The 133,718-nt window shown below is 53.9% G+C and overlaps 10 protein-coding genes across 14 annotated transcripts in view; 5 read left to right on the top strand and 5 right to left on the bottom strand.

Annotated features, from left to right (window-relative positions):
- The first annotated feature begins 23,112 nt into the window (after positions 1-23,112).
- Positions 23,113-35,143, top strand: MEIOB (meiosis specific with OB-fold). Its single transcript, XM_054390888.1, has 13 exons — positions 23,113-23,181; positions 25,092-25,149; positions 26,334-26,465; positions 27,331-27,403; positions 28,134-28,329; positions 29,027-29,127; positions 30,798-30,850; positions 30,937-31,032; positions 31,887-31,988; positions 32,479-32,632; positions 33,307-33,490; positions 34,156-34,242; positions 35,015-35,143. The coding sequence occupies exons 1-13, from the start codon at positions 23,113-23,115 to the stop codon at positions 35,141-35,143; spliced, it is 1,434 nt and encodes a 477-aa protein (XP_054246863.1).
- Positions 35,144-37,693: 2,550 nt separating this feature from the next.
- FAHD1 (fumarylacetoacetate hydrolase domain containing 1) lies at positions 37,694-38,814 on the bottom strand. The gene has a single exon (XM_054391185.1). The coding sequence runs from the start codon at positions 38,779-38,781 to the stop codon at positions 38,110-38,112; it is 672 nt and encodes a 223-aa protein (XP_054247160.1). The 5' UTR covers positions 38,782-38,814; the 3' UTR covers positions 37,694-38,109.
- A 219-nt stretch (positions 38,815-39,033) lies between these two features.
- Positions 39,034-50,383, top strand: LOC128974668 (hydroxyacylglutathione hydrolase, mitochondrial). Of its 2 annotated transcripts, none has more exons than XM_054391344.1 (9): positions 39,034-39,056; positions 42,820-43,001; positions 43,405-43,469; positions 44,373-44,490; positions 45,529-45,637; positions 45,948-46,051; positions 46,477-46,578; positions 47,305-47,384; positions 47,792-50,383. In XM_054391344.1, the coding sequence occupies exons 2-9, from the start codon at positions 42,897-42,899 to the stop codon at positions 47,889-47,891; spliced, it is 783 nt and encodes a 260-aa protein (XP_054247319.1). In that variant the 5' UTR covers positions 39,034-39,056; positions 42,820-42,896; the 3' UTR covers positions 47,892-50,383. The 2 variants fall into 2 exon arrangements, with proteins under 2 accessions (XP_054247319.1, XP_054247320.1); XM_054391345.1 differs by lacking the exon at positions 39,034-39,056 and adding an exon at positions 39,124-39,168.
- A 401-nt stretch (positions 50,384-50,784) lies between these two features.
- Positions 50,785-58,375, top strand: LOC128974338 (hydroxyacylglutathione hydrolase-like protein). 3 transcript variants are annotated; one of them, XM_054390910.1, is made up of 8 exons: positions 50,785-51,049; positions 52,275-52,339; positions 52,427-52,544; positions 53,045-53,153; positions 53,285-53,388; positions 53,530-53,628; positions 53,715-53,794; positions 54,416-58,375. In XM_054390910.1, exons 1-8 carry the CDS (start codon positions 50,945-50,947, stop codon positions 54,579-54,581), a joined length of 846 nt encoding a protein of 281 aa, XP_054246885.1. In that variant the 5' UTR covers positions 50,785-50,944; the 3' UTR covers positions 54,582-58,375. The 3 variants fall into 3 exon arrangements, with proteins under 3 accessions (XP_054246885.1, XP_054246884.1, XP_054246882.1); XM_054390909.1 differs by having other exon boundaries at positions 53,527-53,628; positions 53,718-53,794; XM_054390907.1 differs by having other exon boundaries at positions 53,527-53,628.
- Positions 58,376-58,596: 221 nt separating this feature from the next.
- CIAO3 (cytosolic iron-sulfur assembly component 3) lies at positions 58,597-73,391 on the bottom strand. Of its 2 annotated transcripts, XM_054390813.1 has the most exons (11): positions 73,311-73,391; positions 71,265-71,360; positions 70,285-70,428; positions 69,817-69,949; positions 68,697-68,831; positions 68,279-68,397; positions 66,656-66,785; positions 66,357-66,429; positions 61,964-62,101; positions 60,461-60,618; positions 58,597-59,484 (listed from the first exon to the last, which is right to left on the bottom strand). In XM_054390813.1, the coding sequence occupies exons 1-11, from the start codon at positions 73,374-73,376 to the stop codon at positions 59,246-59,248; spliced, it is 1,431 nt and encodes a 476-aa protein (XP_054246788.1). In that variant the 5' UTR covers positions 73,377-73,391; the 3' UTR covers positions 58,597-59,245. The 2 variants fall into 2 exon arrangements, with proteins under 2 accessions (XP_054246788.1, XP_054246789.1); XM_054390814.1 differs by lacking the exon at positions 61,964-62,101.
- LOC128974317 (mesothelin-like) lies at positions 73,375-100,094 on the top strand. The gene is made up of 22 exons (XM_054390887.1): positions 73,375-73,499; positions 84,980-85,071; positions 85,718-85,848; positions 86,469-86,524; positions 87,397-87,568; positions 88,344-88,559; positions 88,664-88,834; positions 89,801-89,947; positions 90,222-90,271; positions 91,099-91,219; positions 91,554-91,639; positions 92,496-92,625; positions 92,880-93,070; positions 93,761-93,851; positions 94,974-95,085; positions 95,327-95,514; positions 96,604-96,750; positions 96,968-97,101; positions 97,562-97,686; positions 98,504-98,598; positions 99,223-99,412; positions 100,000-100,094. The coding sequence occupies exons 1-22, from the start codon at positions 73,375-73,377 to the stop codon at positions 100,092-100,094; spliced, it is 2,865 nt and encodes a 954-aa protein (XP_054246862.1).
- Positions 100,095-102,188: 2,094 nt separating this feature from the next.
- On the bottom strand, positions 102,189-108,265 carry LOC128974316 (mesothelin-like protein). The gene is made up of 12 exons (XM_054390885.1): positions 108,198-108,265; positions 107,438-107,564; positions 107,163-107,353; positions 106,496-106,586; positions 106,266-106,410; positions 105,576-105,760; positions 105,250-105,405; positions 104,944-105,077; positions 104,556-104,689; positions 104,282-104,382; positions 103,100-104,105; positions 102,189-102,271 (listed from the first exon to the last, which is right to left on the bottom strand). Exons 1-12 carry the CDS (start codon positions 108,263-108,265, stop codon positions 102,189-102,191), a joined length of 2,421 nt encoding a protein of 806 aa, XP_054246860.1.
- A 7,788-nt stretch (positions 108,266-116,053) lies between these two features.
- RPUSD1 (RNA pseudouridine synthase domain containing 1) lies at positions 116,054-119,062 on the bottom strand. Its single transcript, XM_054391203.1, has 5 exons — positions 118,878-119,062; positions 118,548-118,671; positions 117,556-117,658; positions 117,377-117,478; positions 116,054-116,451 (listed from the first exon to the last, which is right to left on the bottom strand). The coding sequence occupies exons 1-5, from the start codon at positions 119,057-119,059 to the stop codon at positions 116,054-116,056; spliced, it is 909 nt and encodes a 302-aa protein (XP_054247178.1). The 5' UTR covers positions 119,060-119,062.
- A 763-nt stretch (positions 119,063-119,825) lies between these two features.
- Positions 119,826-132,889, top strand: CHTF18 (chromosome transmission fidelity factor 18). Its single transcript, XM_054390884.1, has 22 exons — positions 119,826-120,192; positions 120,352-120,531; positions 120,641-120,767; positions 120,923-121,091; positions 121,209-121,298; positions 121,438-121,490; positions 121,684-121,822; positions 122,717-122,920; positions 123,181-123,278; positions 123,440-123,563; positions 123,693-123,826; positions 124,587-124,680; positions 124,756-124,854; positions 125,675-125,805; positions 126,110-126,272; positions 126,400-126,624; positions 126,708-126,857; positions 127,807-127,937; positions 130,536-130,680; positions 131,598-131,714; positions 132,113-132,167; positions 132,753-132,889. The coding sequence occupies exons 1-22, from the start codon at positions 119,826-119,828 to the stop codon at positions 132,887-132,889; spliced, it is 3,132 nt and encodes a 1,043-aa protein (XP_054246859.1).
- A 625-nt stretch (positions 132,890-133,514) lies between these two features.
- Positions 133,515-133,718, bottom strand: part of GNG13 (G protein subunit gamma 13) — a 1,097-nt gene continuing 893 nt past the window's right edge. The window contains exon 2 of the mRNA XM_054391332.1: positions 133,515-133,620. Within this exon, the coding sequence (XP_054247307.1) occupies positions 133,515-133,620 (106 nt within the window). The remainder of the gene's footprint in view (positions 133,621-133,718) is intronic.

Below are 133,718 nucleotides of genomic sequence, written 5' to 3'. Positions count from 1 at the left end.
AAGTGGGGGGGAAAAACCTGAAACAAAATGAAGAGAGGAATTTGAGCCTGAAACATGACAAGATTGGGAAAACCTCCTTGAAAACTGAAAAGAAGAGATGAAAATGAGAGTGGTCTGCTGGTGGCTGAACTCCCAGACCACTCTCAGCAAAGTGGCCATTGCCAGGTGGGACTCAGCACCCTGTGCCCATTGTCCTGCTGGGGGCTGGATGCTGGAGCTGCTGGGGGATGGATGTGGGAGCTGCAGGGGGCTGGATACTGGAGCTGCTGGGGGCTGGATGTTGGAGCTGCTGGGGGCTGGATGTGGGAGCTGCTGGGGGCTGGATGTTGGAGCTGCTGGGGGCTGGATACTGGAGCTGCTGGGGGGCTGGATGTGGGAGCTGCTGGGGGCTGGATGTTGGAGCTGCTGGGGGCTGGATACTGGAGCTGCTGGGGGCTGGATGTTGGAGCTGCTGGGGGCTGGATGCTGGAGCTGCTGGGGGCTGGATGTGGGAGCTGCTGGGGGCTGGATGCTGGAGCTGCTGGGGACTGGATGTTGGAGCTGCTGGGGACTGGATGCTGGAGCTGCTGGGGGCTGGATGCTGGAGCTGCTGGGGGCTGGATGTGGGAGCTGCTGGGGGCTGGATACTGAAGCTGCTGAGGGCTGGATGTTGGAGCTGCTGGGGGCTGGATACTGGAGCTGCTGGGGGCTGGATGCTGGAGCTGCTGGGGGCTGGATACTGGAGCTGCTGGGGGCTGGATGCTGGAGCTGCTGGGGGCTGTTGTCAGCCTCACTGGCAGCTCAGCATGATGGACTGCGCTCTTCTTGTTGAGTTTTTGTTTCCAGCCATGACATTCGACCAAATTATTCTCCAGCAAAGGCTTTAAAGTTTCCCAAGTGCCTGTGAAAGCCTGGAAACGCTGATAGTGATCTTATTTCCCAGCTGAGTGACCTCATTCAGCCCCAGCCACATTGATATGCAAAACGCTGAGGGTCCTCAGCTCTAAAGATGGTTTCTGTCTGCCCGCTGAAAGGCACCACACTTTTTTAAAGGCCCAGGCTTTCTAAAGCCCCACAATGCCATATAGACTGTGCCATTTAGAGCATCTGAAGCGACCCAAAATGCATTGAAAGCTTTGCTTTGCAGACTCATTAAGACTACTCAATGGGTTCTGGCAAATGCCGTGCCAGGGTTGACCGCCCGGATTAAGACTTTTTGAAGTGTTACACAAACCCCTTGCTTAAACTAATTGCTGCCCCCTCAGTTCAGGAGGTCAAGTATTTGTATTCATTGCCTTCAAGAGGAGCCACTTATGGCTCTGTCCAGGTGAAGGCTGCACTTCATTAGATCAAGACAATCAAAGCAGCTTTGGGTTGGCAAGGGGAAGGTGCCCAGGGGGAAGTCTCTGGCTGGTGTCCTCCGGGGCAGCGGTTTGGGTCAGTTCTGTTTGGGTCATTTGTGTTTGGGTCAGTTGTGTTTGGGTCAGTTCTGTTTGGGTCAGTTCTGTTTGGGTCAGTTCTGTTTGAGTCATTTCTGTCTAGGTCAGTTCTGTCTGGGTCAGTTCTGTCTGGGTCAGTTCTGTTTGGGTCATTTTTGAGACACACAGCAAGAGGACAGGGGGCAGTGGTTTGAAACTGCAGGAAGGCAGATTTAGAATGGACTCCTAGAAGTGTTTCAGATGGAAAAGACCTCTAAGACCATGGAGTCCAACCATCAGCCTGACAGCACCATGGCCACCAAACCATGGCCCAGGGTGCCATGGCCATACCAGGAAGAAGCTCTTTGCTGTGAGGTTGGTGGAACACTGCAACAGGTTGCCCAAGAGGGTGGTGAAGACCCCATCCCTGAAACCAGTCCAGGTGAAGGTTGATGGGGCCCAGAGCAAGCTGTTCCAGTTGGGGATGTCCCTGTTGGATGCAGGGGGTTGGGCTTTAAAGGTCCCTTCCCACCCAATGCATTTGACAGTTCCGTGATGTGCCTCCAGCTGAAGCTGCTTGGCGGCTCTGTCAGGTTCACAGACTGGTAGGGACTGACCTGGATGATCTCCAGATGTCCCTTCTGCCCCCTGCCATTCTGTGATTGTAAGATGCTGTGACAAGGTCCCCCCCCCACACACTGTCAGAGCTGCAGAATTGCCCCCAGGGCACCAAGTTAAACAGGGGAGGTGCCAGAGCAAGAGGCTGGTGGAACTGCAGCTTGGCTGCCAAGTGGGAAATGGAAGTTTTCATCCCCATCTCAGCTAACCAAAGTTTCCATTTCTAACCCCAATTTTGTTTTGAAACCCCATCTAGCCAAAGGGTTGTGGTTCCAGTGCCCTGGGCCTCTTGCTTCATCCCAGCTACTCCATAAGCCAGGGAGAGCAGCACTGCAAGAGCTTTCCAACATTTTTATTTACTCATTTTTCATTCATACCAAATTTAGGAGGACAGAAGGGAAAGCACAAAAATAGGAAAAGGGAAAAAAAACCAAAAACCTTCCAAAAGGAAGAAATTAAAGAGGCCTTTGTGTAGCTCAGGAGATGGAGGAGAGCAGCAGGGCTGGTTTGCAGTCCCATATTTCATCTTGACATGCTCTGGGAATGTTTTAGAAACTGGAACAGGGCAAATCCAGGCTGTTCCCTGAAAATGCCCCAACTCTCCCCACTCCCTGCCTGCTCCCTGTGGTCATACCTGCCCCACACCTTGGCCCTCAGGTGGGGCTTGTGCTGCTGGGTGCATGGGGCACCTGCGGGCTATAAACGTGGGGATGAGGAGGGGCTGGGTTCTCTCTGGAGAAGCTGCCCCGGTTGAGGAGGGTGCAGGGGGTTGTCCCAGACCAAGGAGCAGCAACTGGCTGGTAAGTGGAGCCTGCTGCTGGGGAGATTGGGTGTTGTTTGTGCTGCATGGGGGCCTCATGGAAGGGTTTCAAAGCCCTGGAGATGTGGTGCTGAGGGCTATGGTTTGGTGGTGCCCTGGCAGTTCAGGGTCAAGGGTTGCACTTGATCTGAAGGGTCTCTTCCAACCAAAATAATTCTGTGATAGCTTGGTGCTGGAGCAGCATGGCCAGGGGCAGCGGTGCTCAGCAAGTGGCTGAGGGTGCCGCTGCCTCGCAAGGTTTCTGCTATTTGTGTTTGAGGCCTCCAAGAGGAACTTTTTTTTGTCTCATGGGGCAGTCCCACTTCTCCCCAGGGCCACTGGTGCTTCTTTGGTGGCTGTGTGGAGCAGTGCTGAGCTATCCCTACCGGCCAAGCTTGTGCTTCCCAGTGACCACCTGCAAGCCTCTGCTTGTCCCATGCTAGAGGATGTTCAGAGCACACTGTGGTGGCCTCCCCTCCTGGCCAGCACAGAGGAGGGCTCCTGGGAGGAACATGTGTCCTGCCTTCCCACAAAGCTCCCTGACACCACAGACAGCCCTTGAGGAGCACCTGGAACTGCCACCCCTGCTTGGCATCTGCTCTGGTTTTGATCTTGATGTGGCCTCAAGACATGGAATGAACTCCTGCCATGTTCCCAGCAGATAAAAAATGCCCCCACTGAGGGAGAGACCACTGTAATTGCAACCAGGAGCTTGGTGGTGGCTTCCAAGTCATGCAGAGCGTGGGCTGGGTCCCAGATGTGGGCACAGATCACCACCATCAGGTGCAGGCAGCTCCAGAGGGTGGGGCATAAGGAAGAAAACGCAGAACGTGGTCCTTGTGCTCCATGCAGGAGTGGTGCCCCTGTGGCATGGGGCTGGGGGCTGGCTTGTGGTGGGCACCAAGAGGTGTTGCAGCTGAGTGTGTGAGGGTCAGTGTCAGAGCTGAGCAGTGGTGCTGGATGGTCTGATTCAGGCCCATGTAAGGAAGACATTTTCAACACGGAGGGTGGTGAGACCCTGGTCCAGGCTGCCCAGAGAGGAGGTTTATGTCCCATACCTGGGTGAGCTCCCATTCCAGGTGAGCTTGTTTGGGGTTCTGAGCAACCTGCCCTGGTTGGGGATGTCCCTGCTGGCTGCAGGGGTTTGGAGTAGATGAGCTTGAGAGGTCCCTACCCACCCAAACCAGTCTGCTTCATAGCTGGTGAGGAGAGGTGCAGAGCACAGCCAGATGATGAAGCTGATACCCCCAGCACCTTGGCAGGAGCAGGTTGGCATGGCTGTGCCAGCTTTGCCCCAGCACCAACATCCACACTGGCAGCTGCTGCCTCCAGCCATGCCTGAAAGTCAACAGGGGGAGGATTTTTCACTTCTCTCTTCTTTTTTTTCCTCTCTTTGCTGTGAGTACAAATTTCCCTCTGACAGCAGGGGCTGGCTGCTGGAGAGACATCCTACAGCAGCCCCAGCATGCTGCTGGCAGATGCCAGCAGGCAAAGAAAGTGTGAGGGATGGAGGGCAGCAGGGGGAGAGGCCAGGAACTGGGAAAGGAAGCTTCTGGTGGGGGTGGGAAAGGGGCCTGTGCAACAACCAGCCTTTAATTAAGGGTCTTGAAAGCGTTTCCCCAGCTGGTTAGCATTGCCTGGCCATATTGGAGTGGTTTAGAAGCAATTCTCTTTGGGAATGGTTCCCTTCCTGCCAGCCCTGTGTGAGGGTGAGGGGTCCCCACCCCACTGCTCCCAGCTTGCTGGCAACTGGGGCCATGCCCAGGTGGAGAGGGTGGGCAGCTCTCTGCACCCACAAGGGAGAAACTTCATCTTTCTGACCTGCTGGCAGCATCAAAGTATCTTTAATGCAGCTTCTGCAGCACCCAGAGTGGCTGGTGTGGGAAGGGTGCTGGTGGCATCACTGGGTGCTGGGAGGGGACAGTTGTAGTGTAGTTGTGACACAAATGCTGGATTGGGGGTGCCAGGAGGCCAGCCCTGGGGCTGTGGCTGGGGAGGTCTGGGGACAGATGCAGGAGGTCAAAGCTACACCTGAAGTGTCCAGCAAAGTGGGCACAGCAGAGGGAGGAGATTGTCTCAGCTGCCCCCTGCTGCACCTGAGCCTTCACTGATGCTGCTTTGGTAGTGCCTCTACAAAAAAATATCAAACCCTCCTCCCCTCCCCAAAATCCCAACACAAAACCATCTGGAGCAAGCTCCCTGTGCGTGCAGCTGAGCTGCTGTGGAGCTGCTTCACACCCAGCTGAGGCTGGGCCCATCCTCCAGAGATGTTTGCTCCTCCTTGGGTTCTGTTTTGTGTGCCTGGCTCTTTTGGTTTGATGCTGTGGAGCTGAGATTGCCATGGGACACATCTGCTCTCTCTGCTCATGGTGCTGAGCTTGGCTTTGTATGTCTCTGCCCCTCACATCTTGGTGCTGGGTGGATCTGCAGTGATCCTACCCAAAGTTGAAGTCCACCCTGAAAGGTCTCTGCTGTGATCTTGCTTGAGTTGCCCTGAGAAGGTATGATGGGCACAGACCCTGCTTTGCCTGTAGGCCTGGTGGAGTCCTTATTCCTGGGGGTGTTCAAGAAACATGTGGCCATGGCCCTTTGGGACAGGGTTTAGTGGCCATGGTTGGACTCAATGATCTCAGAGGTCTTCTCCCACACAACCCTATGACAAGGTTTGAGGGTTTGGTAGCAGGGGGTGGGGGTTGCTGGGGAATTTTGGGGCATGGGTACTGTGGTGTCCTTCCTCACCAGGGGCAGATGATGATGCATTTGTAGATGGAGGCTATTCCCTCCACCCCTCCTGGGCTGGGCTTTCCCAGCGCTTCCAGGCTCAGTGGAAATCTGTGGGTGCCAAACCTGCTGTGGAGCATGCTGTGTGCAAAGCTGTGTGTGTTTCAAAGCCAGTTCTGTGTTTCCCCAACCCTAACCCTCTCTGGAAATGAGTCTAAGCTGATAGTTGTCCCCTGTCTGGCTTTTTTTCTCTCCTGCTGCTGAGGCTCCAGCCAGAAGCTGCGTTTGCAGAGGAGGAGGTGACGCCAAACCAGTTGTGAGAGGGCTGGGGGGGTTGTGCTCAGAGGGAAAAATCCTTCCTTTTCCAGCAAAACATCCCTGCAGCCTGCTCTCCTGGTCCCTCCATCAAAGCTGGGGCTGAGTGCTGGGACAGCTGAGCACCATCCTCCTCCTCTTCTTCCTCTGCATTCCAGCCTCACTGCAGTGCTCCCATCTTGAGCCTCCCCACACTGTCAGCTCCCATGGCACGGTTGGTGCTGGGGGCCCTCTGCCTCTACAGCACTTTTTTCTTTGGAGAAAAATAACAATAAAAGGCAAAAGGTAACACTAACAGAGTCATTTTAGAAACAGCTGGGGGAGAAGTGCAGGAAGAGCAAGGTTCCTGTGTGGGGTTTTCATCCCTGTCTCAGTTAACCAAGAGCAAGGCTCCTGCCTGGGGCTGGGACAAAGGCACGGACCTGTGGCTGCCACACACAACTGGTGGAAAAAAGCCACCAAACCCAAGGTTTTCTGGGCTTGGCTGATCATAGTCATAGAATAGTTGCAGTTGGAAGAGACTTTATTGATCTTTGGGTCCAACCTTCACAACTAGCCCTGCCATGGCCCTAAGTGCCATGGCCACAGGTTTCCTGCTGCATGTGGCTGTGGTGTGCTCAGGCAGGAGAGCCAAGGCTCACCAAGGCTGGCAGAGCAGAGGCTTCTGCTGCCTTTAGGTCAAGTTTGGGGTTAATTGTGTGAGCTAAAGGCCAACCAAGTACCCAGGAGGTAGCTGAGATAGCCTTGGAGCTATTCAAGGTGAGGATGGACAGGGCTCTGAGCAACCTGATGTGGGGAAGGATGTCCCTGCTGCCTGCAGGGGCTTGGACTGGATGAGCTTTGGAGGTCCCTTCCAACCCAGACCATTCTGTGCAACTGCCTTGGTCCTGGTGCAGACTGGTGCCTGCTGGGCAGCAGGGTGGTGCACAAGCAGGCAGCTAAATGCAGGCAGAGGCTGAAGTGCTGCCCAGAAACCAGCAGAAAAGGCTCCAAGTCCAGAGAGGCTTTGCAATAATTTCCATATTCTGTAATTTTTCTCAAGAGGGGAAGAGAGGCAAGCCTGAAATAATTACCCACACAGGCAGTCATGGAAATGTTCTTTGCTGAGAGCACTGATCACTTACTGTATTTAACAAGACAGCTTTGGCTCTCAGCACAGAAGAGCCAGCAATGATTAAAGCTCTTGCTTGCAGGATCCATGAGCCAAAGCACAAAAGTCTGCTGCTAGATCCAAGCCTGAATTTGGCAGCCAGCTCTGACCTGGGGAGTGGGCCAAGGTGAAGTGATTCCACTCCAGATCTGTGAGGCTTGGGGCACTGGGGAGTGCAGTGAGTGCTGGTTCCCCCACCCTGTTGATGCTGGGTGAATTGGGGGTGTCTCTAGCAGCATGAACTTGTGCCTTGGGCCCTGGAAGTGAGCTGGGGGATTCTGCAGGAGATGGGAGATGTTGCAGCTCCTCAAAGCTGTGAAAGGTTCCTTGGTGGTGGAAAGGTCCTGAGCTTAAGGGCAGCTTGGGGAAAAGCAACCTGGTCTAGAGGGAGGTGACCCTGCTTGAGGCAGGAGGGTTGGAACTAGATGGTCTTCAAGATCCCTTCCCACCCAAACCATTCTCTGAGCCTAGGAATTGGGCCAGCAGGTGTCTGCTGCTGTCTCCTTCTGTGCCTGGGGAGCAAGAGTTGGTGTGGGGGAGACTGGGAAGGCAAAAGGCAGTGGTGCAAAGCAGGGGGCAGGCTGGAGGCAGACTGAGCTGCTGGTTCATGCTGCCTGGGCAGCCCACGTTGCTCTTTGAGGTGTCTCAGACTATGCTCATCCTCTCTGGGGCTGCAGCCAGCTAGTTTGGAAGCTGTTCTTTGGTGAGAGGCCATCAGGGCACTGTGCTCACCCCAGGGTGGAAGTCAGAGCTGATGAGAGCAGCCCTTTGTGCTGTGCTGGGGAACACTGCCTGCTGGGGAACTGGGCCAGAGCTCACTCTGGCACTGCAGATGCTGCTGTGACAGCCCTGCTGCTGCTGGCACCTGTCAGATGTTGCAAGGCCCTGGTGTCAGCAGGGGGTGTGGGGGTGCTGCAGCTGCTGTGCCCATGCCACCCCGGCAGGCAGCACAAGACCTGAACACAAAATCCACTTCTGATCTGCAGCTTTGCACAACTGCACTGCTCCCCTCTAAGCTGCTGCAGTGCCTGCTCAGGGACCTTCTCCAAGCCTGGCTTCATGGCTGAGCCATGAGCTTGGTGCAAGTTTAGCTTCCCTGCAAAGTGATTTTTGGGTTTTGGTTTTTTATTTTATTTTCTTTCAGCAAAGCCAAAAGGAATTGCCTGAGAGTGCCTGGTGGGACAGTCCCACATGATGTGGTGCTGAGGGTCTCTCAAACCCAGGCTGTTCCAGGTGCATGGTGTCCTGTGGTGGTGGTGGGCAGCCATGTGAAACCCAGAGCAGTGTCTGCTGCAGCACATCCCCTTCCCAGGGTCATTATTTTACCCTGAGACTCTTAAGGCTGCCCACAGGACAGGACGCTGCTGTCAGTGGTTCAGTGGCTTGGTGTGAGTGTCCTGTGCTGTCAGTGTGGGTCACATCATGGCTCTGCACTGGAGAGCATGAATGGGATGAGCTCTGCTCAGCATGGACAGACAGCTCCAGCAGTGCTGGAGGTAGTAGGAGCTGGGCATGAATTTGAGCCTAAGACTAGCTTCTTACTGCCATAAATCAACCTGCTCTGGTTCAGCTGCATGGCTGAGACTGGGTCAAGATCTGGTTCAGCTCTGCCTGCTTTGCTTGTTAAGCTCCTGTCCTCCAGGATGCTGTTGGGTCACCTTTGAGCTAAGATAAATGAGTCCCAGTGTAGCTACACTAAATCTATCCAGACTTGTGCTTGGCTTCCCCAAGTCTCTCCTCTTGCTGCAGGTCAGGGAAGGCTGCCAGGGAAATCCCTGGGACAGCTGAGAGGCACAGCTCTGCATGGCCAGTGTGAGGCAGAGTCCCCTGCTGCCTTTCCCTGAAAGAGTGCACAATGACCCTTTCAGTGAAGAAATTTTTTTTCTGCTATCTGAACTAAACCTCCCCTGGTGTAGCTTGAGGCTGTTACATATGCAGTCAAGCAGCTGCTTTTTGTCACTGCCCTTCTGGTGTTCACTGGGAGCATGCCCTGGTGAGCACAGGGCTGCATTCCTTGTCTTCAGGGGTGTCCCCATGGCAGTGGCCATCCTGGCTGGGAGCCTTGTGCCAGCCCAGGGCACAGCTGCTACTGGGACCCACCTGGGAGCCAACCTCTCTCTCTTGGGTTTGTTTTAGATGAGGAAGAGCTGCTCCTGAAATGCTCTGTCAGCCCTGGAAGGGATGTGTGCTAGGCACTGGCAGGTGGGCAGCCTTTGGCTGTATCCTCTGCTTGCTGGGATGAGTTCTGCTTGCTGGAGTTATTTATTGCCCTGATCAATAAATACTATAGGCAGCAGGCTGCATTTCATGAGCACAAGGCTCCCCACGTGCCTACTGCCATATTTCAAGAGCATAAATAACACTGGGGCACCAGCAGAAATTAAAACCAAACACAGATAACTTGGAATGATTTATACCCAGAGGGGTTTTCAGCACTGTGGGAAGGGAAGGAACAAAACAGCCTCAGATAATGCTTCTGGGCTGTGCCTGTAACCTAACTGAGCCTTTCCCAGGGTGCTGGACTGGTTACTCATGGTTCTGGCCTTGCTCCTGCCACCAGCTGAGATGATCTGGAGTCACAGAATAGAATCACAGAGTTATTTCCCTTGGAAAAGACCTCTAAGGTCACCCCGTTCAACCCTTAGCCCAACCCCACCGTGGCCACAGGTTTCTGGAACACCTCCAGGGATGGGGACTCCACCACCTCCCTGGGGAGCCTCTGCCAGTCCCTGACCACTCTTGTAGCAAAGAAATTGTTCCTAATCTCCAACCTAACCCTCCCTGGCACAATTTCAGGCCATTTCTTCTCATTCCATCACCTGATACTAGGGAGAAGAGATCAAGCCCCACCTGGCTCCAGACTCCTCTCAGGAAGCTGTAGAGGGCAATGAAGTCTCTCCTCAGCCTCCTCTTCTCTAGGCTGAACACCCCCAGCTCCCTCAGCTGCTCCTCCCCAGCCCTGTTCTCCAGACCCTGCTGATGGCTTTCCCACCAGCATGGGCAAGCCACCTGCTTTCCCCATGTCCCCTGGCATGCAGGGGACACAGTCCCAGGCCAGCTCTGCCATGCACAATTCAGGAGTCACCTTTGTGGCACCCCCTACCTGCCATCAGTCTGGCACACTGCTATTTACCTGCTAGTGAGCACAGAACCCAGCAGCCTGCACTGCAGCCGCTGACTTGTTTGGGTTTCCCTTCCAAATGCAAGCTGCAGCTGATGAGAGGAGAGCAAAGCAATAAGCAGAGGTTACTCAGGGCAGCCCCTGAGTGCCTGACTCTGCTGGGAGCATTGGAGCCTCTCTGCAGGCTCTGCTTGTAACTCAGCAGAGGTAGAGCACATTTGCTGCCTCCCCTTTGAAGAGGCATCAGATCTCCCAACTGAGGCTTCTTGCTGGGTGATCCTCCAGGGCTGGTTCTCATTTCCTTGCAGGAGGTGGGTCTGGAGCCCATTCTGTGCATTTTTAGGGGGGAGGGAAGCAGATGACTTTGCTTTGTTGACCCAAAAAAAAAATGAAAGCAGCCTTGATACCAGCAGCACTGAGCACCATTGGTGTCCCCCTGACACCAGCACTTCCCAGCATGATGTAACCACACACAGCAGGGCTGAGGCTGTGGGGGTGCTGAAAGCCCCCAGGCACGGAGCCTGGGCTCAGGCTTAGCCTTGGGTCTGATCCTGCCCATGTGCTTGGCAGGCATGACCCTGGCTGGGTCAAGCCCTCATTACTTTAGGTGCTGCTGTGGCTTTTGCCCTTTGGTGTCCCCCCTGGCTTTGCCATCTGCCCAGGTCCTGTGGTGAGGGTGACGGCACTGAGGGCTGTGCTGGTGAGGGATGTGAGGTGGCCACACTCCCATCAGCTGCTGCCAGTCCTTGCTGGCAGCTTTGTCTTCTGAGCACTCTGCTCAGCCTTCAAAGACCCTTGCAAGCCATCAGCCCTTCTTGTGGATCTTTGCCAGTTACATGTGTGGCCCCTTGGAAGAGGGGATGGTGAAGGATGGAGACAGCACAGGATGCTTGTGGGGCCCTGGCTGGGCAGCTGCTGCTCTCTGCTGTGGAGTCCATGTGGTGCTTGGGGGCTTGGGCAGGGTCCCCACAGTGCCTGGGGGGTTCTTGTGGCTGGTGCAGCTGGCAGTGGGGTTATGCCTCTGCTGTGGGGAGGGGCTTCTCACTCTGGTCACTGCTGCCAGCTCTCAGGAAGATCCTTTGGCTGCATCCAGCCTTTGGCTGCAGTAATGCCCAGGTGGATGGGGATGAATGGTGGCACTGGGAAGCACAGCACCTGTGGCTGATGGGGATTGCATCTTCCTTTGTGCATTTGAATGGAAGGGAACACATTAAATAGCAAAAAAAAAAAAAACAACCTACCAAGGTGAGGGATTGGGACCCTAAGCCTGCTTGTGGGGTATATCCCATGGGAGGTCACTCAAGAGGGAGGTTTCCTGCTCAGCTCTGCCCAGTTCTGAGTGTCTTGGAGCAAGGGTGGTGATGCACAGCTTGCATGGTGGCAGAAGGCATTCATCCCTGTACCCCACCACTACTGCACCCCTCCTAAATCTTCTCTGCATCTGCACTCCCCAGGAAGGGCTCTCAGAGGGGTCCCTGCACAAGCTTAAACTTCACCTTGCAGCCACATCTTCTGAAGAGGAGCCTTACAGAAGAGGCTTTCCCAGCCTGCTCGTCACCTCTGTGGCAGGGGCAGCATGCACTGGTTTTTTCAGGAGCTAGGCAATAAAAATGGGCAACCCTTGGATGTGCTCTGGGAGACACCAGCACCTGGGAAGCCTTTGGATGCTGCCCCAGGAGAGCATTGCTGGCTGTCCCCTTTTATCCCCAGTGAGGAGAAGGTGGGGAGCTGCCTCTGCTGGGTTACAACCTCTGTGCAGCCTGCAGGGGCTTTTGGTGCCTGTGCTGCTCCTTCTGGGAATGGGGAGTTGGACTCTTTACAAGCATGGAGTGACAGGACAAGGGCAATGGCTTCAAGCTGGAAGAGGCTGGATTTAGACTGGACATTAGGATGAATTTCTTCCCCACGAGGGTGGTGAGGCACTAGAACAGGCTGCCCAGAGAAGCTGTGCAGCTCTGAAGGTATTACAAGCCAGGCTGGATGGAGCCTTGAGCAGCCTGCTCTAGCAGGAGGTGTCCCTGCCCATGGCAGGGGAGTTGAAACTCTGTGGTCTTTCAGGTCCCTTCCAACCCAACCCATTCTACGTGATTTGATCTACAGGCAGGACCGCCACAACCATACAGGCAACCACTGCAGAAAGAAATCCCCTGGCAGAATTTTAAGGAATTTCTCTGGCAGTTTTTTTTTTTTTAGAGGTAATTGTAACAGGAAGGTTGGGCTGGAACATTTCTGCCTTGCTAGGCCATTTGCAGTGAGGAGCTGGCAGCAGGCGAGCTGCTGAGTGAGGAGTCGGCAGTGCCATATGGAGCTCTGCTCTGGCTGATGGCTAAAGGGAGAAAAACAACCTCCAGGGCCAGGACTTGGCAGCCCTGCTCTGCAGAGACCACTTGTGTGAACAAATGTGACTCCTTGGTGTTACTCAGTGCTGCAGGATCTGGCCCACATTCAAAAGAAGTGCATTTTGGCCTGGGTTCAGCAAAGCTCTCACAGATGTGCTCGGTGCGAGGCACACCGTTGGTCCCAGCGACTCCCTGTGAGAGGTTTTGTGCTTGAAGTCTCTGCTGGATCTGCACTGTTATCTGACTTGACTGCCTGGAGCTCCTTTGGCTTTCCTGGTGGAGGCAGCCTCCGTATTGGTGAAGCTTGAGATCCCTCCATGCCTCCTTTGAGGCTGGCTGAGATAGGAGCCCATGAAAGGGCTTTTTTGGTACGGGGGGTGGTGCAGAAGGCTGCAGTGGGGAGGCTGGAGCAGGCTGGCAGGGCTAGATCTTATTTCTAGGAAGAGCTGGGAAGAAAGAGAAAGAAATTCACTGAAATTAGAGGGCTGAGCAGAAAGATAGGGGTTGGAAGTGACCTCTGGAGATCATCTAGCCCAACCCTGCCTCCAGAGCAGATTCACCTGGAGCAGGATGCACAGCACAGCCTCACCACCATGGCCACCAAACCCTGTCCCCAGGTGCCATGGCCACAGGTTTCTGGAACACCTCCAGGGGTGGGGACTCCACCACCTCCCTGGGCAGCCTGTGCCAGTCCCTGACCACTCTTGCAGCAAAGAAATTGTTCCTAATCTCCAACCTAACCCTCCCCTGGCACAGTTTCAGGTCATTTCCTCTCCTATCACCTGAGACTAGGGAGCAGAGACCAACCCCTACCTGGCTGCAGCCTCCTCTCAGGGAGCTGCAGAGAGCAATGAGGTCTCCCCTCAGCCTCCTCTTCTCCAGGCTGAACACCCCCAGGTCCTTCAGCTGCTGTTCCCCAGCCCTGTTCTCCAGACCCTTCTCCAGCTTCATTGTCCTTCTCTGGCCCTGCTCCAACCCCTCAATGCCCTTCTTGGTGTTAGGGGCCAAAACTGAAGCCAATATCTGAGGAGCAGCCTCAGCAGTGCTGAGCACAGGGGACAATCCCTTTCCCTGCAGTGATGAGATGAAGAAATTGTGCAGTGCAGGTAACAAAGTCATCACTGCTCTTATTAGCTGGGAAACGCTTGGGAAGGGAATGAGGCTTGAAGGCAAACCCCATGGCTCACATCCCAGCTCAGTGCTCCACAGGCTGCCTGCTGCCTCCTTGAAGCCCTGAGACACCAAGTCCTGCCTGGGCTTTCAGCTGTGGCTGCTCCCCAGGGCTGCTCCACTCAGCTGTAACCCAATGCAAGTGGGCTGCAGTGGAACTGGGCCAGGGAGAGGTTTGGTTTACATCCAGCATTTACAGCCAGGAGTGCCAGTTTCCCTGCTGGGCTCACAAATGAGTGGGTAAGCACCTGAGGGAGCCATGTGAGTCAGGACAGCCACCAGGCAGCCAGCTCCAGGGGAGGAATTGCTGATGTACAGCAAGGCAAGGAGGGCTGCAAGGGAGCAGAAGGAACTCTTGCCAGATCCAAAGCACCTTGCCCAGCCAGTGAGTCTGGATGGAGTTAGAGAGGTGCTGAGCACACAGAAGGCGGCTGCGATGGTTTATTCCAGGCAGGGACAAGCTGTTAGGTGGACCTCTAGTGTTCATTTTTCTGAGGGAAAGCCTCTTGATAAAGTCCTGTTTATTGAGAACCAAAGGATCAGTCTGGTTGGGATGAAAGGATCTTTAAAGGTCAACTGCCCCAGGCCCTCTGCAGTCAGCAGGGACATCTCCAACCAGAGCAGGTTGCACAGAGCTGCAAACAACCTGACCTGGGATGGTTTCAGAGAGGGGGCTTCTACCACCTCTCTGGGCAACCAGGGTCTCATCACCCTCATCATAAAATATTCCTTCCCTGTCTCTAGTCTAAATCTCCCTCTTTTAGTTCAAGCCATCGCCCTTTGTCCTGTCTCAGCAGACCTGCTCCAAAGTCTGTCTTCAGCTTCTCAGCCCCTTGAAGTCCTGAAAGGCTACTAGAAGGTCTCCCTGGAGCCATCTCTTCTCCAGGCTGCACAAGCTCAGCTCTCTCAGCCTGGGCTCCCAGCAGAGGACTTCTCCAGGAGCAGTGAGTGCTGTTCACTCAGATTTTGATGGGCCCTGGTCCCTTTGCACCCTGAACAGGCTTCGGGAGGAGCTTTTGTTTTTCCAAAGGATCAAACCTGAGAACGTCAGTGTTGGTCTGCAGGAATTTCCTAAGGAGCTGGCTGCCAGGCAGCTGCCTCTACCATGGAAACCTTGACACAATTGCCTAGGATGGGGCTGGATGTGGTCCTGGCTCTTGGAGGCAATGGGAGGTTTGCCACCGCCGTGCCAGGGCCAAGCGCTCGGCCAGGACATCAAAGGTATATTTTTGTTGGAGAGTTTAGCTTGGACCAGTCACTTGGATTGCACTGGGGCTCTGTTCACTGAACTCTGTGGTGGGGCAAAAAATGTTATTTACTCTAAGAGCCCAGTTTTCTGTTACAGCCATCCCCATATGTCTCTGGGAATTACATCCCAAGTTGTCGTCCTCAGACAAGCTGCTCACGCAGGGACTGAATTTTAGCTGGAGGTTGGAAGAGCTTGCCCCAGTTTTGCTGCTGGAGAATGCTCATCCCATGTGTCCTGATTGGTGGTGTTCTCTATCATCTGCCTCAAACTGAAACCCAGATAGAAGTTATTTGGGTTGGGTTTCATTGACTTGAATAGCTGAAAATATTTGGCAGCCAAGTGATGCTAAATAGCTTCCTTTTTAATTTCCAAAGCATTCTTCTTCAGTGTCAGGGAGCTGTCACTAAAACTATTTTTAATTCTTGCATATTTTTTTTCTCTTTAAATTCATGATGTTTTGTTGGAAAATATTCATCACTTGTTTGCTCAGGGAGGGAGGAGGCAATTCTGGTCTTGGGGAAAGTGATGAAAATCCAAGTGATTGCACCGGCCTCAGTTCATTTCTTTTGGAACCACAGGCAGGAGAAGTTATTCTCTACAACCTGAATGCTCTCACGTCTCTTGGAGGCTCTATAAAGAAGCACTTTGGATGTCCAGCGGAGCCAGGGAAGTTCTCCTCTCCCTCTACTCTGCCCTGGTGAGACCACACCTGGAATACTGTGTCCAGTTTTGGGCTCCCCAATTGAAGGGAGGCAGGGATCTACTGGAGGGAGTCCAAGGGAGGATGAGGATGTCTGAGGGACTTGAACATCCCTGCTGTGAAGAGAGGCTGAGAGCCCTGGGGCTGTTTAGTCTGGAGAGGAGAAGGCTGAGAGGGATCTGATCAATGTCTACCAATAGCTGGGGCATGGGGGTCAGGATGAAGGTGCCTAGCTCTTTGCAGTGGTGCCCAGTGACAGGACAAGGAGCAGCAGGTACAAGCTGGAACCCAGGAGGCTCCACCTCATCACAAGGAGACACTGCGTGTGGTGAGGGTGACAGAGCCCTGGAGCAGGCTGCACGGAGAGGTTGTGGAGTCTCCTCCTTTGGAGACTTTCCAGACCCACCTGGGTGTGTTCCTGTGTGACCTGCCCTTGGTGCCCCTGCTCTGGCAGGGGGGTTGGACTGGGTGATCTCTGGAGGTCCCTTCCAACCCCTCCCATTCTGTGATTCTGTGGTTTCAGGCAAGTGGAACAGCAGGCTTGGGGCTGTACAATGTTGGGTGACCAAACCTGATCTTCAAGAGAGCAATGCAGAGTGTCAGTGTTCAGACAAACTTGAATCAGAAAGACCTGGGGCAGTGTTTCCAAGCTGTGAATTCCTACATGGACATCTCATTCTGAAATTTTGCTGGGAAAGACAGAGCAGGATTAATTGTGGGATGTGTTTATTTGCAGACTTTGCTGGAGACATGCCAGCTGTTCAGTGAGCATCCAGAAGGTCTGAGATTTCAGTTTGGTTCTTAGTTTTTGCCAAAATTCTGTGATGGTCACCTGATGAGAGCTGACTGCAGCCCATGGGCTTCTGCCACTCTCTTGCTTTCCTCTCAGGGTTGTGCTTCTTGCTTGCCTGCCTTCCTGCTGTGACATTGCTGCTCCACCCCTGGCTGAATGGGATTAATTAGTGCTGAAATAGTTAAGAACTGAGCCTGCTGATGAAGGGGAGTTCAAGCCTGGCCTTGGGCAGTGAGGACACTGCCCTGCCCCAGCAGGGGTTGCTGCAGAAGCCCTGTGCTTGCTGCGTGTGGACCCTGCAGATGCCTCCCTGCCCCTGGGGGAGACTGGCTCTGCTTTGAAGCATTTCCTGTGAGTTCATCAGAGAGAACAGGGAGACTTTGTCCTGAGAGCAGCTCTTGTCTCCAAACACAGTCCTTCCTGGGCAGCTGGGAGGAGCAGCACTTGCACGTCCCACAAAGCTTTAGACAGGGTAGAAAACACTTTTTCCTTCCTTGCCAGCAACAGGACTTTCCTCATGGGGAAGAGCTGCTGATGTCCCCACCCAAGCTCCTAGCCCATGGTCCTGTCTGGTGTCTGAGCTGCCAGGCAGACACTGCTCATTGCTGCTGCACCATGGAAGCCAGAATCTGCACAGCTTAGGTGGGACCCAGCCATGGTTCATGTTCATTTTCACACAATCCCAGCATGGTGGGGTTGGAAGGGACCCCTGGGGACCAGTCCAACTCCTCTGCTCAAGCAGGACACCCACAGCCCACAGGATCACAATGGCCAGGGAGGGTTGGAAGCTCTCCAGAGGAGACTCCACAACCTCTCTGGGCAGCCTGCTCCAGGCCTCCAGCACCCTCACAACAAAGAAGTTTCTCCTCTTGTTCAGGTAGAACCTCCTGGGTTCCAGTTTGTGCCCCTTGCCCCTTGTCCTGTCCCTGGGCACCACTGAGCAGAGTCTGGCTCCAGCCTCTTGCCCCCAGCCTTTATCTCTTGCTGAGCACTGCTCAGCTCCCCTCTGGGGCTGCTCTTCTGCAGGCTCTCAATCCCAGAACTCTCTCTCAGCCTTTGCTCCTCACAGAGCTGCTCCAGGCCCCTCAGCAGCTTTATAACCTCCACTGGACTCTCTCCAGTAGTTCTTTGTCCCTCTTGAACTGCGGAGCCTGCTTTTCTTTTATTTGGGCTGCTGTGTTTTCCTGTGTTGCAGGAGCTTGTGGTGCTGCTCAGAAGAGAGGAAATCCTGGTGAAATAGAACCAGGGTGACTCCAGTGCTGGGGACCAGGATGGGGGAGACAGTGTGAAGGAAGATGAACTTGCTGCAGTACTGAGAAGAAATTGAGATGAAATCTCCCTGAACACACTGAGCACCTGTTGGCTGCATCAGCACCTGCATTGCTTCTGCTGGAGATGTCCAGCATTACTCCATCAGCACCTGGGATTCGTGGCCAGTTCAGGTATCAGCCAAAGCTGCTGAGCAGTGAATACTTTCCATAATCTGCTGCTTCTAATGCATTCAGTCAGGCCAATTACATACAATTACAGGTCTGCCCTTTTCATTTTACAGCTTTTTCTTGTCCTGAACATGTATAAATATTCAATGAGCCCCCCTCAGCAAAGGCTGTGGGCAGAGGAAAATCTGGAGAGCAAATATTTTGGTACTCATTTCGCTTTGAAGAGCTTTTTCAAGATGGTTTTTAGAATGTCCCTGCAGAGTGTTGGGTGAGGACTTGCTTCCCCTGCATGCAAACTGTGCTGAACAGATTGCTAAATGCATTACCCAATGCCACTTGCACTCTTTGGCCATGCCAGTGGATGCCATTAAAATAAATCCACTCATGAAGGCTTAATTAGCAGGGACTGTGCAATTTGCAGCCCTGTAGGGCCAGTCCCTGCTAATCAGATCGGATCTGGCAGAGTGCTAGGTGCTGGAGAGGTAAAATCACTCAGGCCTTGCAGGGATCAAGCTGGAGATCAGAAAAACTCTGAATTAATATTGTTGTCCTCCCACAGGGGCTGGTGTTGGGGCTGGGGAGGGGAGCAGGTCCTGGTGGGCATCAGGGAACTGCTTCTGGGTTTTTTCCTTGCCTTTTTTTTTTCCAGCTGTCAAAAGAAAATAATTATGCAAAAGCAGATAATGGTGTAAATTATCAGAGAGCTGGAACACCTCTGCTATGAGGCTGAGGGAGCTGGGGAAGAGAAGGCTCCAGGGAGACCTCAGAGCAGCCTGCCAGGACCTGAAGGGGCTACAGGAAGGCTGCAGAGGGACTGTTCCCAAAGGTCTGCAGAGACAGCACCAGGGGCAATGGTTTGAAATGAGAGCAGAGCAGATTGAGATTGGATGTGAGGAACAAGTTCTGCAGCAGGAGGCTGCTGGAACACTGCAACAGGTTGCCCAGGGAGGTGGTTCAGGCCACTCAACTTGAAACTTGAGTAAAGCTGTGTACACACTGAGTAACTTCTGGTTTTTGCAGGCTCTCTTTGGTGTTTGTGTTAAAAATCCCTAACCTGGGGATCAGCTGATGTCATAAATCCATGGGAGACACTCAGGTCAGACAGTTGTTAATCATAAAAACCAACAAAGATGTCCTTTGCTTACAGTAACCGCCAGGATTCCAAATCACTGCCTGTCCCCAGTCGTGCCATGTGCAGTACAAGTGACAGAAGCCACAGCATCACTCTGAGACAGGTAGGGCAATCAAATTAATTCTGTTTCACTATCTGCATGGCAGAAATCCAGCTTCTGACCACATCCTCAAGGGCAATAACTCTACTCTCAGGTCTGCCTCCTTTCTGCCTCTGGCCAGATCATCTCTGCACCCCTTCGTGCTGGCCCTGATAACATCTTCCTAGCAGGAGCTGCCATGGGAAAGTAAAAAGCAGCTTCTTTTTCCAAATGTAAGCAGATTGGAAATGGGAGTGGAAACAAACCACAAAGCAAGCCCATCTGATCATCAGATGTCTACCAAAGCTTTGGGGACACACAACAGGATCCTTGTTCTGGTGGCTTTGAAACCAAACAAAGCCTGCAGCCCTGGGCTGGGGGACACTGGCAGTGTTGGGTTTCACCTCTCCTTTGTGCCTGGAAAGGGAGATGAAGGGAAAGGGAGGAAAACAGCTCAGCCTGGACACAACCTACTGGAAGTGATGACCGTGCTGGGCAGATCTCTGCTCAGTTCAGCAAAGCTCCATTTCAGTGCAGGTGCTTATGTTGCACCAAAACCTTGCAGAGATACCAGACAAGCTCAACACCTGCAGCCCATGGGCTGCGACCCAGCTCTTACCACACTCTGCAGTGCTGGAGACCTTGCAGATCTCCTTTCAGGTTTTGTTTTGTTTTTTACCCTGATAGATATCTTGCAGTCATGATAAGAATGAGAGCTGTACCATTTCCAGCCAGTGTAGTACAAGTTCTCCTTCCCATTTGCTTAGGATCCCATCACCATGTCCATTATCTTCTGCTCGCTTAAAGCAGCAGAGCTAACAAAAAACCTCTTTACTGGAGACTCCAAACTCATAGAACAAAGTTAGATCCTACTGTATGAAAGGGTCACCTCAAAAAGCCAACCCAGCCAGGCTGTTAGTTCTCTGGCATGCTGTTTGTCATCAGCAGAGTGCAATTATCATGGACTTTAGTGGGACAATAAACAGGAGAGCACAGGTGGTGTCCATTTTCAGCTGTTTAATTGAAGGAACGAAAGATCTTGTAACAGAGTCAACACAGAATTTGTCAGGCTGCACTAAAATCTCCAACAGGCATGACCTTGAGGTCATAAAATCAGCCTCCAGGAGTAAAATCAGTACCAATTTTAGTAAGAAAATGAGTTTGTGTGCCACACGAATGGGCAGAATGGCTTAGTCCAGTCTCCTACAGAGCTGGGAACCCAGGAGTGCTGTGCTGAAATCAGTGCAAAGAATATCTTCAGCCATAAATTGCAGTTCATGAAATACAGGCTGCAGAGGCTTCTCCTTAGAAATAGAGAGGAAAAGAATAATAATAGAACTATGGAAGGGTTCCTCCAAAGCTTTCTGAAGCTTGCCTTGTCTCACTGGTGTGCTGTTCGTTTATAACTGGAGCAGGCTAAGCCTGGCTCTAGATTCCTGGGCTGGCAGCCTTAAGTTCAGGGACCTGAGACTTATTAATGATCCTTCTGAATGCATTTGGTCAAGAAAAAAAAAATCCTCTACAGCTTGCTGTTGAGTAGCACTGCAAGAAAATACAGAGGTTTTGCTAACAAAAGTGCAGCTGGAGGGTTCAGGGGGCGCTGGCCTGGGAAGCTGTGCGTGTGTGCCCCAGAGGCAGTCATGGTGGCAGCTTGGCTGAAACCCCCGTGGGCAGAGTGCTTGCAAAATAAACCTAAGCTGAAGCTCCGGACCCTCGACTCTGGACCTGACACAGAGCTCCCTGGGTGAAGCTGACGGTGCTGTGCTCTGGGTGGTCCCTTTGGGCTCCCGGCTCCCTGGAAGGAGGCTGGAACCATTTGAGGGTTGGTCTCTTCCCCCAGGGAACAAGCGATGGGAGCCTCAGGGTGCACCAGGAGAGGGTTAGGTCAGACATGAGGAGCAATTCAATCCCCAAAGGGTTTGCCAAGCACTGGAACAGGCTGCCCAGGGAGGTGGTGGAGTCCCCATCCGCGGAGGGATTAAGAACCACGTGTGGCCATGGCACTCTGGGACATGGCTTACTGGGCATGGGGGTGTTGGGTTGATGGTTGGCCTGGATGACCTTGGAGGTCTTCTCCAGCCTTAGTGACTCCATGACTCCATGTGAAACCCTCAGGGCTGAACCTGGAATTTCTGTTGGGTTGTGTTTTGGCACCCCAGGGCTGTGGCTGGAGCCGTGGCTGCCCTCACACCGCAGTGCTGGCCCTCGAAGGGAGGTCGCCCACAGCGAGGTGGTGCAAAGCCCTTTTCCCGCCCCCGGCGCTTGACACCATCTTGTCACGCTGCCCTTGGCACTTGGTGCCTCCCTTCTCATCCCTGCTGCTCTTTCGCCCCTGGAACTCCTTCATGGGGCTGTGGTAAGGGCTCCTGCCTGTCTCCGCGGCATGGCCACCACATGCTGCTAGGACAGGCAGTGAGGATGACACAGGAAAAGTCTTTGTGGTGTAGGGCAGGGAGGGAGACAAGATGGTGGCAAGTGCTGTGGGCGGGAAAAGGGCTTTGCACCTGCTTGTCCTCTGTGCGCTTCCTTCAAGGATGAGCATGGGGGGGAGCGTGGCCATGGCCCTGAGGCTCAGAGCATGGCTGACAAGCAGAATTCCAGCATCAGGCATTGGGATTTCTGGTGCTGGTCTGGTGCCAGGCACCACTTTGGGATGGGGTGGTGGTGCCAAGGGCTTCATGCTGCTTTTTATTGCAATTTCCTTGTCGTCCTTTCTCTCAGGTCTGATCCTGGGTGGTGGTGAGAGAATTCCATCCTTGGGAGCCTGGTCCCTGCCTCTGAGGGGTATGTGAGGGGAGCCATTGCCTGCTGCAGCCTCCACTGCCAGGCTCTGTGGCATGTTAAATCCCAAATGATTTCTCTGTTCCCAGTGCTGCTTCCCTTAACCTGCTCCAGCTGCGGTGTGAGGTACCTCAGTGAACAATATTTAACCTTCTTTGAGGTGAGAATGTTAACCTGCCTTGGAGGGGTAGCTGAGGTGACTTTCCTACGTCAGTGAACATGAATTCTCCCACACCAGGGGATGGGAACAGGCTTGAGGGGCTCATTATCCAGTGACTTTTGTAAGGTAAATTTGGGATACTTTTCCGTGAGCTTTGTTTGAAATGCCCTTTTAGAGAAGTCACTTTGCTCTCAGGTAGCTGCTTGGGTTTGTTTTTTTGGTGTTTAAAAAAGTATATATTGTCCATTTCTTTTCTAGTGTGCTCAGCAGATCATTACACTAATGCCCAACGAAATGGTTTGACAATTCCCACATGAGGTGCCAGGTATAAGGACTGCAAAAAAAGCCATTCAGGACTTCTGTTATAAAGTCTGAACAGGCATCCTCTGAAAAATGTCAGCAGTTTTCTCATATTAAAGGTTATCAAGATTTGGACAACTTGATGGTTCCTTTTACAAATAAAACAATAATAAATGGAATCCGACAATTATTTGCTAAATATCAATAATGTCTCTAAGGATAGCCATGAAATAATAAGAGGCATTCAGCTGGGCTACAAAACATCTATGGCCTGATTTTAGCATCAATGGAGAGGACTTGAGTGCTCAGTAGCTCATGGGAATGGGAAGCTGGCAGCCTGAAAATAACTAATTTGAGAAATAATTTAATAACTCAAAAAATGTCTCCATTGAGGAAGGAATGAGCTGACATTTTAAGGTAGTTTAATATTAAGTCCAAAACCTCAATTAAGGTGGTTTGCAACCCAACACTTTTCTTTCCTCTCATGTTAAATAACCTTTTATACATGAACTGCCTCATTAAATTCAGTTGGACTTCCTCGACAGGAGAAGGAGGGTAAATATTTTCCTGAGGTTTGTGCTGAACAAATAAATAAATAAAATGTACAGACCTCAGTTTGAGAAGCATAGGTAGGGCAGTTCTAGAATCTGTAACTTACATGGCCAAACACAAACAATAAAGAATTGTCTGCTTCAGATGGCTCGAGATGCTTTTCATTGGAAACAGATGCTACTTAGGGCAAAACTTGGTGTTAAAAAATAACTTGCTATTCTCACTGTGAATAGCTTGAAATGATTTGTTTAGATTAAAAAAAAATCTAAACTAGTTCTCTCAAGTTGCAGATAAAGAATGGCTTATTCTAGCTCAGCCTGGGACTTTGTTGCACTTTCAGATCTGCATCCAAACCTTGCTCGTCCTGTAAGTCTCATAGACATAGTTACTTTTGTTCTCAGATGAAATTGTATATGGCTGGATTATATGACTGCAAAATTATGTAATTGATGTGTATTTAGGTACTAACAGCATTAGTGTAATTGTTAGATAGAAAGCACCTTTCCTTCTTTGTGCATAAAACAGCAAAAGGAAAATTGATGCTGCTGTTGTGGCTTCCCCATGCTATGGACAACTATAGATATTGACTTGGACAATTCAGTACCTGAGAGTATCAGAGGCTTCTTTGTGGTGTTTAAAATGGATACTGAATTAGTAAAGGCCTCTACAGAATCAGCATTATGTAGTCACAATACATCTGGAACCCACAATGGTCTTTCACTACAAGCCATGGAGCTGTAAGGCCCAATCCTGCAGGCTTTAGTGGTGTGCTCAGTCCCTCTGGGCTGCATAATGTAGTCCTGAATCATTCAAACAAAACTTCTGTGTTTTAACTGGATAAAAATCTCACAACTGCATCTCAGATAAGATCATTTCTACTTATTTAGAGCAAAAAGTGGGTTTGGTGGTCATTGGGTTATGAGGAGCTAATAATTTTTCTTGTGGGGAAGACAGGATAGTAGGACAAACCAAAAACTAAACCTAAATCAGCAAAGCTTTGTTGTTGGTAGATTCATACAGCTGTTTGAGTATGAATCTGTTGTTGTTGTCTTGAGTGAGGACCATCATCACTGGAGTAAGAGCTGAACAGGGGGAGTGTGTTGCAAAACTCAGCATTTATCTCTTGGGATTTTAGAGAGTTGAATAAAATCAGCAGGTTTAGGAAGCAAGTTTCATTCCCTGCTCTCCAGGGAAGAACAGAGAGTCAAGAGTCACCCTAAATATCAGTCTTTATGTGGTGAGATGCAGGGTGTGTTGCACTCTGACTTAATTGTGGTCTTTTAAGAAACAAACTCCAAAACAGAAATTAAAACAAAAAAATCTAAATCACTGCATGTTGTGGGACAGCTGGCAGCTAGAAAATACTCTGTCAGATTGGAAAAGCTGGGATCTGACACTTGTCCACGGCTGTCCTCCTGAAGAGTTCGTTTCCATCGGTGGGGTAAGGCAGCTACCTTGCTCCATCTAGTGATTCAAAGGACACCGGGACCGTCAGACCCAGCTTTTGAGCACATGCAGATAGCTCACAGTTACCCTGAGGTCAGGCAGGCTGCACTGCCATGTGCAGAGGTGCAGAATTCAGCCTGTGTGGATTATTAACTTGTCACATTGTCCCTTGCTAGCTGGGGCTAGCTTGTCAGCTGGGGTTCCTGTGCTGGAACAAGAAGTGTGGTGGTTCTGGAAGTCAGGGCATGTGTGGAGTGGAGTAAAAGGATGTGGCGCACTTTGTCCTAGAGGACAAAGCTCATTGTCTAAGCTCCCTTTGTGGCTGGCAGAGGAGAGGCACCCATCCAGGGTTGTGTTGTGGGATGAGGACAGGATCAGTGTCCCTCTCTGTACAGGTGTGTGTCTGTGCTGACAGCAAGACAAAGCTGTAAACTAAATTCTGCCCAGCCTTTTCCCGGTGCATGTCAGGGGACCTGAGACCTGTGCAGGGAGTGTGAAACAACACTACTGCTGCCCACCTGAGGAGAGATGGCTGCAGAACAGCCAGCACTGGGCATGCTTTGGGTGAACTTTTGTCCTCCCCTTGTCTTTCCAAACAGAACCAGATGGATTCCTTTGAATATTTTTATTAGTCACTCTTTTTCTTACAGGAAAATGGGATGTTTATGTTCTAGTCCTTAGTTCATATGGTGTTGTGTGATCAGTAGATTAAACTGATTTCCAGTCAGAAATATGTTTATTATCATCAGTAGAGTGCAAGCCCATGAAATCTAATTCATGCTACACATCTGTGTTTAATGCTTGTTTTCTATAATCTCTTTATTTTCCAGAATGTAATCGGTGTGGTTATTGGGAAAACAGATGTCAGAGGCTTTCCAGACAGAAGAAGTACAGTCTCTTTTAACTCTTTTTGCCTCTTTTTTTCTCATATGGGGGAATTTGGTGTCTAGGGCTGAAATAAATAGGTAAATGATAAGCAGGCTTCTTGGTGTAAAACAGAATAAAAACAAGCAAAATAAAAATAGTTGTGTGTTGGGGAAGGAAGATGAAAGAGCAGTATAAGTTTGGTTATACCTTAGTGATCAGAATTTGTTTGGGAAAACTGTCACGGAATTAAGGGTCTGAAGATGGTGGTGATACAACCTCACTACTACATAGAACCATAGAATAGTTTTGGTTGGAAATCACCTCCAAGATCACTGAGTCCAACCAACAACCTACGACCGCCCTGGCCACTGAACTATGTCCCAAAGGGCCATGGCTACACATTTTTGAACGCCTCCAGGGACTGTGCAATTGGTTCAGCCTCCTCATGTTCATTCTCTCTTAAGACAGAAATGTCAAATAGATATCTTAAGGAGGGAAACAAGTAATTTCTGGTCTGAGTAGCACCAGCCTCATTTTGTCATAGAATTACTTTGGTTGGAAAAGATCTGTGATCCTTTTATTTAGAATAAAATGCTTTAGGTTGGAAGGGACCTTTAAAGCTCATCCAGTCCAAGCCCCTGCACCCAGCAGGGACATCTGCAACTGCAGCAGGCTGCCCAGAGCCCTAAACAGGAGCATCTCCCACCTCTCTGGGCAACACGGGCTAGGGTCTCGCCATCCTCATCATAAATTTTGTTCTTCCTTCTCTCCAGTCTGAATCTTCCTCTTTTAGTTCAAATCATCACCCCTTGGCCCAGCACCCAACAGGTCCTGCTCAAAAGTTTGTCCCCAGCTTTCTGAAAGGCTTTCTAGTACAGAAAGGCTGCAGTAAGGTCTTCCTGCAGCCTATTCCTCTTGTCTGAGATCTGTAAGTTCATGAGGCGTCCCCTAAAGTTAAGAGAGATTTATGAATGCACGGCTGGGATGGTGCAGGTCCAGCTAGGCATGGGTGGGAGCCGGCCCGACTCGGAACACCAGCGGCTTTGCTACAAGGTCTGCTGCCCTCTAGCGGCACTCCCCGCAACGCCGACAGGGAACGGAGGGCGAAGCCCAGGGAAGCCTCCAAATCGGAGGTTTGATAGATAAATTCTAGACTGCAATCAAGCTGTGGCGATGGATTGTGACAGTGATGTTTGGGTTTGCAGACATTGGGTCTGAGAGATACACCTTCAGCTTTACCATTCGCGACTCACCTGCTTACTTCATTAACGTCAGTGCCTGGGGCAAGGAAGAGTATGTCAGATCACTTTCAGAAAGCTTCAGAGTTGGTGACTGTGGTGAGTTGGAGTTTCTTCTCAGCATGTTTCTGTTTGAATCTGGGGTGTGGGTTTTTTTTTTCCTAGTAAATCAGCGTTATGTACTTGTGGTTTTGCTCTATTTTTCTCTGAGGACTCAGAAAACATTCTAATTGGAAACAAACTGTTCAGTTATGTCGAGTATAAAAAGGAAAGGGAATAAGACCTCGAGGATTTAAATTCAAAACCAGTAAATATGTCAACAAAAGGACCTGATACAACCCACTGAATGCAGCCACAAAGAACTTACCTATAGTCAATCAATCTAAATTCTTACATTATGTTCAGTCCTTACAAATGATGAAAAAGAAGCTTTGAGAGGGACTTTGGTGTTTGTCTTTATTTAGTCATAGATATGACTATAATTGCTCAAAAAAATCCCCAACAAACCTCTTTATTTACAGTCTGTGCTTTTCTCTTGTTAATATCAAGATTTTGCTGCCTTGGCTGCTAGATCAGAGTGGATAAAACTTCTGACCATAGAGAGCTGCTCAAGAGCTCTGTGTTCTTTTGTTTCCACTGAGTATCTTGAGGACTGTCCTTAAAATCCTGATGATCTTGCCCAGGGAGGTGTTCAAGAAAGGTGTGGATGTGGCACTTTGGGACATGGTTTAATGACCATGGTGGGGTTAGGTTGATGGTTGGAGATGATGACCTTAGAGGCCTTTTTGAACTGAAATAATTCTATGACTCTCTGAGCTGTCTGGAGAGTGTGAAAATATTTGTCAGTAGCTACTGCATACTTCTGCTTTACTTAATCTTGAAAATAACCACTTCTAAGAGCTATCTCTCTATATATATGTCTATATTCAGTTTTCTAACTTTATTTCTCCATGTTTTGTTTTAGTCACAATTGAAAATCCCTTAGTTCAGTCCAAGGAAACGGAGAGGGAAGAAAAATTCAACCCTGTGACTCCTAGGTAAATGTAAAGCACAGACTTGTGGTTCTTTCCAGAAGATCAAAATTAGTGCTTGCATTAGTTGGCAGCAGGCAGCTGGTGCAAGAGTTTGGAACTGGTCACCTTGTAGAGTTTTACCTTCTTCCTGTGCTCATTCAGGTGTGGGTGAGAAATCTCAAAAGAGAAAATATTTGTCAGTACATGGCCATAAAGTAATCATATAACAAATAATGCTCTTTGTAACTAACCAGAGTAAATCTTGTTGAGTTTGGTCAGCTAAAATGATTTGAAATAGAGTTGATTTCACCCAAGTGTTTTGTCAGACATAGCCACTTGAAACTAACACTGCAGATCTTAACTTAGATATGTTTTAACTTGCCTGAGGTACCTAAGATGCAGATATTAGGCCAAGGTAGACTCATACACCTCTTCTTTAATTAGTTTCTTTCCTAATAGAAGGGTTTGGGTTGGAAGGGACCTCCAAAGGTCATCTAGTTCAATCCCCCTGCAGTCAGCAGGGACATCCTCCACTAGATCATGCATAAGTATAAAGTACCCAATAAGTCTTCAGTAACACAAAAGTATATAACTCTTACAAACTAATTTTAGAGCAAAATAATTCCAACTTTTCCATATCTTTAGGGCAAGCAATAAAGGCATAAACCAGCAGTTATTTTCTCCTGTGAATTGAATCCAGATTGTACAGCGTGAAATGCTGATCGATGTGTTGTGTTTTGTGCACACCCTTTAGTGGCTACAAATTGCTGCTGAGTGAAAACCACTCCGTGGTCAAAACATCCTCCTGTTATGAAATGGACACGAGGCTGCTTTCTCTGCTGCACCTACCCATCAAGGACCCCCAGGATTATTATTCACTGGGTGATATCGTCGCAAATGGACAAAGCCTCGATGGAAGAGTCCTCAATGTGCTTGCAGCTGTGATGTCAGTAAGTTGAGGAGCTGCAGCAGGCTGTGCTTCTGCTGTACCAGGGCTCACTTCATTCATGTAGGTGTGGCTGTGCATGCTGGCTCTCGGAGTGGACAGCAATTGCTGGGTTGGTTTGTTTAAGCTGGCAGCCACTTCAGCAGAGTTACCACAGCCACCACATGAGCTATCTGAGCTTTTTATCAGCAACACGAGGGGGGAACTTACGGGCATAGAAATCATAGAATAGAATAATTTTGGTTGGAATAAATCTTTAAGATCATCCAGTCCAACTGTTCTCTAACTCTGCCAAATCCCTCAGCATCACATCTCTGCAGCTTTGAAACACCTCCAGGGTGTTGACCACATCCCTGGGTAGCCTGCTGCTGTGTTTCAATGTCCCATGTCAGTTTTCTCTTAGGAATCACACATGTGAAAGGAGTAGAGAACCTGCAGATATGTAAACCATGAACTCTTATAAACTAAACATGATATTATTATAGAAGAATTTAACACAAATTATAAACTATTTTAAAATGTGACTCCTTATCCTGAAGTAAAATTGCTGTGTCAAACTTTTAGTGGTGTACAGGTGGGTTTTTATTTAATGCTGTTTATGTTTTTTTCCCCTCTTTAACTCTTTGTTTCCTGGCTAATCACTTCTATCCTCCTAAAACACTTAGCAGAGGAAAAGTGACTGCTTCTTTTTCTTCTTAAAGGTTGGGGAGCCAAAGTATTTTATGACTTCAGACAAGAGAAAAGGTCAGAGGTGTGAAGTAAAGCTGTATGATGAAACTGAGATGTCTTTTCCAATAATATGGTAAAATATTTTGGTTTGGGTTGGGTTTTTTATTCACTAAAACACACAAATCAGTGCAAAAGTAGGTAAAGACACTAACTCTGATACTGATAAAACACTGCCTTTTAATTTAGATGGATTGATATTTGTGTGCAACCAGCAACACATACTAAACAGAGGCTAAAAAAAGGAAATTCATTAAAGTGACCTCATTTGTATTGTCTAGTTTATGACTTTGCTGACAGACTATGAGCTCATGAATGGCAAAATGAAGCTCAGTGCCAAACAGTTACATTTTTTTTTTTAATGTGGAAATTTGAGCTAATTCAGGAAATGGCAATTGCAAAGGCAGTACATTTCTTCCACAAACTAGGCTGAGAGTAAAAGAGGAGCAGGCTTTGTTTGTTAAAGCCAAGCAGAATGCACAAGCGGAATTGAAATAGGTTGGGAATGTTTGGTTTTTTAATGTGTTGCTAGTACTTGGCCATATTTTCAACCTGTATCCCGTTTGCTGACTACACCCACCCCATTCATGGATGTAAACAGTGACTTATTCACACAGGGACTTTTGCATTCTGCCCACAGTTTGTTCAGTTAACTCATGGCTTATCTATGTGCAAGGTCTGTGGGTATCCATTTACCTGGGGTTTACTGTCCCTTGGTCAAAATGCCCTTTGCTCCCTAGCTAGATGTAGCAAGCCAGCATTGCACTCTCAGTTAGAAACTGCAGTATCCCTTCCTGTAACGTTTACCACAGTTAATGGACAAACACAAACACTACCAGGCATCAACAGTGTGAGGTTGTCCAGCCCTTGAGCTGCCCCCAATGTCAATTACAGAAGCACCTTCACTGGGAGTCTTACTCCAGAGCTGGCAAGTAGCAATCCAGAACTGTATCCGTCAGGGGCTCCTCAGAAGCAGAGGTGAGGTGGTGTTACTGTGCACACTCCAAACTCTGCTTTTTGTGCTTTCATGGAGCTAGAGGCAAAGATTCAGGAAATCCTTGAGCAACAGGACTGTAGTGAAGATACTTCTGAGGCCATCAGTGAAGAGGTGGCTGAGCAATGCCAGATGGAAAAGAAATGCCTTAAATCTTTTTTTCCAAGGATTAAGGGAGAAAACCACCAGGCAAAACTGTGCTTTGGCAGGGTTCTTGCCAACCAAACTTAGGAGGAGCTGAAAGAGATTTTATCAAGGGACCAGACCATCACATTATCATTTCTGAGGGATGCCACTGACCTCACTCCAGTCTCACCATCCACAGTCACAAGGGTTCCAGTGTTGGAAAGCTGGCTGAACATCTGGCCAGTGATGTGAACCATCAAGTGGTTCCCTCAGCCAAGGCCCAGCTGATAAGCAGTTCTTTTAGCTGTGCTCTGCTTCAGTTAGAAATTCCTTTTGCCAGAGCCCTGAAATATGGACAGTATTTGGCCCATTATATTCTGCATTGAATCATTTTGACCAATCTAATAGCTCTTTATTTTATCCTGTTTGGCATGGGATAAAAGAGGCCATGCATAAAGCATCCTGGCTGGCTGCAAAGTAGATCCCTGTGAATGCAGACAGCGTTTCATTTGCACGTGCAAATGACAAAGGAGTTGTCCCCTCTGACCACTTTAACTACATCGTTTAGTAGTTGTGTAATAAACACTTTGAGTGGTGTTTTGATCCATTATCTCTCTTTCATTTAGCTGGGATAATGAATCCATCCAGCTTGCACAGAGTTGGATCCCACGAGAAACAGGTATCACAGTCCGGGGTCTATGGTTTTATGTAGCTCTTACTGTGAGGTTCTGCAGTAACAGGGTTGCTTTTCTTGTATGTGTGCAGTCATTTTTGCATCAGATGTGAGAATAAATTTTGACAAATATAGGAACTGCATGACTGCAACTGTGATACCAAAAACCATCATCACAACTAATCCAGGTAAGAGCTGTTGAAATATTATTCCAGGATTAACAACTATTATGGGCTAGAATGTAGGAATGGCTCTATTGGAGGTCTGGGACTTTTGCCTGCTTGCTTCAGGAAGCTCCCTGTTTCCTCTCTGTTACCAGTGACTTTTGGCTTCCACCTTTTCCATTTTTCATTTATTTTATTCTTATTTTATCGAAGCAGCCTTCCCATACCCCATGTAGGACTAGCAGTTAAAGTAAAAAAGCCAAAAGCACCTGTTGGCTAATTCCAAGAGACAATGTGCTGGTGCTAACAGAATAAGGCCACACCTCAAATGGAGTGAGGGGCCCAACACTGCACTCTAAGAAGGACATTGAGGTGCTGGAGCAAGTTCAGAGAAGGAGAACGAAGTCGGTTCAGGGTCTAGAGAATAGGTCTGGTGAGGAGCAGCTGAGGGACCTCGGGTTGTTTAGTCTGGAGAAAAGGAGGCTGAGGGGAGACCCCCTGAGAGGATGTTGGAGTGAAACCAGCGTTCACCTCTTCTCCCAAGTAGCTAATGACAGGACAAGAGGAAATGTCCTCAAGCTGCACCAGAGGAGGATTAGGCTGGAAATTAAGAAAAATTTCTTTGCTGCAAGCATGGTCAAGGACTAGAACAGGCTGCTGAGGGAAGTGGTGGAGTCACCATTTCTGGAGCTGTTCAAGAAAGCTGTGTCCATGGCACTTGGGGACATGGTTTGATGGCCATGGTGGTGTTGGGTTGACAGTTGGACTTGATGATCTTGGAGGACTTTTCTAACCCAAACAATTCCATGATTCTATATAATGCTGCTGTTGATTAACATGCTACATGCAGTTATGACTTTTAAACATACACTCTTCAGAAACAGCAGAAGCAAATGTTCTCTGCAGCTTCATAAAAGACAGCGCATACTCAGGAGCTCTGCATGACAAAATGGATGAGCAGGCAAAAGATTCCATCAACTGTAAGCATGGATCCAAACCCCTTGACTTTATTTAGAGTGTCCTTTCACAGTGCAGCTGAAACATCAAGTTCTTGCTCTGTACATTCACAAATCCAAAACTCAAGTCTTGCCTGGCTGAATGTTTGGACTGCTGTTACTGGGACCATCCCTTATCATTTATTTCTCTTCAAGGCAGGTGACTCTGCCAACTGCAGCCTGTCTGGCACATTTTTTTTTTCTGTCTTGAAGTACTAAAAATGGAGAAAGTTTTGCCCAATACTTTTTGGGGGGCATACAAAGATTAAATATTAGATATTTTCCTCCCTTGACTCCCCTTTTGTTTTATTTCTTACCCCTAAATGATAAACCTGTTTCAAAAGGAAAGTGCTGGGGGGGGCTTTTCTGGTTGTTTTAGAGATCCTGTCCTGTTGATTCCCTTAATATCCCTTTTTGTTGTTGCTCTTCTGCATTGCTTCTCAGACACATTTAACATGTCCTTTAAACTTTTCAGTGGAGACTATAGTTGATGTTTACACTGTGGAACAGCTGAAGGAGAAAGCTTTACAGAGAGATGGGAAACTGGAACCAGTCTATGGCATTATTTATGGCTACATTTCCACCCTGGACATTGATGATAACACACCTAGAGTTATTCGGAACAGATGGTAAGCGACTGCCTGCTGCACATTTGTATCATGCAGTGCTTGTCCCTCTTCTCCTGGCCCAAATTAGATAGGACAATATTTTACTCCAGTTCCAGACAAGGAATAAAACTCCACTGGAGAATGCCATGTGGTTTCCTGTTGTGTAGACTTACAATCATAGAATGGTTTGGGTTATCAGAGAACCACAGTATGTCAGGTTGGAATGGACCTCAAGGGTCATCTGGTCCAACCTCACAGGGTGATAGCATAGTTGAAATTATCTGGCCCAGCACTCTGAGTCTTAAAACTGTCCAGTGTAGGGGAATCCAGTGCTTCTCTTAGGAGATTGTGGGTTGTAAGGGACCTTAAAGATCATCTAGCCTGAAGGCCTTGCCATAGGCAGGGACACCTCCTACTGGCCCAGGTTGCTCAAGGCCACATCCATCCCAGCTTTGAATGCTTGCAGGGTTGAACACTTGGATTCCAGAAGCTGCCAGGAAAGGAGTTTGCTTTATGAAGGCCTTGCTCTTTCTGATTCCAGAGGAGAGCAGAAGAAAGAAGTCATTTAATCTCAGACACACTTGAGAATTTAGAAGATGCAAAGGCAAAAAGCCTCTTGGGAAACCTCAGCCTAGCAAAGAGTTTCCAAGCAGGAGGAATTGCAGAGCAGCACTAATTCTCTTCTGATGTTTCAGCTCGATTTGCCGCTTCCTAGTGAGCGAAGTGTCCAACACCTGCACTTTCTGCAGCGAGGTCTCTTCAGATTCCAAATCAACCTTTGCAAGCTTTGACATCCTGGTGGATGTGACAGATCACACAGGCACTCTTCCCTCCTGTTACCTGTCTGACTGCGTCGCTGAGGAAACATTAGGCTGCACAGTAAGTAGAAATGACCTGAGCTGTGAAGCCTGAGGAAGGGGAGCAGTATATGTAAATACAGATATGTGTATGGGGAGACACTGGAACAGGTTGCTCAGAGAGGTTGGGAATGTCCACTCCCTGGAGGTGCTGAAGGCCAGGCTGGATGGGCCCTTGAGCAACCTGGGCTAGTGGGAGTAGTCCCTGCCTGTGGCAGGGGGGGTTGGAACTGGATGATCTTTAAGATCCCTTCCTACCCAAACCATTTTAGGAGTGAATGTATGGAATATCTTTTGTGTGTGTACACTGGTTTAAAAAAGTATGTGTACCAATGGTTACACAGAGAGCTTTTTTACCAGTCAAAAGTTAGAAAACAGTAGCTGCTAATAGGAAGAATCTTGTTGAATGCAAAAGTAAAATCCCTATTCAGACCACCACTTTATTTTAATTAATTCCCACCTCTGAGAACACATTTGGAATTCCTTGTCTTTGATTTTCGAACAGTCTGTAATTTATTCTGATAATCTGACTTGCCCAGTACACAGATCACACCAAACACTACCTTAAAGCAGAAAAATGCAGCTTTGAAACGTCTCAAAATATGTAAGATGCTCTTTTCATCACCATTTTGTTGTGGAGGTGATCTAACTACAGGCTGAAGGACTGCTCTGTGATGTTATTAACAGGTCCATGAATTCCTGGCTCTGGCAGAAGACAAGAAGACTGCACTGAAATGGCAGCTGCTTCTGGAGCGCAGCAAGGTCTATTTTAAGGTTAGTATCTGATGTTCATTAAACCCATGGATGTTTCCCATTCAGTAGAGTGTTTAGTACTGACAAGTTCCTTGTTGATGCTGCTGAATAAAATAAGGATTAAAAATAAGGATTAGTTTTTGTACCTATTCTGATTCACAGAATTGTTCTGGGGGGAAAAGACACTGAGTCCAACCATTACACCAATGCTACTAAATCTACTGCTAAACCATGGCCCTCAGCACCACATCTCCATGGCTTTGAAGCCCCTCTGCTGTGAGGCCAGGCTGAGAGAGTTGGGGTCATTCAGCCTGGAGAAGAGAAGGCTCTGGGAAGGCCTTCTGGTGGCCTTTCAGGACTTCAAGGGGGCCAAGAAGAAAGCTGGGAACAGACTTCTGAGCAAGGCCTGTTGTGACAGGACAAAGGATGATTGTTTAGCTATAAGATAGAGATTAGAGTACAGAGAAAGATGAGATTTTTGACCCTGAAGGTGGTGAGACATTGTTCTAGGTTGCCCAGAGAGGTGGCAGATGCCCCTTTCCTAGAACTGTTGAGGGTAAGGTTGTTTGATGCTCTGAGCAACCTGCTCTGGTTGGGGATGTCCCTGCTGACTGGAGGGGGTTGGAATAGATGGGCCTGAAGGCTCCCTTCCCATCCAAACCAGTCTGGGATTCTATAAAATAAAATTTGTGTAACCAAAGCTTCCAGTGACACACTGTGTGAGATTTGAAGAGAATACGTTTCCAAGTGCTATGCAGCAGTAAACACCAAAACCTCTCCACTATTTTTACAGGTTACTTTGGCACCCAGATGGAGAACTGGGCTGAAAGTGAACCTTCTTTCATGCAAACTGGCAGACCCTAGAGAGGCAAGTCAGAGCTTGCTGGGAAAAGAGACTGGAAATAAGAGATTGCTCCATTAACAGCAGCTAAGGGAGAACTTTCCTCACTGCATTCCCAGAGGTGGAATGCTGCTGCTGGTCTGTTTCGCTAAGTAAGGAAAGGATGTGCTTTACTGATCCCCATGAGGGACCTTCATCTTTCAAGTGATTGGGCTTTAAAAAGTGTTCTGGTGCCGCAGCTTCAGAAAAATTCAACTGAATCCAGCCCTTTACAAGGGAGGTAGAAGCTTTCTTCACTCAGTTTTAAATGTATTTGAAACAATCAGAAATAACAAACAGTACCAGACCTGTTGAGTTGCTGTAGCTTTAGTCACTTTTGTTCCTACTTTTGTGTTAATTAAAAGAAATAATTAAAATAAAGACCCACTTTGAAACGCTGCCTGAGTTTGTGGTGCATGTTGTGAGCCCAAACGTGGAACCTGTGGCAGCTGCAGAGGTTTGGAAATGGCTGTGATGTTTGCAGAGCTGCTTTTCTTTAGGGCAGAGTGAGTCTGATTAGAGCAGAGCAATTAGTTACTAGGGATCTCTGACATCCAATCACACTAAGACTACAGAAGGCAGAGAAGAAAGGACTCTTCCTCACCCAAGACAGCTGTTCTCAGCTGGACATAAAGAACTCAGGTATGCATATTTTGCCTTTCTCCATGTATTTTTCCTGGTTTAAAATCTATGTATGTCCTTTTATTTTTTCTGTATTTTTCCTGGATTTTAATCTATTTGGTGTCCTTTCTGTTCTCCTGCAGCTGATTGTCCTGGTCTGTTTTCATATTCTTCCCATCCCAGGAGTCTCTCTCCCCTGTTCCCTTTCTCTTCCCTTGGAGAAGGCAGAGAGGTTCATAGAGAGCTTGTGTCATTCTGTGAATGTCCCCTCCCTGGAGGTGTTCAAAGCCAGGCTGGATGAGGCCTGCTCTAGGGGGAGGTGACCCTGCCCATAGCACAGGGGTTGGAATTGGATGATCTTCAAGCTCCCTTCTAGCCCATCCCATTTTAGGATTCTGTGTTCACTTTCATTTTTACTGTGGGATTCACAGTGCCCTGCACAATGCCGCTTTTTCACAGAGCAGTTTCTCTGGGCTCCAGCAACTTTAGAGTCATAGAACTCAACCCCAAACTGTTCCTGGTGGCTATGAAGAGCTGCCTCCAAGAAATGGAAACGTTTAACTTTGGTGCTCGCACGTACATAGAGAAACAGAATCCATCTGGTTTGGTTAGAATTAGTCAGCTCTGTGCAACCTTTGAGAAGGGGAAGTTCTGATGTTGGCTTTCAATGGTTTAAATTATATTTTACAACTTGCTCTGTCACTCCTTCAAATTGAAAGAGAACTTGCTGTCGTGCAAAGTGGCAGAGAGGGTTTGATCAGCTGGAGTCTGGTAAGGGGCAGAGTTGCACAGCATGGCCCTGAGCAGCTGGGAACGGTTAAAAACTCCAACTGCTGCCCTGCATATTGCTGCAGCCAGATTTCTATTAAGTATAGATTTAAATCAGTGAAAGCAAAGACAAGCTTACTGGTGATCTTTATCAATGAGCTTCTTTTCTCTTCATCTTTTGTATTATTTTACTTTTAGAAGAATATCTAAAGTTCAGATGAGGAAAAAACCCAAATGAATACCTGCCAGCATCCAGCATATTTCCTGCTGTGCTGCATCCCCCACAGTGGGACAGGAAGGGACAAGCAATTCTCAGATTTGTACATCTGAAAAGTGCCATAGAGGAATCATGAAATTGGTCTGAAAAGCAATCTTAGGAAATCATAGAATTGTCTGGGTGGGAAGAGACCTCTAAGATCGAGTTCAACCCTCAACTCAATACCTCCATGGCCACTAAACCATGGTCCCAGGTTTCTTCAACACCTCCAGGGATGGGGACTCCACAACCTCCCTGGGCAACCCGTGCCAATCCCTAACTGCAGCAAAGAAATTGTTCCTCATGTTCAACCTAAACCTCCCCTGGTACAATTCCAGGCCATTTCCTCTCATTCCATTGCCTGATAGTAGGGAGAAGAGACCAACCCCCATCTGGCTCTAACCTCCTTTCAGGGACTTGTAGAAAGCAATGAGGTCTCCCTTCAGTCTCCTTCAGACTAAACACCCTCAGGTCCCTCAGCTGCTCCTCCCCAGCCCTGTTCTCCAGACCCTTCCCCAGCTTTGTTGCCCTTCTCTGGACCTGTTCCAGACCCTCAATGTCCTTCTGGGCATGAGGGGCCCAAAACTGAAGCCAGGACTCAAGGTGTGGCCTCACCAGTGCCCAGATCCAGACCAGGATGCTGTTGGCCTTCTCGGCAACATGAGCACACTGCTGCCTCATCTCCAGCTGCTGTCAACTAACATCCCCAGGTCCCTTTCTGATGGGCAGTTTCCAGCCACTCTGCCCCAGGCCTGGAGTGCTCATGGAGTTGCTGTGATCCAAGTGCAGCACTCAGCACTCGGCCTTGTTCAACCTCATACAATTGACCTTGGCACATTGATCCAGCCTGGCCAGATCTCTAACCTTTTTTACTTTGGGGTATTCCAAAGCGAGGCAGTCTTTCTGAAGGTGCAGTTCTTGATTTACTGTTACAGAGACACCTTGGATTTTTTTGTTTACAGCAGGGATGAGCTTCAGCTCTTACAGCACCATTTTAATTAGTTAAATTTATACTTTTTATTACAAGGCAATACACTGGCAAAGCTCTGAGCAGCAGAAGAGTGCCCACGGTGACAGCCAGCCCATGTCCCTCCCCAGCTGTCCAGGATACTGTTCTCATCAACAGCCCGAAGGTATGCTTTGGCTATTAACCACCTGCCCCACGCTGGGCTGGACTCCAAGTTCACAAAACAGGAGGAGGATGAAGCCTCCATGAAGATGGAGCTGTCTGGATTACATGGATTGTGCATCTTTGATGAATGACAACCCTTGGGGCACACAAGTGTTCCATGTACAGGACAAGCCTGTGTCGTCTTGTTCACCAGATGCTTCCAGGAGAGCCTCCTCCCATGCAGAGTCCTGGTTAGGATCCACGCATCTGCTGAGCCACCTTGAACTGCATGGAGAGGACATTGCTGATCCCAGCCTCTATCTCATCATTGGCCTCCACAGGCCCAACCCCTTTGGGAGACCCTGTCAGAATCAAGTCCCCTTCTTCCAGGGTGACTATTTCACTGATGTAGCTGATCAGATAAGGGATGGAGAAGATCATGGAGGAGGTCTCTCCTTCCTGCCTCAGCTTCCCATTCACCTTGAGCCAGATCTTCAGCTTGTGAGGGTCTGGGATCTTCTCCTTGGGCACGAAGTCGCTGACTGGGCACGACGAACTGAACCCTTTGGCCAAGGTCCAGGGCAGCCCCTTCTTCTTACACTCCTCCTGGGTGTCCCTGGCCGTCATGTCCAAGCAGAGGGCATAGCCTGCCACATGCTCCATGGCAGCCTCCTGGGACACAGCCTGGGCCTTCTTACCGATCACCACTCCCAGCTCCACTTCGTGATGCAGGTTGGAGCTGTAGTAGGGCCGGAGGATGGGCGACCCTTCCCTCACGTAGGCCGAGGAAGGCTTGAGGAAGAAGAGGGGCTCCCGGGGAAGCGCGCTCCCCATCTCCTTGGCGTGCTCCGCGTAGTTGCGCCCTACGCAGACGATGTTCTTGCCCCACTCCCAGAAGCGGGACAGCGGTTTGGAGGACGCCATAGCTGCGGCCTGGCTCCTGCACCCCCGGGGAAGGACGGCGGCCGCCCTTGGGCCGTCCTTGCCGTGCCCGGCGCCGCGCTACCGCCGCCTCTCCTCCTCCTCACCCGCGACAGCAAATCGCTCGGCCCTGGCGCGCCGGCAGCCAGAGGGCGGGAGGGAGGGAAGGAAGGAAGGAAGGAAGGAGGGGGCCGGGCGGGCTCAGCACCGCCCCTGCCGCACGCCGGGCCACGGCCCGGCCGGGGCCGCTGCCCGCCTCCCCGGGGCAGGGAGCAAAGGTAATCGGGCCGGGCCTTGGGCTCCGGGCGGGGTGCACCATGCTCGGCGGGGGCTGGCGGGGCCTCGGCACCGCCCTGGTGGCTCTGGGAGCTGGGGCCTTGCTCCGAGCCGGTACGTGGGCAGTCGGGAGGCGCCGGGGATATGCCCCGGGTAGGGCCCTCTGGGCCGGGCAGCGCTCTCTCCGCGGCCGGACTGGGGCGCGGGCTGCGGGGGGATGTCCCGGAGCAGCGGGGCTGGGGTCTGTGTAGTGACCTCCCGGCAGCCAGCACCGGGCGGAGGGGGTTTGCAGTGCCCTGCTGTGCAGCTGGGACCGGCTGCCGGGTACGCTGTGCCCTCTGTGCGCCGGGGACTGGACGTGCAATGCGTTGTGCAGCTGGCACCGGGGCCCGGGACTGCTGTGCCCCTTGCCCCTACGACTGGGCCCCGCGGGGGGCTGGGGCTTGCAGGCCCCTGGCCCTGGGGCTGGCAGCTCACAAATTTGACGCTGGATTTTTCTTCTCTTCTGGTTTCCCAGCCCAGGGGTGTGCCCAGGTTTTAAGCTGACTCACAGCCCCAAGTAGGTCAGTTTCTGCTCAGCTGCAGCCTGTCTCTCTGTCTCGGTGGTGTCTTGCATCTCTAACCCATCTGAGAGGCTCTCGTGGAGCTGGTACAGTGCTGGTTATTGCTTTGGAATGAGGGCTTGGGGGGCCAGAGGCTGGCATTCAAACTGGCCTTGCTGGCTGTTAGGCTGAATTGGCAATGTAAGCAAAAAACAAGGCCAGAGCTGTCCAAGCTCTGCACTTACGTTCAGGGCCTAAATTTTGAAAGCATCCTGAACTGGAGGTTGGGCTTTAGCTTCACAGCATCTCAGGGAAGCTTTGCTAGAGGCCTTTTGCATCACTCCAATTGTAAGACTTGGCTGTGAAGGGTGAGAAGCCTTTGGAGTTAGCTGCCAGACCTGACAACCCTACCCTGATGCTGTCTGGGGAGCACATCAGACTGAGCAGGTAGCAGCTCCTGAGATCCCTGGAGACATTCAAGGTCAGACTTGATGTGGGCAGTCTGATTTAGTTGGAGGTGTCCCTGCTGACTGCAGGATGTTGGACAAGATGATCTTTGAGGGTCCCTTCCAACCTGATGCAATCTGTGACCTAATCCCCAGGTTGCAGGGTGGGTGCATGCCCTGCCCACACTGGCTGTAGCTTCTGGCAGTCTCTGTAGCCAGGCTGTAGCCTCTGGCAGTCTCAGTAGGCAGGCTGGCAACTTGACTCTTAGGATTATTTCAGTTGGGAAAGACCTCTAAGATCGAGTTCAACCATGTCATTAAGTGGGACTTGCTCTAGCTTGGGGCACCAACACCCTTGGTGGTGTGTGAATCCATAGACTTGCTGGGTCTCCAAAAAATCTCTGCATGTGTTGTGTTTCTGCTCCCAAGGCAGTGCAGGGATGTTCTGGCTGTTGCTTTTGAGTGACAGCCACATCTGAAAGGGGAATTTTCCACCCCTTTATGTACTAGAGCAAACCAGAACACTGTGGGGAGCATGTCTAAAGAGCTCTTTGCTGAAGGAACCTGCTTTTGAACACTGCTGCTGCCTAGGGTCACACAGGATCCTGCTCTCCTCCCCATCTCCCCACAGCTGATGTGATGACACCAACCCTTCCCTCTTGGCAGCTCCTCCTGCACCAACCACCCGTTCCAGAGAGCTGAGGCGTGTGGTGTGCTGCTCTCCCCAGTCCTTCCTGCTCCAGGAGGGATTCATTACACAACTGAGTGGTGATGAAGTCACTGAGCATGAATCCTGGAGCAGAGCTCTGTGTGTTAGAGCAGTCCTGAAAGGCTCTGTTGGTGGTGGGCCAGGGGCAGAGGTTACCTATGGCTTGGGGAGCTTCCTGCAGCAGAAGTGGGATTGAGAACATCCTTCTCATTGGAGCACGTCTGGCTTGCTGGCTGAGCAGGCAGCTGGAATGATGTAGGAGTTCAGGAGGAGCTTCTTAGTCCTGGATGTTTTCTTGTTGCTTTCTTGAAGCCACACTTTGGAAAACATTCCCCTGTGTGGCAGAGCTTGTTTGTTTGTTTTGCAAGAGTTGTGAATTAAACATGCAAAGAGATGCTGGGATCCTGGCCAGGGTTAGAAGTGCTTCCTAAGAAGAAAGCATTTGAAGCATGTCAATAATTCCTTTGCCTTCAAGTTAAGGTTGTGTTTTATTTTATTTGTGGGCTTGGTTTCCGCCCCCCCCCCCCAGTTAACATCCAGCATGCAAACACACACAGAGTACATAGAGCTCTGGTGTCTGATAGCACCCAGAAGTGCTTTATGTTAAGGAACAGTTAAAAAGCACTTGATATTATATTTTTCCCTTATCAAGCAGTAGTAAGGGGATTTTTTTTTTCTTTATTCTATTGCTGAAAGGCCTCTTCTGCTCCAGAGGAATCCACCCAGGTGTGGATGCTTTCCTCAATGCTGTGTGCCATCATCAAATACCCAGTGCATGCCTAGCCTGTTGTGCCTTGAGGGTTTCCTTGCAGCGCAGTGCTCCATTTTGCTGCCATCTTCCTTTCTCAGCTCTTTCATAAGCAAGTGAGATGCTGGAGATAGAAGGGGAAGAAGTTCTGGATGGGGCAGTTGTACTAAAAAGGGACTTTACAGCTCCATGCCCCAGCCCTAGCTGGGATCTGGGTTTGGCAGCCCTGGGTTTGGCACTGCCTGTTGATGTGTGAAGCCGCAGGGAGGTTGTCGGTGTTGGCTGCAGTCGAGCTGTGGGGCCTCTGTTCTAGAGCAGGCTCTTATCAGGGCCAGGCAAATGTTTTGGGAGGTTGGGGCAGGCTGATTAGGAGTGTGGTGACCTCTCCCTTTGGCACTGGTGGAGGTGACTAAGCACCAAAGGTTGGAGCTTTAGGGACAGAGTCAGTGGTGCAAAATGAGAGCAGCTGAGCTGGCACAGCCTAGAGCAAGGCAGTCACCATCAGTGGTGTGCCATGGCCTTGGCAGCTGATTTCTGAGCCGCAGAGGTGAGGCTCCAGGCCTGTGCCGCAGGGCCCTGGCAATGGCACACCTTGTCTTCTCTCTTTGGGGCTTGATTGTTTCTTGACAGCCTGCGTGTCTGGGCTGAACACTGGAGCCCACCTTATTTACAGCTGGAATTAGATTTGCTTCTTGGATCTGATTAAACATTGAACCCAAAGCAAACAGGGAGGCACTGCTGTTGCACCAAGGTGGCCTCTGAGCAAGAAACCTGCTGCCTGTGTGTGCCTGGCCAGGTGGGGAGCTGAGCCTGTCTTCTGCCCAGGCAGGATGTGGTGTCCCCAGGTCACCAACCAGATAGCTGTGTTGTAGCAGTGGTGTATTGCTGTAGTTCTCTTTTTTGTTGTTGTTGTTGTTTTATTTTTTATCTCCTCTTTTTTTTTATCCCAGTGCTGTGAAGTGGCTTTTGGTGCTTGTTTTTGCAAAGTCACTGTCCCAGGCTGACCTTTGTCCAGCTGTTTCCTCTCTGTTCTGCTTTCCTGCCCTTGAAATCCTCTCTCCAGACAAGGTAGAGTGCTTCCCCTGCAGGAGCACACCTCTGTGAGCAGTGTCCTGACACCAGGAGCCCCCCACCCCATGGGGCAGGTGCCACAGCTGCTGAGGCCCCCACAGGCACTAAGGCTTTGTCCTGGCGTGGCCTCTCCCATCTTCCTCTGAAGGAAGCAGTCTGGGCTGTCCATAACCTCCCTTCTCTGGGGCTGTGGGCTGAGAGACCTGCTGTGCTGTGTCCCACTTGTTCCCCTCCTTGGGCTAACCCCAGGTCCTGGACAGCTCCGAGCTTTCTCCCTGCACACGGAGCACGAGCAGAGGAGGTCGCACACGGTGCTGCAAGCCAACATGAAGGTGGAGCTGCTGCCAGCCCTCACAGACAACTACATGTACCTGCTGATCGATGAGGAGACCAGGGAGGCTGCCGTCGTTGACCCTGTGCAGCCCCAGAAGGTAATGCTGGCTGCTGGGGCCTGCGCAGCTCGTCCACAGGAGAGTTAGCCACAGGCTGGCTCGGGTGTGGGGGAGCCAGGACACGCTGGCCATGTACAGGTGGGGCCAGGCCTTCCCAGGCAGTCTGCTGCTGGGCTCAGGTGGCTTCTCCCTGCCTTTAATGCTTTGGGGCTGTGCCCTTAGTTTGTAGTGCAGAAAAGGAAATGGGGCTGAGGGCTTAGTCCTCAAGAGACCTCACAGCCTGCTCTGTCACTGCAGCTCACAGGGGGCTGAGCTGTCTGTAGAGTTGCTGGAGTGGCTTTCAAACCCCAGAGCAGTTGTGTCCAGGTTTCACCAGGCACTAGATGCTCTCTGAGGTAATTCATGTGAGTTGTGATGCTTTTGCTGTGCCCTGTGCCTGCAGGTTCTGGATGCAGTCAAAAAGCATGGTGTGAAGCTGACCACTGTCCTGACTACTCATCATCACTGGTAACTGTCTGCTGTAGTGGGACCCTCTGCACAGACCCCAGCAGGGAGAAGTGTTGCTTTTCTGGAGCTTAAGTGTCAGGGGAAGGGTCAGAGTTCAGGAAGCTCTTATCAAGCAAGCCCTTGGATACTACCAGATGGGGTGTTTAGGCTACCAGCTCTGTGTGTCAGCACCTGTGAAACTCTGACATCTTCAAGGGGAGCAGTGAAACAGATGTGTGAGAAGGTAGCTGTGAAGCATGGGAGGGAGCAGCCTCACTCTGAGGTGTCAGGGTACACCTATGAGGTGTGCTACTCATGAGGATTTTACCTCTGTGTCAGATCAACTCTGCCAGGGGTGTGAAGCTGAATGTTTTGCTGAACCTGAGTAACCTCAGGTCAGAGTGGAACCACCTCAGGTTGGAGTGGAGCCACCTCCATGGCTGCAGAGCCAGCTGTGAGCTGGCAGGGCCAGCACCATGAGTGGATGCTGAGCTGTTTGGACATGTGTGCCTGCTCCGTGCTGAATTCTGTCTCTCCCAGTTACCCGCTCTCTTCCTGCCCTAGTTACTGGAAAGGTAACGGGGAGCCCCAGAGGCTGGTGTTTCCCAGCTAGGTAAGAACTTCTTTGGAGGTTGTTCTCCCCCCTCACTGCCCTGGAGAAGTGAGAATCATGGAATTATTTCAGTTATTGGCAAGTTCAACCATTATCTAACTGGTGCTAAACCAGGTCCCTCAGCACCACAGCTCTGCATCTTCTAAACACCTCCAGGCATGGGGATTCAGACACTTCCCTTCAGTATGAGGACAGTGTTGGCACTGGCAGAACAGCTGACCAGAACTGATCGCCTGGAGGTTACCATTGCAGAATGAATGATGATAAATTTGTCTTCATCCCTGCCCAAACTCATTTTTGTGACCTTCCAGGGACCATGCTGGAGGGAACGAGAAGCTTGTGAAGCTGGAGGCAGGGCTGCGAGTGTATGGAGGGGACAGCAGAGTTGGGGCTCTGACACAGAAAGTGTCCCACCTCACCTCACTCAAGGTAAAGGCACTGAGCTGCAGGATTGGCCTCACTGGTGGCACAGCTTCAGAGCTGGGCTGAGCTAACTCTGTGGTCACAGCTCTCTGGGATGTTGTTGGTAGTTGAAGTAGAGCTTTCTCCATTTCCCAGTCCTGTGGCCCATAGGCCTCTGCTTGTCTTGGCTGGTGGTGCTTTGCTGGTGAGAACACTGGCATGGCTGAGGTGTGGGGTGTGCTGGGTGTCCTTGTGCTCTCTGACAGCTGGTGTAACGGGTGGTCAGCACCCATGTGTGACAGCACAGGGCCTGTGTTCTGCTTGGAGCTTGGCTAGCACTGGACAGCTGCAAGTGGTCCTCTGAGCCAAGGCTGGGTGCAGGGTGAGGAGAACGTGGGCCAGCCCTAGCTGCCTGTGGTGCTTTCCCAGAGCTCTAGCAGCAAGCCTTGCTGGATCCCAGCTGTTTGTGTACAGATGAGCTGGCAGGTGCCCTAAACTGCTGTGATATGAGCAGCCTGGCTTGGAAGTCACTTGCTGGGCTGGCAGTGCACCTTTGGTGGGACTGCTGTGGGGGCAGCAGCACAGAAACACAGGGGAAGGTGTGCAAGTTAGGCCTGGGTGGCAAAACAGCCCCTTGGCCTCCTGAACGTGTTTAATTCTCCCCAAAAGGTGAGCCTCATCCCCTGCTTCCTTTCAGCTTCATTTGGTTGTTGTTGTTTGGAGCTTTTCCCACTTGATTAACTTTGTTTGGGGTTTCTGTGTTGCTCTGGATCTGTTTGCTCTCTGCTGCCAGCCAGGCACTGAGTCATTGCTGGTGTAAACAAAAGACTCTGGCAGTTCTCTTTGTCTCAACACCTGCTAGGAGAAAACAGCTCCCTTCCAAGTCCCTGCCATAAAAACCTCTCTTGCTGGAGTCTCTCAGGAGCAGAGCTGATGTTTCCTGGCCAGCTGTGTGAGAATTTGCCTGTAGGACCTGTAGGCTGTTGTAAGAGTGGTGATTCTTTTCTAACCATAGCAATGCAAGCAAACAGCAACTTAAGCTCCAGTCTTCTGCCTTCTTCCCAGGTGGGATCTCTTAATGTGAAATGCCTCAGCACACCATGTCACACATCTGGACACATCTGTTACTATGTGACTAAGCCAAACAGCTCTGAGCCACCTGCAGTCTTCACAGGTGAGGAGTTGGGAGGTTGCACTGCCAGCAGTCTGCATTGCGAAGAGCTGAGCTCCCCCTTGGCCTCTGTGCTCCTGACTCTGGAGGTGCATAGAACATGCAGAGAGTTGTGGCAGCTGGAAAAGGCCTCTGAGGTCATCCAGTCCAGCATCAACCCATCACAGCAAAGAGAACAACAGCTCCTTGACCACTCTAGAAAGGACAAGAGGGGACAACAATGGCGGGACTGAGGCCTCAGGGTCCCTGTGCTCATGCTGTGGTGTGAGGACCCTTGTCTGGTCCTGACACTGTGACCCTGTCTCCCTTGCAGGTGACACCCTGTTTGTGGCTGGCTGTGGGAAGTTCTTCGAGGGCACCCCAGAGGAGATGTACAGAGCACTGATTGAGATCCTGGGCAGCTTGGACCCCCAGACGGTGTGGACCTGTCCTTTGTGTGGGGGGCAGGCAGGAGCTCCTGCAGGCAGCAGAGGGACTGCCCTGCTGAAAGCAGTGCTCCTCTAAGGGGCTCTCTTCTAAGGAGTTCTCTTTCTGACTAGCTGGGGTCTTCTGGGGAGGACATCCCCCAGAATGTTGGTGCTTAGTGGGGAGGCAGCCAGCTAGTGAAACAGCAGCTGGTGAGGGGGTGCCTGAGCTCTTCCACAGGCTTGCCACTCAGTTGGAAGCTGGCACTGGCTGGTAGCTCCTGGCACCGCTCCTGGGCCTGTCTCCAGTGGAGGCTGTTGTGTGTTCTGGAGGGTTGGCTCTGCTGTGCCGCTCTACCATAAAACTGCTGGGTGGTACCTTGCTCTCCACCTCTCTCCCACCAGTTACCTGGTGTCAATCCTCCTCTCTCTTCCCAGAGGGTTTACTGTGGCCATGAGTACACCATCAACAACCTCAAGTTTGCTCGGCACGTGGAACCCAAGAATGCTGCTGTTCAGGAGAAGCTTGCTTGGGCCAAGGTAAGCTGGGTCCTCCCTCCCCAGACTGCTGCTTTCATGCAGGCACAGCCCCTCTCAAGAGATAGAGGAGAGAAGGCAATGCTGGGGAGACAGACAGGCTGAGGAAAGGGAGTTGAGAGTCCCTTATCTAAGTTGGGCTTCCAGAGGAGCATTGTGTTGGGGAGCAGTTTGCATGAGGCCCAGGGAAGATGCTTTGCTGTCTGGTGGAGGTGCAGCCCTCCTTCAGAACTTCCTGGTGTACTAACAGGCTGATGTCCAAGTCTATCAGGGAGGGTCAGCTTCATCCCAAGTGTCTCTGTATGTTCCTCAGTGCTTGTCTGTCCAGCTCTGTGTGGCCCTGGCCTGAGGAGCAGCAGGGCCTGTTGTGACAGGACAAGAGGTGATGATGGTTTGAACTAAAAGAGGGAGACTCAAAGTAGAGAGAAGGAAGAAACATTTTACACTGAGGGTGGTGAGACACTGACCCAGGTTGCTCAGAGATGTCTGATCCCAGGTCAGGTTGCCTGGGGCTGTGAGCACCCTGATCTAGTGGAGGATATCCCTGCTGACTGCCAGGGGTTGGACTGGAGGAGCTTGAAAGGTCCCTTCCCACCCAGCCCAGTCTGGGATTCTGTGATTCTCAGGCAGTTAGATGCAGCAGTAACCAGCCCTGCATGGTTAATGTCTAGGACATTCTGTGTTCACCAGAAGATCCCTCACTGAGCAGAGACCTCTCCTTTGTCACAGGCCAAGTATGACAGTGGGGAGCCAACCATTCCCTCCACCATTGCAGAAGAGTTTACCTACAACCCCTTCATGCGAGTGAGGTATGGGCAGGCATGGCTGTGGGAGTGCTCCTTGTGCTTGGAGGGGGAGGGATGTGGAAGATCTCCAAAGACCCTCCTGCCTTGCACAGTCCTGGTTTGATGCTCTCAATAGCCTCCTTCAAACACCCATCCTGGCAGGAGCTTGCTGCAGTGAGGGGTGAGTCCCTGGCTCAGGAGACAGGAGAAGCTTTGCTGTGGTATTTAAGTTACTTCACCAAGCAGGATGTGGCAGATGGGCTCAGCAGAAGGTGCTGTGCAAGAAACATTCCAGCCAAGGCTGCTGATAAGGCAGTGCCAAGGTCTTTGATCTTCAAGGGCCACATTTCCCCTTGATGTAGGCAAAAGGTGATGGTGGCAGCATCATCTCTGAGCTTTGGTCTTGCAGCCCTGGTGTTCCCTTCTGGCAGGGAGAAGACAGTTCAGGAGCACGCAGGGGAGACCGACCCCATCTGGACCATGGGGGCCATCCGCAGGGAGAAGGACAACTTCCGAGTGCCCAAGGACTGAGCACTCTGCCTGGGTCACTCTCCTGTTCCTGACTGATTCTATGATTCTGTGATTCAGCTCTCCCTTAGACTCTTCAGATGTCTTAGCAGTCGAACCTTCTGTCGTGGTTGAGACAGTTCAGTCCTCTTTAGGTTTTGATTTTAATGCAGGATGAAACCCAAAGCACTTTGCCCTTGTTGAACTCTCACCCAGCATATTTGTGTTCTGATGAAGAGTATTTGTCCTCCTGCTGCTGGCTCCGCAGCTGTCACATGCAGCTTCTCTCACAGGTGTTGGGACATGGCTCAGGGTCTGGGGTGGGGAAGGGTCTAGGGAAGAGCTCCTCCTGTTTTAGTGGGAGCCAGATGTGAAAGCAGGTGGTGGGGCTGGGCCTGATGTGTTCCTGTTAAACAGAGACCAAACTCAGCAACTGCATCTCCAGCTGAAGCTTTCACTGCTCCATGCTGCTGCCTGAGTCTGTCCCACTCACAGCAGTTCTCAGTGACAGAGCCACGCTGCCACCACCAGCTCAGGGCTGGCTTTGTGCAATATGCAGAGTGGTCTGGCTCTGGGAACAGCACGAGAGCTGCTCAGCTTTTCTCTTCTCTCCAGCTTGTGGGCTGCAGTGACTCCTCCAGGCAGCACTGCTGGCTTGGAGACCACACTGCTGCTTACCCCTCCTGCTCTTCACTGCCTTCACTGCAGCCTGCCTGCTTGGACCTGCTCCTTGCTCCTCAGGGTCACCTCTGTGTTACCGGGATCAGTGTTGCCCAAATGGAGAAGACCTTTCTCTGCTGCTTCAGAACCCCAAGAAGAGCTTCCCTTCTGCCTCACTGCATGAGATCCCCTAGCAGATGCCTCACTGCCCATGGCCAGAGCAGCTGCTTTGTACCTGTTGTAATGTGGCAAAGGAGCATTTCTTAGCTGCCCTGGTGAGCACTGGCAGGAGCTGTGCTGGGTCTGGGAGCCTCACCTCATGGGCCTAAACTACAGCAGACACTGGGGTTCATCACCCACCCTGCAGCCTGCTCCAGGGAAGGCACAGAGGTGACATTACCTATAGCACAGAGTACCTAAGGTTGGACTTGATCTTAAAGGTCTCTTTGAACCAAGCTGATTGTATGGTGAGGGTGCTCACATACTAACAGGCAGAGCAGGGCTCAGGTTATTGCATTGGAGAGTAGGAACAATTTATTTGCTGCAGGAGTGGTCAAGCACTGGAACAGGCTGCCCAGGGCGGTGGTAGAGTCCCTGGAGGTGTTGAAATGTGTGCACATGGCACTTTGGGCCATGGCTTGATGCCATGGGGTTGATGCTTGGACTCAGTGATCTTGGAGGTCTTTTCCAAGTGAAACAGTTTCTGGTTCTCTCTTGGTAAGTAGCACCACGACGGAGCCTGTCTGCACCCGAGTGCCGCTGCTGTGGCTTTGTTCTGCTGTTCCAACCCCTGTGCTGCATGGCAGTGTGGTGAGCAGGGCTTGGGTTGGCACCAGGCCTTAATTTGCTTGAAAAAAGTAAACTTCATGTAGCTTGGGAAGGAAAGTGGTACCTGAAACCTTCCTGCCTCCTCTGCTTCAGTGCTGTGCTGCTTCAAGGGCGCTTGGCTCTCTGACAAGGGAGCAAAGAAGTGACACCTGCAGAGCCAGTGGGGGATGGGGGGAAGAGCAGGGGGCTTTGTCTTACAAGATTCTTTCTCTCCTTAAAGATGTCTTTATCTCCTCAGTTGCTTTGTGTGTTTATTTATTACTAGTGATTGAAGGCAACCAAGTGGAAGAGGCTGCCTGATCCTGGGAAGGAGTGGGTGACATTTGGGGTTCCTCTGGGGCTTTGTTCAAGTTCTCTTTTCTTTTTGAAGAGGAGCAGTGACTGTCCAGTGCTTGTCTCCTCCTTGCAAGTGCTGTTTGGCCTTCACAAGTGGTGTTTAGGGGACCATGGGCAACCCTGAAATGAAGCTGGGAAGGGAGCTGTGGCATGGCCCTGCTCATGCCCTGTACCTTTGGTGCTCTTAGGGCTTGCATGGTTTGGGAGCTGTCCCTGGGAGCTGTTCCCTCCCTCCCAGCATCTCCCTTCTATGTCCAGGACTTGTCTGTGCCATCTTGTGTCACCAAACTGAGTGTCACTTCAGGAGTGAGACCCCCCTGCAGTGCTGAAGCAGTTCTGGAATCCTTAGCTCAGACAGGGACCTGTTTGAAGCAGGGCCAGAGGAGGCTACAGCAATGGTGGTGGGCTGGAAGCCCTCTGCTGTGAGCCCAGGTTGAGAGAGTTGGGGTTGTGCAGCCTGGAGAAAAGGCCCCAGGGAGACCTTCTGATGGCCTTTCAGTGCTTAAGGGACCAAGAAGAAAGCTGGGGACAGGCTTTTGAGCAGCGCCTGTGGTGACAGGACAAGGGGGAATGGTTTAAAGTAAAAGGGAGATTCAGACTGGAGAGAAGGAAGAGATGTTTGATACTGAAAGGTGGTGAGAGTCTGTCCCGGATTGCCCGGGGAAGTGGGAGCTGCCCCATCCCTGGAACCATCCCAGGTCAGGTTGTTTGGGACTCTGAGCAGCCTGCTCTGGTTGGGGATGTCCCTGCTGGCTGCAGGGGATTGGACTAGATGGGCTTTAGGATCCCTTCCCACCCAAACCAGCCTGGATTCCATGAAGCTCTCAGCGCTGGGAGCTGTCCCCTGCTTCCAGGCCCTGCAGTGCCGCAGCCGCTGCTCCCTCTGCCTGCAGCCGCGGGGCCGGGCGGCAGCGGTGAGTGGGGTACGCCCCGAGCCCCCGTGCCCGCCGCGGGGCCCTGCGGGCTCTCTGCCCGCCCCACGCAGCGTGACCCGCCCGCACTGCACCGACGGGGGCGGGACGCGACCGCCCGCTGCGGGGAGGGGCCGCGCCGGGGCCGCCCGCAGGTAGCGAGCACCGCGTCACGCGTGGGCTCCGCCGAGGGACTCGCTGCCGGGGGGGGGACACGCAGGGGGACACCGAACACCTCCTTGTGTCCTGCCTGCCCCCCCCTCACGGGGTTTTGCTGACGTGGGGCTGCACCTCCCCACCCCCACCCCCACTCGTGTTCGTGTGTGGCGCTGGTGAAGGACCATGAAGGTGAAGGTGATTTCTGTCCTGGAGGACAACTACATGTACCTGGTCATCGAGGAGAGCACTCGGGATGCCATCGCGGTGGACGCTGCTGTCCCCAAAAGGGTGAGAGATCTTCTGTCCCTTCCCCCAGTGGTCACAGCCCCATCACGTCCCCCGTGGGCTGCAGGCGCCCACTCAGGGAGGTGCCCATGGTGGTGGCCCCACGCTGGGCTAGCCTGTGGGGGCTTGGCATGCACGGGGTGCATCCGTGTGGGTGTAGAGCACCCCACCGGGGCTGAACCCTGCTCAGCCCCCATGGAGTGGGTATGGGTGCAAGACCCCCACTCTTACCCACCCCTGGATCGTGCGGGGGTTTCTTTGTCACCTCCCAGGCCTCCCTGTGCCGCAGCAGGGAGCTGTGCAGACCCCAAAGCAAGGAGAATCGCCCAACCCAGGGCTCTGGTGTGTGCCCCATGTCTGGGAACCGGCCTACGGCTGTGCCACTGGAGACAGCCGCTGGGGTCAGCCATCACCACCCTGACTCCTGCGGTCCCCTCTGCCTGGCGACCCTCTGGTGCCACCCTCGCGGGTTGGTTTTTCCCTGGCTGGAACGGCTCCTGGGGAGCGCCGCCGGTAGTTGTCGGTGCAGCATTAAAAGCCTCCCCGCAGCTGAGCCGTGGGGTTGGCATCCCCACAGGGGCCCTGGCTGTAGCCAGGATGAGTGGCACAGCCAGTGTCCCCCTGCTGTGGCGGTGCCCCCGTGCCCAGCCTTTGCACTGTCCCTGTGCTAAAGCCATGGCCGTAATGCCACCATCCCTGGGCACAGGCAGCCAAGCCTTCATCCCACCCTCATCCTCCCATCTCTCAGAGGGCTGGGGAGGGACTGTTCAGAAGGGGCTGTGGGGACAGGATGAGGGGCAGTGGTTTGGAACTGGAGAAGGGCAGGCTGAGGTGGGATGTGAGGAGGAAGTAGTGTACTGGGAGGGTGGTGAGACCCTGGCACAGGCTGCCCAGGGATGTGGTTGAGGCTCAATGCCTGGAACCGCTCCAGGTCAGCCTTGCTGTGTCCCTGGGTAGCCTGCTCTGGTTGGAGATGTTCCCTGCTGCCCACGGGGAGTTGGACAAGATGACCCTGGAGGGTCGCTTCCCACCCGATGCCATCTATGACTCTGTGCTTTTGTTCTGCTGGGGCCCTGCCTGCAGAGCGCTGCCCACAGGGCACATTCTGCCCTGGGAGGGGCACAGTGAGCACCGGCTGCTGCCAGCTGTGCTGTGCGGCTGTGGTGGCCGTGGCGTGTGTGCCACCTCCCCTCTCTGCTCACTTCCTTCTGCTCTGGGTTCTCTCCAGCTGCTGGAAATCATCAGGAAGGAGGACGTGGTGCTCAGAGCCATCCTCACCACCCACCACCACTGGTAAGGGCCAGCAGGGTCAGCTGGGCGCTGAGGGTGGCCATGCCCAGTGTGCAGCTGCGGCATCCATTGCCTCCTCTGCCGGTGCAGGGACCACGCGAGGGGCAACGAGGAGCTGGTGAGGTTCTGCCCCGGGCTGCAGGTGTACGGCGCCGACGAGCGGATCGGGGCCCTCACGCACAGGGTGACACACGGCCAGGAGCTGACGGTGCGTGGCTGGAGGGCCAGGGCAGTGCCAGGGCAGCACGCAGGGACTCGGCCCCGCACGGGGCAGCTGTGGCCGGCAGGGCGCTGGGCTGGTGCGGAGCAGAGCTGGTGGATGGAGCAGAGGCAGTGGGGTGGGTGCCTGGCTGGGGCTGTGCTTGGGCACCCTGAGGCGTGGGGTGGTTGCCCATGGGGCTCTGGTTGCAGCTGTCCCTGCTGACTGCAGCAGGGGGGCCAGAAGGGCTTTACGGTCCCCCCGCAGCCGGTGTGTTGTGTGAGTGTGGCACTGCAGAGGCAGGGCTGGGATGGGATGGGGCACTGCGGTGGAGCAGAATCCTCATTCCGTTCCCAGCCAGGTCGGGATTGTGCTGGGGACCCAACCCTCTCCTGGGGCCCTGCTGCTGAGCACTGCTGGAGCAGAGACTTGCAGGCTGGGACTCATCCAAAGCACCACCCCTGGCATGTCTGTGACCCCAGTAAGGGCCTGATCCTCTCTGCCCACAGTTTGGGGCCATCCGGGTGCGGTGCCTCTTCACCCCCTGCCACACCTCAGGCCACATGTGCTACTTCATGTGGGAGGAAGGCTCCCCAGACGCCCCAGCTCTCTTCTCAGGTACCCACCCTGCCAGCGGGCACCCCGCTGGCACCAGGAACCTGCTGCCTGTCCCTGCCACGCAAATCTGGCTCCTGGGGCCTCCTGCCCCTTAGAGGGGGCCTAGGGGTGCCCAATCCCTTTCCCCACAGGTGACACCTTGTTCGTGGGAGGCTGTGGGAAGTTCTTTGAGGGGACAGCTGAGCAGATGTACACCAACCTCACCCAAACCCTGGGCACTCTGCCAAAGGAGACGGTGAGTCGCCTGCACCTCAGGGAAGGGACCCCAAAACCAGCAGAGGTCCCCAGGCTGGCACCATTCGAGGGGGACACAGCACCTGCTCTGGACAGGTGAGGCCCAGTGGTGCTGAGTCCCTTCGTGGTGCTGCTGCAGAAGGTGTTTTGTGGCCACGAATGCACCGTCCGGAACCTCAAGTTTGCCTTGAAAGTGGAACCTGAGAACGAAATGGTGAAGAAGAAGCTGGCCTGGGCCAAAGTAGGTGGCTGTGGCCCTGCTGGGGTGGGGGCAGAGGGGGCTGCTGGGTGCCAGCAGGGGTTTGGATGGTTCTGGTTCCTTGGCAGCAGCGGGATGACGAGGACCTGCCCACGGTGCCCTCCACGCTGCAGGAGGAGTTCCTCTACAACCCCTTCCTGCGTGTCACGTAAGCTCCTCTCTTCCCCCTGCACCTCCTCCTCTCTTCCCCCAGCACCTCCTCCTCTCTTCCCCCCGCACCTCCTCCTCTCTTCCCCCAGCACCTCCTCCTCTCTTCCCCCCGCACCTCCTCCTCTCTTCCCCCCGCACCTCCTCCTCTCTTCCCCCCGCACCTCCTCCTCTCTTCCCCCAGCACCTCCTCCTCTCTTCCCCCCGCACCTCCTCCTCTCTTCCCCCCGCACCTCCTCCTCTCTTCCCCCAGCACCTCCTCCTCTCTTCCCCCAGCACCTCCTCCTCTCTTCCCCCAGCATCCCTCCTTTCCCCCCCAGTATCTCCCTTCTTCCCCCCACTATTTCTCCTCTTCCCCCAGCATCTCCCGTTTCCCCTCCAGCACCTCCCCCTGCTCCCTTGGCTTCCCTTGGCAGTGGAAAATCTAGGGCTGGGACTCCTGACCATGGTGTCCTGCCCTGCCCAACCTGGGGGACCTCCAGCTCAGCCCCATGCCCCCCACACCCACCCAGCACGAGCTGTGGCTCCCTGATTGTCCACCCCAGCATGTGCTGTGGTCCCAGCGGGGAAGGGGGTCCCCATCCCGTCCCCTCTGGTGGCAGCAGAGCTGATCTCCTGGCAGGGAGGAGGCCTTGCAGAAGTTCACAGGCAAGACAGACCCAGTGGAGGTGCTGAGGAGCCTCCGCACCGAGAAGGACAACTTCAAGAAGCCCAAGGAGCAGCCCAACCCCCAGGCCATGCTCGCCTTCGACTGGGGACTTTTCAGCCCCTTCCTGGAGAAGAAGTGAGCTCACTCCTGGAGCAGGGGCTCCCAGTGCCCACCATGGTGGTGGGGGCTTCCTCCTGGCCGTGTCCACCCAGCTCTGACTGCCCTCCTGGAAGGTGGTTTCTGTCTCTAACCTGCTCCTTCTGAGGCTGCTCTGCTTGGCTTCCCCCAGCACCCTGCTGGCTCCCCTGGGCCACAGGAGCTGTGCTGAGTGCCCAGTCCCTGGGGAGTGGAGCTTGTGAGTGCTGCCAGCCAGCAGTGAGGGCCCCCCTGGGTTGCTGTTGGTCTGCAGGTGGCTGTGGAGAGAGGACCACTCATGCTCGTGATGCTCAGGCTGGTGGTGCAGCAGCTGCTGCCCATCCTTTGGCCTCTGGGGGCCAGGGGATGATATGGAACAGGAAGGGACACTTGGTGACCATGGTGCTGTACCCCTTAGCCCAACCAGCACCCACTGGGCTGTACTGGGAGATCCTCCTGGTCCTGCCTGCACTTCTCCAGCTGTCCCTGAACCCTTTGCAGGCCCAGGGTGGGCAGGGAGCTGCCCAGCTCCACGGGCAGGGACTTGAGTGCCAAGGGGAAGCAGGGATGGCACAGGTGCTCAGCAGCACCTACCTGACTCCTGGCCTGCCCTAACAGCACCCCCACTGCTGTGGGGGCTGGGTGGCTTTTCCCACCCCCAGTGTCCCCAGCTGTGGCTCACAGGAGTCATCCAAACCACCCAGACCGTGCCAGGCACACCCCGGTGGAGTGGAGGCTGGAGCAAGCTGTGTCCAAGCCAGCAGCTTCATGAAGCACTCCTGCAGGCTGCTGCTGCATTGCTTTTGGCTGCTTGGCTGGTTTGGTTTTGCTTTTTTCCTTCAAGGTAAGAAATTGGATGAAACTTCTGTGCTTTTGCCTTGTCTTTAGAACAGGAGCCAGGGAGCAGCTGAGCCCCTCCAGCTTTTCAGCCTTCCCTTTGTGCACTGTCAGGGCTGAGTTTTGGGTTGGTTTATTGAAGGCTTGAGGAATGTACAAAGCTTTTCTTTGCAGGGGGTGTGGAGCTAGCAAAATAGCTGCTTTGAGGGTGGAGGATAAAAAAGTGAGGGCTTGGTGGTAGCTGTGCCACCCCCTCTGAGGAGCAGGGCTTGGGCAGCGTGTGAGGCAGTGACACAGCCCTGGGCTCCTCTTCCCCTCCATGTGCAGTGGGAGTGCCTCAGTGCTGCTGTTTGAAGACAGAGATGGTGAAAATGCAGAGCTGGTCCCAGCCTCTCCCTTGTGGAGTTGAAGTGTTGAGTAGATGCTAAAGTTCCTAACCCTGGGCTAGAGTTGTCTTGAGGGCCTTTCATGTGTGCACTGAGCTGCATCTGTTACTTCTGAGGTCTGGTTTGTTCTCTCCCTTGCTAGAGACCCAACCAAGGCTTTCTTTTTACCTTTTGTTAAGTTCTGCTCCCCCTCCCAGGGAGGGGCAAGAGCTAACCCTGCTGCAGAAGTTGCCTTTGCCTCAAGGTGACTCAGTGTAAGTGTCAGGGGGCACTCTGGGGATGTTCCCCTGGAGCTCTGCAGTACAGGTGGCCCTGCCTCTGTCTGGGGAGGGCTCCTGAGCCAGCACCCTGCCTGCCCAAAGGCTGGGGGGAATTCCAGCTGCTCTTGGTACCACAGCAAGAGCAGACCCCCAGGGCTGTCTGAGGAGCTCAGGTCTTGGTGTGCTCTGGGTGGAAAGTCCTTTGGTGGTGTGCTGGGGACCTGGGAACCTGGGGCAATGCTTAAAACTGGAGCAGGAGAGATTTAGGTTGGACATTAGGAGGAAGTTCTGCACTATGAGAGGTAAGATACTGGAGCAGGGTGAGGCCCTGTCTGTGCAGACATCCAAGGTCAGGCCCTGGGCAGCCTGCTCTAGTTGGAGGAGTCCCTGCTGACTGCAGGGGGGTTGGACAAGATGCCCTTGGAGGGTCCCTTCCAACCTGGTGCAATCTGTGACTCTGTTGTGGATGTCCCCTCCCTGGAAGTGTCTTAAGGCCAGGCTGGATGAGGCCCTGAGCAGCCTGGGCTGGTGGGAAGTGTCCCTGCAGGGGGCACAGGCAGGGGCTGGAACTGGATGACCTTTAAGGTCCCTCCCAACCCAAACAAGAGACAAAAGGTAGAGCCCCAGCTGTTGATCTGCAGCTGGTGTAGCTTGAGGGCTCTGTGCATCCTGGCTTTCTCTACATGCTCTCAGCAGAACCTCTGGGTTTCTTTTGCACTGATGTAGTTATGGCCTCAGCACTGGGCTGGCTCTCTTTGGCACTGGGCTGGCTCTCTTTGGCACAGGGCTGGCTCTCTTTGGCACTGGGCTGGCTCTCCCTGGCACTGGGCTGGCTCTCTTTGGCACTGGGCTGGCTCTCCTTGGTCTCCTGCTGTAGATTCAAGTTTCATGCTGGAGCAGAACACTCTGTTGTAAGAGCTATGCATGCAACCAGGGGGCCACCTGGCTCCTCAAAGGAAGGAGAGGCAGGGGCAGAGTCTTGCCTTCTCAACACTGTGAATTCAACATTTCATCAAGAGCCTGGAAAATGTAAAGCTTTTAATTAAAACCATCCAAAAAATGCCTTGAACACTGCTGGCTTTCTGTAAGGAAGGAGTGGAGGTGGATTTGAGAAGGACACAGGCAAGGTCTGCCAGAAGAGCTGGTACAAGGGGCAGGTCAAGGTCTGGAGGTCATCTAGTCCAGCCCCTGCTCCAGCAGGGCACCCACAGCAGCTTGCCCAGGGGCACAATGTCCATCTGGAACCCTTCCTTGCCCATTGTCCCTTGTCCTGTCCCTGGGCACCACTGAGCAGAGTCTGGCTCCAGCCTCTTCCCCCAGCCTTTACCTCTTGCTGAGCATTGCTCAGCTCCCCTCTGGGGATGCTCCTCTGCAGGCTCTCAGCCTTTCCTCACAGCAGAGATGTTCAAGTCCCTTCATCATCCTCATGGCCTCTGTGGGACTCTCTCCAGCAGGTCCTTGTCTCTCTTGAATTGGGAAGCCCCAACCTGGGTACAGCATTGCAGCTGTGGTCTCACCAGGGCAGAGCAGAGCTGGGGGGCAAGAACCTCCCTGGACCTGCTGGCCACACTTTCCTTGCTGCACCCCAGGACCCCCTTGGCTCTCTTGGCCACCAGGGCACTTTGCTGTCCCATGCAGAACTTGCTGCCCACCAGCACTCCAAGGTCTTTCTCCATGGAACTGCCCTGCAGCAGCACACCCCTGGTCTGTGCTGCTGCCCAGTGCTGATCCTCCCCAGATGCAGGACTCTGCCCTTGTCCTCATTGAACTTCACTGCAGCCCCAGCCTGTTCCTCATCCCTGGCTCCTGGCAGGGCTTCCTGGCATGCAGCATTAAACCAGATGTGATTTTACTGCCCTCTGGGAACTGCTCCTTGTAATGATTGCATCTTACAGCCTCCTTCCATTCCCTGTGTGAAGTTAACACCTTCCAGAGGCACCACAGGCTTTGTCCTTCACTGGGAAGAAAGCTGGCAAGGAATTCTTCCTTAGAACACCTCTGAATTTGGTGTGATCCACCAGGACCTGGCTGGGCTGGCTGTGACAGCTCTGTCACTCTCTCTACCATTTATTTAGGGAGAGAAAAGCTTTGCCCACAGTTGGAGACAAATGCTGTGACTGAAGGGTTTGTCTTCTTCAGTACTCATCCACATCCCATCTCAGCAGAGCAGCCCCAGAGATGATGCTTCTCAGGTGATCCCTGCTGATCCCACAGACCCTGCAGAGAAGTGGAAAACCAGACCCCAAGGTCCAGGTTAAACCCTGAAAGGAGGATGTCCTGAGAGGCAGCCAGAAAGCAGTGGCTGCAGCTGTGCCACTGCAGCCAGGCCTGGCCAGGTGGTGCTGTCACACAGCACAAAGCTCCTCTTGGTGGGGCCACAGTCTGCTGAAAGCCAAATCCTTCAGCAGCTTCAATTCATCAGTTCTGGGAGGGGCAGGGTGGTAAAGGGAGAGCAAATTTCATGGAATCCCAGACTGGTTTGGGTGGGAAAGGACCGGGAAAGCTCATCCAGTCCAATCCCCTGCAGCCAGCAGGGACATCCCCAACCACAGCAGGTTGCTCAGAGCCCAAACCAACCTGGGCAGGGATGGTTCCAGCCATGGGGCAGCTCTCACTTCCCTGGGCAACCTGGGCCAGGCTCTCACCACCCTTCAGTGTCAAACATCTCTTCCTTCTCTCCAGTATGAATCTCCCTTTCCCTCTAAGCCATCCCCCCCTTGTCCTGTCCCAACAGGCCCTGCTCAAAAGTCTGTCCCCAGCTTTCTTTATGTATTGAAAGGCTCCAAACCTTCTCTTCTCCAGGCTGCACAACTCCAACTCTCTCAGCCTGGGCTCACAGCAGAGCCCTTCCAGCCCTCCCAGCACTGCTGTGGCTTCCTCTGGCCCCACTCCAGCAGTCTCTGTCTGCTGTGCTGGGGACTCCAGACCTGCCCCAGAACTCCAGCTTTAGCCCTCAAAGCCAGCTTGATGCATTATTGCTGCCTGGGACATGTTTTAAGTCAGTGCTGGGCTTTATTTACATCACCTCCAAAATCCTAAAGCTGTAGGTATGAATACTGCCTGCATCCCACAAAGAGTCAGACATGGCAAGCTCCCAGTGACAGGATGGAAGTGGAGCTGTGTTTTGAGAGTATTTCAATAGAGTTACAAAGGCACTGAGTGTCTGAGCTTCACAGTGTGAGTCTTCACCACCTGATGTTCAGTCCAGTGCTGGCTTTCTCCACAGCATGGTACTGGGTGTGCAGAGCCTGCAGAGCCTTTTCTGACTCCACACCACCCAGCCACTGCTCATACAATTCACTCACAGCCTGGTTCTGCTCTGGGACTGCAGCCTGAAGAGACTCATACAACCTCTCCACCTGCTGAAGCTGGTCCTTGCTGGATTCCCCAGCTGCTTTGATCTGGCCACCTCCATTTAAACAGCCTGCAAGCAGCAAAGGGAGGAAATGTCACTGAGTTTAGGAACCACCTCAGCTTTAGCAGGGGGGAAAACCCCACCCCAGCTGCAGTTAATTTACTCTGCACCTGCAAGCAGTTACAGCAATGGAAACACCACTGCCATAGGGGTTTACTCCCCACTTGGTTAACAGCATCAGGGGGGCTTCAGTTCTGGAGAGGAGCTCTCTGGTGTGGTGTGCCCCAGGGCTCACAGCCTGCAGGCAGCTGCCAAGGCAGGCTGGGAGTGCCAGGAAGGCCTTGGGGAGCAGCAGCAGCAGCAGCAGCAGCAGCAGCAGCAGGGAGCTCTGGCTCTTATCTCCTGCCTCCAGAAGACAATCAGGGTGAGTACAGCCTTGGAGTCTCAACTGAAGAGAAGACAAATGTGCCTGGGCCGTGTCTGGGTTTGCTGGGGGGGAGGTGCACAGCGTGTGGTGGCCCCAAGAGGTGTCAGTGTTGAGCAGCCTCCGGGACTGGGACTTGTGTTCTTCAGAGGGCCCAGGGTGGCAGCTCAGTGTCACTTCAGGCTGGGTTCAAGCTGCCCCAACTCTCAGGTAGCAGATTCAGAGAGAAGCAGGAAGGAGGGAAAGAAGTGAAATAGGCAAAAAGAGATTTTCTTCACCAGCAGCCTCTAAGAGTGCAATTCTGTGCCCTTTTAGAGGAAGCAGCTTCTTGTACAGAAAAAGAGCTCAGGAAAGCAGGAGGCCCTGCTTAACAGCACCAATTACGGACACTTTGGGATTTAACTGCAGTTCCTGAAAGCCTGGAGAATTAGCAGCTCCTAGGTAGGAAAACACAGCCACAAACAGCTCTGAGCTGGTGCTGCTGTGACTGCCACACCTCAAGAGCCTGAAGGCTCTGCCACAACGTCCAGGATGTCAGAAGCTGCCTGGGGTTCTCCCTTCCATTTCAGCACATTGTAGGTGCAGTTTCCTCTGGCTCCTCCCAGCTGTGGGTGTCCTTACCTGCAGGGCAGGCCATGACCTCCACATATTGGTAGGGAGACTTCCCTCGTTTCAGCTTCTGCACCAGGTTCTGGATGTTTCGAAAGCCATAAGCCAAAGCAAAGTGGAGCAGGACTGCTCCATCCTTCTCCAGTGTCACCTCCTGGAAGTCCTTGTTCCTGAGGAAGCAGAGCAGAGAAAATGGCTCAGCCAAACTGACTTCTGTTTTCAGCTTCCAAGCTGAGCCCTGTGCTCAAATGAAGCTGTGAGTCAGAGCTTGGTGGAGGAAGCTGTCCCTGCCAGCCAGCCCAAAGAGAGGGGAGAAGCCCTGCAGAGGAGCTTCCAGCCTCTGTGAGGATGTGCTGAGGGACACCTGCACTGAACAAATCCTTAAAAGCCAAGCCAAGGGAGCTGAGCTCAACACAGGTTTCATTGTGACAGGCCTGCTGAGTTGGCTTCAGCCAACCTCCCCTTTATTGAGGCCACTGAGGAGTGAAACCAAGGAGCAAACCATGACTGAAGGCTTGCAGGCTCCTAAGGGCCAGGCTCCAAGTGGGAAATACCTGATCCTGAGAAAGGAGTTCAGTCATTTGATTTGTAACCAGTATTTCATGTGGAGACTCTGGGAGGGACCTGTCCCTTCTGCTTTTACACCAGAGAATCCTGACCACTAACAGAGGGACACACCTGCACAGCTTGGATGGGGCCTTGAGCCATCTGCTTGTAGTGGAGATGTCCCTGCCCATGGCAGGGGGCTGGAACTTGGTGATCTGTAAGGTCCCCCCAAACCCATTCTAGGATTCTATATCCATGTGACCTTCAGCTTCTTTAGGGGTCTGGAGCAGCTCTGATATGGGACAGGCTGAGGGAGCTGGGGGTGTGCAGCCTGGAGGAGAGAAGGCTCCAGGAGACCTCAGAGCAGCCTGCCAGGACCTGAAGGGGCTACAGGAAGGCTGCAGAGGGACTGTTCCCAAAGGCCTGCAGGGACAGCACCAGGGGCAATGGTTTGAAATGAGAGCAGAGCAGATTGAGATTGGATGTGAGGAACAAGTTCTGCAGCAGGAGGCTGCTGGAACACTGCAACAGGTTGCCCAGGGAGGGAGCTGAGGCCCCATGCCTGGAGCTCTTCAAGGTGAGGCTGGAGAAGGCTCTGAGCAACCTGCTCTAGTGGAGGATGTCCCTGCTGCCTGCAGGGCTTGGACTGGATGAGCTCTGGAGCTCCCTTCCAACCCAAACCATTCCATGATTCTAAACTACTCTAAAAATTGTTTGCAACTTGATACTGGGAAAAATTCCTCAGGCCAGAACAAAGTGTGTGGGTGGTGGAGGGGTCAGAAGTCTCCCAGGGAAAGGCTGTGGAGCATGGGCTGATTATCCCTGGGCAGCTGTGGGAGTCAGGAGCCAGTTCCCAGGCCTTGAAGAAAAATGTTTACCACTGCAAGGCAAGTTTGAGCCCCTCAACAAGATTACAGCATGAGAGAACTGCTGAAACCCAGGGACCCTGCAGGGCTTTCCCCTCCTTACTTTAAAGGTTTGTACTGAATTGTGTCCACTTGGATCCCAAAGAGCTCCTTGGCTGCATGCTTGTAGATGTGCTCCAAGTAGCCACCAGAGCCCCCTCCTGAGTGGCTTGTGAGCTCCTCTTCTGCAGCACCACTGAACCTGGAGACAGGGAGAGAGGGGTAGATGGGTGTGGGGCATCTCTGGTGGAACAGAACAGCCAGCATGACCACCAGCATGACTACCAAGGGCTGGGGCACTCAGAGCAACACAGCAGGCCCCACACCAGCTCCCTTGCAGCTTCTGGCTTTTCCCTTTCTCCTGGGAACCAATTATTTATAGCTCCAGAGCCCAGCATGGTTAACCCAGTGCTGCCCAGCATCCTTTAGGTCAAGCTCAGTGCAAATACTGTCCCTTGTCACCCCAAGGCCTGGCCCAGGCACTGCCAACCTAATCCTCATGTGTCAAACATGCACTTGGGGATGTTAGGAGTTGCAAGGTGATTGCCTGGCCTGTGTTTTGCTGGCTTCTGCTCCACACCTCTACAAAGACCATGGGTTGCACTTAGAATGGGAGAAGGGAGATAATCCCAGAACCCCAGCATGGAGGGGTTGGAAGGGACCTCTGGGGGTCACCCAGTCCAACCCCTGCTCCAGCAGGGCACCCACTGCAGCTTGCCCAGGGGCACAATGGCCAGGGGGGTTGGAAGCTCTCCAGACCAGGAGACTCCACAACCTCTCTGGGCAGCCTGCTCCAGGCCTCCAGCACCCTCACACCAAAGAAGTTTCTCCTCCTGTTCACATGGAACCTCCTGGGTTCCAGTTTGTGCCCCTTGCCCCTTGTCCTATCCCTGGGCACCACCGAGCAGAGTCTGGCCCCAGCCTCTTGCTGAGCATTGCTCAGCTCCCCTCTGGGGCTGCTATTCTCCAGGCTCAACAGCCTCAGACTGAGGAAGCTACAACATTTCTGTAAGACAGCTACTTTAGATGTGGTTGCTGGGACATGAGAGAAGAGGTTTGAGAGGCAGCAGTGCTGTGGCCACAGGCAGAGGGAGGTGAGAGCTGTGTTTGTGTGCTTGAGGTTTAGTGGTGGACAAAGCTACTGGTGGCAGGACACTGACTCCAGCCAGGGCTGTCCTCAGTGGGATCCTGGGTCTGGTGTTGAACACCAAAGGCTAACACAAGGTCTGCACTTCCAGCTCCTCACAAGTCATTGCAGCTCAGGCACATGCCAAACTCTTCAGAGGTCAGGCCAATGTTTCTGGAGAACAGCTCTCCAGCTGGGAGCCACAACAATGGCTTTTGTTAGAACATAACAAGAGGAGGGAGCTGCTTACAAGCACTCCTCAGGCAGTCACACTCCTGTGCTCCTCCTAACAGCTGCAGAGGGGACAACACTTGAGCTCAGGCCAAGCAAATGGAAGATGTTGCAGATAAAAATCTCAGCCCTGGAAGAACTGCAGAAGGCAACACTTCAGCTTGCAATCACCCCTCCAAAGCTATTTTTAATTTGCTCTTGTTTACAGGAACTGAGCTTCATTAACTAAATGTTTCAGTGTGTCTGGCCTCACGTACTGCTCCCATCTCAAAGCATGGCTGCCAGGAAGGCCTGCAGCAAGCATTAGAGCAGCAAGAGGCTGGAGATTCCTGGCACTTGAGCTCCTTCTTGCTGCCAAATGCAATAACCTCTTAATGGGCTTCTCCACGTGCTGGAGGCTGAGGCACAACAAGAGCCTTGGGTCTGCTGGGAGCGCTCCCAGTGCTGAGGGGTCTGAGCTGTGTGCAGGCAGCCCTTGGACTGACTGTGCTCAGGTTCACTGAGTTTAGAGGCTCTTGAGCACCACAAGCATGAGGCTTGGTGCTCAGAATGTCCTCCTCCCAAGCTGGCCAGAGATTTTTATCAGTTAGTTAGGCATTGAGCTCTATCTTATAACTGACACTTCCATAAAGTAATTTCCTGAGGGAACCAAATGCTTCAGAATTTGGTTTTTGGGTTTTTTTCCTTTGCCTTCCTGATCTTCTGTCAGTGGTGTAACAATAAAGCATGTAGAGGAGAACTTGTATAGAGAATCATAGAATGGGTTGGGTTGGAAAGGACCTCAAAGCTCATCCAGTTCCAACCCCCTGCCATGGGCAGGGACACCTCCCACCAGCCCAGGCTGCTCAAGGCCTCATCCAGCCTGGCCTTGAACACCTCCAGGGAGGAGGCAGCCACAGCCTCCCTGGGCAACCTGTGCCAGAGTCTCCCCATCCTCCCCACCCTCACTTCTTCCTCATCTCCAGTCTCAATCTGCCTTCTTCCAGCTGAAAGCCATTGCCTCTTTTCCTGTCACTTCCAGTCCTTGTCAAAAGTCCCTCCCCAGCTGCTCTTTTGGGACCCAACCTTGCAGACATTTCTTCCATCTGGGAATACTTCTCTTCTGAGCAATCTGAGCATGAGCCATGGAAAAAACAAAACCACCAAACCAAACTCTTAGTCCTGGAAAAGTGGCCCTAAATAGACCCATAGTAGCAAATGTTTTGTGTGAAACCTACCCCTCCTGCTCTGCTGCTCAGGACACAGTTTAATGGCCAGGGTGGTGTTAGGTTGATGCTTGGATTCAATGAGCTTGGAGGTTTTTTTCCAGCTGAAACAATTCTATGATTCCCTTCTGTGAAGGTGCTGAGCAAGTCCAGAGAAGGGCAATGAAGCTGGGGAAGGGTCTGGAGAACAGGGCTGGGGAGGGGCAGCTGAGGGAGCTGGGAGTGTTCAGCCTGGAGAAAAGGAGGCTGAGGGGAGACCACCTGGCTGCAAGGGGTACAGCTGAAAACAGACTTGTGGCACCTTCCCTCCATGTCCTAGATGTTGCACATTGGGTTATCAAAAACCTCTCCTACAAGCTTAAGGAGCCTGAGCAGTGCATGTTTGCATCCTGCACTTCATCAGCTGTGCTGACACTTCAGGGTTGCTGCCTTTCTGTCTACTGCTGTGCAAAGTGCTACAAAGCCATTTCTGAGCTGCAGAGGGGAGTGCTCTGCTTTAGCTTTCATTGTGGAACCACCACTGCACAGCAGTTTAGATGAGGAAAATATGATTTTAATGTTTCTTGCAGCCACTCAGATCCGTGTGCAGTTGTCACTTAACCAGATGTTCTTTTTCACTTGAAGCAACTCAATGCCCATCTGGACTGCACATGTTTGAGATCTCATTTCTTCTGCCACTAAAGACTCCTACTGATGAGCTGAGTGACCTAAATATTTCTAATATATGCTTGAATTCTGGAATCTTTACAGTAGCTCTGATCACTGGGAGCAGAGACAGGCAGCTGAGCACAGTGCAGTAGCAGGCTGTGCTTAGCAAACTCTTTAGCACTGATCCAGACTCTTACAGTTTCCAAAGTCTGCAGGTAAATTTTTTTGAGGGATTCCACCAGCTACAGGGTGAGTAGCAGAAGTGAAATTATTGCAATTTATACATCTCTGCACAATTATTCTGCCCTGAAATGATTCTAGCAACTTCAGTGACTTACAGAGAGAGCTGCTAAGCCTTGGCCTGCTAAAATCAGGGACAAAGAGTTACAGCTTCTCCAAAAGTGGAAATCCATCATGTGCTGGGAATTCAGGATTTGAAAGCACAATTGCACTGATCCAGGTGATGCAAGAAAACAAATGAAATGCAGACATTGTGTGGTGGAAGAGCAAACTGTGGTCAAGAATTCTGTAACTACTGGGTGAGAAAGAACCTGAGTGAAGGACCTGGGGGTGCTGGTGGGAAGGGAGCTGGATATGAGCCAGGTGTGCTCTTGCAGCTCAGAAGGCCAATGGCAGCCTGGGCTGCATCCAAAGCAGCGTGGCCAGAGATGGAGAGAGGGGATCCTGCCCCTCTGCTCTGATCAGAACTCCCCTGCAGTGCTGTGTCCAGCTCTGGAGCTCTCAGCACAGGAAGGACATGGACCTGATGGAGCAGGTCTAGAGAAGGCCATGAAAATGCTCAGGGGGCTGGAGCAGCTCTGCTACAAGGACAGGCTGAGGGAGCTGGGGGTGTGCAGCCTGGAGAAGAGAAGGCTCCAGGTACACCTCAGAGCAGCCTGCCAGGACCTGAAGGGGCTACAGGAAGGCTGCAGAGGGACTGTTCCCAAAGGCCTGCAGGGACAGGATGAGAGGCAATGGTTTGAAATGAGAGCAGAGCAGATTGAGATTGGATGTGAGGAACAAGTTCTGCAGCAGGAGGCTGCTAGAACACTGCAACAGGTTGCCCAGGGAGGGAGCTGAGGCCCCATGCCTGGAGCTCTTCAAGGTGAGGCTGGAGAAGGCTCTGAGCAACCTGCTCTAGTGGAGGATGTCCCTGCTGCCTGCAGGGGTAGGACTGGATGAGCTCTGGAGCTCCCTTCCAACCCAAACCATTCTATGATTCTATGTAAATGAGATGTTGTTCTTACATGGTATCCAGTGGGGCAGGATCTACATCTGATAGAGATACTCCTTCCTGTTCCAACAACTTGAGCACTTCTCCTAAGACACACACAAACCAAAAACCATTATTTTGGGGATGAAGGAAAGCAAGCCCCTCAAATCAAGGTATCAGCTGCACCTGCAGTCTTTACCAGGCCATGATGAGCATCATTAAAATGCAGGTAGGCAGTCACAGCCTCCATCAGAGACAAGGGGTTGTTAAAGCTGGCAAACACCCTGCCTTGAGGCTTCCAGAACTCAGCTGGGCTGCACTGGCTCCACTAACCTGTGGTGATCACACAGTCCACATCACGAGTTTGGTGCTCTTGGCTGAAGAAGTCTGGCCTGGAAGCCTCCAGCTTCTTGTCATAACAGGGCATCACTGTCACATGGTAGGTCTGGTTGGGTTGGAAGTGCTGGAAGAAAGGCAAAGCTCTGGAGCTGGACTGGCGAATACTGAACCCATCTTGAGGGAGAAGTTTTCCAGGTACAATGGAGAATCCCAGAATCCCAACTGGGTGGGGATAGGATGGGACCCCTGGGGATCACCCAGTCCAACCCCCTGCCAAGCAGGGCACCCACAGCAGCTTGCCCAGGGGCACAGTGGCCGGGGGGGGTTGGAAGCTCTCTTTAGGAGACTCTACAACCTCTCTGGGCAGCCTGCTCCAGGCCTCCAGCACCCTCACACCAAAGAAGTTTCTCCTCCTGTTCAGATGGAACCTCCTGGGTTCCAGTTTGTGCCCCTTGCCCCTAGTCCTGTCCCTGGGCACCACTGAGCAAAGTCTGGCCCCAGCCTCTTGTCCCCTACCCTTTACCTCTTGCTGAGCATTGACAAGTTTCCCTCTGGGGCTGCTCTTATCCATGCTAAACACCCAGAGCAGGGGTCTCCCCAGGCTCCCAAATGATGCCACTAATGCCACTCTGCCCCTGGCAATATTCCCCAGGATCACTGAACTTTATTCTTCTGTGCATACAGAGTGAGGTTCGGTTTTAAGAGAGGCATCCTTTAATTTGTAGCAAGTGTCAGCAGTGTGTCTTTTACAGCTTCCTACCCCCCACCTCTTTTTGCTTGCTCAGATGATCCAAACAAAATCAGTGAAGTGAATCTCTAATTCTGCAGTCAGAGAAGAAGCTTCCTCTGTGCTGCTAAACCCCAGCCCCTGCTCCAGCAATCAAGACAAGATCTGGAGTCAGATAAAAAAACCCAACAACCCAAACCTCATGACCATCCAAGAAATAAGCTCAGGCTGAGGAAACAAATCATTGACTCAAGGCCATTGTTTCAGTTGTCTTGTGCCAAAGATTCTGAGCAGCTGCCAAGGTTTGTTACAAGGATGCAGATGTCAGCTCTTACTTAATGCAAGTGTTAAACCACTGCTCATTAACAGACAATAAATCAGACCAAAACCAGTGGTGCTCAAGTTTCTTGCTAGGCTTTTAGCAGACCTCCACTCTTTAGGTATCAAATTTACGTTTGGCAAGAGTCCAAAGGTTAAAAGACTGAGAACAGAGCTGAGCCAAAGTGAACCACAACATGAAGCTGGGAAGGAGCAAGTCATTTGGAGAGGAGACACGACCTGCACGTAAGCACTGACTGCAGCTCCACCTTAGGATGCTTTCAATTATTCACCCACTTGAAAGAACATGAAAATCCCCCACACAGACAAGATGGGAGCACAAACACTCCACAAGGAAATGTCTCTTCCCATAGATCAAGAGGTTTCAAGCAGTGCATGCAGCCTGTGCTGAGTCTTGCTGCCCTAGTTGCTGACTTCTCACTAGGTACAATAGACGTGAGGAAGGTGCTGGCTTCTGCAGGGTAAGATTTACCTTTGGCCTCTACTGCAGCACAATTAAAAATACCAGCTTCAAGTGTTCCATTTGAGCACTGTATAGTTCAGACCCTCACCTGCTGTGCTGCAAAGTGGCCCTTGACCAAGGAGCCCATGACCTGCTGTGGGGACTTGGTGGTACTGATGTAAGGGATGATGAAGCTGCCGTGGGTTTTCTCTGCATAGCAGATCCAACCTGAGAAGAGTGGAATTAGCGAATTAAGTGAAAAAACTAACAAGCAGCCCTTGACTTGCCCCACTCTGTCCCCCACCCCAGGCCCAGAGCCCCTTCATGACCATGTTCAGCCCCACTGCAGCACACAGAGCAAAGGAAGCTTCACTTCAGAGCTCCCCAGGTGACTGTGGTGATCACTGCCACGGCTAACACCAAGATCTCTTGGGACTGTGGAGAGATAAATCCTCTAGCAGGGTTTTTGTGGATTTGTTTTTCTAGTGTCCTGTTCCTATGGCATTTGATTCAGTTTGATGTCCTACCTGGGCAGGCAGAAGCAAGCATTGGCAAAGCCTTTTTGTCCTCAGCTTGCCTTCGGAAGCGCCTCACAAACTCTCTCTGGCTCTCCAACAGGCTGAAGTTTCTGGAGAAGGTGGTGTCAAAAACATAGTGCACCCCTGGGCAGCAGAGAGGCTGTGTTAGAGCTGCCAGCAAGGGTGTGGCAGACACAACAGTTCAGAAGATCTTACCCACAGGTGTGTAAGATGGACCCACGTCACGCAGGGAGTTGAGCACAAGGGACAGGGGGGCTGCAGGTGCAAAATATAAAGCTTCTTGTGTGACTGAGGTTGTGGACCTCTGGCCTTATGCTTAATGCTAATCATGAGCCCATCCTAGGCTGCATCCAAGGCAGTGTGGCCAGCAGATCCAGAGAGGTGATTCTGCTGCTCTGGGGAGACCTCCCCTGCAGGGTTGTGTCCAGCTCTGGGGCCCTCAGCACAGGAAGGACATGGACGTGATGGAGAAGGTCCAGAGGAGGAGCACAAAAATGATCAGGGGGCTGGAGCAGCTCTGCTACTAGGACAGGCTGAGGGAGCTGGGGGTGTGCAGCCTGGAGAAGAGAAGGCTCCAGGTACACCTCAGAGCAGCCTGCCAGGACCTGAAGGGGCTACAGGAAGGCTGCAGAGGGACTGTTCCCAAAGGTCTGCAGGGACAGCACCAGGGGCAATGGTTTGAAATGAGAGCAGAGCAGATTGAGATTGGATGTGAGGAACAAGTTCTGCAGCAGGAGGCTGCTGGAATAATGCAACAGGTTGCCCAGGGAGGGAGCTGAGGCCCCATGCCTGGAGCTCTTCAAGGTGAGGCTGGAGAAGGCTCTGAGCAACCTGCTCTAGTGGAGGATGTCCCTGCTGCCTGCAGGGGTAGGACTGGATGAGCTTTGGAGGTCCCTTCCAACCCAAACCATTCTGTGTAAAATGTAAAGCTCCTTTCTTCCATCACTCCAAGTTTATTGAGTGCTGAGGTTGTAGTCATGTTGGCTTTTAATTAATGCTAATCATGACTCCATAAGGAGGTTAAATCACATCAGTCTGGTGCTCTCTTAACAGTTAGGCTCAACACAGACCCCAGATGAACAGACCACCACCACCACCACACACTTGCCTAAGCTCTTCAAGAATGCTGTCAACTTCTTTGCTGTTTCCAGAACACCCATTTGACATCTTGCAGCCAGGGAAGCTCTGGACTGTGGTGAAACAGAAACCACCACCAATTTCTGTTCCCTGGGAGCAGCACTCTGTGAAATAAACCCCAAACAGCACCCTGGTTCAGAAGACATTAATAGAGCACAAGCAGAACTTCCAGAACAAGCAGAACTTCCTTCCAGCACATTAGAACAGCAGGAAGCATCTCCCAGCTTAACTCTGAAGTCAGCAACTTACTAAAGATCCTTCCCAAACCCATCATTACCTATTAAAAATCATTAAAACACAGCAGAGCATCCTCAGAACCTTCCAACCATTGCAACTGATGTTATGTTTGCTCTTTCCATGCTTGTGTCTGCAGATGCATCCCACCAGTCTCAACAGATCTCAGACTCTGAAGGCTCCCTGATCAAGAGCTGCCACCCACCTTGTTAAAAGCCAGCACTTTGCAGAGCTCTTCATGGCTCTGTTGAGTGATCAGAACACTCTCTGCTGAGGTGATGCAGCCACTGCAGGCTAAACAGTCATTCAGGGTGATCTTAGCCTTTTCCAGCTTCTGTGCTCCTCCATTCTAGAAAGAAACAGCTCAGACTCAGTTCTGCTCACAGCACAGGGTTAGGCAGCAGTTTTCCCACCTTTACTACATCCAGTAACAAAGATGTTGACCTTTTTATGCTCTTGTTTTGTCACTAAAAAAAAAAAATAAGGAGAAACAAACAAAAAGTATCCTTTCTGTTTAGCATGATGAGGAGGCAAAGCTTTGAAGTTTGCTGCTTTTAATAAGGTTTGTTAGCCCCCAGCTGCACATATATGCTGAGGGACTTCAGGAACATCTTAGCAAGACCAAGAACATGCATCAGGATTTAGACTTAGGCTGGAGGCCTGGATGGCAGCGTGGCAGAGACAGCATCTGGCTTTCCCACTTGAAGGAAGTATTTCTCCTTTCTATCTGACCTGAGTAAGTCAATTTTCCCCTGAGACTCTCCCCTCAGACATCATTTCTCAGCAAAGCCAGAAACAATTAGGTGCTGCTAAATTAAAATTATAAAATAATCATAGAATCATGGAATGGTTTAGGTGGGAAGAGACCTTTAAAGCCCAACTAGTCCAACCCCCCCTGCAGTCAGCAGGGACAGAGCAGGTTGCTCAGAGCATTATTGATGTCAGTTAGTTGCAGGGCATAAAGCACTGACACAAAGTGAAATCATTTCTGACAAACCTAGGAAATTAAAAAGTTGGACTTGGGAAAACATAAATAAATATGAGAATGTTGGCAGCAATAGCAACACTTTTCCAGCCTCCTGGTCCTCTCTGAAGCCATTAATAGCTGTAGATTATTCAAATATTTCAGAGCAGACTCAGGTTTTGTGGCTGGTTTACAGAAGACTGAGTTCAAATCACACATACCTGATCAATCTGAAAGTAGCTTCCATCTGCTTCGATTTTGATCTTGGCTGCTGCTTTTCCAGGCTTCTTCTCCACTTTTACAGGTTTGATACATTCCTGAATGAGAAATAAAAGCCCAGAAGGGAGGAGATGGGCCATGAGGAGGGAGATTGAACAGGAACTAGAATGATCAAGCACTAGTTTTAGAGTGAATGCTGCTTACTGCCCCTTAAGGGATGCTGGATTTGCCTACAGCATCTCTAACTACCAAGAGAAAACACAAAATCAAACCCTCCTTACCCCCTTTTTGCAGAAGGAACACTCTTCCAGCATCAGAGCAAAAAGAGAGGCCAGCCCTGCCAGTCTTGCTGAAGATCACAGCTGTGCTTTACAGAGCCTTGGGAGGCTCAGGGAACAGCCTGCCTGCACAGCCCTCCCCTCTCAAGCCCTACCAAGATCCTGCATTCCTCATGGCAAATGTTGAGGCAGGGGGTGGGGTCACCAGCATGTGGCTACTGCCAATGAAGTCCCACGGAAGGGCTCTGATGACCTCCAATGGACAGCTGCCAGCTTGCTGTACTCTTCAGTGATGAAGTCTCCAGGGAGTTGTTGCATTCTGTGGGATTTTTGTTGTTCAGGCTCCTCTGCAGCTCCCTAGCCCACTTCTACAGCTACGACTCTCTGCCTTTTGCCATCCTTGCTCTGCCAACACCTTCAGCTTTCCTCTCCCAAACTAGAATCACAGAATGCATCAGGAGGGAAGGGACCCTCGAAGGTCACCATGGCCAAATCCCCTGCAGTGAGCAGGGACTTCCAGCTGTATTACACTTTGAAGAGCCAGAGACCATCAGGAACAATTCATTCTGATTCTTCACTGACTAAAGCAACAATTTTTACTTGAAACAGCAAAGCAGGCTGCATTGCTTAGGTGAGAGACTGCAGTAGCACTGCAAGGAGAGTTCATGGGGGTTGCTATGCCTTGTCCCACTGCTCTCACTTCAGGAGTTTTTTTCTGCTGTATTTGTCAGCAAATACCTCCAGGATTAAGATTCTGTACTTTTGCTACTGCTTCAAGACTCCAAAAGGAAGAGGCTTGACCTACCCTTGCTGCTCATTGCCACCACTGTGCCATCCACTTCTGAACACTGGCATAGACTCACAGAATCCCAGACTGGTTTGGGTGGGAATGGATCATTCAAGGTCATCCAGTCCAAACCCTTGCAGCCAGCAGGGACACAGAATCGCCAAATGGTAGAGGTTGGAAGGGACCTCTGGAGATCATTGAGTCCCCTGCCACATGAGCATCTGTGTGCAAAAACACTGTGCAAGAAAACCCCTTCAGGGTTGTTTTTTGAGGGTGGTGCAGATTAACATTTCATCAGCCTGTTTCCAGACTGGGGTGGGAATAACCAACTGGCTGCTGGGCAATGAATTCTGGAGAAGGTAAGGCTGAGGGGAGACCTTACAGCTTTCTGTAACTCCCTGAAATGAGGTTGGAGTGAGTTGGGGGGTGGTCTCTCAAGTCACAAGTCATAGGACAAGAGGAAACAGCCTCAAGTTGTGCCAGGGGAGGTTTAGGTTGGATATTAGTAAAAATTCTTTCCTGCAAGAGTGGTCAGGCATTGAATAGGCTGCCCAGAGAGGTGTTTATGAAACGTGTGGCCATGGCACTTTAGGACTGGCTCAGCGGGCATCGTGGTGCTGGGCTGATGGTTGGACTGGATGATCTTTAACGATTCCGTGACTCTGCCTTGGGCTGCTTAGAGCGGCTCTCAGGATCAGCGCTGCTGCCCTCTCTGCTCCCCGTGTGCCGCTGCAAGTGACAGGAAGCTCTCTCCGTGTTTTGTTTTCCTTTCGCTATTTAACTAGCAGCACCCAACGGACATCTGGAAGAGCCTTTGGCTTCCTCACGCTGCTGTCCCGACCCGGGGCTCGGCCCCAGGGCTGTCATCCACCTCCCTTCAGCGCCATCTTCTCGTCCTCCCCAGGCGGCGCTGGCGGTGCAGGCCGACCCCACGAGTGCCCTCACACTGCCACGACCCGAGGCAGCCCCCGGCCCGCACCCACCTGCGAGGGCCCGATGTAATCGTCCAGGTCCGTCAGCTGCAGCACCCCGCTGAAAGGAGACGCCATGGCGGCCGCGCCGCCGCCAAGCGCGGCAGCCGGGGAGGAGGGCGGGGCCACAGCGTGTCGTGCAAAGGGCCGCGCCCCCACGTGTCGTAAAAGGAGCTGCGCCACACCACCGCAAAGCGTGGCGTAGCGCGTGCGCGAGCTGTGGCGGATTGCACGGGCTGGGAAGGGGCCCGCGGAGGTCGCCTGCTACAGCTCCTCTGCGCTGGGCAGGGACACCCCCGCTGCGCGGGGCCCCGAGCGGGAACGTCTGCAGCGCTGGGGAGGCTCCACCCCATCCCCGGGCAGCCTGTTCTGGGGAAGGGGAGGAGAGGAAAGCTGGGAACAGCCCTTTAGCAGGGTCTGCTGTCAGAGGGGTGATGGTTTGCACTGAAAGAGAGCGATTCAAACAGAGAGAAGGAAGGGCTTTTTGGCACCGAGGGTGGTGGGAGCCTAGCCCAGGTAGCCCAGGGGGGTGGGAGCTGCCCCATGCCTGGCACCATCCCAGGTCAGCTTGGCTGTGGCTCTGAGCAGCCTCCCTGGTTGGGGATGTCCCTGCTGGCTGCAGTGGGTTGGACTGGATGGGTTGTAAAGGTCCTTTCCACCCCAGAAGATTCTGTTACTCTGTGATGTTTTGTGTGTTAGAGGTTCCAGGCTCAGTGTGAGACATGAAAGAGCTCTTTGAGGCCAGTTTTATTTGTGTGTGAAGCAATGGAGAAAGTGGTACAAGAGTTTTGTGAGGTTGCTGCTGTAAGGCTGCAGTGCTGTCCAGATGAGAGCTTTGCATCTTCTCAATTTCAGACCCCTGCGTGAAGATTTTCCTGTGTCAGTGGTGCTTCACCAGAAGCCTTGCAGAGTGCAGCCAAATATGTGTCAACAGGAGCTTTATTTAATAAGAATATCTCTTTGGACTGTTGTGCAAGTGCCCTGAGCTACCTAGGTTGAAACTAAGGGCAGTGTGCTGCAGCAGTGGTAGGAAGAATGAAAGGGGAAAGTGATTGTACCTTGGCCCTGACCCTGAAAATGTTGGGGTTTTGTCCTTGCACCTTCCAAGGCTCTGGTTCAAATGTGAAGGTGAAGCTCTAGACAAAAAGTCCACCAGCCTGGGCTGATTTGTCTGTGACTTCAACATCCTGCAAATGCAGCTCTAAATTACTGTGAAGAAGCAAAGGAGCTCTGAGGAAGGTGAGCACCCTTGGTGGTTGAAGTGTTGTGTATCATTCTCTGTGCTGGAAAACCTCATCATTTAGGGACCAGATCTCATCTTGCACACCAGGGTTTAGTAGCCAGAGGGGGAGAACACAGCAGAAAAAAATCCAGTACCTGTGGGTTTTCATTCATGCTGGTGCTTGTCTGGTTGCAGGAGGTGCTGAAATAAATATTAAAGCACCTAATCAGCTCTGAATCCACAGAGAGCATCCCCAGAGACAATGATCTGGTGAAGGGTCTGGAATAGCTCTTCCAGATAGCTTTCCCATAAACCTGCTTGGAAATGTGCTACTAGTGGAGGAGATTCCCAAGGGAAGAGAGACAGTCAGAAAGTCAGCTGTGGAGAAGGTTACAGTTGAGTTGTGCAAAGTACTGGGGACAATCCTGCTGCTCCCTCAGAACAAACTAGGGCTGACCCAGAGGGGCTCCCCAGCTGACTCTGTGTGGGGATTGATGCTGAGCTTACAGCAGAGTGAACAACAGAAATCCCTGCCAAGTTTGGCACAGCCTTTCCCTCATGTGAGAAACCTCTCTGTACAGTGGGAGGGATTCTGCCCTCAGGCAGACAAGGAGTAACCTTTTGGGGTACTTTTGCTCTGTAGGTAGGAGCCTTCTGGGATTTGCTGTGCTCCTTTTCCCCTAGCTAGGCTTGTCAGTCAGGGGAAGCTCCGAGGCTCAGATGTGGTTGGTTTTGACTTGGTGCAACACAAACATTGCAGAAGAGATCACAGGGGACAGAGGGAGGCAGAACTCAAGGAAAATCTCTTGTGTAAACCTCTGGAAAAGTCAGAATGATCTCTGATGCCATTTGGCCTTTTTATCCTGTCATAATCATCTCCACTTCTTTGTGCTGCTGTCTGTGACACTTCCTTTAGCTCTGAGTGCCCTGTTGCCAGAGCAGGGTTTGCTCTGGAGCTGCTGCAACAGGAGGTGAGTCAGGACTGGGTTTTAGCCCTGAGCTGACTGAAGATTCATGGTGCTTGAAGGTAGGCAGGTCCCTGGGACCCTTGGCTTTCCTCCTTGGCAGCTTGGAAGTAACCTCAAGCAAAAGCCTTTTAGCTGAGGGTGGATGGGTCTGTAAAACACAACCCTTCAGTCTCAGGCCCTGGTGACCCCCTGGCATCTGCAGGTAACACCTTGAGGTCAGGAAGGTCTCTTCTCACACCTTCCACATGTAACTGAACGCTTAGGCAAACAGGGGTGAGCCAGGCTGGTTGTTGACCCAACTGTTGCCTTGTTTAGTGAAAGTCGTCCCCTTGACTTCAGCAAACAGCCACCTAACACCAGGAAGGCAGAGAGCTCCCAGGGCTGGAGGTCACCTGTGCACTTAACACATTCTTTGAGAGATTACTCTGAGATAAGACCCAGCCCTGTCACTTGGGAGCTCTACTTGCATTGAGGAGAGCTCTGAGGGCAGAATTTCCACTCGGTCACATTCGGAACCAGGAGCTGGTGTGAACCAGGACAAAGCTGAGTGGTGTTGGATGTGCTGAGGGTTAGTGAAGTGAGTTTTGATGGCCCTTGTGAGTAGCAGAGGAGCTGGGCTGTGGTGTGAGCTCCATTAGTAAAAGCTTGTGTCCCATCCTGGGAGGGAGACCTGGCTGAGCTGAGAAAGCACAAAGCCCCTTTTGTTCTGGGTGAAAAGCTGGGGGAGGTGCAGTGGCTTTGGGCTGAGCAGGGGGTGTGGTGTGTGCTGGTGCAGAAGGGGCTGGAGATGATGTATTGTCTCTTGTCACACCTGGCTTAGCAGGAACACCTCGGGGAGCCCATTGTACACTTGAGTGCTGCTGCAGAACACTTCAGCCACACTTGGTGCTGCACAGAGTCAGGTCTGGTGAGAAGCTACTGACTTGTGAGGAGCAGTTGTTCAGCCTGGGGGTAAAGAGGCTGAAGGGAGACCTTCTGACTCCCTACAGCTCCCTGAAAGGAGGTTGGAAACGACCTCAAGTTCCCTCAGGAGAGGTTTAGGTTGGACATGAGGAACAATTCCTTCCCCAAAAGTGTTGTCAAGGCGTGGCCCAGGCTGCCCAGGGCAGTGGTGGAGTCCCCATCCCTGGAGGGGTTTTAAAGCTGTGGAGATGTGGTGCTGAGGGCCATGGGTTGGTGGTGCCCTGGCTGTGCTGGGGTAAGGCTTGGACAGGATGATCTTAAAGGTCTCTTCTAACCAAAACCATTCTGTGATTCTAAGACTGTCCCATGGTACAAGCTTTGTCTCAGTCATGTCCCACTCCTGCCCATCCAGGGCAGGTCAGGCTGGATAAAGCTCTGAGCAACCTGCTCCAGTGGAGAATGTCCCTGCTGAGTGCAGAGGGCTTGGACTGGATGAGCTTTGGAGGTTCCCAAACCTCCAGACCATTCTGTGAGGGCTAAGATCCTCCTCAGAGGCAGGCTGGCTGCTCCCCTCTCAGCCTGGGTCAATCCAGTTGCACCATGGCACAAGTGGAGGGCTGGACAGTCTCAGTGCCTCCTCCCAGCTCTTGGATAAGAGAAGATCTCTAGTTGTGGGCTCTTGAGAGCAGGTTTCAGCAGCATTGCTGGTACACACTCTGTGTCCCCTTTGCCTGCTGCTGGGCAGCTTGATGCTGCAAAAGCAGAGAAGCTCCAGCTCCAGCTCCAGAGAGCTTCCAGCCTTGAACTTGGAGCCTGTGAGTCCAACTGCTTACCAAATGATGCACTGCAAGCTGATACAGATCTGGGTGGCTTAGGACAGGTGTTGGTGAGAGTCAGTTTCACACTGGTATTTCATGGACTTGAGTCAGGCATAGTTGATTTCTGAATCTGAGTCAGCCTAGTCCCTGGCCTCTCTTGATGCTGTTCCACACACAGGAGTTACAGGTGGGCATGATGGGGCAAGCCTGAGGCTGGGACAGAGCTGGTCTGTGGGAAAGGCATCAATGAAGTGACCAAAGCTTTGCCAAGTCTCAGGATGCAAAGTTGCTCTGCTAGGTGCAGAGAAATTACTCAGCTCTTGAAGCAGAGCAGCCAACAGGGATGGGAGAGCCCAGGAAGTTATGTCCTAGGATCTCTGCAGCAAGGAGATAAATGAAGGTTTGTTGAAGGAAAGACCACTCCTGGTGCTAGGGAGACAGGGATGCCTGGGATTCCAGTTCTGGAGCCACTGGAAAACATCCTTCCTGCTTAGGGTTCTCACTGCTGTGGTGCTTAAGGAGCTGCTGCAGTGGGTGCTGCTGCAAGAGCCCACATGGCACCTGGGTGCAGATGCTGCCCACCTTGGCATGAGGCTGCTGTGCCCTCAGCACCTCAGCAGGGAAAGATTTGCAAGGAAAGAAAACAGGAGCACAGAATCCAGAATCGCCTAGGTTGGGAAAAACCTTTGGGATCACTGGAACCCAGTAACAAGGGATAGGACAGGAGGCGGTGGCTGCCAGTTACCCCAGGGCAGGTTTGGGTTGGACACTAGAAGAAACTCCTTCCCTGAAAGGGTTCTCAAAGCCTGCCCCAGGCTGCCCAGGGAGGTGGTTGGATCCCCAGTGGTGTTTCAGAAGCAGATGTGGTGCTGAGAGGTGGCTTAGCCCCAGCCTTGCTGACTTAGATATGCTTGGACTGGATGATCCTGAAGGATTTTCCATCCAGGACGATTCTGTGATTCCTGTGATCTGGAAGTGGGCTGCCTGGCCAGCAGGGCAGCTGCCCTGTGGTTCTGTCTGGGCTTTCCCAGGAGGAGGTGACTAAGGTAAGCAGAAGTTTTGAGAGGGTCAAATACTTCAACTCCACTGAAGCAAAGTCTCCTGACGTCAGATGTGTCTTGAGGAGGAAGGTGGTGCTGGAGTGGCTCTGGCCTTGGGAGCACAGCTTTAGCTTAGTACTTCCTTGTGCTGCCAGGGACATCCTGGGTACAGCAGAGGGCTAGGAGGGTGCTGAGGGCACTGGAACATTTCTCTCATGAAGAAAGGCTGAGGGACTTGGGGCTTTTTAGCCTGGACAGAGAAAACTGAGGGGAAACTCGTAAATGGTTATAAATACTGCAAGGGTGGGTGTCAGGAGGATGGGGCCAGTGACAGGACAAGGGGCAGTGGGCACTAACCTGGGCATAGGAAGTTCCATCTAAGCATGAGGTGGAACTTCTTCCTTTTGAGGGTGCTGGAGCACTGGAGCAGGCTGTCCAGAGAGGTTGTGGAGTCTCCACCTCTGGAGTCATTCAAAACCTACCTGGACCCCATGCTGTGCACCCTGTTCTAGGTGACCCTGCTGTGGCATGGGGGCTGGCCTAGATGATCTCCAGAGGTTCCTTCCAACCCCTATCCTTCTGTGATTGTGTGCAGGGCTGGGAGGGAATCCACTGCTCCTGCCTAAGCAGCCCCAGCTGAGGCTCAGTGCTTCTGTGCTGTCTCCTAGGAGTGAGAAGTGTTGGCAAATAACAGACATTTCTTTGTCCTGTTGAGCATTTGCATTCTCAGGGGTTAGAGGTGTGTCCAGTGCTCCACATGCATCCTGTAATTGCAGCTGCAGGTTGGAGATGCCAGAGACACACCCTGCTGTACCCAGTGAAAAGCAGCTCCCCCTGCTCACAGCTCTGCACACCAAGTGCCCAGGGTTGGAGGTAAGTGCCAGTGGGATGGTGCAACCTGCTCTGCTCTGCCCTGCCAGAGGGGAGCTGGGCTTCAGAGCATCAACTGCAGGGATCCACCTGAGCTAACTCTGAGTTTTCTGGGTGCAGCTCTGTGCTTCCCCAGGCAGAGCAGACCCTCAGGAGTTCCTTGTGTGCTTTGGGCCTTGTTTGAGATAGGCTTTGAGAAGTGTTGTTGGTATAAGTTTGCTTAGAGACAGTCACTTCCCTGCTCCAAACCTGGGTTTGCAATTGAGTATTCTCTTCTTCTCTGAATAGAACCAAAACTGGCACCCAGGAGGTTCCACCTGAACAGGAGGAGAAACTTCTTTGGTGTGAGGGTGCTGGAGGCCTGGAGCAGGCTGCCCAGACAGGTTGTGGAGTCTCCTGGTCTCGAGAGCTTCCACCCCCCCCTGGCCATTGGGCCCCTGGGAAAGCTGCTGTGGGTGCCCTGCTGGAGCAGGGGTTGGAGTGGGTGATCCCCAGAGGCCCCTTCCAACCCCCCCATGCTGGGGTTCTCTGTGATTGTGAGATTATTCCTGTTTGCCTTTTCCTGGCTGCACTAAGGTGATTCCTTGCACATGAGGGCACTCAAGACCCCTCCAGCAATGCCACCTTTACTCCCAGTGCTGAGCTTCCTCCTGTTGGTTGGTGAGTATCACTGTGAGGGTGCTGGGTGTGCTGGGAGGACTTGCCTTGCCATGTCTCTGTCCAGCACAAGGACACAGATTGCCTGGGGAAGTTAATGACTCTTCATGCAATTGCTTTGAACACCTCCAGGGGTGGGGACTCCACCACCTCCCTGGGCAGCCTCTTCAGTGGGGACTGTATGAAACTAGTAGAAGCTTCAGAGCTAAAAGCAAGATGGGAATGGAAGCATGGTGAGCCTGGCCTCCCAGCCTGCTCACTGGTGCACAAGGGATGCTGGGGAAGGACGTCCTGGAGAGAAGATTGTCCCTGGAGTGTTGTTTCTGCCCCTTTCCTTGCCTTTGCTCTCTGGAGAGAGGGTTGCAGGCAGTCCCTCATGCCAGCTAATACACCCCAGGTGTGTGCCCTGCCAGGCTGACCCAGGGTGGGTAGGGCACTACTTCATGTCTGCTGTCAATCAGAGAGGTCTGGCAGGGATGATTCTATGAAATCCTGTGTCAAGACTGCGGAACAGGAGAGTGGTGTGCAGGGTCTGCTGAGGCAGGCAGGGCTGGGCTGTGGGAGTGAGCTTTGGCCTGGCTCTTCTGCTAAAATCATGGCTGCTTGCCTTGCAGGGTGGCAGGAGCCTGCTGCAGCATCTGCTGGCACACACCTGGTAAGGGCAGCTGGGGGTGAGAGAGGTCTTTGCTCTACCCAAGGCCTTGCTGGCAAAGTGTGTGTGGGCTGGTGGCCAGGCTGCAGGGTGTGGGAGTTGGTGACCAGGGTGGGCCCCATCCTGGCAGCAGTGGCTTGTTGGGAACCAGCTGCTGCAAGCCAGATCCAGCACTGTGAGTGTGGAGGTGGATCTGAGAGCTCTTGCCCTTCCTGTTTCCCAGGCAGGGAGTGGGATGGGGCTGGCTTCTCCAGGTCTGTGCAGGGCTTCAGTGCAAGCACAGCACCAGACAGGTCAGGGAAGGTGACACTCAGTGACCAGCCTCAGATCATCAGGAGCAGAGCCCATCCCATTGAGCCTCATGCCTGGGTGATGTGGGACTCGCATAACCCTGGGCTTGCCAGGGCTCTGAAGCACAGAGCCAGCACTGGCAGGAACTTGGCAGATGGCAACTTCTTTGCATGGGGAGATTGGGAGCTCTGAATCTGGGCACTGGTGTGTCCTCAGGCCAGCTCCAAGTAAGATGGTGGCAGTGAACATGCTTGGCTGGCTGCAATGATCACAGAAATGTTGTGCTCCTGTTCCAACTGCATGCTGAGATCTCTCTTCTCTTTCTCCTGGCACAGTGCTCCAGCTCTCCTGGCAATGGTGAGTCTCTTACCAAGGAATCTCCATGAGGAAGATTCAGACCTGGCTCTGTATGCACAGTCCTATCACAGCTCCTTTATCTTTGTCTTTCTCTCTGTTTTTGGGGAAGCAGAACCTGCCCTGTGTGCTTCAGTGAAGAGGTATGGGAACCACCAGCCAAGGAGCATGGCAGTGATCTCCTTGGCAGTGGCACTGGTTTGTTGGGGATGTCACTCTGGGGGGAAGGAAGCCTCTGAAAGCAGGACCAGGACCACAGAAGCACAGAGCAGAATGATCTTAAAGGTCTTTTCCAGCCAAAACAATTCTAGGATTCTAAGGCTGGAAATGACTTCTAAGATCTAAGCCAAGGCAGCAGCACCACAGCCACTAAGCCCTGTGCCAAAGTGCCATGGCAGTACCATATCAGCTTCTCCTGCAGAGTCCTAGGAGTGCCTGTGGGCAGGGAGGGCTCTGGTTGCACTCATTGAAACAGGGGAGGGAAAATTCCTTCCTGGGGCATTGTCTGTGCAGGACAAAGAAAGGCAGGGCAGGCCCCTGCTGTGTCAGCAGCTTGTTGCTGGGGGGGAATTACTGCTCCAAGAACCTTGGCACTGCTGCTGAGCTTAGCTGGGCAAGCAGTGGGGGCCTGAGAGTCAGAACAGGTCCTCTTCAAAGCTGCACTGAGCTTGATTTCCACCCAGGGGTCAATGGTTTTCACATCCCCTCTCTCTGGGGGTGCCAGCAGATCACTGCCATCCTCAGTGTGACTTGTTGTGTGTTTGTCCTGTGGGCTCTGCCTCCTGGATGTGGCTGCCTGGCATCATTCCTGCTCCTCACTGGCTGTGCTGGGCCCCCACCAAGCTTCAGCAAGCACCAGCCTGTGGGCAGGGGTGTCCAGACACCTTCCCCTGCCTGCTGGGGGTAGGGCAGTTCTGCCTCCTGCCTGTCTTTGCAGATGTTGTTTGCACAGTGCTAGCTGCCAGCAGTCCTGCCCCCAGCTGCTCCGGGTCTGGGGCATGGAGGTGATGCCTTTGTGTTTGTTTTTTTGCCACCAGTGTCAGCCAAGAGATGCTTCATCAGGTAGCTCATGGCCAAGCTTCTCTCTGCAGCCTCACTTTTGGTCAATATGCCTGTGCTGAGGTAATGGCAGTGTGTGCTTCATGCAATCAGACTGGTTTGGGTGGGAAGGGACCTGGAAAGATCATCCAGCCCAGGCCCCTGCAGCCAGCAGGGACACCCCCAACTAGAGCAGGCTGCTCAGAGCCCCAGACAGTGGTTCCAGGGATGGGGCAGCTCCCACCTCTCTGGGCAACCTAGGCCAGGCTCTCACCACCATCAGGGTCAGAAATTTCTTCCTTCTCTCCAGCCTGGATCTCCCTCTTTTAGTTGAAGCCATCCCCCGTTGTCCTGTCACCACATGCCCTGCTCAAAAGTCTGTCTTCAGCTTTCTGATCAGCCCTTGAAGCACTGCAAGGCCACCAGAAGGTCTCTTGGAGCCTTCTCTTCTCCAGGCTGATCAGCCCCAACCCTCCCAGCCTGGCTTCCACCTCCCAGCATTGTGGTGTCCTTTGGCCCTGCTCCACCAGGTCCCTGTCTGTGCAGTTTTATTTCCTTTCCTGGTGATGCCATTTCTATCTGAAATGACTTTATTCTGTCAGCTGCACTGACAACAGTTTGGGTTTCCCTAGAAGTATTTGTGACAACAAGAGGTCATTTCTGCAAATGCTTATTGGTGAGTGGTTGGTTGGTTTACACTGAAAAAAATAAACCCCATGTTTCTGGTCTGAGAGAGCTCCCTGGGGAAGTTTCCACTTCGCTCAAGCAGCCTTTTAGAAGAATCACTTTTATGGGAACCCATCTTGAATGCAGTTTTTCCAGGGGGGAGCACAGGTTAAGCAGCAGAAGGATCCAGCATTTGGAGGTTAGGTGTAGAGACCTGCTCCAAGGCAGTGCCAGCTGGATTTTGTTTTGACTCTCCTGTCAGCAGGTTTCCTCCCCTCTGAGTGCTGGATGCTCCCCTGTGGTGTGGTGCTGAAGCAATCCTGCAGGAGGTGCAATGCTGCAGCATCTCTAGGTGTTGCACACCTTCCATTATATGTGTGGATTTCCCTTCTCTCTTCCAGAGTGCTTGGCTCCAGGATCTTCAGGATGATTTCCTCATAATCTTATATTCTTGCCTTGCCCCTAACCCTGCCAGTGCCATGGATCCAGACTATTCCATTCTGTTCTTCTCCAAATATGACACCAGGAAGCTTGTAGCTGCCCTGACTAGGTTCAGCCAGAGGGTGGGTATCACACAGCCAGCTGTTTGCTCACCTGCTGTCAGTGCTCTCATTATCATGGCCTTAGCTTTTGCCTTTCATGGAATCCTGCAATGGTTTGGGTGGGAGGGGACCTTTGAAGCTCATTTGGTCCAACCCTCTTGCAGTCAGCAGGGACATCTGCAACTAAATTAGGTTGCTCAGAGCCCAGCCCAGCCTTCCCTTGAGTGCTTCCACAAATGGGAACTCTAAGGCACTGTTCAATCCACAGAGCTCCACCAGCACAGCAGAGTTCTGTGCTGGGATGACAGAAATCCCAGCCGTCAGCTCATGTAGCTTTTGCCAGCTGCAGTGACAACACAGTCCTGGGGTTCCAGCATGGATTACAGGCTGGCTGGGCTCAAACTGCAGAGATCTTGCAGTGGTGGAAGGGTCAGCAGCCAGAGAGGGGCTGTGTGTGGGGCTGGTTCTGTTCCTGCTCTTCAGGTTCACATGGGTTTGTGTTCTTGCTTGGGTGGAAGTCCATAGTCACTTGAATTCATTGTTTCTTCTAATCTCTTGCCTTCAGTTTTCTCATGTGCCTCTTTCTCTGGAGTGGAACATGATCTTCTTCAATGGCCTGTGGGAGAGGATGTTGCAAGTACCTGATCTTGGCAGCTCACCTGTCCTGTCTCAGTGGGTCCATGGTGGGCTCCAGCCCTTCCTGGCCAAGCCCAAGGTTGCTGCTTGTCTCCACGCCAAGCATGTCCTGTGTGAGACCTTCCAGGTGATGTAAGTGCTGGACACAGACAGCTCAGCTGGGAGGTAGCAAAGGAGTCCTTGCTCAGCCTCCCAAAGCAAAGGGAGAAACCCTCTAAGGGCTGTGCACCCCTGGGGGCCCAGCCAAGGTTTCTGAAGAGCTCCCTCCAAGGCTTTGTAACACAGCTGCTGAGCCTGTGACTGGTCCTCAGCATCAGTCACTGCCCCCCAACAGTCCTGAGGGGCTGTTGGGAAGGGAAGTCACAGTGGTAGCTTAGCAGAGGGACATGACTGACAATATCAGTCTGCAAGGAACAGCCATGTCTGTGAGAATCCAACCCTGACTTCATCTTTATTGCCAAGAGAATCACAGAATCCTAGAATGGGTTGGGTTGGAAAGGACCTCAAAGCTCATCCAGTTCCTCCCACCAGCTCAGGCTGCTCAAGGCCTCATCCAGCCTGGCCTTGAACACCTCCAGGGAGGAGGCATCCACAGCCTCCCTGGGCAGCCTGCTCCAATGTCTCCCCACCCTCACTGCAAAGAATTTCTTCCTCATCTCCAGTCTCAATCTGCCTCCCCCAGCTCAAAGCCATTATCCTTCATCCTGTCATTCCCAGCCCTTGTCAAAAGTCCTTCCCCAGCTCTCCTGGAGCCCCTTCAGGTACTGGAAGGCTGCTCTAAGGTCTCCCTGGAGCCTTCTCTTCTCCAGGCTGAACAGCCCCAGTTATCTCAGCCTGTCCCCAGAGGGGAGGTTCTCCAGCCCTCTGGTCATCTTCATGGCCTCCTCTGTCTGGACCCACTCCAGCAGTTCCAGGTCCTTTTGTGCTGGGGGCAGCAGACCTGGATGCAGGCCTGGAGGTGGGGTCTCAGCAGAGCAGAGGGGGATCTGTGTTTGAGATGTCTTCCTTTCTGTTTCACCTACAGAGTCGCTGCCCTCAGTGGCATCTATCCTGACCTCCCAGTGGAAGAGCAGAGGAACCTTTATGCTGCCATCAAATACTATCTCCTCCAGGATGGTAAGTGGTCTGTTTTCAGAAGCAGCAGAGAGCTTTCAGCCACTGATGCATGCTGTAGCTGTGATCTCTTACAGGGCTGAGGCTTCACAGGCATTCTGGTGCATTTCTGTTGTCTCTCCAGTGGGAATAAGCTGGGAATAGGACAGTGCTAGGTGGTTGCAGGGATCATTTTTGTGCCTGAAGGCTTTATGACTCCAGGATTAGCAGTCAGCCAGCCCTGTGCTGTCTTACAAGGCTTTTATTGCTTTTGTTGGGAAAGAGTGCTGCAGGCTTTGCTTCTGAGAGCTAAAGAACTCAGTTCAGGAAGGGGACCCAGCTAAGGCACAACCCTGTCCCCAGGCAGCAGCTTGCATGCAAAAAATGTCATGTCCTATGAAAAAGCTTTTGGCAGGTTTTGAATGCAGGAAGAAAGAGACTGGAGAAGAGGTATTTGGAGGGCTGTGAAAGAATGAGGCCTCTGACCTGTGCCATGTGCCTCAGTAATCCAACAGGCTCTTGGCTTTGAGCCTAATGAATGATCAGAGGCACTGAGGGAGCTCTCTGGCTGAGGTCTTTGATAGGCAGAAGCCTGTTCTGCAACTGAAAGGCTCCAGGCCCCACTGATTCCCTGGGAGTCACTACTCTAATGATCCCGTCTGTTTTGCAGGATCAAACCAGAAATGCTACAATGCAGCCATTCCAGGTCTGAATTCCACTGCTTGGTTTAAAAACTACCTTGGATCCTTTTTGGAGCATGCTACTGTTGGAGACCTGCAGCTTTTTGCTGATGAACCAACAGTAAGTGCAGTAAAAAGTCAAAGTGCTCTGTGCCTGGAGAGGTCACCTCCTGCTCTGACCAAGAGCCATGGAGGTGCTGCTAGCAGAACAGTCCTCTTGTGTATTTCTGCTGAACAACCACTTCAAGTCTTATGTTTACCCCATGCTTGATTTCTTTGGGAAGAAAAAGCAGCCCAGCAACTGGTTTCATACAGGTAGCCTTGCAGAAAGCAGACTGGGGGCAATAAGGGGGATGGGGGAGCAACCCCCAATTCCATCTGGAGCCTGGCTTAGTGAACCAACTGCATGCCTGAGCAGGGCTGCAGGGGCAGGACCAAGTCCTTTAGCAGCTCTCCTACCTTTGTGCCTCACAGCTCTGAAGAGACTTGCATGCCCTCAGTGCAAAGATCAACAAGATCTCAGGATCTGACTCACAGACAACAAATCAATGTCCTCACAACCTCACAGCTTTCACACCAGATGCTTGAGGTGAGGATTCTTCAAGCTGTCCATGAAAGTATCTGTCTGAATTATTTTTGTGTTTTTTATTTTTTCTTCCATGTCAACACTTCCAGCTTCAAAACTTTGCCAGGGACCCTCTCAGCCTACAGATGGTCAGCAATCTGACCTTGCTCTGGCAGACAGCTGTGTATTACACCTCCCTGCTGACCTCTGCACCTGATTTCCCCTTGGCCAGGTATGAGACCTGATCCAAATTCCTACCTGAATCACAGAAGCAGAGACTCAGTTAGGCTGGAGAAGGCCTTCAAGACCATTGAGTCCAGCCAATGGTACCATGCATGGTACCATGACAGCAAAAGGCTGCTGGGTGGTGATTCTGATGGCTGCTTCCATGAAGCGTTTTTCTGTTCCTCAAATACTTGCATTGCACTTGAGCTTGGAGAGGACCAGGCTGCACATTCCAGGTCTTAGGAAATGACCATCATGCAGTGCCAGCTACCAGCTAATGACCAGAAGGTCACCTTAGAATCAGAGAATTGGTTGGGTTGGAAAAGGCTTCTAAGAGCATCCAGTTTCCAACCATTGACCCAACACCACCATGGCCCCAAGTGCCATGACCACAGGTTTTGGGAACACCTCCAGGGATGGGGACTCCACCACCTCCCTGGGTAGCCTGTGCCAGTCCCTGACCACTCTTCCAGGAAAAATACAGTTCCTAATCTCTAGCCTAACCTTGCCCTGGCACAATTTCAGGCTGTTTCCTCTCCTATCACCTGAGACTAGGGAGAAGAGACCAGCTCCCACCTGGCTTCAACCTCCATTCAGGACAATGAGGTCTCCATTGCTCTGGAGAAGAGGTTTAGTCTCTTCTCTAGACTAAGCACCCCCAGGTCCCTCAGCTGCTCCTCCCCAGCCCTCTTCTCCAGGCCTTTCACAAGCTTTGTTGCTGTTGGAGTGAGAGGCCCAAAACAGAGCCCAGGACTTGAGGTGCTATCTGGAAGCAGGAGTGTCAGCATCAGAGCTAAAATGAATCAGGGGCAACAGGAAAGATCTGGCACAGTCACTGTGTCATGCTGACAACCTCTCTTCCTTGTCTCTCACCTGCAGTCTTCCAGACAGATTTGTTTGCTACCTGAGCCCCTCAGCAGTGAGCAACCTGAGCAGAGATGAGGCTTTGAGCTTGGCCCAGAGGATCACTAAGAACTGCCCATGGAACCTGACACACAGAGGTGTGACTAGAGAGAGAGCTCCTTCCCCCCTGAGCAGGGAGGAGCTGCAGGTAAGCACAGAATGACAGAGTTCTTGTGGTTGGAAGAGACCTCTAAGGTCATGGAGTCCAACCCTTAGCCCAGCACTGCCAGGGCACCACCAAACCATGGCCCTCAGCACCACATCTCCAGGGCTTGGAAACCCCTCCAGGGATGGGGACTCCACTACTGCCCTGGGCAGCCTGGGCCAGGTCTGGACAGCCCTTTTGGGGAAGGAAATGTTCCTCATGTCCAACCTAAACCTCCCCTGGGGAAACGTGAGAGTCTTTCCTCTCATTCTGTCACCTCTCTACTAGGAAGAAGATCCCAGTCCCTGCCTGACTCCAGCTTCCTCTTAGGGAGCTGTAGGGAGCCAGAAGGTCTCCCCTCAGCCTCCTTTTCTCCAGACTGAACACCCCCAGCTCCCTCATCTGCTCCTCCCCAGCCCTCACCTCTCACCAACTTCTTTGTCTGTCTCTGGATCCTCTCAAGTCCCTCAATGTCCTCCTTGGGGGGGTACCCAGTCTGATCTCCTGCCCAGCTCCAGAACTCAGTTATTCATCCACCTAGAGAACCCTGTGAGCCTCCTCCTGTGAGCCCTGCTCTAGGTCATCCTGCTGGCTTCCTTGGGGCAGGTGGCTGCTGTTCACCACCAGCAAAATCTCTGTGCATGGAGTCAGACTATCACCAGGCTTGGTCACACGAGGTGGAGGCAGGAAGTTCAAGACATCCAAGAGCTGTAGGATCTAAGTTGCTCACCTCACTGCTCCTCTGACTTGCTCTCTGTCTGCCTGGGACCTCTTTCAGGTTGCATCCTCTTTGGTGAGGAAGTTTGAGCATCTTCCTCCCGTGGTGCTGCGTGCCTTGGGCCAGGCTGCAGTTGGCCTCTCCATCTCTCACATTCAGAACAGCATCAGTGCCCCAGACCTTGGAGCAGCTCTCCCTGCCCTGGCTGAAGTTCGTGGCTGGACTGCTGAGCAGGCCAGCACCATTATCAACAAACTGCTCAGCTCTGGCTATCAGGTACACAGGATGAGGCCCCAGGCACTTCACCCCTGCTGTAGCTCACTGCAAACAAAGCCTTTTTGGCCCTCGAGGTGCTGAGGGCTGCCTCTGGTTCCTTGCAGATCTCAGATGGGCAGAGCCTGGCAGAGCTGGGCAGCTTGCTGCCTGGCCTCAGCACCACCACGCTTCGGAGTCTGCCTCCAGAAGTCATCTTGGAAGCCATTCAGTTGCCCAGGTTTGTTCAGCACGTGGAGGCCCTGCCCCCTGCTCTGAAGATGATCCTTGTGGAAAAGGTGAGGCTGGTTTTCTCTGCAGGCTTCACAAAGCAGCAAAGCTCCAATGAGCCAGAGCTAAGGACTGGTTACCTGGGGCCAGGCATTGGCACCCCCCTGACAGCCTTCCCTTGGGGGTGTTTGTCATTGCCAAACAGTGTGCAGCTGGACAAACATCTCAAGTCCCTGTCACTCTGGGTGTCCTTGGCTGCCAGCCAGTGTGTCCTCACAGCCTCCTGGGCACAAGGGCAGAAGCAGCAGTTGTTTTACAGGGTGGTCCTGGAAACTACTTTCCAGGTGCTCTGGGAGAAGGCCATTGTCATGGTTTGGAGTAAGAACATATGAGAAGTAACGGTGGCTTAGGAAGTCCCTTGTAGGGCAGGCTGATCCTTCAGCAGCTGGCTGATCCTTTCATTCCCCCATGCAATTGTCTAGGATTTGGGCACCCTTTTGCCTCTTTTCTCACCATGATTTTATCCCTCATGTTTCTTGAGTAGCATTCAAGCTCATTGTCACTCCTTTTTGGGATGAAAGACTCTGAGCTGCCTTGGGCACCCGAGGCCCTGTCTGCAGCATGTACCTATGTGAAGTAGCAGGGATCTGACTGATCCCAGGATTGCTCTGCAGTGTGCCCTTGGCAAGCTGAGACATGGTTTGAGTTGCCAAAGAGGAAGGACATGTCCCTCCTTAACAGGTTAGACATTTTGAGGGCATAGAGCCAGGAGGTGGGGAGCTGATAAGGGACAGAATTGTTCCTGCTCACCAGGCCCCCAGGTATTAGTTCCCAGGAGTTCTCTTGATCCCCTGACTGTGTCCAACAGGAAGTGCTGCATGGTGTGAAGTCTCCCAGAGATGGCCCCTGAGCAGCAGGGGCATTTTTCTGGCTTCTCCCCACTTAGTCACTGCTCCTCCAGCCATTGTCCGAGTGTTTGTTTTAGCCTCAGTGTTTGAGTAACATCTTGGGTGGGATTTTCTTGTTTGTTAAAGATTTCCTCCAGTGTAAGCCACCCTGCTGAGCTGGTTGGATGGATCCCTGATGCTCTGGCCAGGTACATTCCAAAGTCATTGCTTGTTTTTGGGGAGGAGGAGCCCAACCTCCAGGAGCTCAACAGCAAGACCTGGACCCGAGAGCAGGTAATGTGCTAATCCTCACCCTGGGTGTCAGCCCTGGGCTCTGCAGAGGCAGGAGTCTGCTCTGCAGGCCTGCTGGAAATCCCTGAGTCCCAGCTTGGGATGGGTTGGAAGGCTCCTTTGGAGATCTCATCCAGCCCCTGTGCTAAAGCAGGGCACCCACAGCAGGGTGCACAGGGTGGCAATGCCCAGCTGAGTTGGGAAAGGCTGCAGAGAAGGAGATGCAGCTGAAGTGTGGCAGAGGATAAAGCACTGCTGCTCTGGCTTTGCTTCACAGGCTGCCATGTTCTTCAGTGATGTGATAAGGACAGAGCCTGACTTCAACAGGTAGCATTTCTCTGCCCTTCCTCCCTTTTTCCATGTCTGTTGGCTTTGGTTGTGATTTGTTTCCTTTGGAGCCAACATCAGTCTCCTGCTGACTTCACAACAGAAGCTTTTCCATAAAACTGTTTTCAATTAAAGCTTTAAGGACTTCTCCCTGAGCTGTCCCAGGCTGTGCAGGATGTTCAGTGGTGAGGATCTGCACAGCTCCATTTCTCTTTGATAGCACAGGGAGGAGGCACATCTTGTAGTTCAGGATGCAGCAATGCTCCTTGGGGTGCAGAGTTTGCCCCTGCATTTCTACTCCCATGACAAGTCTCTAGCTGAGGGACCTGGGAGTGTTCAGCCTGGAGAAAAGGAGCCTGTGGGGAGACTTTCTGGCTCTCTACAGCTCCCTGAAAGGAGGTTTGGGCCAGGTGGGGGTTGGTCTCTTCTCCCTTGGAGTGATAGGATGAGAGGAAGTTACCCCAGGGGTCTCAAACCCTGGAACAGGCTGCCCAGGGAGGTGGTTGAATCCCCATCCCTGCAGAGATGTGGTGCTGAAGGACATGGTTCAGCACCAGCCTTAGCAGAGTTAGGTAATGGTTGGACTTGATCTTCAAGGTCTCTTCCAGCTGCAACCATTCTGTGATGTTTATTTTAGCAGTGATGGCTTCTTCATCTCCAGCAGAGGTCAAGAGTAGCAGGCTGGCAGGGATGGAGTTTGGAGAGCATTAAGCTCTGGCACTAGGGGAGGTTCTTGCCTGCTGTGTTGGTCACTCACACATGGGAGGACAGGGCTGAATCTTTCCTGAACTCTCTGCCTTTCTGATTTGCCTCCTGGAAATGTTCAGGCTGTCCCAGTCAGTCCTCCAGGGCTTCACCTGTGCAGCTGCCAATGAGACCCGAGCAGAAAGATTTCAGGAGCTGGCCAAAGTGATGAAGAAGAAGGAGGTCAAGCTAGGAGAAGACCAGGTCAGTGCCCACATTTTGAAATCTGCTGTTTGATGCTGCTAAGGAGCTGGCAGTGAGGATTGCTCAGCAAGAACAAGACCACTGTCAGCTTAAGGGCCTGGAACCAATGTGACTGCTCTTGGGTCTCCATCCCACAGTTCTGAATTTCCTTGGAGACAGGAGAAGTCAAACCCCAGCTGGCAGATTTCTCAGGAACTAAGCCCTCTGATTTCTGTCTTTACTGTTGGTGGTTTTTTTTCCCCTCACTTTGGAGCAGAGTGAAATCTTTGTTCTGTTTCCTCTTACATTTTCATGCTGGTTTCTTTCTTTGGTGCAAACTGTGATGCCTCCTCAGCTGAGCTGCTTGGTGAAGGTGGTGACACTGCAGGGGATTCCCAAGGATTTGGACAGCTACCCTAAGGAGCTGCTGCTGTTTTTAAGGTAGGCAGGCTGCCCTCTGCACATTGTTACCTTACTATTTGGTGGCAAAAGGAAGTATTAGTTGCTCAGGAGTAGCTCATGTTTGCTGCAGAGTTCATTCTCATTCCTCACGGGGGAGGACATCTCAGATCTTCCAAAGCTTTCAAACAGGTTGAAGGGTTTTTTCAGAGCCAACCATCCATCATGTTAACTTCAGCACTGTCAGGCTGGTTTTAAATCTGGTTTTAAGAGGTAAAACCCATCTGTGGGTTTAGTACTTCCTGGCCTCTGTGAATGTGCTTTGTCCTTACAGTCATAGATTCACAGAATGGGTTGGGTTGGAAGGAACCTCAAAGACCACCCATCTCCACCCCCTGCCAGGGGCAGGGACACTTCCCACCAGCCCAGGCTGCTCAAGGCCTCATCCAGCCTGGCCTTGAACACCTCCAGGGAGGGGACATCCACAGCCTCCCTGGGCAACCTGTTCCAGTGGCTCCCCACCCTCACTGCAAAGAATTTCTTCCTCATCTCCAGTTTCCATCTCCCCTCTTCCAGCTCAAAGCCATTGCCCTTTGTCTTATCACCACCAGTCCCTCCCCAGGTTTCTTGCAGGCCCCCTTCAGACAGCAGAGTGGACCTCTTTGTTCCATGAGCTACTCACTATGTTCTGTAGCTAAGTTTTGACCCATTTTAAGCTGAGTTTCCCAAGAGTCTCTCTAAGGTGGACATGAATTGTTAACCAGTGTGGACTAGGATCTTTGGGAAGAAGAGTTTGGGTTCAGCTTGTGGTTCTCTTGGATACAGTAGAGACACAGAGCCTTAGCCCTGAGCAGCTGTTTGATACCAGTCACCACAAGTCAGGTGTTTGTCTTTCCAGTCCTTCAGACTATGCAGCCACAGGAAGCTGCATGCAGTTCTTTGCTAATGTTGGGGAAGCCAACCTGGATGTTCTGCCAAGAGACTCATCTCAGAGGACGGAGCTGCTCTTGGAGGCTTTGGCATGTCTGGTAGGTGGTGAGGGGAGAGCTCTGCACAAGGCTGGGGAGGACTTGGGGCTCAAGAATCATAGAATGGCTTGGGTTGGAAAGGACCTTGGAGATCATCCAGTTCCAACCCCCTGCCCTGGGCCCCTGCATCCTGCCAGGCTGTTCAAGACCACATCCAAAGGGGCTTTGAACAATTCCCAGCTTGGAGCCTCCACAGCTTCTCCTCTCCAGTGGCATCCAGTTCTACTGAACACCTCTGTCTTGTGTTACTGCAGAAAGTTCAGGGCAGCCAAGTGAGTGAGGAGGATGCAGAGGTTCTGGGCCATCTGATCTGTGACCTGGGTGGGCAATACATCAGAAGTTCTGCTGGGAGCCTGCTGAAGCACTTGAGCCACTGTGATTCTTTCCTGCCTGAGCAAGAAGAGGCTATCAGGAGTGTCATCAGCAGTGGCAACACCACGTTTGGGTATGGATCTTCCTTCTGGGCATCAGTAACACAGTTCCCTTGACCAAACCCATTGGCAGCCAGGTCAAGCAAACACTCAGTTCATTGCCTTTGAATTCCCCACTGACCTTTCTCACTGGTTTGTTTGAATGCCTTTCAGCTGGGAGCTTTGGCTGGAATTCCACTCACAGTCACAGTTTCACTTCTGTGTCCCACTTGCTCTGCTTACAAAATCCTTTCTTTTGGGCTGCTTTTTAGTCACCAAACTTGTCAGAGACTGCCCTGAAGAACGTGGGGGGTTTGAGCTGTTGCTTGTTGGCTTCCACAAAGCATTCTAGCTGCCACATGCTTGGTAAATCCCTGGCTGGATCTAACAGAGATGTTGTCCAGGAAGGCAAAAATATTTTCTTTTCCTCTGTCACATTCCTAGATCTTGACACTGAGCTGGGTGATAGTAAGCAGCAGAAATTCTTTGGGTTTCATGAAAGTAATGAATTTGTTAGATGCACTTTTCTCATCTAGCTGCCCTTGTTCCTGCTCTGGTGGAATGAAGTGTTGTGTGACAGGAAGCAATTGAGAAGGGCTAGGATTTAAATCCTGTGTTTTCTTCACTTCAGATGGTACAAGGGGCATCATCCTGGCAGCTCTTGATGTGGTTTCTGTGGTTGTCCATCCTTGATAGCTGATCCCTGCTAATTTTCTTGTGTGCAGTCCTCCTGTAGTGTGGTCAGCTCTTACCTTGAATGAGCTCAGTGGCTTGATTCCTGTGTTTGATCACAGCATCTTGCAGAGGATCCCCAAGGTGAGTTATTCACAGAGGTGGGAGGCACTCCTGAGTCCTGCAGGGTAGAAGAAATAGGATGGGGCTTGTTCAGACAGTGCCAAAAGGGAGGGATGGCCTGTGGGGAGTGAGGCTTCATCAAGCTGACAGCCTGCAACTGCAAATCCTGGTCACTGTCATCTTCCTCTGACTGTTGGGAGAGTACCAGAGGTGGAAAGCTGCAGTAACTATGTAGAATCATAAAGGCTGGAAAGGACTTCTAAGATCACTGAGTCCAACCCTCAACCTGTCAGCACCATGTCCCACAGTGCCCTGGCCATGTGCTTTTGGAACACCTCCAGGGATGGGGACTCTACCACCTCTCTGGGAAGCCTCTTCCACTCCCTGACCACTCTTGCAGCAAAGAGATTTTTCTCAGTATTAAACCTGCCCCTCCCCTGCTGCAACTTGAGGCCATTTCCTCTCCCTCTGTCTCTTGGTACTAGGGAGCAGAGCCCAACCCCCACCTCACTGCAGCCTCCTTTCAGAGAGTTGTAGAGAGCAATGAGGTCTCTCTCCCTCCCTCAGGCTTCTCTTCTCCATACTAAACAACCCCAGTTCTTTCCAGCTGCTCCTCACCAGACCCTTCCCCAGCTTTGTTTCTCTTCTCTGGACAGGCTTCAGCCCCTCAGTGTCCTCCTTGGAGTGAGGAGCCCAAAACTGGGCTCAGTATTTGAGGTGTGGCCTCAGTACTGAATACAAGGGGGAAATGCCTCCCTTGGTCCTGCCTGCTGGTCACACTGTGCTGCTGGCCTCACTCCCTCTGCCTCATGCTCAGATGCTGTCAGGCAGCACCCCCAGGTCGTTTTCCCCTGGGCAGTTTCCAGCCATGCTGTCCCAGCCTGGAGCATCCAGTGTACTGCTGTGCCTATGCTGGCACAGTGCCTTGTGAGAAGCTGGCATCATTTGTGGGGCAGGGCTTAGGACAGAACTGAAATATTTAGAGCTTTGCCTTTGGGTCCCCAAGGAAAGATCCAGAGGCTGCAGCAGCAGCAGGCCTGCTGCCTGTAGAGCTTTCACAGAGCAGTTGGGTAAGAAGTTGTGATGCTGCTGGTAGGGGCCCTAGGACTGCAGTGCCCTCCTGATGAACCCTTTTCTTTGCAGGATGCTTTAACTCTTTGGCTGAAGAACTTTGCCCAGGATTCTCCTCTGTCAAGGGAAGAGCTGGGCAGCATTGCTGAAGAGCTCCTGCCCACCAGGCACAGACGAGCAGATGGTATGGTAGCCTCCACTGCTCCAGGCTGGCAGCCTCCTCTCAGGGTGGTATCAGGGTGACCTTAGTCCTTCAGGGTCTCCTTGAGTGTGTCTGAGCTGAGCTGGGAGACACTTGGTGCTGGGGCAGCCACAGGAGGAGGAAGGTGGACCTGTCCTTGCACACCTGCCCATCCCCAGCAAGGGAGCCTCTAGAAGCTGAAGCAGCAGGATTTGACACTGACCACACTTGCTAATTGCTTCAGCAGGTTGCCCACCTGGGAAGGAGATAACTGAGGAGGTCCTTAATGATAACACCATGAACATTTACTACAGCCCTGCAGAGCTGCATGCCTGCCTAAGGAACATCTCTCTGGAGAACTACCTCACCCAGATCCTGGCCTACCCCTTCAGTGACCCTCAGTTAGCTGCCATGAAGCAGCATCTGGATGAGGTAATAGCAGATTGTCTGCTGATGAGATTGCTCAGGGGCTTGTCCAGATGAGCTTAAGTATCCCCAAGGACTGAGACTCCATCTCTCTGGGCTTCTCTTCCACTGTCTGGCCACTTACTATGCAGATTTGTATTTCCTAATATCTAATGGAATTCTCATTGCCTCTTGGCCCTTACCCTTCCACCTCACAAAAGAGTGTGGCTCCCTCCTGCCTATGATCTCCCATCAGAGAGTTGAGGAAAGTAATAAAGTCCTCAGTCTTCTCCAGACTGAAAATCCAGCTCCCACAGTCTCACTGCAAACTCACCTTGTATGTAGTTTGCTTCAGGCTGCCCAACCAGGGTGGCCCTCTGCTAGACTTGCGAGGCCTTGCTAGCCTCTGGCAAAGGCTTTCTTGCACCAGGGAGCCCCAGACTGGATGTTCCATCCAGAGGGGGTGACACAAGTGCCAGCCAGCTGGAGGAGAATAGTCATTTCCCTTGACCTGTTCATAGAATCATCCAGGTTGGAAAAGACCTCTGGGGTCAAGTCCAGCCACTGACCCTACTCTACAAAGTTCACCCCTAAGCCATATTCCCAAGCACCACATCTAAAGAGACCTTTCAACCCCTCCAGGGATGATGACCACCACCTCCCTGGCCAGCCTGTGCCAATGTCTGACTGTTCTTTCTGTGAAAAAATGTTTCCTAATGTCCAGCCTGAACCTATCCTGGTGCAACTTGAGGCCATTTCCTCTTGTTCTGTCACTAATTACCTGTCAGAGGAGACCAGCACCAACCTCTCCACAACCCCCTCTTGAGTCCTAGAATCATAGAACTGTTTTGGTTGAAGAGATCCAAGGTCATGGAGTCCAACCTCCACATGCTACCTGCTCAGGTCCCTGGTGCTTCAGGTCTTGTTCCTCCCTCCAAGGCCTGCTTGTGTGAGCTGTCAAGCAGGATAAGGACAGATGTGTCCATGGAATCTCACTGCCTTGGCTTTCCTCTTCCTTGCAGAGCTGGGGGACTTTTGCAGGCTGATTTTGGACAGAGCAGGAATTCCTCAGCACTGGCATGGTGCTGAGAGCAGTAACAAAAGGTCTCTCCACAGACATATCCTGATGGCTATCCTGCAAGCCTGTTCCCCAAGCTGGGCTTCCTCATTTCTTTTGTCACTCCTGAGGAGATTTCCAAGTGGAACATCACTTCAGCTGATGCTCTGGCTGGCATCCTGGGAAATCAGCCCCCTGAGGAGCAGGTAGGGACCTGGGGGTTTTTTTCCTGTCCAGCCTTGCTTCCTGCTCTGAGAGCTGCTGCTTTCAGACTAGTTTAATGGGTTCAGAGATGGCTGACCCATCCTTGAGGCCCAAACAAACCCATGTGAAACAATTCCATTGCATTTGGTTTTCTTTGGATGATGGAAAGAGGAATTCTGGTTCAGGTTAACCTTTGGAAACCTTCCATGTCCTCCCCAGGCTTCCGCAGTCATCCAACGCTACCTGGCCTTGGGCAATGCCCTGGATGCCACTGCTCTGAATGCCATTGGTACCACCTACATCTGCCTTCTGGATGGGGCTGAGCTCAACAGGATAGACCCCAGCAGCCTGAAGTGAGTCAGGTGTTGGGGTGCTCTTGGCTCCTTGGAAAAGCACCGAGGGGGACATCAGCCAGGTGGATTTGCGTTTTCTCTCCTCTCGGGGAAAGCAAATCTAGGAAGCAACTTAGCTCCTGCTCAGATTCCCTGCTCAAAAGCTTTTTGTTCTCTGTCCTGCCAGGAAGGGGCTGGGCTCTTCTCTCTAGTGTCAGGTGACAGATTGAGCAGAAATGGCCTCAACTTGCACCAGGGGAGGGTTAGGTTGGAGTTTCTTTCCTGCCACAGTGGTCAGGGACTGGAACAGGCTGCCCAGGGAGGTGGTGGAGTCCCCATCCCTGGAGGTGTTCCAGAAAGCTGTGGCCATGGCACTTGGGGCCATGGTTTAGTGGCCATGGTGGTATTGGGTTGAAGGTTGCACTGGAGGTCTTGGAGGTCCTTTCCAACTTTTCTCTATATCTTTTTTTTTTCCCTGCAGACTGGCGTCTCTCAACCCTTCAGCCTGCTCAGAGACTACAAAGGACATTTTATATGCTAAAGCCAAAAGGGCTTTCTCTGGCCAGCCTTTCCCTGCTTACTATGAACTCATTGGACCCTACCTTGGTATGTCAAGAGAAGTTATGGTATGGGGAAGGAAAGGTCTTAGAGCCAGAGCCTGGATGGGTACCAGACACCATCCAAGATTGGGAATTTTCAAAGCCAACTTCTTTTGTTTTTTTCCCAACTTGTAGCATAAAGGAGGAGGGACCTTGTAGAGGGGGAGACCTTCTGGTGGGCTTTCAGGACTTAAAGAGACTGATTAGAAAGCTGGGGACAGAATTTTGGGCAGGGCCTGTTGTGACAGGATAAGGGGGGATGGTTTGAACTAAAAGAGGGAGATTCAGACTGGAGAGAAGGGAGAAATGTTTTATGCTGAAGGGCTGCCCAGGGAGCTGGGAGCTGCCCCATCCCTGGAACCATTCCAGGTCAGGTGGTCTGGGGCTGTGAGCAACCTGCTCTGGTTGGGGATGTCCCTGCTGACTGCAGGGGGGTTGGACTGGATGGGCTTTAAAGATCCCTTCCTACCCAAACCAGTCTGGGAGTCTGGAAAATGTTGTTGTAAGGTTCTGTGCCTGACTGGAAGTTGTCCCATCACTTGTCAGGCTGTCAGAGGGAAAAGCAAACTGACTGCTGCCATAGGTAAAGATCAGCTCAAAGAGGGCTTTGTCTTCCATGCTTCTGAGGCTGCTGGAGCCCTGGAGCAGGCTGCCCAGACAGGTTGTGGAGTTGGGATTCCAACCTCCCCCGGCCATGGTGACCCTGGGCAAGCTGCTGTGGGTGCCCTGCTTTAGCAGGGGGATTGGAGTGGATGATCCCAAAGGTCCCTTCCAACCCCCCCCATGCTGGGATTCTGGGATAAGCTTTCTGTGCTTGCTCCCAGGGGGTGCTCCTGCAGTGGATCTCCGAGCCCTGAGCACGAAGAAGCTGAACATGAACATCAGCACTCTGATGAATCTAAGAAGAGACTCCCTGCTGGTGAGCTGGATCCTGCCATCCTTTGGCTCTCCACATTCATGTGAAGCAGTTGGCTTCGGTCACCCTTTCCTTTGGTGTAAATCAAGGGTCACTCCACCAAACTCAGAACATCCCTAGGCCAGTGCAAAGTGGAGAACCAGCCTGAAAAGTCTTTAAAGATGTAATTTTAAGTCAGTTAGGGCAGTCCCAAGTGGGGATTTCCTCAGAGCAGGCTCCCATAGCAGTTGTGGCAGGAGCAGGGGACAGGCAGTGACTAGAGCCCAGCCCACAGCTACTGACAGATCTCACTAGGTGCTGGCAGTGGCATCATCACTTTGGAAGAGAGCTCCCTGGTGGGAGCAGGGAGCAGGCCCCCCTTGAGCACAGGAGACATCAGCAGAGGAGAGCACTCTTTGAGGAGTCATTGTCTTCTTTCCCCTAACCTAGAGGAAGGTTTTGTGGAGATGTCCCTGCTTACTGCAGGAGCCTGGACTGGATGACCTCAGGAAGTCCCTTCCAAGCTGATCCATTTTAGGACTGTCTAAGACTGTCCCACCTTCTTCCTTCTGCTAATGGAAACCTCTGTAACCCATGGGTCAGAGGTGTTATTTCCATCCTTAATTCCTGCTTTTTGTTGTGTCCTAGAGCCTGACACCTTCTGAGGTCCAGGGCCTGCTGGGGATCAACCTTCCTGACCTGAAGCAGTGGCAGTACAGAGCTCCCATCTGGCAGTGGGTGCAGAGGCAGAAGCAGGCAGAGCTGGATCAGCTGCACATTGGCCTCACTGGGGGCACACAGGAAGGTTACATCAACCTTGCCATACCCAAATCTCAGTGTATGTGGTGTTAGTCCTGCTTGGAGTACTCATTTGAGAGAGGAAAAAACATCTGATGGAAGCAAAGAGCTTCCAGTTGTCTGTGGGAGAGAAAGCAAGAGGTGGCCTTGGGCAGCACTGCCAAACAGCTCTGGTCCTGCTCCCAGCACAGCTTGTGGCATGGCCATGGCATGGCTGAGACTCTTGGTCTGGGCTACTGCAGCCCCCTTCCAGTGGCATCACCTCAGCCACTAAAGCACACTGGGCAGTGCTCACTGCTCACCTTCTCCCTTCACCTCCTGGTGTGGAGGGGCAGCAAGCTCCACTCTGCTGAGGAGCCTTGAGCCTTGCAGAGAAAACTCTGGGTCAGTGTGAGAAGAGATCTTGTATTGTCCCTGGGAGCATCATCACTGGCTGAGCATCTCCTCTCCTGCTCCTCTGCCATGTGTTGCATTTGGGCCAGGACTGGGTGGTGCTGTCAGGCTTGGCTCTTTGCCACTTAGAAGCCAAAGATCTTCTCTAGCTGTGGCATAAAGAGAAGTTCTGCCCCATGGAGAACAGTTCAGTCACTGATTTATTTGTGCTCATGTCTCCTCTTTTTCCTCTAGTACCATCCTCAGCCTCTCTGGGTGCTGTGCCCATGACATTCCACCTCCTGCCTGCTCTGCTTAGCAGTTGCCTGCTGATGTCCATCTTGTCATGAAGATCTTCCCTCCCAAGGAAGCCAGCTGACAGGGAGCAGCCTGTGACCTACAGGAGCCCTGCTGGGGACAGTGCCCCTCAAGGGTGAGGGGTGGGTTGCTCAGTGCCACCAGGTACCTATTGCACAGCCCAGGGTTCACTTTTAGGTAGTTTTATCCTTCAAACCACTCAAACCCCTCTCCCCCCCCCCCCCAAATATTCTGTCTGAAAGGAAGATCTGAGGCTCCTGGGAGCAGGATCTTTGCCTTTTGTACAGCCCAAGCCCAGGTGAGACCCAACCATGATACTGCAGCAGATACTGGCAATATTTTACTTCCCAACCCTGGTGGGTTTCAGCGTGAGCAGATTTGCTCTCCTGGATCTTAACAACTGCATTTCTCCAGGAGCCTGACCTCTTGACACTGCCAGCACCTCTGAGTGGGAGGGAAGAGTTCCAGCTGATTGTAAATAATGAATGGAACCAAGTAAAAAGTGCCAGAAGCAAACTGCTGAGTTGCTGTTGTCTTTTCCTTCAGATTGCCTCATGCCTGCAGGCATCAGTCCAGATTAGCTGGACAGGAGCCTCAGGTCTGCCTGCTGCTTTCCTAGGCTGCTGGCTAACCACTAGTCAAGACCTGAGGGTCCTTCCTTTGGTGTTGACAACTGAATCCTCAGCTCTCAGCTTGTGGAGGTTGTTGGGACTAAGTGGAGATCTGCAACTTTGAAGGAGAAGCACAGTTGTAATGGAGCTGTTGAAGGGGGAGAGACTTGATAAGCACAGAATGCCAGCAGCTGGGGGGGCTGGAAGGAGCCCCTGGGGATCACCCATTCCAACCCCTGCTCCAGCAGGACACCCACAGCAGCTTGCCCTGGAGCACAATGGCCAGGGAGGGTTGGAAGCTCTTCACACCAGAAGACTCCACAACCTCTCTGGGCAGCCTGCTCCAGGCCTCCAGCACCCTCACACCAAAGAATTTTCTCCTCCTGTTGAGAAGGAACCTCCTGGGTTCCAGTTTGTGCCCCTTGTCCTGTCCCTGGGCACCACTGAGCAGAGTCTGGCCCCAGCCTCTTGCTCCCAGCCTTTATCTCTTGCTGAGCATTGCTCAGCTCCCCTCTGGGGCTGCTCTTCTGCAGGCTCTCAGCCCCAGGGCTCTCTCTCAGCCTTTGCTCCTCACAGAGCTGCTCCAGGCCCTTAGCCTTCCTTCTGGCCTTCTGTTTGACTCTCTCCAGTCCTTGAGCTGGGGAGCCCAGAACTGGGCCCAGTACTGAAGCTGTAGCCTCAGTAGGGAAGAGCAGAGGGGGAGGACAAGGAAGAAGGAACAAAAGACCTGGAAGCTGGTTAGATTTCATCTAGGAAAGACTACACCATGAAGCAGTAAACCAACCAAAGAGCACATTTGCTGTGGAAGAAAGAAGCTCATTGCTGGTTTATTCTGTAGCATCTGAACAGTGCTGAAGCCAAACTTCCTGCACTCCATCATCCCTCTCCCTAGGCTGCACTCACTTGTTTCATGACCCTGGGAAACATCTGATCCAAGTTAGATGCAGTTCAGTGGTCTCAGCTCTCAGGCTGCTTTGCTGGGTCACATTCTCCTTCTCTTGCAGTGGGCAGTGACTCCAATCCCTGAGTTGTCCTACTGCTTCCATTGATCCCAGTGGGACCAGACAGAAGTTAAATGCCACTTGGTGTGGGCAGAGCTGTGTCTGCTCTCAGCATTCCTGCCCAGGGAGGTGGTGGAGGTGTCAGCCCTGGGGGTGTTCAAAGCCCATGTGGCCACTGGGGCATGGTTCAGTGGGCATGGTGGGCTTGGGCTGGTGGTTGGGTGGTGATCTGAGAGGCATTTTCCAGCCTTGGTGATTCCTGCACTGCCAGACTGTGGTTGGTGTCACTGCTTACTGCACAGAGCAGCTGCTTCTAGGGCTGGAACACCTCTGTTGGCCTTTCACTGCCCAGCCTCTAACAGAATCAGTCAATCCCATGCTGGAGACAGACAGACAAACTCTGCTCCTCTCCCAGGTCTCTGCTTCTCACCAGGAAATTTGCCAGGAGTGTTGATTTGTGGGATGGTGCCAATCAAAGGAGGGATCTGGTGAGTGTGGGCTGGAGGTGGTACTGTCAGAGGAGCACTGGCAGCAGGGAGCTCCCCAGGGCTGTGGTCAGTATGGCCACCAGGCAGGAGGAGAGCATGGACCCTGATCCTGGGAGGAGAGAGAAGGAATGGGATTAGCCTGGCAGAGAGCAGGTGGGAGCTGTCAGGGCAGTGGAGTTGTTGGGATCCAGGGACCACAGAGGGTCACAGGGTCTGGACAAAGCTTTTGTGGTGTGGCTGCTCCCTGTGCATCAGGCTCTGACCTGCACCCCAGTTAGAGATGGCAGCTGGCTGGGAAGAGTTGGCAAGACTGAGTCTGTCCTACTGCAACCAGCAGAGAATGGGTTTGGTTGGAAGAGACCTTTGAGATCATCAAGTTTAATCCTTACCCCAGCACTGCCAGGGCACCACCAAGCCATGGCCCTCAGCACCACATCTCCACAGCTTTAAAACCCCTCCAGGGATGGGGACTCCACCACTGCCCTGGGAACCTGTTCCAGGGCTTGACAACCCTTTCAGAGAAGAAATTAATCCTGTCCAGCCTAAACCTCCCCTGGGGGAACTTGAAGCTATTTCTTCTTGTCCTGTCATTTTTAGGGAAACCAACCCCCCTGGCTGCAGCCTCCTCTCAGGGAGCTGTAGAGAGCAATGAGCTCTCTCCTCAGCCTTCTCTTCTCCACACTAAACACCCCCAGCTCCCTCAGCTGCTCCTCCCCAGCCCTGTTCTCCAGACCTTTCCCCAGCTTTGTTGCCCATTCCTGGACCCCCTCCAGCCCCTCAATGTCCTTCTTGGAGTGAGGGCCCAAAAGTGGACCCAGGCTTCAAGGTGTGACCTCCCCAGTGCCCAGTCCGAGTTGGATCAGCTGCTCCTTGCTGATGACTTCTGCCTCCCCCTCAGTTCCTCAGCTCTTCCCAGATTTGCCCATTGCCACCTTACCAGGCTGAGGTTTCAGGTTGATGTAGCCATTGGGTGTTGGTCTGGGTGGCTCTGGCACGGCTGGGGCTGGTTCTGTGGTGGTGGTGGTAGAGGAGGGGCCGGGGGGTGTTGGAGGGGCACCAGTCCTGCAATCCTCTGTTGTAGTCTTGGCCGTGGAGGGGACAGAGCTGTTCTGGGTGGAGAGGGTGGAGCTGGGAACTGGGGTGGGCTTAGCGGGGGTAGGATTCGGTTCTGAGGCTGTGGTGGCAGCAGGTGCAGCGGTGGAGTTAGGGACAAGGGTGCCAGGGACATTGTGGGTGCGTGGGGTGGTGGTGTGCTGGGTGGCAGGAGTAGGGGGGGTGGTACCCCCAGGTGCTGGGGGACTCATGGACACCAGTGGGGTGCTGGTGGGGTGGGTGGCAACAGTTGGGTTAGGAAGAGTGCTGCTGGTAGGCTCCTGTGTGAGAGCAGGGGAGGGGATAGAGCTGGGAGAAGTGGTGTTTGGGTTGGCAGTGGTGTTGAGGAGGGTGCCAGGGGGAGAGGTGACCTTATGTGAGGTGGTAGAGTGATGAGGGGGGGAGCTGGAGCAGGGGGGAGGAGGGGTTGGAGGAGGGGTGGAGGTGGTGGTTGGTAGAGGTGTGGGGGTGGAGGTGGCAGTGGGACTCCCAGAAGCGCTGGGGCCAATGGTATAAGGATGGGGGGCAGTGCTCCCAGGGGTTGTGGGGACCTGGGTGGGGGCAGTGCTTGGTACAGCTGTAGGGTGGCTGCTAAGGGCGGTGGTGGTGGCAGCAGTGGGGACAGTGTGCTTGGGGGTGACACTGGCTGTTGGGCTGGGGGGAGGAGTGGTGGCTGTGCCCGTGGGAGGGGGCTGCAGGATTCCTCCTTGCAGGCCAATTCCCAGGATGAGGTCCAGCTCCCTCTGGGATTGTTTCTTCACCCAGCTCATCACCAAGGTTTCATTTTCAGCCTCCTTCAGGGCTTGGAGGTTTTGCCCAAGCAAATTCTTCACATCCATGACACTGAGTTTCTGCCAGACCAGAGCAAGAAGATCTTTGTTCAGCCTCCCTGCCAGCACTCCCCTGAGTGCTGCTCTAGCTGCAGAGTGAGCCACAGCTCCCCAGGGAAGTAAAAGAGGCAAAGTTTGGTGACCTGATGTGCCCCCAACCCCCCTGCTGAGCCCACAGTAGGGGCCAGGGGATGTACCTCTAGCTCAGCAGGGTTTAGGGCAAGAAAGGTGTCCATGTCCATGTCTATGGCAATGCCAGCCTCAGCCAAGGCTTTCAGGTCCTCTGCTGGAGCTCCACCTTCAAGAAAGCACAGGGGGCACCTGGGCACGTGGGAAGGGTTCTGGGGCCTGCTGGGTATGGTTCTTAGATATGTCTTGAGTGTGGCCAAACCCCCCTGGCACAGGGTGAGGTCTCCTACCTCTGTGTGGTGTCCAATGGCCTCAAAGGAGGCTGAGTACTCAAACACCTACCCAGGTATGGCTGAATCAGGCAGAAATAGGTCCTGGTGGTGTTTGTGTGGCCAGCAAAGGCCTCCTGAGCTTTTCTGTAGAGCTGCTCCTTCCTGGCCTGAGAGCAAGAGCTGATGTCCAGCTGTCCAGCAGTCCTAGGGAGAGGGAGGGTCACAGGGCAGAGCTGGGACCACCACTCCAAACCATAGCTAAAGCCCTTCTCTTGGTATGGTCTGTCCCTGCTCAGTGCTGGTGGCTCAGGCAGGAGCTGGGAGCAGGATGTGTCCATCCCCCCGTGCTGCCTGCAGGGGAGCAGAGCCAAAGGGGGAGGGGCAGATCTGCCATCCCCTCCTTCCCCAGGGCCTCATGGGCACTGTAAGCTTGCAAAGATCCCTGCAGAGTGGCTCACCTGAGTGCTTCTGGAGGTATTTGCCCGACCTGCTCCTCCAGCAGCTGGCACAGGTTTTTCCCACCCATGCTCTGAAGCAGGGCCCCGCTCCACATGCCCCCTAGGGCCAGGTACCTGCTGACCAGCTCCTGGAGCTGGGAGAAACACTTCAGATGGTTGCATGCAGGCAGGGCAGGAAGATGCTCCCAGTACAAGTGTGTGTGGGCTGCACAACCCCCCTCCCACCCTTGGACAATGCCTGGGCACCAAGCTTAGGCACCAAGCAGTCCCTTTGGGCTCACCAGCACCTGTGCCCCATGGGGTTACCTGAGGAGCATCCCAGCTGCCATCTGAGGAGTTGAGGAGGGCCTGGAGAGTGTCACTGGATGTCAGCTCCCACTGGCTGATCTCCTCTGGTGTGTACAGGTGGGACAGCTCCCCGAGCACCTTCAGCTGCCCCTCCGGGATGCCCATGGGGTACAGCTGTAGGGCCAGGCCAGTGGGGCACAGAGGGGCTCAGAGATGGGCACCGAGGCAGAAACTGGCACAAAGGACCCACCTGGGCACCTTTGTGCCCACTCCCACAGGGGGTCTGACCCAGCCTAGAGCTAGCAGGCGGCTGGGGGGAGCTCCTGCCCTGTGCCACCCCTCACCTGCTGCAGCCTTTTTTTCACAACCAGGAGGAATCCGGTGGGCAGAGGCTGCTGCAGCAGCCGTGCCAGGTCTGCCTCTACCACCTGAGTGCTCAGGCAGAGCTCAAACTCCTCAGAGTTCCAGTAGTTGAGGACTAAGTCAGGGTCAGAGACGGTGTTGGACGTGATGGGCACTGCTGGGCAGCCTGTGGGCAGGGAGGGCAAAGCACCAGGTCATAGAATGGTGAGGGGCTGGAAGGGAGCTCTGGGGATCACCCAGACCAACCCCTGCCGAAGCAGGGTACCCACAGCAGCTTGCCATGGGGCCCAATGGCTAGGGGGGTTTGGAAGCTCTCCAGAGGAGACTCCACAACCTCTCTGGGCAGCCTGCTCCAGGCCTCCAGCACCCTCACACCAAAGAGTTTTCTTTGCATCTTCAAATGGAACCTCCTGGGTTCCAGTTTGTGCCTTTTGCTCCTTATCTTGTGCCTCTTGCCCCCAGCCTTTATCTCTTGCTGAGCATTGCTCAGGTCCCCTCTGGGGCTGCTCTTCTGCAGGCTCTCAGCCCCAGGGCTCTCAACAGCCTTTCTGCCCAGTCCTGCCCCCTCCCTTGGGGGCATCCAGATGCCATCCAAGGAGCCCAAGTCCATTTTTCCTCCCACAGCAGCTCTGAAGTGGTCCAGAGCAGCTGTGGTGAGGGGGAGCACTCACTGTCTGTGTTTCTCTTATGCCTGGGATGGGATGGAGCTGGTGGTGCCCCCAGGGCTCTGAGCAGCAGCAGCGACCTCTCCCGCTGGGAACGTCCCTGGCTGCTGTAGGTGGCCATGATGCTCCTGCCCAGAGCCTCCCGTGCCTCCTGCCAGGAAGGGAGCAGGGTGCTGGGTTAGCAGCCCCAGGGCTCGCCTGGCTCACGGGCAGCTCACCCCAAGGAGAGGACTCACCTTGGGCACCAAGCTCAGCGTGCTCTGGTCCAAAGCCAGCAGGAGCGGCCCCAGGCCCTGCAGCTCCTGCAGGTGCCAGCTGGAGGGATCCCTGGGGCCAGTGGGAGAGTCACAGAGGGGTGGGGGTCAGAAGGCTCCTCTGGAGAGCATCCAGTCCAGCCCCCCTGCTAAAGCAGGAATGCCCAGAGCAGGCTGCACAGGGACATGTCCAGGAGGGAGTTGGAAGTCTCCAGACCAGAGACTCCACAACCTCTCTGGGCAGCCTGCTCCAGGCCTCCAGCACCCTCACACCAAAGAAGTTTCTCCTCCTATTCAGGTGAGTCCAGGGTCCTAGCATGGAGTCAGTGCCCCTTGTCCTGTCCCTGGGCACCACTGAGCAGAGTCTGGCCCCAGCCTCTTGCCCCCAGCCTTTATCTCTTGCTGAGCATTGCTCAGCTCCCCTCTAGGGCTGCTCTTCTGCAGGCTCTCAGCCCCAGGGCTCTCAGCCTTTGCTCCTCACAGAGCTGCTCCAGGCCCCTCAGCAGCTTTGTAGCCTCTGCTGGGCTCTCTCCCTGTCCCTCTTGAACTGGGGAGCCCAGAACTGGACCCAGCACTCAAGAAGGAGCAGCTCAGTACCCTCTTGGGCACACCACCCCTCCTCCTGTAAGGGCAGATGCAGGCTCCTCACCCATACACTGTGTCCCCAGCAAGCAGCAGAGTGTTGAGGGCATCCCTCTGGGCCTCTGTCAGTGCTGAGCAGAGCTTCAGGTTCTCCAGGATGCTGGGATCCGAGGCTGTGATGGTCTCAGACTCCATGTCACAAACCAACGCCCCGAGGCTGCTGAGCTGCTCAGGGTTCAGATGGCTGCTCCTCACCCCCTGGCAGAGACAACACCACCCCTTGAACATCACCTGGGAGGGGTGCAGGGTCCCCAGCCCCCCCCAGCCCGGGTCTCCACTCACCAGGCAGGTCAGTGCCCTGCGCAGCAGCCCTGACCGCCGGGCGGAGCCCCTGGGCAGCAGGTCCAGGTGCCCGTGGGATGCCCTGGTGTAAAACTCCTTGCAGGTCTCACCACGGACCTCAGCTGAGCTGTGGGGACAGAGCCAACGTGGCAGGGAGGAAGGGGGTGCAGGCAGGAGAGCTCAGATGATGCTTTGTGAGGGCATAGGGGAAGTAGTTTTGAACTGTTCCTTCCTTCTAGGCACTGAAGCTGCTGAGTTGCATGGGGCTAGAGGTCTCCTCTTACCCTGGGCACAGGACTGGCACTGCCCAGCACCGTGCACACCATGCCAGGGCCACTGTGGATGCAGGCTCGTGGAGGAGTGAGGTGAGCAGAGGAGCAGGGAAATGCACTGCCTGGGGCTGAAGGTGCCACTGAGGGAGGGGATCTGCATAGAGTCAGAGACTCCCAGACTGGTTTGGGTGGGAAGGGATCCTGAAGCCCATCCAGTCCAACTCCCCTGCAGTCAGCATGGACATCCCCAACCAGAGCAGGCTGCTCAGAGCCCCAAACAACCTGACCTGGGACAGTACCAGGGGTGGGGCAGCTCCCACCTCTCTGGGCAACCTGGGCCAGGCTCTCCTCACCCTCAGTGTCAAACATTTCTCCCTTCTCCCCAGTCTCTCCCTCTCTTAGTTCAAGCCCTTTCCCCTTGCCCTGCCCCAGCAGGCCCTGCTCAGATCATCACAACATTCCTCTCTCCATGTGGAGCTCCCACGTACCCCAGGGTGTGCCAGGGCCATGCTGGTGAGCCCTGGCTGGCACTATTTGGCACCGAAGCCACAGCCATGGTCTGCCCTGGATACTCACTCAAAGAAGAGCAGCAGGTCAGGTGGGTAACCCTCGAAATCCTTCGTCAGGTTCTTGGCAGCAAGCAGCCTGGCCAGGCAGGACAGCTGGGCAGGGAGAAGCTTGTCTTGGCCATGCCAGGGTGGTGAGACTCCCTTCACCCCAGCACCCCCCATCTCCCTGTGCCCTGCTGGGCTCCATGGGTTTTGCAGTCCCCCCCACTGCTGCCCCTGCCCACCTGGGCACTGCTCAGCTCCACTGAGTTGTGTTGCAGCCCCTGGGCAAACGCCAGGATGTCAGCAGCGGGCAGGTTGCTGGCTGGGATGCATGGCACAGCTGGGAGAGGCACAGCTGGGAGCCTGCTGGTGGGAGGCACAGTTCCATTTCACCTCCCTCTTTAGCTCCCCAGCACCCCACAGGTGATGAACTCCCTCCTTCCCCTGGGAAATCTCCTCCACCCTGAACACAGCTGTGGAGGGTAAGTGCCAGCAGTTTCTTGTCCCTCTTAAACTGGGGAGCCCAGAACTGGACCCAGGGCTGCAGTTGTGGCCTCTTCAGGGCAGGGTAGAGAGGGAGGAGAACCTCCCTGGCCCTGCTGACCACAGGCTTCTTAGCCACAGGGGCACATTGCTGCCACCATGGCTGGGGGGTTGGTGGAGGTGCCCACCATACCCTGGGCTTTGGGTGAGGGAGGAACCAACAGAGCCTGGGCTTGAGCTGGGAGCTCAGGGGAGGCTCCCACTGTGTCAGCCCCAGGAAGAGGAGGAAATCCCTGGGGTGTTTGTGCTACAACAAAAGCTGATGCCCCAGCCAGCTCCAGACCCGGCTGTGCAAGGCTCTACATCCTCTGCAGCCTGACCCAGCTGTCACAGCAGCTCTGGCATGGATGGGGGCAGAAACAGAGCTGCTCCCACACCAGCACCACTGCCTGCCCCCACCCAGACCCCCCAGGGCTCAGGGATCCCAGCCAGGGCTGGTACTTACTGGGCACTTGGCTCAGTGGTGGATGGAACAGCTCCAACCATCAGGGCAGCCTGAGGAGGAGGAGGAGGAAGATGGGTGAGGGACATTCGGCCCCACTGAGGATAATAGCAAGGGGCTTTTAAAGCAAGGATCAAGCAGGGAATGGGATTTGACCTGGCCAGTGCTCCCAGACTGCAGCCCACAAGCAGCTGGGAGCTGGAGCAGCCCTGAAGCTGCTCTGGGTCACACATGGAGACCAAAAGCCACCCCAGCTGCTCCCAGAGAGAGCCTCCAGCAGCAGGCCTGTCCCTGCTCCCCAGGGCTGAGCAGTGCTGGGTGCCCATCAGGCTATGGATTCAGCCTTGGCTTTGGGAGCAGGGGGGGAGGCTGCTGGGTGATGGATGGGAGGGGACAGGCCAGGGCCAGGGGGAAATGGATTTGATTCCCTGCAGACAAGGACTGGGGGCACCCTGGTAGCTCTGCCGCTCCTGGCACCAGCTGTGAGGGTTTGGCAGAGCCTGGACAGATCTGAAGCTGGGGGTCACTCACCACTGCTGCTTTCACCAGATCCAGGGAGAAACCTGCAACAAAAGTGAGTTATAAAGCATCCATGGCCAGGGCTTGCTCCACAGCACTTCCGGGGCTGGAGCCTGGGAAGGGCTTTTTCCTTGTCAGTTGGATCATGTTCAGTGGCTGCTGGTGAGCACTGGGCAGGGAGCAGCCCACTCAACACCTGCAACTTCCAGGGGGTGCCTCAGTAGGGGTTAGGAGGTAAAATGGGATGAGTCCACCCCTGGCAATCTGTCTGTGCAGATTTCTGACTGAGAAAACCTCCCACTGCCCGTGGGTAGTGATGGGAGCATGAGGAAAAGCAGAGGGAATGCCAGAGGCAGGAGGGTTGGGAATGGAAAGCAACATAGGCCAGGGGTGATGCTAGGGGTGGAAGGGGGTCCTGGGGCAGGGTCACCTTTAAGGGGACAAGAAGTCACTCACAGAGACAGAGAGTGATGGCTGCTGGGGCCAGGGCTGCCTGCACCATGCTGCTTGTGCAGGGCTTCGTCCTCAGTGCAGGCTGCAACAGCCAGAAGCTGTGTCCCATGCTCTGGAATGCTGCTGGATGCCTGCTGGGGTGGGGAAGGTGCAGCCAAGCCCCTCCTGCGACGCTGGGGCTGCAGCTGTGGAGTACAGCAGCACAGTGTCCCCCACCTGTGCCCTGATCAAACCCCCAGGCAGCTGAGGGAGAAACTTAAATCCTGTCCAGCAGAAAATTGCATTCCCCACACACTCTTCAAAGATCCTCCAGGGTAAGTTGTCCTCTGGGACACCCAGCCTGTGCCCTGCAGGGAGAGGATGTCCCTCCAGCCACCACCTCCACACAGGAGCACTGGCTTCCCAAGGACCAGCAGAACCCACTGGAGGGGCACCAGGTGCAGCTCTCCCCATGCACCCAGTGCCACATCCCTCAGAGACTGCTGAGAGATCATCAGACTCTGCTCCAGAAACGTCCTCCATGGGCTGCTCAGGGCTGCCCACAGCAAGCAGCTTCTTGCCCTTCCAACTGGAGCCATTTCTCCACTGCTTCTCAACAGCAAGCAGCCCAGGTAGCTTCTTGCCCTTCCAACTGGAGCCTTTTATCCTCTCATTCTCAAGAGCAGGTAGCTCAGGAAGCTGCTTGCCCTTCCAGCTAGAGCCATTTCTGCTCCAGCTCTCAAGAGCAGGCAGCCAAGTAGCTAGAACCAGAGCCATGTCTGCTCCAAGCCTCATTCCTCACCCCAAGCCCCCCTGGTGACCTCACCAAGTTGTGCTGCTCTCCGTCCAGGGGACTTGGCTGGGGGCTGGTTTGGTGCTGCTCTGCTGGGGCAGGTGCTGAGTGGTGGCTGGAGATGGGCTTGGGCTTGGCACTTATCTGCTGTGGGGTGGGGATGGTGCTCTGCAGAGAGGGTGTGACGTGGCAGTGTCTCAACAGGGCTTTGGCAAGTTGCTTTCTCTCCTGGGTTTGCTTTGCTGTGATTTGTGTGTTGAGGGTTTTGCTCTTGTTGGTTTTTGGAGTTGTTTGGTTTGTTTGGGTGTTGTTTTTTTTTTTTTCCTTTTAAGGAGTCACTTTGAACTTTGTGGTAAATAAGTTAAATTTTTGAGCTCCTGCTGGAGACAAAGGTCCTCCCACAGCTAGTGAAAAGCCTTCAAGCTGGCCAGGGCTGTATTTTATAGGGCATTTAGAGTGCAGAAGGTGAGTTCTTGGTGGTGGGCTCAGCACACTTCTGGGAGCTGCTGCCCTTGTTCCCATCCTTTTGGCTTTGACTGTGGATAATCCAATTCCCTTCTGTCACCCCTGACCCTGCTCTGAAGCACCTTCCAGCATGGGCCAGGAAGGAGGAGACCAAAAAGCTGGGACTCAAAGCCTTTCTGAGGCTGTGTGATGCAAACCTGGAGGAGCCTGATGCTGTGTGGCAGCAAATCATGGAATCATGGAATGGTAGGGGCTGGATGGGACATTTGGAGATCAGTGGCTCCTGAGAAATTATCCTGGGCAGAGGGAAGGGTGGCAGCAGTTGGCTGGGCTGCTTGCCTGGCTGCACCCCTTCCTCAGCCAGGTTTTGGGGGGCACCACCCTTTGCCAAGGGGCTCTGGAGCTGCTGGTGCAGTGTTGATCAAGGTTTGGCATCCCTCAGGGCTCCCAACCTCTGTCCCCATCCCTGTCCCTGCAGTCAGCAGCCGCAGGGCTCGGCCAGCCCCTGTGGGTGAGGTTGGTTTCTATTTTGGAAGGGTTTGCTGCAAAAATAGCTCTGTTTGGAGCAGGAAAATTATAGAAACTTCTTTGCTATGAGGTGCAGGTGGGACACAGCCCCTGCCTCAGGCTGGCTGGCCAGAGGTGGCTGGAGCAGGGCCCCTTTGTTGATCCCCAGGTCCTCCTGGGGCTTAAAACTGGCCCTGAAACAACCTCAGGAGGAGCAGCCACAGGAGCATCCACCCCACATCCAAATGGCCTGAGAAGCATTGGCTCAAGGCCCCTTCCCTGAGGGTCCTGGGGGGTTGCTGGTGGGCTCCAGCCACTTTCCCCATGCTGGGTGGGCTGGAAACCATCTCCCCTCTTAAGCAGCTACTTCTGTGCCACTGCCAGGTTTATAACCTTAAAAACCTCACGACCTGAAGACTGCAAATAACCCTCTTGGGTCTTCACTCACTGCTCCAGCTGCTCCAGCTGCTCCAGTCCAAGGAATACCATTGATGTATGAGAGGTAGACAGAAACCACAGAATGATAGGAGTTGTTTGGGTTGGAGAAGGCCTCTAAGATCACTGAGTCCAACCTTCAACCCAACACCACCACAGCCACCAAACCCTGTCCCCAAGTGCCATGGCCAGAGTTTCTTGAACACCTCCAGGGGTGGGGACTCCACCACCTCCCTGGGCATCCTGTGCCAGTCCCTGACCGCTCTTGCAGCAAAGAAATTGTTCCTCATCTCCAACCTAACCCTCCCCTGGCACAATTTCAGGTCATTTCCTCTCCTTCTATCACCTGATAGTAGGGAGCAGAGAGTGACCTTCCCTGTGCACCCCCTGAACACCAGCAGCCCCAGGGCTGCTTCTCCACCTTGACTGTTTTGCATCAGGAACTTTTCTTCTGCCTCTGCCTTTTGGCTGAGGATAACCTCAGCTGCTGGTGTTGACCAGGATGGGCTGTGGGCAGGGACAGGCTGGATAAGGGCCAGGGCACTGGCACCTGCCCCAGCCACCTCAGGCATCCTTGGCCATCTGTGTCACAGCTACTCCATCTGGGAGACCATTCAGGAAGCTAATCCTGGTGGCTTCAGCCAGGAAAAGAGGCAAGGATGAGTGTGGTGCTCACAGAACAGGTTGGCCCGGTTGGAGCCCTGGGGCTGGACTGGTCTGGGCTCATTCCTGGAAAGCCCCAGCTCCAGCCTGGCCATGCTGCAGCAACTCACTGACCCACGGCCCCCAAAGAGCAGAGGGGACTGCAGGACACAGGCAATGGTTTACTAGGGCCATGTGCAACAAGGAGGAAGGGTCAGCAGAAGCTGGACAGAACAGCAGCAGGCACAACCCCCTCCCCCCCATCACACCCCTGTCCAAATGCAGGTGAGGCAGCAAAGGCTCCATGGCAGAGAGGAGGCAGCAGCACTGGATGCAGCAGCACAGGAGACAAGCTGGGAAGGGCAGCTGGAAAACTCTGCAGGGTGAGGAAAGCATTGCCCCATCTCCAGCTCCTGCACTGCTGAGTCCAGCTGCAGCACACCCAGGGTGGGGGGTGAGCACTGGGTGCCAGCCCTGCCCCGAGGGGTGGTCCATCAGCCTCCATCTCCTCCTCCTCCTCCATCTCCCTGTGCGTGGCCACTGCTGCATCCCCACTGCCCTCTCCCACTGAGCTCTGGCCCCATGGTCAAGGGCAGCCTTGTCCCAGACATGTCCCGTCAGGCAGCAGGAAGGGGTCAGGGGAAAGGGAGGCTGCACCTCACCTCTGGTGCTGCAACTGTCACCTGCCACAGGCCCTCCTGTGCACGTCACCCACATCCATTCTTTGGCAAACAGGTTTAGGGCATAATTTACTGCTTCAGGACCCACCTGTGCTGCCTCTCTCCTCCCCAGCCACTCCTGCGAGATGGGATGGGCAGGGATGCGGCCTGGGAGGAAGGAGACAGGTCTCCTCATCCTACAACCCCTGCTGAGCTTTCTGTCACCAGCTGCTGAGCTGATGGTCCCCACTGGGTGTCCAGGAGCCATGCACCACGTCCCTGTGCTCACCCTGCACAGGACAGCAGCACTTGCACTGAGCCACACAGCTGCAGAAGGAAGGTGAAGGTCACCTCCTCCCCAGCCACGCAAGGGGAGCTTGAATCCATCAGCAGCTGGAGACACAAGGGCCAGGGGATGGAACACCCCTCAGGGCTCTGGTGACCTGCAGGGTGAGTTCACTCCCAGGGAGAGGGCTGAGCCACTTTAATCCCCCCATGGGATGGAAATATTCCTTGTGTGCAGTCTCTGTCAGGTGCCTCTCCAGTGGGACAAGACCTGGGGGCTGACAAGGACTCTGCTGGTGTGGTGGTTCAGTGCCACATACCACAGGGATGTGTGCTCTGGATGCCACCAGCTCCAGCCACCCCTGTCCCACCCCAGCCCATGCCTCTGCCCTCTTCTCCTCATTTCCTAAATCACAGAATCATGGAATTGGTTTGGTTGGAAAAGACCTTCAAGGGCATGGAGTCCAACCTTCAACCCAACCCCACCATGGCCACTGAACCATGGCCCCAAGTGCCATGGCCACAGGTTTCTGGAACACCTCCAGGGATGGGGACTCCACCACCTCCCTGGGCAGCCTGTGCCAATCCCTGACCACTCTTGCAAGAAAGAAATTCCTCCTCCAACCTAAACCTTCCCTGCTAGAACTCGTGGCCATTTCCTCTTGTCCTGTCACTTGTTCCTTGGCAGAAGAGGCCAAGCCCCACCTGGCTCCAGCCTCCTTTCAGGGAGCTGTAGAGAGCAATGAGGTCTCCTCTCAACCTTCCTTTCTCCAGACTGGAGACCCCCAGGTCCCTCAGCTGCTGCTCCCCAGCCCTGCTCTCCAGCCCCTTCTCCAGCTTCTTTGCCCTTCTCTGGCCCTGCTCCAGCTCCCCAATGTTCTTCTTGTACTGAGGGCCCAAAACTGAACTCAGGATTCAAGGTGTGACCTCAGAAGACAAACAGGGTGGGAAGGTGACAGTGAACTGGCACGACAGAGAATCTCTGCTTGGCATCTTGCAAAGCTTGGCACCAGCATGAGCCAAGGTCCTTCCTGCTCCTTACATCAGTCCTCAGCCTGACACTGGCAGCAACCCAGACTCAACCGCTTCCTCAGCTGCTCCTCAGTCCTCCCAGACTGGCCACCCAAAGGATTTGTCCTCAGAGCCATGCCACAGGACCAAAATGTGATACTGAAACCCCAGTGTTGGGGGTAAAGCAGAGATGGGTTTGTGTCTTCTGACCTCCACCCCCAGGGCAGCACTGGGTGCTAGGAAAAGGCAACATCTGGAGAAGGAACAGCAACATCCAGTAGAAAAGCTTTGGGCTGCTGGCTGTCTGACCAGAGGTACCACCACAAGCTCATTTCTGAGACCACCTGCACTTCAGAACCACTGCAAGACTAAATTCTTCTGAGAGAAACTGGCAACAAAAAGGTTAAAATCCACTGGAATCCACCCACCCACCAAAAAACCCACCCAGGGGCTGGGGTGGGAAGGAAGTGAGTGGGCAGCGATGGGTAGGGACGCCTCCTGTGCCCATCACACTGCCCAGCTCCACAGGCACACCACCTGGAGCCATCCCTGGACTAGGGGGGCTGCTGGTGCCCCAGGCTGCCCTTCAGTCTCCTGCTCTCTCGCCTCCCACACCAGGTGTGTGCCAGTGAGCACAGCCAGCTGGGGCCAAAGGGACTGGGGGTGTGGGCACTGAAACTGCAGCTGGAATGTGCTCCCCTCCCATTCTAGCATCCCAGCACTGGGTGGGTGTGTGGATATGCCCATGGTGCTCATGGCAAAGGCAGTACTGGTTCTACCCTGGCTGTGCCCAAGCCCCAGGCTGGGGATGTGAAGCTCTAGGGTCACTCCAAGCTAGTAGGTGACACACTGCTGCTAAGGCTTGGCATGAGGAAATGGCCAGAGGGATGATGTGCACGGTACAAAACCAACCCAGCCTGCCACAATCTGCCTGATCTCAGCCCCAGAGGTGAGGGAAGCTGTGGCACAGAGCAAGTGCAAGTGTGGAGTCAGCACTGGGCTCCATAGGGACCCAGGGGGATGGAGCACTGGGCTGGACCTGCAGGGATGTGGTTTGTGCTCACTGCAGAGCCCACTCTGCCAACCACTGCTGGCAGCGCACTCGCTGCTCCTCTGTCTCCGGGCTCCTGGCTTCCTTCTCTGCCTCCTCTTCCCCCCCACCAAGCACAGCTTCCTGGTTCTCCTCTTCCTGCTTCTGCATCATCTTGTCCTTCAGCTCCTGAATGGTCTCATCCAGCTGGTGAAGGACCTGCTGGGGCACCCAGTTGCTGTCCATGGTGGTGAGGAAGGGGTCGGGGGCGCAGACCTCGATGAGCTCCTTGCTGGTGGGGATGCGCAGGTAGTAGGCATGGAGCATCATCCTGTAGGGTCTGCTGTCCTTCCGGTGGCTGTAGGTGAAGTCCCCAACGATGGGGTGGCCAATGGCACTGCAGTGAACCCGCAGCTGATGAGTCCGACCTGGGAGGAGAGAAGGAGCAGAGTGTGGCCAGCAGGGCCAGGGAGGTGCTCCTCCCCCACTGCTCTGCCCCAGGGAGGTCAGAGCTGGAGCACTGGGGACAGCTCTGGGCTCCCCCAGTTCAAGAGGGACAGGGACCTGCTAGAGAGAGTCCAGGGGAGGCTGCAAAGCTGCTGAGGGGCCTGGAACAGCTCTGTGAGTAGCAAAGGCTGAGAGCCCTGTGGCTGAGAGCCTGCAGAAGAGCAGTCTCAGAGGGGAGCTGAGCAATGCTCTGCAAGAGATAAAGGCTGGGGGGCAAGAGGCTGGGGCCAGACTCTGCTCAGTGGTGCCCAGGGACAGGACAAGGACAAGGGGCAAAAACTGGAACCCCAGAGGTTCAGTGTGAGGGTGCTGGAGGCCTGGAGCAGGCTGCCCACAGCAGTTGTGGAGTCTTCTCTAGAGAGATTCCAAACTTACCTGGACCTTGTGATCCTGGGCAACCTCCTCAGTGTGCCCCTGCTTCAGCAGAGGGGGTTGGACTGGATGATCCCCAGAGGTCCCTTCCAATCCCACCACACTGGGACTGTGTGCATCAGGACACAATCTCTCAGAATGCCTCCATGAGGGCACAGTGGTGCAAGGTGATGATGCACCAAGTAGCTTTCATCCCCTCAGTCTGAGACCCTGAGTCCTGCAGGAGCTCAGTGTGGCTCTCAGCTCTGCTCAGCTCTTTCTAGGCTTCTTTCCTGTGCTACCATGCTGCAACCAAGGTCCTGGGTTACAAGCACAGGTCCCACTGCAGCACCTCTGCCTCCCTCAGCTGCCCAGCCTCAGCACCTCATGCTCCTGGGGACAGGCTCTGTGCTGTGCCCAGCCCTCTGGCCACCTCAAAGCTCCCAGGGGGCTGCAGCCCAGCCTGTGCCTGCTCTGGTGGCCCCAAGCCCCCACCTGTCAGTGGCTGCAGCAGCACTTTGGTTACAGGATCTCCGCTGTAGGACCCATGCTCAAGCACGATCAGCTCCGACTGGCAAGGCTTGGGGTTGTCACAGCCTGCAAGGAGATGCAGAGGGGGTCAGCTCCCCCCAGCAGGGCTCAGATGGGCAGGGCAGGGCAGGGCAGCTGCTCACCCTCTGTCCCATCGATGCACATCATGTGGGTCATGCCCTCCCTGGTGTTCTTCCCGATGGCATAGCTGATGGTCATCCGCCGCTGGCTGACGTGGCCCCTGACCTGTGGGGAGTGCAGCATGGAAACCCTGCCCAGGCCTTGGTCCTCACCAGCACCAGGATCAGCAGGGGCAGGGGACAGGCTGTGATTTACCAAGCCCAGAAGGTAAGTCATACAATCACAGACTCCCAGACTGGTTTGGGTGGGAAGGGACCTTGAAAGCTCACCCAGTCCAACCCCCTGCTGTCAGCAGGGACATCCCCAACCAGAGCCCCAAACAACCTGACCTGCAATGGTCTCAGGGATGGGGCAGCTCCCACCTCTCTGGGCAGCCTGGGCCAGGCTCTCCCCACCTTCAGTGTCAAACATTTCTCCCTTCTTTCCAGTCTGAATCTCCCTCTCAATTGCAGCCTTCAGCCCTTATCCTGTCACCACAGGCCCTGCTCGGAAGCCTGTCCCCAGCTTTCTGCTCAACTCTTCAAGCACTACAAGGCCACCAGAAGGTCTCCTTGGAGCCTTCTCCAGGCTGAGCAACCTCAACTCTCTCAGCTTCCACCCTGCCAGCATTGCTGTGGCCTCCTCTGGTCCTGCTCCACCAGGTCCCTGTCTGTGCTGTGCTGAGGGCTCCAGAGCTGCCCCAGCACTGCAGGGGTCTCAGCAGAGCACAGCAGAGGGGCAGAATCCCCTTCCTGCCCCTGCTGCCCACCCTGCTGGGGATCAGCCCAGGACAGGCTGGGGCTGGGCTGGCAGCACAAGGTGCCAGCTCCTGTCCAGCTTCTCACCCCCCAGCACCCCCAAGTCCTTCTCCACAGGGCTGCTCCCCAGCCCTTCATATCACCACCTGTGTTGATGCCAGGGGTTGCCCCAACTCCTGTGCAGGACCTGGTACTTGGCCTTTCTGACCCTCCTGAGGCTCACCCAGTGCAGAAGCAGGCCCTGGCAGGGGACTCACCAGGGCAAGGTAGGCTTTGGTCACCAGCCTGTCCCTAAAGCACTTGTAGGCACTGCCCGCCGCCGCTTTGTTGAGTGCCACACACAGGGCCCCACTGGTGGAGAAGTCAAGCTGGTGGCAGAACCTGGGGAGGAGATGGGAGGCAGAGAAGCATCGCTGGGCACTTGGGCAGCATCCCCATGCCAGGCTGGCTCAGAGGCGTCACTGGGCACTCAGGCAGCATCCCCATGCCAGGCTGGCTCAGGGGCATTGCTAGGCACTCGGGCACCATCCCCATGCCAGGCTGGCTCAGTGGCAGGGCAGAGCCCGCGCTGGTCGCCAGCTGCTCACCTGAAGCCGTAGTAGGTGTGGGGATCGGCCAGCTCGGGGAAGCGGTGCTTGAGCTGGCTCTGCAGGGTCAGGGTCTCGTACCACAGCTTGCTGTCGATGCGCAGGTCCCAGTGCTTGTTGACCACGATGAAGTCTGAGCTCTGGTACAGGATACACAGGTTGTCGATGGTGCCCGGCTCCATGGCCAGCGCCCTGTGGAGAGTGTGAGGGGCACTGGGGGTGAGGCAGGGGGGCCTCCAGCCACAGCCTGGGCACCCCTGGGAATGGGGACAGCACCCCAGGGGAGCAAAGGGACCCAGTCAGGATGGGAGGAAGCAGAACCCAGAGGTGGGGAACCCTCAGTAGGAGTGTGGAGGTGTACTGGTGCTCCAGTGACACGTCACACTGTATCTGTCCAAGAGGGACACTGATGTGACATCACACAGGTCCCTGCGTGACACCAATGTGGCATTACACGTGTCCAAGAGTGAAACTGAGGTTGACACCACGTGTCCATTGGGTGTGACACCGATGTCACATCATACACGTCCCAGTGTGACACCACTGTGACATCATGTACACCCAAGAGTGACACTGATGTCACACCACATGCGCCCAAGAGTGACAGCTAAGGGGGCCCCCAGCCTTACCACTGTCACACCCTGCAGGTCCCGCCCCGTACCGGTTCCGCAGACACAGTCCCAGTGTCACCCCGTACAGCTCTGCCACTGTCCCTCGGTCGCGCGTGGAGGCCCCACAGCCGCTCTCTGCTGGTCTGATCACCCTGTCCGACGGTGGGGCTCAGCTTGCCCCAGGTTCCTGCCTCCCTCGACCGCCACCATCTCGGTGGCGTCCCGGTGGGGACATGCGGGGCGGAGGGGGCGCGGGTCGCGGCGGGGAGGGGGCATGCATGGCCGATGGGACATGCACGCAGAGACAACACCGGACACGGCGTAGTGGACACGGGACATGGCGGAGGGGACACGTACGGCGGCCACCCCTCCCACGACCCCCGGTATCCACCCCGGGACCGACCTGCAGCGCCGTGGCCGGGCCGGGCTGGCCGGGGGGGCCGCGAGCGCCTACATTGTATCCAGCGGCGGCGCCGTGCCGCGCGTCGCATTCAATCAACGCCGGCAGCGCTGCGCGTCACATCCAATCAGATCCGCCGCCGCTTCCGGCCGGCGCGCCGAGGCCAATCAGCGCGGGCTCCACTGGCGGCCGGAAGCGCGCTGCGGGAGGGCCTCGGGGGCCATGGCGGGCCCCGAGGAGGGCCCAGAGGATGGCTTCTACGACCAGTTTGCGGCCGAGCTGGAGGTGCTGGCCGAGCTGGGAGGTGGGAACTGCTGCGGTGCTTTGTCCGGGACCGGAGGAGGTGGCGGAAGGCGAGTGGGAGGGAGCGGTTAGGAGCGGGCTTTGCGCGGAGCCACGTGTGCTCATCCCACCGTGAGTCGCCGCTTCGGTGACCGGCCCCGTGGTGTCACGCCTCTTGCAGATGACCCATCCCCACTCGTCGGCCCCAAAATCTCCCAGTTCCGAGGGAGGAATCAGCCACCGGAGGAGCCCGAGCGCCCCGAGGACCTCATCGGAGACAGCGACCCCGGGGACACCAACTCCAGAAAGAGGGACTGGGGCTGTGACCCGCCCGGCTGCTCGCCACCTCCCGCAGCCCTCAGTAGGTTTGGCCCAAGCCAGGTCAGGAGCCCCGCTGGGTGCTGCTGACCCCCACGCCGAGCTGAGGGTCGCCCTTCAGCCAACCTCTTCTGCCCTGTTGTCTCTCACAGCCCCGAAGCCCAAGCGGCAACGCCTTGAAGCTGTTAAGAAGCTCAGCTTTGGTGTGGAGGATGACTTGGCTCCTGATGTCCTCTGGGATGGTGTCCCAGGGTCACTTTCTGCTTCTCAGGCTTCCAGGTTGGGCACCTTCAGACTCACTTTTAGCAGGTGTAGAGGGAAAGGGCCCTTGAACCCCACCTTCTGCTTTTCAGGCTTCCAAGCTGGCCACCTTCCAGCTCACTTTTAGCAGGGGTAAAGGAGTTCAAGGGCTCTTTCTTTCACCCCTGCTAAAGGAACCTGGAGATAAGTGGCATGGCCCCGCTGCAGACCACACCACCCTCTGAGAAGAGGAGGGTCCTCAAGCGGCCACCTGTGCTGGAGGACTACATCAATGTGACATCCACTGAGGGCACCAGGGTCTTCATGGTCCTGAGGGATGACCCCTCCAGGACAGGGGTGGAGGTAAGGAGAGATCTGGAGGCTGGAATTGCTTCCATTTGACCTCCCTCCAGTTCAGGGGGGGATCTTTGGGGCTGGGAATTGGCCTGAGCATTGTTGTGTATCCTCTGCTCCCCGCAGCTCCCCGATTCCCTGGGCTGGAATGCACGCAGGCCGCTGCATTTGCTGGGGGTGCCTTTCTCCTACCTGAAGGAACAAGTAGATGAAAAGGTATCAGGTGTTCTGCTGACCTTCCCATCTTTCCTTGTCACCCCTGGGTAGCCACAGCATGGGATCCTGAGTCTCTGACTCCCCAGCTGCAGGTTACTGGGGGGTCTCTGACCTCCCTCTTGCCCTCTCTGTGCCTAAGCGCCGAAGGCAGGTTCTGGAGGCGTCAGAGCAGCTGACAGAGGTCATAAACAGGTGAGACACTGGGATGCAATCCCACCTCTGCCCCTGCCTTGCTGTTGAGGTGCTCTGAGGGGGTACAGGGCTTGGGGACCTGTGCGTAGAGGAAACTCTTTGTCCTCATCCCCAATTTGAGAAGTCTGGCTGTAATTCACAACCTTGCCCTGGCTCCTTGGGTGGTCTGGGACAACTTCATTGTTCCTTGTAGCTGCCTTCAGAGTGAGACCAGTCCTGAGAGCCCAGAGCCCAGTGAGGAAGTGGAGCCAGCAGAGAAGGAGTCTGCACAGCATTGCCTCTGGGTGGACAAATTTGCTCCCCGGCGCTACATAGAGCTGCTCAGTGATGATGTGAGCTGCTAGGAGAAGCTGGGGTTGGGTGGTGTTACCATGTCTGCAACTCTTCCTTCATGCATTTAAAGAAGGTTTTCGGGTGCTGCCTTTGGGGGGCTTTGGAGGGCTGGGGGACTCTGGCCATGCCTGGGTGCAGTCCTGGGGTGAGAGCTCAAGGCAGGGGCTTTGTGTGTGCGGGCTGTGGACCTTCAAACAAAGGTGAAAGGTAACCAAAGTAAGACCAAAGAGGTTGGGTGGACTTCAGCCAGGAATTGTTGGCTATTTGAATTTATTTTAGATAGTAAGAGTTTTTTTTTTTTTAGGGAATTATGGAAGAGGCAGAGAATTGCCTGGTAGGAATTACAGAATGGTTTGGGTTGGAGGAGACCTTTAAGATCATCAAGTCCAAATGTTAGCTCAGTACTGCCAGGTCACCACCAAACCGTGGCCCTCAGCTCCACATCTCCACAGCTTTGAACCCCCTCCTCCCCAGCCCTGTTCTCCAGACCCTTCCCCAGTTTCATTGCCCTTCTCTGGACCTGCTCCAAACCCTCAATATCCTTCTTGTAGTGAGGGTTGAGCTGAGATAAATGAGGGACTGAAGGGTGGGGCTGATGTGACCTGTCCTTGGTTGCTCCATGGATGGTGGCCAAGTTGGGAAGGGAAGCCACATTCCCAGGCTGTCCCAGAGAGACACCAGGGGGGAAACTCCTGTCAGGCTGTTCCCTGGCTGGGGGTGATGTGCCACGTGCTCAGGGTCTGGCTGGGCACACAGGTTCTGTGCTGCCTTCTTGGGCTCCTCTCCTTCCTCTGAAGGTCACACTTGGTTTTAAACCATGAAGGAGAGGACTTTGTCCTTGGCTGGGCCATGCTGATATTTGAGGGAGCTTTGCTCCTTTGTCCAACCCACAGTACACAAACCGCTGCCTTCTGAAGTGGCTCAAGCTTTGGGACACGGTGGTGTTTGGGAAGGAGAAGGCTGTGAAGAAGGCCAAGCCCAGCACTGGAGCTCATCCTCCATTCAAGGAGCACCAAACTAAGTGGAAAACAAAAGTGCAGCTCACAGAGGAGATTCTGGAGGCTGAACTGGACCAACACAAGAGACCCAAATACAAGGTGAGTGGGACAGGAGTGGGGTTCTGGGGTTCAGTCTGTTCCATCTGCCTGCAAACTTCACCACAGGCAGGAGAGATGCTGCCAGCTTGACTCTGTCACCTCTGAGAGGCTCTGTTACGTTCTCCTTCCTACTAAGCAGTGCATCATCCCCCAAGGGCTGAAGCAGAGCTGGCTGCAGGCTGCCCAGCCCCATCTCCATAAGTGACTGCCCTGGGGGCTGGATGAAGCCCTGCCTGGCTGATGTCACTTCTCTGCTGCAGGTGGCCCTGCTCTGTGGCCCACCTGGCTTGGGAAAGACCACCCTGGCCCACGTCATCGCGAGGCACGCGGGGTACAACCCTGTGGAGATGAATGCCAGGTGAGTCTGTGCTGCCTGCCCAGCTTCAGCTGGCTCCAGAATCTCCTGGGGGTGCTGCCGTGCTGGGGGTGTCTCCACGCCGGGGTGCTGCTGTGGTGGGGACGATGCCGTGTCGGGGGTGATGCCCTGCCACAGCAGCCTGGCACCCACTTGTCTTGCAGTGATGACCGCAGCCCCGAGGTGTTCCGAACCCGCATCGAAGCTGCCACCCAGATGAGGTCTGTGCTGGGTGCCCAGGAGCAGCCCAACTGCCTGATCATCGACGAGATCGACGGCGCGCCCGCGGTATGCTCGGCCTGCCGCGGCCCCTGCCGCCCCTGCCCTCTCGGCAGCTCAGCCAGCTGGGCAGCAGCTCCCTGCCTCTGAAGAGCAGGAATTCATCCCTTCTCTTGCTCTGTTTCTTGTTAACCCAAGGCATCCATCAGCGTTCTGCTGAGCATCATCCAGTGGAGGGAAGCGGAAGGCGAGGGGGCAGGGGGCGCGGGCCAGAGGAGGCGGCGTGGGGGGGGGCTGCTGCTCAGGCCTATCATCTGCATCTGCAACGACCAGTGAGTGTCTGGGGGGTGAGCATGGAGGGACAGCTCAGATGCCTGCCCAAAGGCAGGTGGCTGCTGCTGTTGGCCTCTAGCCAAAGCCTTCCTGTGCCATTTCATCTGCCCTCAGACCTGTGGCTTGGAAGTACCTTATGAAAAGTGAAGCTACAGCATGGCCCAAGTGTCCTGAACCCCCCCCAGGTGTTGTGCCTGCTGGGGGGACTGGCAGCTGGGTATGAGTGGCCAGTTGAGTTTGTGCCTGGCCAAGCGTGCAGTGGTGTACAGACAGCTGCTGCATCACACTCAGCTCTCTTTGAGGCCAGAGGAGGCCACAGCAATGCTGGGAGCACTGGAAGCCCTCTGCTGTGAGGCGAGGCTGGGAGAGTTGGGGTTGATCAGCCTGGAGAAGAGAAGGCTCCAAGGAGACCTTCTGGTGGCCTTTCAGTGCTTAAAGGGGATGATCAGAAAGCTGGCCTTTTGAGCAGGGCCTGCTGTGACAGGAGGGGGGGATTCAGACTGGAGAGCAGGAGGAGATTTCTTAGTGAGGGTGGTGAGAGCCTGGCCCAGGTCGCCCAGAGAGGTGGGAGCTGCCCCATCCCTGGAACCATTGCAGGTCAGGCTGGGGGCTTTGAACAGCCTGCTCTGGTTGGGGATGTCCCTGCTGACTGCAGGTAGGATTGCACTAGATGACCTCAAAAGGTCTCTTCACCCCACACCCGTCTGGGACTCCATGCCTCTGCTGAGCTCACCCGGAGCCCTGTGCTTGCCTCCCCAGGTACGTCCCTGCGCTGCGCCCGCTCCGGCAGCAATCCTTCCTGCTCAGCTTCCCTCGGACCTCCCCAGCCCGGCTGGCCCAGCGGCTCTGCGAGGTCAGGTGTGGCTGAGGGCTCCTCGTTGTCCTCCAGGCCGTCAGGGCCTGCCTGCTGACTCCCCTTCTCCTGCAGATCGCCCTGCGGCAGGGCATGCGTGCGGACACAGGCGCGCTGCTGGCGCTGTGCGAGAAGGCAGAGAACGACATCCGCGCCTGCATCAACACCCTGCAGGTACTGCCCCCCTAGGGGCACAGGGGCTGTGCCTCATCGACTTGGGCTGAGCTCAGGTGGCCATGCAGGCAAAAACTCTGTCCCAGGCAGATCCCGAAAATGTCAGTTCAGGAGGGACAGGGATCTGCTGGAGAGAGTCCAAGGGAGGGCGGCAAGGATGCTGAAGGGCCTGGAGCACTGCCTGGGGAGGAGAGGCTGAGAGCCGTGGGGGTGGTTAGGCTGAGAGGGGATTTAATAAATGTTTATAAAGATCTGAGGCCTGGGGGTCAAGAGGGAGGAGGGGACAGGCTCTGCTCAGCTGCCCCCTGGGATAGGACAAGGGGCAATGGATAGAAACTCCAGCACAGGAGGTTCCACCTCAACAGGAGGAGGAAATTCTGCACTGTGAGGGTCACAGAGCACTGGAGCAGGCTGCCCAGAGAGGTTGTGGAGACTTCTCTGGAGACTTTCCAGCCCTGGCTGGATGCATTCCTGTGTGACCTGCAATAGATTTTATGGTCCTGCTCTGGCAGGGGTTTGGACTTGATGACCTCCTGAGGTCCCTTCCAACCCCTAACATCCTCTGATCCTGTCATAGCATCACAGACTGGTTTGGGTTGGAAGGGACCTTTCAAGCTCATCCAGTGCAACCCCCTGCATCAGCAGGGACATCTGCAGCTGGAGCAGGTTGTCCACTCTGTTCCCTTTTAACTTCAATTCTCTTACAGATGGAGGAAGAGTGAGGTACTGCTGCTGCCTCCAGCTTTCCTCAAACCCAGCTAGGTGTGGTGGACATCTCTCTCCACCCTTCCTGTCCCCCACAGCCCCTCTCTTGTTGCAGTTCCTCCACAGCCGAGGCCAGAAGGAGCTGAACATTCAGATGGTGCAGACGATTAAGATTGGCTTGAAGGACCAGAACAAAGGCCTCTTCTCCATCTGGCAAGAGATCTTCCAGCTCCCGAGGGTCCCAAGGTGAAAGGACGGATTTAGTAGGCCTGCTGTGTGCTTGGGGTACTGTGCTTCATGGTATTCTTTGACCTGCTGGCAAGACCTGCCAAGGAGAAACCTGCAAGGTGCTGGAGAGCAGGGCCACCCTGCAGCACACCTGGCCTCACCAGCACATCTGGGCAACCAGATGTTCTGTGGCCACTCTCTTTGGTGCCCCAGAACTTGGCATCAGTATTGCCTTCAGTCCAGCTCCCAAGAGTCTGAATGTTACTTGCTGGTCCATTCAGGGGCAGGACACCCTGAGCTCTTCCGTTTGGGCTCTCCTCAGGCACAGGCTCGGGGTGGAGGCCACTTTGCCAGCCCAGCTGCTGGTGGGCGATGGGGACCTGCCACACCTCGGGGGGGCAGCTGGCTTCACCGCAGCCTCCCTCCGCTTCCACCGCATCCTGCACCTCGCCATCTCCTCGGGGGAGCAGGAGAAGCTGGCCCAGGTAGAGCAGCCGAGGGGGTGAGCCAGGCTCCTTCCTCTGCTGTGTGGTGCTGGAGCTCAGTGGGATGCTCAGAGTCCTGCTGGGACTGTCCCCCTCGAGCTGCCTCTGATCCTGAGCCTGCTTCCAGGGTCTGCATGAGAATTTCCTGAACATGAAGCTGCAGGACTCCAGTTTCAGCTCGGTGTGCCTGGCGCTGGAGTGGTTGGGCTTCTGTGACCTGCTGAGCAGGGCTGTCCTGCATGGGCAGAGCTTCCAGCTGCTGAGGTACCTGCCCTTCCTGCCCGTGGCTTTCCACCTGCTCTTCGCAGCCACCAGCATCCCGCGGCTGGCTTACCCCAGCAGCCAGCACGAGGCAAGTCCTGGCGAGGCTCTGGCTCTGTCACCCACGAGGACATCTGCAGCTGTGGCTGAGCTGTCCCTGCTCTCTGCACCCAGGCCCTGGCCAAGCTGAACCACATGCAGAACCTGGTCCTGTCCCTGGTGTCGGGGACCACCGCCAGTGCCCGCAGCCGAGCCGGGCAGCAGCCGCTGGTGCTGGAGGTGCTCTGCCTGCTGCTGGACATCATTGCCCCCAAGCTCCGACCCGTGAGTGCCCACAGCCCCCTCACCCTGGGGGGACAGCTGTCCTGCCTGGGTGACATGTCCCCTCTGGAAACAGCCCCAGGAAGGCTGGGACACGTCCCTGGTGTTGCATCACCCAGGCTGAGCTATCCCAGACCCCTGTCCCAAATCTGGGAGCAGCTTGACTTGGCAGCTGATGCAGCTGGAGGGAAGCTGGGGACAGATCCATAGAATGGGTTGGGTTGGAAGGGACGTGGAAGCTCATCCAGTTCCACCCCCCCTGCCATGGGCAAGGACACCTCCCACCAGCTCAGGTTACTCAAGGCCTCATCCAACCTGGCCTTGAACACCTCCAGGGAGGAGGCATCCACTCCCTGGGCAGCCTGTTCCAGTGGCTCACCACCCTCACACTTTCCCCTCCTTGTAAAGAATTTCTTCCTAATCTCCAGTCTAAATCCACCACTGCCCAGCTGCTGGGTATGGGTGGGGGTGTCCTGCATCTCCTGGAGCCCTGCGCTGCGGGTGGACTTGGCTGAGCAGTCTCCTTCCAGCAGCTGCTTCAGGTGGTGGCATTAGGTGCATTTGTCCTTTGGGCTGTGCAAGGGGGCTGTCCCTGCTCTCTGAAGGATGTGGGCCCCTAGCAGGAGACTAAATTTGGTCTGAACCTCACAGATTTTTGACTGTCCTTCTCATGTTGGACTAGATGCAAGGGAGAAATTTCCTACAGTGAAGGTGCTGAGACCCTGGCCCAGGCTGCCCAGAGAGGTGGGAGCTGCCCCATCCCTGGAACCATTGCAGGTCAGGTTGGTTGAGGCTGTGACCAATCTGCTCTGGTTGGGGATGTCCCTGCTGGCTGCAGGAGGTTCCAAGGTCCCTTCCCACCCAAACCAGTCTGGGATTCCAATCCAGAGCCCAAGCCCATGCTTGGAAGTCATTATGGTTTAGTGAGGCTGTCCCCCTGGTGGCTCCCCAGGTGAACACCCAGCTCTACAGCCTGAAGGAGAAGCAGCAGCTGGCAGACCTGGTGAGCACCATGCTGGCCTACAACCTCACCTACCAGCAGGAGCGGCTGCCCGAGGGCCAATACGGCTACAGGCTGGACCCGTGAGTCACTCAGCCCTGGGGCTATCCTGAGAGCAGCTGGGAGCATGCCAGGGCACTGCCAGACCATGGCCCTCAGCTCCACAGGGCTGGGGACTCCAGCACTGCCCCGGGCAGCCTGGGCCAGGCCTTGGCAGCCCTCATGGGGAAGGAATTGTTCCTAAGTCCCAAGGCTGAGAAGAAGGTTTAGGAGTCAGAAATAACAGCAGAGAGTTAAAGGAGGAGTCTGAGCCCAGAAGCATTGTGGCATTGAGTTGGTTTCTTGCAGCTAGAGCTCAGAGCTTTGTCCAGTGGTGGAAGCAGGGTTGGTAGGAGCTGCCCATGCTGGGCTGGCTGCAAGGACCTGACTTGCTCTGGTGGCAGCTCTGCAGGGGTTGTCTGCTTGCCTGTCTCATCCTTTTGAAGGAGGAGCCCAGCAGCTGGAGTGGGGCTGGTTTTGCTTTAATGGAATTAAAGGGAAGGAAGCAGCTGCCTTGGGCTCTCTCCAGAACTGGCAGAGGAGGGACCAGATCCGCTGGGACCTGGTGGCAGCAGGGCAGAGCAGGTCCACCTGGGCCAGTTGCACACAGAAGGTCGCTGTCACCGGGGTTAATTCTTACATTAACAGCTGCCCAGTGCTGAGCTGGAGTCTCACTGAGCAGAGAGAGAGCTGGGAGTGCTCCTCAGGCTTCAGCGAAGCAGTGCAGACCCCAGCACAGCTCAGAGCAATGCTAATGTCTTCCTGATGCAAAGTTGATTAGAAGAATTAGCCTCTCTTAATTCAAGCAGTTGTATCCAATTACCCACAAGAGCTTTATCTGTGGGCTTTTTTTTATCTCCCATGGAAAGGCCTTTGGGAGCAGCTTCAGGGAGCCATCATCCCCTGCCCTCCCCAAACTGGCCTGTGCCACCAAAACGTGGCCATGGGGACAGCAGGGGACACAGGGAGGCAGATGGCACCAGCAGGGACACTGTGTGCAGGAAGCAGAGTGTGGCCAGCAGGGCAGGGAGGTTGTCTTCCCTCTCTGCCATGGTGAGGCTGCAGCTGGAGTATGTCCAGCTCTGGGCTCCCCAGTTGAAGGACAGGGAACTGCTGGAGAGAGTCCAGCAGAGGCTACAAAGCTGCTGAGGGGCCTGGAGCAGCTCTGTGAGGAGCAAAGGCTGAGAGAGAGCCCTGGGGCTGAGAGCCTGCAGAAGAGCAGCCCCAGAGGGGAGCTGAGAAATGCTCAGCAAGAGATAAAGGCTGGGAGGCAAGAGGCTGGGGTCAGACTCTGCTCAGTGGTGCCCAGGGACAGGACTAGGGGCAAGGGGCACAAACTAGAACCCAGGAGGTTCCATCTGAACAGGAGGAGAAACTTCTTTGGTGTGAGGGTGCTGGAGGCCTGGAGCAGGCTGCCCAGAGAGGTTGTGGAGTCTCCTGGTCTGCAAAGCTTCCAACCCCCGCTGGCCATTGTGCCCCTGGGCAAGCTGCAGTGGGTGTCCTGCTTTAGCAGGGCTTGGACTGGATGATCCCCAGAGGTCCTTTCCAACCCCCCCATGCTGGGATTCTGTTGCTTTGCTTCACTTGGATATTTTTGGTAAGTTCTGGACCTGTTTCTTAGCCATGCACAGCCAGGATGGGGACCACAGATGTGTCACATCCCAGGGGCACCTCTGAGTCACATCCCAGCATCTCTTGGGCAACCCAAGCTGTTGCTGGCAGCAGAACCTGCTGATTTCTCTTCAAAACTTTTAAAGTCAGAGCTCTGGCAGCTGATTTCTGGGTGACTGCAGTGCCCTCTGCCTTTGCTCCCTTAGTTTTGGGAGGATAATGTTTAGTGTGAAATAAAAGTGAGCCCTCCACAGCTGGCAGGGGACCTGGCCCAGCTGCCTCCTGGCTACTGGGGCTGTGCCTGAGCTGTTCCTGTGCTGAAACAAAGCCAACTCCAGACCTGCTGCCCCAACCTTGTTAAGAATGGAACTGCTCTGATTAACCAAAATTACTGCTCCTGGCCATAGCTCAGTTGAGCAGCTCCCTGCAGGCACCTCAGGGTTCCCATGCAGGTGGTAGCACTCATGCCTGAGCTGTGATGTGCCTGTGGCTTTTTGAGGCCAATCTGCTCAGCCTGCAATTTCCTCTTCTTGCATTAAAGGCAAGATTACAGAGCCTGGAATCCCTTCTGAGTGCCCATCCAGCTGGGGTGCCCTGCAGCAGCATGGCTCCACATGCCCATCACTGGGTGCTTGGAGAGGGCAGCCAAGGGGAAACTGAGGCACCAGCACAGAATCACAGAATGGGTTGGGTTGGAAAGGACCTTGAAGAGCAACTACTTCCAACTCCTCTGCCATGGGCAGGGACACCTCCCACCAGCCCAGGCTGCTCAAGCCCTCATCCAGCCTGGCCTTGAACCCCTCCAGGAGAGGACATCCACAGCCTCCCTGAGCAGCCTGTTCCAGGGTCTCCCCACCCTGACTGTGCAGAATTTCTTCTTGTGACCGGGATAATACCAAGAGGCTTGGTGGGATGGGGCTGGGAGCCTGGCAGGTCTCTCCCTGGCTGTCTCAGCCTGCAGTTTGCTTCCTGCTTGTTTGATTTTTCATTGCTGATTGATTTTTCTTTGCCTCCCCCACACGGTGGTGCAGGAACGTGGAGGACGTCTGCCGCTTCCCAGACCTGCCAGCCCGCAGGCAGCTGAGCTACCAGACCAAGCAGCTGATTGCCAGGGAGATAGAGCTGGAGAAGATGAGGAGGACAGAGGCTGTGCTACAGGCACGCAGCCTGCCAAGGGTAGGGAGGTGCTCCTGGTGTCCTCTCAGGGCAGGGCTCGGTGGTTGGGGTGAAGCCCTTGGGGTGGGGGTGGGGGATGTGGTCTCTCCGTTCCTGCAAATGGAAATCCAGGATTAACCTCCCCCCATCCCCCTCCCCACTCCCAGCCATCTGCCTGCACATCTGCCTGGGGGCAGCACAGCTGGGACATGCCCAAAGGGCTCAGCTTTCTCCGGGAGGTCTGAGTTAAGCCTTCAAAGCCTTCAGCTGCAGGGAGGGAGGTGGAATTTTAGTTCCATTGGCTGTGATTTCTCTGTGCCCATGAGGGAGCTGAACCTGCTCTCTCCTACCTGCACACTGCCCTTTGTGCTTCACTTCAATCCTCCCAGAGGCCCTGGGAGCAGCAGAGTTACTCTGCTCCCACCAAAACCACAGAATGCCAGGTTGGAAGGGACCCCAAGGAGCATCTGATCCAACCTCTCTAGGTGATAGGAAAGCTGAAATGAGCTGGCCCTCCAGGCAGGAGACAGAAGAAGGTGGAAATGGGTGGAAAAGGCTGAGAATCAGCTCGGGTGTAGCTGATGCCTGCCCTGCCCCTGGTGCTGTGGGGAAAATGAATCCCTGGGAGTCCCTTGTTGCATCAGGAGAGCTCTCTGGGGGGATACATGAGGCAAAGAGAAGCTGCAAAAACATCTCTGAGGGCTCCTTGTTTACATGGTGCCAACCATGAAGTTCCAGGGAAAGGGGGAGCAGACACAGGTCTGAAAGTGCTGCTGGGGGGCAGGGAATGGAGACAAAGTCCTTGCCAGGTCGTTTGGGTTCTGTAACCAAACCCAGCAGCACACAGAGGGCCGAGGGCACATCTGACATCACCTAGGGGGGATGCCCAAACCTTGAGCTCCTGAGGGGACCCTCACTCAGGTCTCTGCTCCCCACAGGAGCCTGGGAATGGTCTCAGTGAAGCCAGGGAGCCAGGGGACATGAGGCCAACCGAGACCCCCAACCACCAGCAGCGCCTGGAGCACATCGTCCGGAGAGCAGCGGTGGAGGAGAAGGTGAGGAGAGGACCATCCTTAAAGCCTTACTTGAGCACAGTGAGCCTTCAGGGCTGACTTCCCACCTGATCTTTGAATGCAGTTTGCATTTTCCTGAGGCCCTTGGCCCTTTCTGCAGGATTTGCATCCAGTTCCTGCTCAGTGGCTTTCTCCTGCCCTATGTGCTCCAAGGGGGAAGGGGCTGGGACAGCCCTGAACGTGGGGTGACAGCAGCATGGCCATCACCCCACACCCAAGGCTCTGACTACCTTAGGCCTTGCTTAGCTTCAAGCTGGGCAGAGCTGAGAGGTGTCAGTGGTGTCACTGGGGCCTGGCCTTGCACTGGGCTGTCAGGCTGAAGCTGGCTTTGCTCTTGGTTGTCTCCAAACATGACCACATTCACCTTCTGCTTTGCACAGCCTGAGACAGACTTCTTTGGGAGACCGCTCCAGCAGCAGGTGTCCACCACTCTGGGTAGGTGGCAGAGGGACAGACAGGGTGGCTCCAGCCCTGGGTGGGTGGCAGAGGGACAGGGTGGGTGTGAGTGGTATCAGGTAGGTGGCAGAGGATAGGGTGGTCCCAGCCCCGGACTGGGCAGAGGGATGGGTTGGCCCCAGCCCCAGGTAGGTGACAGAGGGGTGAGGCAGCCTCAGCCCCTTGGTGGTGGTGGAGGGATGAGGTGACCACAAGTGGCCGTGGCTGGATGTCAGGGACAGAGTGGCCACAGCTGCTGCCAGAGGGTCCCTGCATTCCCAGTGCTCAGCCCCTACCCAGGTGCCCAAGCAGGGGCTCTGGCCCTGGGCTCTGCACCCTAGGGCACGAGGGTGAGGTGGGGAAGGGGATATGGACACAGCAGGTGAGGAGGTGCCCTGGGCAGGTTGGTTGGGCTGGCAGCTCCCCTGAGCTGGCAGCATGGCTGTGGGTACCTCAAGGGTTTGCAAGGAGCATCAGCTCTGCCCATGCAAACCCCCAGTGTCCCAGACAGCAGCCTGGGCACAGGCTCTGACTTGCAAGGGAACAGTTTCTGCGAGTTTTGGACCTAGATCTTCCCTCCTCCAGCTCCTCAGGCCCCCAGGGAGAAGTCAATTGAGATGCAGATGGGGAAGGCCGTGGGGAGGAGCGACGTCTGGTTCCGATTCAACGAGGGAGTGTCCAACGCTGTCAGGAGGAACATCTACATCAGGGACCTGCTCTAGCTGGGCAGGGAGGGAGCCCAGGGAAGGTCCTGGATGGAACTGAACCTGACTGCTGCCTTTCTGCCCCACAGCTGGAGCAGGATCCTGCTCTGGTTGTTGGGTCTGGTGTTTTTAGTGCCCACTTATTTTGTTAAAAAAAAAAAAGAAAAAACACAAATAAACTTTCTCTAAAAAGAACCCAAACACAGCACCAAGTCTTGTTCTGTTTATTTCATTTATAAACCTTCAGTTCCATTGCAGCTGTTTGGCTGCAAAACGATCTCCTCCCCCTGTTACAAAAGGATGTTTCAAGTTGCTGAAACTTTCATTAGAAAAATTTGGGGTTGGCTTTGTTGTTGTGTTGTTGCCTTTGCAAGCTGCAAACTCAACCTGCTCAAGGTGGCAGAGGCTGCATCTGGAAACTGCAGCTACACCCTGGAGAAATCTTTGCTGTTCCTAGGCCCAGCCCTCTGGGGAGTCCCCATGTCCCCTCTAGATAAAAAAGCAACATTTCTACTACTGAACATCAGAGCAGCTGGAGGCAGGTAGGGGTTCAGTTCAGGTACTCCCAGGGAAGCCAGCTAATAAAAATGAACATTCAGCTTAGGGGGGCAGAGGAGCTGGTGCTGAATGAGGTGCTGAGCCCTCACAGGATGGTGCATTTGCCTTTCTCCACCCAGGGGTTGTTTTTCATCAGCTCTGGGTTCAAGAAGGGATCTTCTGGAATGCCATCCTCAATCCATTTGACGAACCTGTGGAGAAGGGAGTGGAGGGGCGGGGGGGCACAGCTGAGGTGCATCCTGCTCTGGGGGGCAGTGGTGCTGGACTGCACCCTGCTCTGCAAGGCAGT

The sequence above is a fragment of the Indicator indicator genome, chromosome 22 (assembly GCF_027791375.1).
Source record: "Indicator indicator isolate 239-I01 chromosome 22, UM_Iind_1.1, whole genome shotgun sequence".
Taxonomy (NCBI): domain Eukaryota; kingdom Metazoa; phylum Chordata; class Aves; order Piciformes; family Indicatoridae; genus Indicator; species Indicator indicator.
Note: the sequence above shows the minus strand (reverse complement) of the source record. Positions and strands in the feature narration are given on the sequence as shown.

What these genes read in the sequence shown, in the direction of transcription:
- MEIOB (XM_054390888.1), top strand. Translation starts at nt 23,113, where the DNA reads ATGGCTTATTCTAGCTCAGCCTGGGACTTTGTTGCACTTTCAGATCTG. An exon ending in AGGCTTTCCAGACAGAAGAA is followed by an intron (nt 25,150 to 26,333) that starts GTACAGTCTCTT and finishes TTGGGTTTGCAG; the next exon opens with ACATTGGGTCTGAGAGATAC. An exon ending in AGAGTTATTCGGAACAGATG is followed by an intron (nt 32,633 to 33,306) that starts GTAAGCGACTGC and finishes CTGATGTTTCAG; the next exon opens with CTCGATTTGCCGCTTCCTAG.
- FAHD1 (XM_054391185.1), bottom strand. Translation starts at nt 38,781, where the DNA reads ATGGCGTCCTCCAAACCGCTGTCCCGCTTCTGGGAGTGGGGCAAGAAC.
- LOC128974668 (XM_054391344.1), top strand. Translation starts at nt 42,897, where the DNA reads ATGAAGGTGGAGCTGCTGCCAGCCCTCACAGACAACTACATGTACCTG. An exon ending in CTGACTACTCATCATCACTG is followed by an intron (nt 43,470 to 44,372) that starts GTAACTGTCTGC and finishes GTGACCTTCCAG; the next exon opens with GGACCATGCTGGAGGGAACG. An exon ending in CCCACCTCACCTCACTCAAG is followed by an intron (nt 44,491 to 45,528) that starts GTAAAGGCACTG and finishes CCTTCTTCCCAG; the next exon opens with GTGGGATCTCTTAATGTGAA.
- LOC128974338 (XM_054390907.1), top strand. Translation starts at nt 50,945, where the DNA reads ATGAAGGTGAAGGTGATTTCTGTCCTGGAGGACAACTACATGTACCTG. An exon ending in CACACGGCCAGGAGCTGACG is followed by an intron (nt 52,545 to 53,044) that starts GTGCGTGGCTGG and finishes CTCTGCCCACAG; the next exon opens with TTTGGGGCCATCCGGGTGCG. An exon ending in AACCCCTTCCTGCGTGTCAC is followed by an intron (nt 53,795 to 54,415) that starts GTAAGCTCCTCT and finishes ATCTCCTGGCAG; the next exon opens with GGAGGAGGCCTTGCAGAAGT.
- LOC128974317 (XM_054390887.1), top strand. Translation starts at nt 73,375, where the DNA reads ATGGCGGCCGCGCCGCCGCCAAGCGCGGCAGCCGGGGAGGAGGGCGGG. An exon ending in TGCTCAGCTCTGGCTATCAG is followed by an intron (nt 88,560 to 88,663) that starts GTACACAGGATG and finishes GGTTCCTTGCAG; the next exon opens with ATCTCAGATGGGCAGAGCCT. An exon ending in AGACCTGGACCCGAGAGCAG is followed by an intron (nt 89,948 to 90,221) that starts GTAATGTGCTAA and finishes TTTGCTTCACAG; the next exon opens with GCTGCCATGTTCTTCAGTGA.
- CIAO3 (XM_054390813.1), bottom strand. Translation starts at nt 73,376, where the DNA reads ATGGCGTCTCCTTTCAGCGGGGTGCTGCAGCTGACGGACCTGGACGAT. An exon ending in GCTACTTTCAGATTGATCAG is followed by an intron (nt 70,429 to 71,264) that starts GTATGTGTGATT and finishes GTTTCTTTCTAG; the next exon opens with AATGGAGGAGCACAGAAGCT. An exon ending in GCCACTTTGCAGCACAGCAG is followed by an intron (nt 66,786 to 68,278) that starts GTGAGGGTCTGA and finishes CCTTTCTTCCAG; the next exon opens with CACTTCCAACCCAACCAGAC.
- LOC128974316 (XM_054390885.1), bottom strand. Translation starts at nt 108,265, where the DNA reads ATGGCTGTGGCTTCGGTGCCAAATAGTGCCAGCCAGGGCTCACCAGCA. An exon ending in GCAGGGCACTGACCTGCCTG is followed by an intron (nt 107,354 to 107,437) that starts GTGAGTGGAGAC and finishes TGTCTCTGCCAG; the next exon opens with GGGGTGAGGAGCAGCCATCT. An exon ending in CCTGATTCAGCCATACCTGG is followed by an intron (nt 104,383 to 104,555) that starts GTAGGTGTTTGA and finishes GCTTTCTTGAAG; the next exon opens with GTGGAGCTCCAGCAGAGGAC.
- RPUSD1 (XM_054391203.1), bottom strand. Translation starts at nt 119,059, where the DNA reads ATGGAGCCGGGCACCATCGACAACCTGTGTATCCTGTACCAGAGCTCA. An exon ending in CACACCTACTACGGCTTCAG is followed by an intron (nt 118,672 to 118,877) that starts GTGAGCAGCTGG and finishes TCTCCTCCCCAG; the next exon opens with GTTCTGCCACCAGCTTGACT. An exon ending in GCTGCTGCAGCCACTGACAG is followed by an intron (nt 116,452 to 117,376) that starts GTGGGGGCTTGG and finishes CTCTCCTCCCAG; the next exon opens with GTCGGACTCATCAGCTGCGG.
- CHTF18 (XM_054390884.1), top strand. Translation starts at nt 119,826, where the DNA reads ATGGCGGAGGGGACACGTACGGCGGCCACCCCTCCCACGACCCCCGGT. An exon ending in TAGAGCTGCTCAGTGATGAT is followed by an intron (nt 121,823 to 122,716) that starts GTGAGCTGCTAG and finishes TCCAACCCACAG; the next exon opens with TACACAAACCGCTGCCTTCT. An exon ending in TTGCCCCCAAGCTCCGACCC is followed by an intron (nt 126,858 to 127,806) that starts GTGAGTGCCCAC and finishes GTGGCTCCCCAG; the next exon opens with GTGAACACCCAGCTCTACAG.